The following is a 144,179-nucleotide window of genomic DNA, read 5'->3' as shown; positions in this document are numbered from 1 at the left end:
ACTTACTATAAAGATTGTTTCTGATTTCCTTCTAATCTTGGTTGCATTGGGGTTTTTGTGCAAAACCTTTTAAGTTTAATGTAATCAAAATTATCTATTTTACGTTGTGTAATGTTCTCTATCTCTTATTTGGTCACGAATTCTTCCCTTCTTTATAGATATGACAGGTAAACTATTCTATGCTCTCCTAATTTGCTTATGGTGTCACCCTTTATGTCCAAACCATGTCCCCTTTCTGACTGTATCTTGGTATGTGGTGTAAGATGTTGGTCTACACCTGGTTTCTGCCATATTGTTTTCCAGTTTTCCTAACAGTTTTTGTCAAATTGTGAGTTTTTATCCCAGAAACTGGGGTCTTTGGGTTTATCAAACACTAGGTTATTAAGGTCATTTACTATTGTGTCTCATGTACTTAATCTATGCCAATGATCCTCCACTCTATTTCTTTGCCAGTGCAAAATTGTTTTGATGGTTGTCACTTCATAATATAGTTTGAGATCTGGTACTGCTAGGCTCCCTTCCTTTGCATTTTTTCATTAATTCCCTTCATATTCTTGACCTTTTGTTCTTCCAGATGAATTTTGCTGCTATTTTTTCTAGCTCTACCAAATAATTTTTGGTAGTTTGATTGGTAAGGCACTACACTGACCTTGAGATGCCTTGTTTCACTCCATTGGTGACTAGGAAAGCACAAGAGCATTATCCATTATCCAGAATCCAGGCAAGCATGCCATCATGAAATAGATGTACAGTGCTGACGAACTTCTTCAGGCAACCAAATTTTGACACAATTTTCCATAAGCCTTCACCACAGACAGTATCAAAGGCCTTGGTCAGCTCTACAAAGGTTCTGTATAGACCTCTGTTCTACTCCTGGCAATTCTGGAGTTGTCAGGCAGCAAACACCATATTGACCCTTCCTGAAGCCACATTAGCTCTCAGGTAGATGATCATCTTCCAGGTGAAGGATCAGTCTATTAAAGAGGACTCTGTCAAGAATCTTGCTATCGATGACTAACAGAGAGACACCCCTGTGATTGTCACAGGACAATCTATTTCCTTTACCTTTATAGAGACAGACATTGGAGGCATCCTTGAACTCCTGTGGGATAACCTCCTCTTGCCATATAACCTGGAAAATTTCAGTCAGCTTTTGTATGAGCAATGGACACCCTACCTTGTAAATCTCAGCTGGAAAGAAACTGAATTGCTTCCATTTGAATTCTTAGGAAGATTCTGAAGATTACCTAGCAGGATAAGATACCAGACAAGGAAGTCCTTTCTTGAACTAAATTGCCAAGCATTCCAACTCTACTTGAGAGAGCACAGCAATGAGCTGGCCATGTTGTTCAAATGCCGAAAGACTATTTTATGGAGAACTCACACAGGGCAAGCATTTGCATGGTGGTCAGATGAAGTGATACAAGGACACTCTTAAGGTCTCTCTTAAGAACTTTGGAATTGATTGTAAAGGAGAGGCTAGGTAGTGCAGTGAGTAGAACACCGATCCTGGAGTCAGGAAGACCTGAGTTCAAATCTGGCCTCGGACATTTGACACATTTACTAGCTGTGTGACCTTGGACAAGTCAATTAACCCCAATTGCCCTGCCTTCCCCCCCTCAAAAAAAAATAAATTGATTGTATGACATGGGAGACACTGGAACAGGACTGCTTAGCATGGAGTGCCCACATCCGAAAAGGTGCTGTGCTCTAAGTGCAAAGCAAAATTGAAATAGCTTAAAAGAAATGCAAGATGCACAAATTTAGAGACTCCACCCCAAATGTTCACATGGACTATTTGTGCCTGACCTGTGGTAGAACATTCAAAGCTCTTATTGGTCTGATCAGCCACAGTCAGAAGCGCTGAAACTTGACTCTAGCATAGCAATGTCATTTTGGTCCTCTTCAAGAATGAAGGACAACAACCACCAACTAACATTTCTAGTACAATATTGAATAATAGTGGTGATTATGGGCATCCTTGTTTCACCCCTGATCTTATCAGGAAGGCTTCTAGCTTATACTCATTACAGACAATGCTTGCCGATGGTTTTAGATAGACACTACTCCATTTTAAGGAAGCTCTCTTTATTCCTTTGCTCTCTAGTGTTTTTAATAGGAATGGGTACTGTATTTTGCAAAGGCTTTTTCAGTATTGATATAATCATACGATTCCTGTTGGTTTTATTATTCATATAATCAATTATGCTGATAGTTTTCCTAATATTGAACTAACCCTACATTCCCGGTATAAATCTCACCTAGGCATAGTATACGATCCTTGTGCTATATTGCTGTGATCTCCTTGCTAGTATTCTATTTAAAATTTTTGCATCAATATTCATTGGGGAAATTGGTCTATAGTCTTCTTTGTTCTGTTTAGCACCATAGTTGTGTTATAAAAAGAATTAGGTAAGACTCCTTCACCTATTTTTCCAAATAGTTTACATAGTATTGGTATTAATAGTTCTTTAAATATTTGGTAGAATTCACTTGTGAACCCATCTTGCTCTGGGAATTTTTTCTTACAGAGTTCACTGATGACTTGTTCAATTCCTTTTCCTAAGATGGGGTTATCTAGGTATTCTGTTTTCTCTTCTGTTAATCTGGGCAATTTATATTTTCATAAATATTCATCAATTTCATTCAAATTGTTAGATTTATTGGCATATAACTGGTCAAAATATTTCCTAATTGATTGCTTAAATTTCCTCTTCATTGGTGGTGAACTCACCACCAATTCATTTTTCATGTTTTGATACTCTACATTTTATTTTCTTCTTTTTTTAAAAAACAAATTAACCAATAGTCTATCTATCTTACTGGGTTTTTTTTTCCATAAAGCCAGCTCATGGTTTTGTTTATTAGCTTAATAGTTTTCTTACTTTCAATTTTACTACTCTCACCCTTGGTTTTCAGGATTTCCAATTTGTTGTTCAATTGGGGATTTTAATTTGCTCCTTTTCTAGTTTTTTTAGTTGCATGCCCTATCCATTGATCTGTTCTTCCTCTATTTTATTGATATAAGAATTTAGAGAAATAAAATTTCCCCTGAGTACCACTTTGCTTGTATCTCATAAATTTTGGTGTGTTGTCTTATTGTTGTCATTCTCCTTAATGAAATTATTGATTGTTCCTATGACTTGTTCTTTGATCCTCTTATTTTTTAGGATTAGATTATTTAATTTCCAATTAATTTTTAATTTATCTTTCCACTTCTCTTTATTGAAAGTAATTTTTATTGCATTATGATGTGAGAAGGATGCAGTTAACATTTATGCCTTTCTACATTTGATTTTGAAGTTTTTATGCCCTAATACATGGTCAATTTTTGTGTAGGTGCCAAGTACTGCTGAGAAAAAAGTATATTCTTTTCTGTCCCATTTCAATTTTCTCCAGAGATCTGTCATTTCTAACTTTTCTAAACTTCTATTCACCTCTTTAACTTCTTTCTTGTTTATTTTGTGGTTACATTTACCTAGTTCTGAAAGGGGAAAGTTTAAGTCCCCCCAAAAATTAATTTTGTTATCTATTTCCTCCTATAACTCACTTAACTTCTCCTTTAAGAATTTGGGTGCTATACCACTTGGTGCCTATACATTTAGCATTGATGTTGCTTCATTGTCTGTGGTACCTTTTAGCAAGATATAGTTTCCTTCCTTATTTCTTTTAATTAGATCTATTTTTACTTTTGCTTTGTCTAAGATCATGATTGCTACCTCTGCTTTTTTTTACTTCAGCTGAAGCATAATAGATAGATTCTGCTCCAGTCCCTTACCTTTACTCTCTGCGTGTCTCTGCTTCAAGTGTGTTTCTTGTAAACAACATACTGTAGGATTCTGTCTTTTAATTCCCTCTACTATCTGCTTCTGTTTTATGGGAAAGTTCATCCCATTCACATTCACAGTTATGATTACTGCGCATTTCCCTCCATCCTTTTTTCCCTTCTATTTGTCCTTCTTGCTCCCTGTAAGCGTAAGCAATGTAGATTTTTGTTAGCATTTTTTGGAGTTTGTTTTTCCAGGACCCATGGCCATAACAATCTCTTGTTCCCAGGTGTTGGATGAGAGTTCTATGGCTCAAAACATCTCCACCAGAATCTGTGTAGATTGTAAGGCCCAGGTGTCACCTGTTTAGATTGTAAAGGTCAGGACCCTGGGGGGGGGGGGGGGGGCGGGTGGAGTATAAGTATAAAGCAGGTGGGCACTGGTCAGCAGTGAGGTTGAAATGCACAAGCTAGGATGCTGTGTGTGCCTTGATCGGCCCCCATCAAGGCTTGGGGGTAGTCTGTGTTTACCTCAACTGGCCCGCATTGAGGCTTGAGGGGGTTTAAGGGAATGTACAAGTTGTGCCTGTCTCGATTGCCCCATGGAGATGTAAGGGGAGTTGTGCCCCTCCCCTTTCTCGCTGGCCCTTGTGAAAAGGGTGATTAGGGATTGCTGTGGGAGTTGGTGCTCAGCAACCTTTGTGAGAAGGTTAGATAGAATAAAGTCTGCATTGTTTAATGTAATGGTAATTAAGATAGGATTTTTTTTTTACTCTTTTCTCTTTTAGAATGCGAAAGCAATCAAATGCCTTTGATTAAGTCTTGCTAGGTGCAAAGCCCCAGGCCCACACCCTTTCGCTATAGGTGTTAAGCCCCAGGCCTATACCCTTTTGCTGATTAGGTATGAAGCCTTCGGGCCCTAAGAAGGGTATATAAACTTAGAGTTTAGCATTTTGCTGGGATCTCTCACTCACTGGAAGAGTGTTCTGTGATTTGACTGGACTGAGTCTCTAGGTAGCCGTTAAGGAGGCCCCAGGTTGGGAAAACCCAGATATTGGTGCTTCTCTGGCAACTATATATATTGTGATTTGGTTAGACAGAAATGTCGATCTGTTTATATTGTCTCTGTTTGTAATTTCTGTTTTTATTTGCTCTGAAGTTCAGGGTGCTGACTTTTCCCCCTGAGCTAAGTGAATGGTATATGCATGTTTGATTAAAGTGAAATTGTTAACCCCTTAAAGTTCCTTTCCTTAGAAAAGCAGATCAAAGAATCTGTGCTAGAAGCCTTCCTGTGTGTTCATGTTGCTGGTCTTATGCCACCACAGCAGCTGCAAGCAGCATTGTAATTAGAGCAGGATTGTTCACCCCTTTGAACATGTCTTTCCTTTATAAAAGCAGATCAGAGAACCTATGTTAGCAAGCCATCCTGGGTATGCTAGGGTGCTTACTAATACTCTCCTTTCACCCTCTTCCTCCTCACAAGTATTTTGCTTCTGACCTCCACCTCTACCAGTCTGTCCCTCCTTCTGTCATTCATTTTTATTTAACTTCCTCCCTTCCTACTTGCCAAAAAGTAAGATAGATTTCTATACACAACTGATTTTGTATGTTATTCCCTCTCTGAGCCAATTCGAAAGAGAGTAAGGTTGAAGCAATGCCCACTGTCCACCCTCCCATCTTCTTCTCCACTCTAATAAGTCTTTCGTGCCTCTTCATGTGAGATAATTAACCCTGTTCTACCTCTCCCTTCTTTCTGCACCCAGTATTATCATCTTTCTCCCCCTTTAATTAAATTTTTATGTCATTCCCTCAAAGTCACTTTATACCTGCACCCTGTCTATACATACTCCTTCTAACAGCACTATTAGTGATATAATTCATAATTATTATTATTATTTACTATTCGCCATTCCTTTCTTTAAAGATTATTTTATTTTCAATTAAGGAACAAAACAAGAATTTCCTTAACACAGTACAATAAAAAAGATGATTGCACATGAAACTGCAAATCTACCATGCACAACTTGCTATTACCTCCAAATATACAACAAAGTTATGTAAATTTCTTTTTTTGTCCTTTTTTCCCTTCCCTCCTCTCCCTCACCCTGGAGATGGATGCCATAAGACACAAATTGGTATATATATATATATATGTATGTAAAATTATTCAATACGTATTCTATTGATCAGTTCTTTCTCTGGATACAGATAGCATCTTTCTTCATATGTCCTTTATTTTTCATTTGTGTATTTATAATAGTGAAAAATTACTTATTTAAGAAAGACTTAAAGTCTTTCTTAAAACAATATTGTTGTTACTGTATACAATGTTCTCTTGGTTCTCTTCACTTTGCTTTTCATCATTTTATGCAAGTCTTTCCATGCCTTTCTAAGATCATTGAGCTCATCATTTCTTATAGCACAGTAGTATTCCATCATAACCACATGCCACAAGTTGTTTGGCCATTCCTCAATTGATGAGGATCCCTGCAATTTCCAGTTCTTTGCCACCACAAAGAAAGCTGCTATAAACATACCATTCACATTCAAAGTTATAATTACTATTCATGAATTTCCCTCCATCTTTTATTTACTCACTATTTTCTTTCTCAGCCTCTTTTTTCCCCATCCCTGTTACCTTATCTTCTCTCCTCACCCTCCCACCCCCACTTCATCCAGCCCTCTGAAGTCCACTCATCCCCTCCCCCACCTCCCAACTACAACCCATGCACCCCTCCAAAAGTCCATTTTCTCCCCCCATCCTCCTTAATCCCAATCTGCCCACCCTTCTAAAGGTCCCTCCCATACCCTGTGATGCTTTACAAATGTCATCTTCCATGTAGGGATATAAACAGTTTAGCCTTATTGAATTCCTTATGTTTTCTCTTTCCCCTTTTTTTTATGCTTCTCTTCAGGTGATATTAAGAATCAAATTTTTATTCAACTTTGGTCTTTTCCTCAGGAAAACTTGAAATCCCTCTATTTCATTGAATGATCATTTCTTCCCTTGAAGGATTATGCTCAATTTCACCAGGCAGGTGATTCTTGGTTGTAGTCCTAGATCCTTTGCATTCTGGAATATCATATTCCATGACTTTTGATCCTTTAAGGTTGTAGCTGCTAAATCCTGAGTAATCCTGACTGTAGTTCCCTGATATTTAAATTGCTTCTTTCTAGCTTCTTGAAATATTTTTGTCCTTGACCTGGGAGTTCTGGAATTTGGCTATAATGTTCCTGGGAGTTTTTATTTCAGGATCTCTTTCCAGAAGTGATCAGAGGGTTCTTTCAATGTCTATTTTGCCCTCTAGTTCTAGCATATCAGGGCAGTTTTCTTTGATAATTTCTTGAAGTATGATGAGCAGGTCTTCCTTTCGATCATGGCTTTCAAACAGTCCAATGGTTCTTAAATTATCTCTCCTGGATCTATTTTCCAGGTCAGTTATTTCTCCAATGAGGTATTTTCCATTTTCTTAATTTTTTCAGTCTTTTGATTTTGTTTGATTGATTCTTAATGTCTCATAGAGTCATGAGCTTCCACTTGTTCAATTCTAATTTTTAAGGAATTATGTTCTTCCGTTAGCTTCTTTACTTCCTTTTCCATTTGGCCATATCTACTCGTTAAGGAATTGTTTTCTTTGGTGGATTTTTTTTACCCCTTTTTCATTTGGCCAATTCTATTTTTGAATGAGTTATTTTCTTTTTCCAAGCCCTTGCCTCTTTTTTCATGATACTCTCATATCACTCTCATTTCTTTTTCCAATTTTTCTTCTATCTCTCTTATTTGATTCTTAAACTCCTTTTTGAGCTCTTCCAGGAGTTTTTTTTTGGACTTGCGTCCAATTGCCACTTTTCTTTGGAGCTTTGTCCATCGGTGTTTTGACATTGTTGTTCTCTCCTGAGTTTGTCTTGATCTTACTTGTCAATTACCTGTAACTTTCTATGGTCAGATTCTTTTTTGGTTTTTGCTCATCTTTTCTAGCCTTTTCCTCACTTTCAAATTTGAGCTTTCTTCCTGTGATGGAAAACACACTGTCCCAAGCTTCTTGTGCCAGGGCAGCAGTCCCTGGGTTTGCCTGGTGCTGTCCTGAGACCCATGGTGGACCCTCATGCTGCAGGCTAGAACGGTCCAGTGTCTTGAACCTGGTGCTGTGCTGGGGGTGGGGGAGTGTGGTAGGGGTGGCTGGCACTGCTTGGTTGTAACAACAATGCTACTTGCAGCTGCCGTGGAGGTATAAGGCCAATAAGATCAGCACACAGAAGGGCTCCTAGCACAGGTTCTTTGATCTGCTTTTCTAAGGAAAGCAGCTTAAAGGGGTTAACAATCTCACTTTAATTAGACATACATATATCATTCACTTAATCCAGGGGAAAAAGTCAGCACCCTGAACTTCAGAGAAAACACAAACAGAAATTTCAAGCAGAAATTATATAAACAGAACAAATAACACAAAACAGCAGACAGGGCTTGTAACCATGTGTCCAAGAAATTACATACATGGTTACCAGAGAGAGAAGCACCAACATCTGGGTTTTCAAAGCCGGGAGTCTCCTTAACGGCTACCCAGAGTCTCATTTGGCCAAGTCACAAGAACACTCTTCTAGGAAGTGAGCCCTCAAAGCAAAATGCTAACCTCAGAGTACATATACACTTCTTCAGGGTCAGCCCACAGAGGGTATCACAACCATGTGACTCAAACTCATGTGACTTAGACTTTCTTGTGACTTAAGCAGGTCATCAAAGACTCTTGATTCAAACAAAGGCAAGATTCAATCAAAGGTGCTTGATTGCCTTACTGCTGAGAAGAACTAGAACTCCAAAAGAAAAAAGAGCAAAACAAAAAGTCCTGCTTTGCTTGCCATTACATTGGTGCTGCAGGGGTCTGCCCATTTGCCTGCACATGCACTGAGGCATGTGGAGGGGTCACAATATTGACCTCTGACAATTTGCCCAGCTGTGCTAAGGTACGTGAAGGGTCCCAGTGTTGGTGTTTGCCTGCTTGCCTTGTGTCAAAATGGGGCTCAGGACCTCCTTCTGGCTTGCTGAGGCGGAGTCTGCTATTGGCTTGCTAAGACACTTTCTGTCCTGCATTGCTGTAGAGGGCCAGCTCTGAGATAGTCCATGGTGAGAAAGGTACATGCCAGGTTTTCCTTTGATCCTGAGCCTGTCCCTGATAACATGCAGAATGGCATGTGGAGATCCAGCTATAACTTGTTTAAGCCTCCTAGGCCTGTGCAAGGCAATGCCATCCAAAGCAAGGTCACTGCAAGGCAAGACAATACAAAGATAAGAGGATGTGGCAAGGAACTGCCCTCACAGCTGCAATCTGCATGGGAAAAGACAGTAATATTCCAATATGGTTAGCATCTATGGAACTAAGTAACAACATGTCCCATGGGCTACGTGAGCCACATGCCAGGATGTTCCAGTAAAGTAACAAAGCAATGCAATGCTTGGTTCACTTATCTGATTTCATAGAGTATATAAACTGATCGCTTCTGCTTAATAAATGGAGTTGTCCTATACTCTCCCACCTGGCCCGTGTTTTTCTTTCACTCTCTCTGAAATCTTTTTAGCACACACAGTGCAGCACACACAGTGCCATCTCCACAGGTGGCAGATTGCATTCCCCTTTTACCTGGATGAGGCAGACTTTTCCTGCTGCCTTCCAAGTTTTTTGCACTAGAATATTGTTTCACTTTGTCTTTCTGCTGGTTCTGCCATTCCATAAAGCATTTTGGAGTACTATTTTATAGTTGTTTGGAGGTTAATATAGGAAAGTTTGGGAGATTTCCTGCTTACTTTGCCATCTTTGCTCCTGGAAGTCCTATATTTTTGTTGGTAGTGGTTTAGTCATATCTGTCTCTTTTTGACTACCTTTGGGGCTTTCTTGATGAAGATACTGGAGTGATTTGCCATTTTCTTCTCCAGCTCATTTTTACAGATGAGGAACCTGAGGCAAACTGGGTAAATTGACTTACCCAAGGTCACACAGTTAGTAAGTGAGGCTGGATTTAAACTCATGTCTTTCTGACTCCGGGCCAGGCTTTCTATCCACTGTATCAGCTAGCTGCCCAAGGCAAACTCCTACAGAGAAGCATTTTATGCAATATATATATATATATATATGTATGTATGTATGTATGTATACAGGTTCTGAAGCACCTTCTCGGTTTACCCATATGGTCAAACTGGTATCTCTAGACAAAATCAATGCAAAACAGTTGGAATGAGAAATAACATCCAAAAAGAAAAATGGTTCTTGAGCACATATCTCCTTCATTATTTGAGTGAAAAATAGAACAATACAATTTTAATTGAAATGGAACTATTGTGTTTGATTCCAATTGCTTAATTTCAGCCTGAATATGCATATCCATTTCAATTATATGTTCCTCAGTAAAAGCACTGTTAATTTTGCTGTCATTCAAAGACTGCTGTAAAAGTATGTAATGCCCAAGATATTCTTGCTTTATATCTTCCAGCATTTGATATGTGTTGAATAAAAAGAAAAATGTGCCAATTCATAAAGACAACAGCAAAAGTCTCTTTGTCAAGGAATAGGCCAAATCGTAGAAGCCATTCCTTGATTGCCATAAGACTACAAAGCTATCTTAAAGTTTTTCCAAAATCCCTCTTAAAGACTTAATATGACATGTGGTAGAAGGTGGACCTGTCCCAAAATCATACATCTTGATGCAAATCAAAGGGAGCTCTGTATATGCTTTATGCTAAAATCATGTGTGTCATCTATAGAGATATGACATAATCTCTATAAATGGAAACCGTAACACAGAAAAGAGGTGAATCTTGTGTGATTCAGGACACTTCTTTGACTTAGTATATCTCTCCTATTTCCATCATTATATCAAGTTACTTTGTGGTACCATTAGCTTTTATTTGACAAAATAAGAGTTATTTTAATTCAGGAAATTTCTCAACAAAGTCAACATTTTTGGATATTGGATTAAGATAGCAAGCCAGTTTAATTTAACTAAAAATACTCCCAAATGGGACACTCAAAAACTAGTGTTTTATAATAAATTCAAATTTTTTTAAAAAGTCTCAGTTAAGCTTAGTTCTTATTGAATATTTTGTGCCAAAAGTTTAACCTTGGAATCTACTATACGTGTTTATTTGTGAAGATTATTGCAAAATTCTCTTGTCAAGGAATATCCCAAATCATTTAAGCCATTCTTTAATCCCAATAGACTACAGAGTAACCTTCTTAAAGTCTTTCCACTACTTCTTCTAAAGACTGCAATGTGACATATAGTGGAGGAGGAATGTAATATGGCCCAATGAAGAAGAATGGAAATTCAGTATTTTTCTTTTCTCTAGATGTATGTATGTGCTATGATACTGTAATGTAATGTAATAATATAATGTAACGTAACTGGAAACCATAGAAATGAAGTCAATGTGCTATGATTCAAGGCATTTGTTTGACTTCATATATCTTTCCTATTTCCATTTTAGCATCAAGCAATTGTAGCTACATTAGGTTTTATTTACCAGAATAGGAATTATTATCATTTAGGAAATTTTCTCAATGAGGTAAATATTTTTTAGATATGGATTGAAATAGAAAACCTGGTTAATTTGGCTAAAAGTACTCCCAACTGGAATACTCAGAGTATTTTTATATATTGGATTTCAATAAAGGAAACAAGTCTTGGTTAAGCTCAATCTTTCCTATTGAATGATTTGTCTCATTCCAAATATTTTACCTTTTTAATCCATACAAGATATCCTTGTGTTAAACAAGACAAATTCCACAAGCACAAGAAGTATTATATGACATGTTCCTGTTGTTCAATAGGCTTTTTCTTTGTATTGTATTTGCATACCCATACATTTCTTTTACTCACATGCACTTTCATATTATGATCTCCTTGCTTTTTACATGACAACTAGTGTCATTTAATCGAGTTGATTCAAAAGGAAAATATGCTGATTTGGCAGGATTATAGGAAAAGTATTTTTGTTAAGGAATATTCCAAGTCATTGAAGCCATTCTTTGATTCTAATAGACTACACAGAAACCTTTTTAAAAGCTTTACACCATTCTTTCTAAAACTTGTAATGTGACGTGTAGTAGAAAACTAACCTGCCCCAATATTATAGGTCCCAGTGAAATGAATGGGAGTTTTACATCATGCTTTCCTCTAGAAGCATGTTTGGGACCTACAGAGACATAATATAATGACAATTCCACAGAAAAGGAGTTGATCTAAGATTCTACTGGTTAAAGAATCATAGATGCCCATGTGTTTGTTAGAGTTTCCTTGCTTTCCACATAATAAGAGTCATTAGAATTGAGAGGAATCATAAGTACCATGAGGATTATAGCCAACAACCTGTTCTCAAAGAATATTCTAAATTATTAAAGACATTCCTTGATGCCAAAAAAATCTATAATTATCTTCTTGAAGGCTTTCCAACATTCTTTCTAAAGGCTGTAATGTGACATATAGGAGAAGACTAATGTGACCCAATAATATAGGTCCCAATACATATGAAGGGAAGTTCTGTTTTTTGCTTTCCTTCGGAAGTATGTTTGTGCTCTATGGGGATATAATGTATCATTTCAAATGTAAACCATTCCAAAGAGACAGAGACATACAGGAGAGGGAGGGAGGGAGGGAGAGAGAGAGAGAGAGAGAGAATCTGGTATGATTCAGGACATTTTTTGAACTCCATATGTCTCCCCTATTGCCATGACTATATCCAGCTCCACCAAGGTAAAATAAAATTAGGTTTTATTTGCCAAAATAAGTTATTCTCATTCAATACATTTTCCTCAAAAAGTATTTATTCGCTATGGATGAGATACATAGCTCTCTTAATCTGACTAAATTTGACTAAAAATACTTCCAACTACAGGATTCAGATAAAATTGAAATCAGATAAAGAAAAGGAATCCTGGTTAAGTACAATCTTTCACTTTCAATAATTTGACTCATTTTCAACAGATTCCTTTTCTATACAAAAATAGATAGCCATATTTTAATCAAGGAAAATTGAAGAAGGTGCTCCACAAACACAATGAGTGTCATGTTACATACACCTTTGGTACACAAGTCTTTTCCTTTGTATTGAGGTTGGTGGTACCATGGAGAGAAACAATACAATTCTACTCAAAATGAAACATTTTTGTTACTTCGTTTCACCATGAATGTACTTCTTCTAAGGAGTTATTTTTGCTGTGATTCTCCTGGATAAAGGATCATGGACGCTCATGTTAAGACCTTGTCATAGCAAGTAAAGTGGGACTTTTTGTTGTCTTTTGTTTTGGAGTGCTTCTCAGCCCTAAGGCAATCAAGTGCCTTTGATTGAGTCCTTTGTTTGGATCAAGAGTCTTTGATTGAATCAAGAGTCTTTAATGACTTGCTTAAGTAACAAGAAAGCCTAAGTCACATGAGTTTGAGTCACATGGTTGTGATACCCTCTGTGGGCTGACCCTGAAGAAGTGTGTATGTACTCTGAGGTTAGCATTTTGCCTTGGGGGCTCACTTACTAGAAGAGTATTCTTGTGACTTGGCCAAATGAGACTCTGGGTAGCTGTTGAGGAGCCCCCTAGCTTTGAAAACCCAGATGTTGGTGCTTCTCTCTCTGATAACTATGTATGTAATGTCTTGGTCAGATGGCTAAAAGCCTGTCTGTTGATTTGTGTTATTTTGCTCTGTTTATATTATTTCTACTTGAAATTTCTATTTGTGTTTTCTCTGAAATTCAGGGTGCTGACTTTTTCCCCTGAATAAGTGAATGATATATGTATGTTAAATTAAAGTGAGATTGTTATCCCCTTAAAGTTGCTTTTCTTAGAAAAGCAAATCAAGGAAACTGTGCTAGTAGTTCTCCTGTGTGATAGTGCTATTGGCCTTACACAGCCACAGTAGCAGCAAGTAGCATTATTGGTACAGACCTTCAATGTTTTCTATGTAATGACAAGAGTCATGTGAATTGAGTGAAATCACATGCAAAATGCATTCTATCATGAGAATTAGACAAAAAGTCACTTTCTCAAGTAATATTCCAAGTCACCAAAGCAATTCCTTGATTCTAGTAGACTTTATAGTGATCTTCTAGAATTTCCAATATTTTTCCTAAAGGCCTCCATGTGATACATAGAGGAAGATTGGTTCCAATGCAAATTGGGAAATTAATATCTAGGTAAAAGTATGTCTAGTATCACTAGAAGTATGTCTGTTATCTACAGGGCTATAACATATCAAAGCACATGGATAATATTCCTCAGATAGGGAGTGTATCTGATATGATTCAGGGCATTTATTTGACTTCGTATACCTCCCTTATTATCACCAAAGTCTAAAGCTCCATTGAGAAACCAAGAAGGCTTATGTGCCAAAATAAGAATTCTTCTTATCCAATAAATGTTCTCCAAAAAATAAATATTTTTAAATATACATTGAGTATAGAAAACCATCTTAATTTGACTAAAATACTCCCAAATGGATTACTCAAGTAGTATTGTTATATACAGAATTCAAGAAAGGAAAATGAGTCTTGGTTAAATATACTCTTACCTGTTGAATGCTTTGTCTCCTTCCATCTATTGTATACACAATAGATATCCATTTGTTAATAAAAACAAGTTGAAGAAGGTTCTTCACCAACACAAGGAGTGTCACACATAGCATACATTGCTGGTGTCCTAAGCTTTTTCTTGCGTTGAAGTTCCTTATTCAAAGGAGACAAACAACACAGTTCCCAATGGAATGAAACCTTTGTGTTCAGTGCCTAGAACTCAGTTTCAGCCTGAATGTGCTTATACTTTTAAACAATATGTTCCTCAGAAAAAGTAGATAGATTTACTGTGAGTCTATTAGGTAAAGGATCAGGAAGGCTCATGTTAAGATCTTGCTTTCTATGGAATGACCAGAGTCATTTGAATTGAGTTGAATCACAGGCAGAATTCACTGACCCATGGAGATTATAGCAAAAATCCCTTACTCAAGGCACTGAAATCTTTCCATGATCCATTTAGAGCAGAGAGTAATCCTGTTTGAGACTTCTCAATGTTCTTTCTAAGGGCTAAAATGGAACATATAGAAGAAGACTAACTTTCTCCAATAGTATAGTTCCAGAGGGAAAAGAATGGAAGATCAGTGTCTCTGTCTCTGTCTGTCTGTCTGTCTGCCTCTCTTTGTGTAAGTGTATGTGTGTGTCTGAGAGAAAGGGCGCGGAGGGAGGAAGGGGGAGAAAGAGATCTACAGGGAAATAATGTTATCACTGCAAATGGAAACCATTCCACAGAAACGTAGTGAATGTGGTTTTGATGGGGTGATGTGACCTGGACCCTGAGTTTTCCCATATATTTCAGCAACCCAGGCCCTGAATTTTCCCACACATTTTGGCAGCCCAGATCACTGGCATCTCCCCTGAGGCATCTGGCCCAGCCCAGTCCACCTAGACACTCAATAGTACTTTCATTATAGCTCTTGGCCCACCCCAGACCACTTAACTCCTTTCACTGTGCACCAGGGCCACCTTTTTTTTATCGTTATTTATTAATTTAATATTTTTAGTTTTCAGCATTAATTTTCCCAAGAGTTTGAATTACAAATTTTTTCCCAGTTTCTACCCTCCCCTCCCCCACTCCAAGATGGCATATATTCTGATTGCCCCGTTCCCCAGTCAGCCCTCCCTTCTGTCACCCCACTCCCCCCCATCCACTTTTCCCTTACTTTCTTGTAAGGCAAGATAGATTTTTATGCCCCATTGCCTGCATACTTTACTTCCTAGTTGCACACAGGAATTTTTTTTTGAACATCTGCTTTTAAAACTTTGAGCTCCAAATTCTCTCCCCTCTTCCCTCCCTACCCACCCTCCCTAAGAAGGCAAGCAATTCAACATAGGCCACATGTGTATCATTATGCAAAACCCTTCCACAGTACTCATGTTGTGAAAGACTAACTATATTTTGCTCCTTCCTATCCTATCCTCCTTTATCCAGTTTTCTCCCTTTTCAAGTGTTTGCTTTTGATTACCTCCTCCCCCTATCTGCCCTCCCTTCTATCGTCCCCCATTTTTATCCCCTTCCCTTTATTTTCCTGTGGAGTAAGATACCCAAAGATACTCAAGTTGAATCCAATGAGAGTAAGATTCACTCATTCCCCCTCACCTGCCCCCTCTTCCCTTCCAACAGAACTGCTTTTTTCTTGGCACTTTTATGTGAGATAATTTACCCCATTCTATCTCTCCCTTTCTCCCTCTCTCAATATATTCCTCTCTCACCCCTTAAATTTATTTTATTTTTTTAAATATCATCCCTTCATATTCAACTGACCCTGTGCCCTTTGTCTATATATATATATATATATATATATATATATATATATATTTATTTATTTATATATATATATTTATTTATATGTATGTATGTATATTCCCTTCAACTACCCTAATACTGAGAAAGGTCTCATGAATTACACACATCATCTTTCCATGTATGAATGTAAACAAAACAGTTCAACTTTAGTAAGTCCCTTATGATTTCTCTTTCTTGATTACCTTTTCATGCTTCTATTGATTCTTGTGTTTGAAAGTCAGATTTTCTATTCAGCTTTGGTCTTTTCTCTGAGAAAGCTTGAAAGTTCTCTATTTTATTGAAAATTCATATTTAGCCTTGGAGCATGATACTCAGTTTTGCTGGGTAGGTGATTCTTGGTTTTAATCCTAGCTCCATTGACCTCTGGAATATCATATTCCAAGCCCTTCAATCCCTTAATGTAGAAGCTGTTAGATCTTGTGTTATCCTGATTATGTTTCCACAATATTCAAATTGTTCCTTTCTGGCTGCTTGCAGTATTTTCTCCTTGATCTCGGAGCTCTGGAATTTGGCAACAATATTTCTAGGAGTTTTCTTTTTGGGATCTTTTTTTCAGGAGGCGATCAGTGGATTTTTTCAATTTCTATTTTACCCTCTGGCTCTAGAATATCAAGGCAGTTGTCCTTGATAATTTCTTGAAAGATGATATTTAGGCTCTTTTTTGATCATGGCTTTCAGGTAGTGCAATAATTTTAAAATGATCTCTCCTGGATCTATTTTCCAGGTCAGTGGTTTTTCCAATGAGATATTTCACATTGTCTTCCATTTTTTCATTCCTTTGCTTCTGTTTTATAATATCTTGGTTTCTCATAAAGTCACTACGTTCCACTTGCTCCAATCTAATTTTTAAGGTAGTATTTTCTTCAGTGGTCTTTTGGACCTCCTTTTCCATTTGGCTAATTCTGCCTTTCAAGGCACTCTTCTTCTCATTGACTTTTTGGAGCTCTTTTGCCATTTGAGTTAGTCTATTCTTTAAGGTGTTATTTTCTTCAGTATTTTTTTGGGTCTCCTTTAGCAAGTCATTGACTTGTTTTTCATGGTTTTCTTGCATCATTCTCATTTCTCTTCCCAATTTTTCCTCTACTTCTCTAACTTGCTTTTCCAAATCCTTTTTGAGCTCTTCCATGTCCTGAGACCAATTCATGTTTTTCTTGGAGGCTTTTGATGTAGGCTCTTTGACTTTGTTGACTTCTTCAGGCTGTATGTTTTGGTCTTCTTTGTCACCAAAGAAAGATTCCAAAGTCTGAGAGTGAATCTGGGTACGTTTTTGTTGCCTGGTCATGTTCCCAGCCAACTACTTGACCTTTGAGTTTTTCGTCGGGGTATGACTGCTTGTAGAGTAGAGAGTACTTTGTCCCAAGCTTGAGGCGTTGCACTACTGCTTTCAGAGATTTCTACACAGCCAGCTCTGCCACACCAACATTTCTCCTCCCCCAAGAACCACCAAACCGGACCTGACTCAGATCTTAAGCAGGCTCTGCACTCATGCTCTGATCTGCCACTTAATTCCTCCCACCAGCTGGAACTGGAAGCAACTGCAGCTGTAGTTCTGTCCTCAGAGCTGTACCACCTCAGCTGCCCCCTGGGGTGGTGGCTGAACCTCAAACTCCTTTTACTCTGTCCCCTGCAGCTTTTCCCAGTAACCTTCTCTGTTGTCTTTGGTGTTTGTGGGTTGAGAAGTCTGGTAACTGCCACAACTCACTGATTCAGGGCCATAGGGCCTGTTCCACCTGGCTCCTGGTGTGGTTGGTCCAGGCGCAGCCCATGCTGGGCTCTGCTCCGCTCTGCTCCCAGCTCCATGGGATAGACCTTACCCAGAGACCATCCAGGCTGTCCTGGGCTGAAGCCCTGCTTCCCTCTGCAATTTTGTGGGTTCTGCAGTTCTAGAATTTGTTCAGAGCCATTTTTATAGGTTTTTGGAGGGACCTGGGGGGGGTAGCTCACACAAGTCCCTGCTTTCCAGCTGCCATCTTGGCTCCCTAGTTACCACTTCTTAATCCCACCCAAATCTTCTAACTGTCTTTTTTTGTATATAAGTATCAATCTCACCCCCATCAAGGCACAGATTCATTAGGAATCTAGCTGCTCTCTTGGTGTTATGATAAACCTCACTACTTTGACTGAAAGGAGTTTGAGTGCTTGAATTCTTTCTAGGCAGACCCCCCATACTCTGACATTTCAGGGAATTGTCTGATGCCCTCAAGCCCTTCTCCAGTCAAGACCGAAAGGTACATAAGCCTTCCCTCTCTCTCTTTCTCTACTCCTCTCTCAATCAATAGTTGGGGTTGCTCTCCAAGTACCTCAGAAGGCTTGGAGATACTTTTTGAGCCTGATACTCTAAGGCCCCATTCAGGTCAGAAGGTTATGAGGCTGTCTTGGACCCAAGCACACCTTCCACTGCATAGGGGATGCCGTTTCAGGAATCATATGCCTAATTCTCTAGATTCTCTAGGACACTAGGGAATTGGGAAAACTGCAGGGGCTTTTTGGTTTCCTGAAGCTTATAGGCAAAAATGGGCCAATCTTTTCTTTTTCAATTCCCAAAAATTCACCCCTGCGTTGTCTTGTAAAGAATTGGAAAAAGTTTGGTTTCTCTTGAGACTTCAAAAAGAAACAGCTTTTGTTCTTTTCAACACACCTTGGATTCCCTTACAGCTAGATTTATGCTACCACCGAGAAGGGAAAGGGATGGAAATATCATATATCCTAGCCTTCATGGCTCTCACACAAGAACCGACTCTTCAGAAAAATTGTAAGATGATTATAGCTAGGTTTACCCCACAAAAGGGGACGGGTACCAACTCGATAGCTTAGATGATCCTCAGGGCTTCAGCCCCTAGGTTATCTACACCACCCCTTTCCCTCTCCTGCCCCCTCCCCTCCCCCACTCTGTTCCCCTTCCCTGGCCCTTTCTTCCTATCCCTTCCTCCCTGGCCCCTCCCCTCCTAGCTCCCTCATTCCCCTTCCCTTCTCCCCCACCCCTTCCTGCTGCCCCCACCCCTTCCCCATCAGGGCATTTATTTGACATCATCTATCTCTGCTACTGCCATGATGACATGAAGCTCCACTGAGATACCATTAGCTTCTATTGGCCAAAATAAGAGTAATTCTTATTCAACAAATATTATCCACAAAATAAATATTTCCTGGCTGTGGATTGAGATAGAAAGGTATCTTAATTTGACTGAAATTACTTCCACCTAATATATTCAATTAGTATTTTTATATATTGAATTCAATTAAAGAATCCTGGTTAAGTAGAATCATTCATTAAGGATGATTTGTTTCATTTAAACACAGCCCCTTGTGTCCACAATAGTTAACCATTGGTTAATCAAGACAAATTGAAAAAGATGCCCCACTGTAACAACAATGCTACTTGCTGTTACTGTGGCTGTGTAAGGCCAATAACACCAGCACACAGGAGGGCTGGTAGCACAGGTTCTTTTGATCTGCTTTTCTAAAGAAAGCAACTTAAAGGGGTTTACAATCTCACTTTAATCAAACATATATATATCATTTACTTAGTTCAGGGGGAAAAGCCAGTACCCTGAACTTCAGAGCAAATACAGACAGAAATTACAAACAGAGAAAATATAAACAGAGCAAATAACACAACTCAACAGACAGACTTCTAGTTGTCTGACCAAAGCTATACATACATAGTTACCAGAGAGAGAAGCAACAACATTTGGGTTTTCAAAGTTGGAGGGCTCCTTAATGGCTACCCAGAGTCTCCATACCAACCCTCTTCCAATGAGTGAGCCTCAAACAAAATGCTAACCTCAGAGTATATATACACTTCTATATATATACACTTCTTCAGGGTCAGAGCACTTCACACCTCTTCAGGGTTTCATACCTCTTGAGGGTTTCACACCTTTCATGACCTAACTAGCAAAAGGGTATGGGCCTTCCTACAAACAAAGGCAAGACTCAATCAAAGGCACTTGATTGCCTTAGTGCTGAGAAGCACTCCAAAACAAAAGACAACAAAAAGTCACATTTTGCTTGCCCTTACACCCACCAATTACAAAAAAAAAAATTCCCTGTTATGTCTTTTCCTTTGTGTTGAAGTCATTATCTAATGGAGTAAAACATTCCAGTCTCCATCAGAATGAAACTTTTGTTCAATGCCAATTACTTGATTTCAGCCTCAATGTGCTTATCCTTTACAATAAAAAAAATCCCTTAGTAAAACTAGATAGATTTAAAACTAGACAGATTTGCTCTTTCCCAGTGAATACTAAACCAACATTTTCACACAATGGAAACTGTCACTCAGTCTGCCTGCGGAGTTCAAAATCCAAACCCACCCTAAATTGGAACTTATTTACTAGTTCCTGAAGATATGTTACTGAGATTTCCTAGAACATACAACCAAATGAGTATTGAATTACTTCAACTGGCATAAAGGCTAGTCACAGAAAAATCTCAATCAAGTAGGTATATCCCTCCAGCAAACAATGTAGTTTGGGTTTGAGGGTGTCCCTGGGGGATACAAGGGTGCAAAGCAGAAAACAGCCTTATTGAGAGAGTCATGTAACATTAAATGGAAGCTGATAATGGGTTAGGCCTTTAAAAATGCAATGTACTATCTTTTACATTTTATGTTTCACCAATTTGTCTGATTTCTTTCTTTCACTGAGGATGTTTTGTCTTGAATTTACCTGGGATTCTCAGAAAACAAAAATACATTGGGGTTTTTTAGTGTAATACACCTAATCAATTGAGATTTTTCTTTGACAAGACTTGAGGGCAATTGAAGTAATTGCAAAATAAGTAGATTGTCTTCTCTAGAAAATCAAACACAATCTTCAGGAACTGGAAAATGATTTCAAATTTATATAGGGGATTTGGAACTCCACAAACAGACTGAAACACAGTTTTAATGGAGAAAAACAATTTTCTGTGTGAAAATAATGGTGTAGTATTCACTGACCTTGCTGCTTCCTTCTATGTGGTACAATGTGATATCAGAATGCCCTCTTGGGTAAACCTTCCTGAGAAATTGGCAGGAGGTCCAATGTTAGTTTTGCATTGACTTCTCTTATTTCCTCATATTGTGTCTGAGACACCACACATTTGAGTTGCTTATACCGTATGATAATTTTTTAATTAGAAGGTCATTTTGACAAATTTGTCTTTACATTGTTCTGTAAGTTACCACTTTCTTATTTTTTCTCTTTCTTGTTTGACTTTGCTGAAGTATACATCCAAGGAAGAATTGCCTTACGTTTTCCCAACGTCATATGTGCCCTTCCCGAAAATCATTGATTTTTAGATGATGGTTCATGCTCCAAGAATTCTAACAATTCTCAAGGGAGAATATTCCATGTGGTACACTTTGGGTATAATCAACATTCATGCAGGTAAGACTTCTCATCAGAACATTTTTTGAGGAGTCAGAGGAGGGCTCCATTTTGGCTGAGAGCTGAATGTTTTGGGACTTTCCTAGACCAACAAGATGGATGTGTTGTGGTTTCATGATATGTTGTGATGGAACCATCTGAAAAAATTCAGAGTCAGACCACTCTAATCCAAGCATAGGCATTTATTGAGATTGACGCCTTTCATGAAGCCAGCTAAGTTCTAAGAGGAACCAGCAACTTCAGAGAAAGCAAGATGGAATTTTATAGGTTAAAGATGCAACTATGTAACAGAAATTATGAATATTAAAAAGACAGGAGGAGTTTTTTAAAGGATTAATTAATAGGGGAGGGGTCCTAACCACAGTGGAACTACGCATGCAATTACCCACAATGCATAAAAAAAAAATTGGGGGTATGTATGATAATGATATTATAATAAGCTCTCTACATCATAAGTTCACCTAAAGGACAGCTTTTGCTATTACTGTGCAGATGCCTACTTAGGGAAAGTCCCTTCTATTGTTTTGGGGTCCACATCCTGCTTGGGCATCCTGATGATGCTGCTTTCTGATTGGCTAAGTATTGTGGTCCTGTCTGAGACTAGATGGATGTGGTTGTGGTTGAGTGCATGGACACACCTGCTGTTTCTGTGGGAAATATGAAGAATGGGTCTGGGAACAGTGGCTAGGTAGAGGCAGTTGCTGAGGTCCCATCACATGGACATGCCTGCTGTTTCTGTGAGAAATGCGAGTTCATGGACACACCTGTTGTTCTAGTGAGCAGTGAGGTACATATGAAGAAGTCAGGATATTGAGTGAGCGGTGAGTGGCTAGGTAGGGGCAGTGGGTTTGCTGTTCAGTGGGGCCTATAAGGAAGGTAGAATATTGGCGCTGGGGCAGTTTCATTAGCATTCCATCAGATGCATGTACTCATTCTCATATTTAAAAGTGACAAGACAATAATTACAGTAATCTACTGTTTGATAAACTCAAAGACTCCAGCTTCTGGGATAAGAACTCACTATTTAGCAAAAACTGTTGGGAAAACTGAAAAATAGTATGGTAGAAACTAGGCATAGACTAACATCTTATACCATATGCTAAGATAAAGTCAAAATGGGTACATGATTTAGACATAAAGAGTGATAAGCAAATTAGGAGAGTAAAGAAGAGTTTACCTGTCAGTCCTATGGAGAAGGGAAGAATTTATAACTAAGCAAAAGAAAGAGAACATTACAAAATGCAAAATGGATAATTTTGATTACATTAAATTAAAAAGGTTTTGCTGAAGAAGTTGTGGTATATGAATGTAATGGAATACTAATGTGCTATGAGAAATGATGAGCAGGCAGACTTCAGAAAAACCTGGAAAGACTAACATGAACTGATGGGGAGTGAAGTGAGCAGAACCAGAACATGTTACACCGTCACAGGAACATTGTGTGATGACCCATTAGCCCTTCTCACCAATACAATGATCTAGGATAATTCCAAAAAACTCAAGATGGAAAATGCTATCCACAGACAGAGAAAGAAAATCTCGAGTTTAAATGCAGATTGAAGCATACTATTTTCTTTTTTTGTTGTTTGTTTTTTCTTTCTTGTGGTTTTCCCCTTTTGTTCTGAGTCTTCTTCACAACATGACTAATATGGAAATATGTTTAATATAATTGTATATGTATAGCCTACCTCAGATTGGTTGCCATCTTGGAGGAGGGGGGAGGGAAAAGATGGAGAAAAAAATTTGTAACTCAAAATCTTGTAAAACTGAATGTTGAAAACTATCTATACATGTAAATGGAAAAAATAAAATACTATTAAGTGGGGGGAAAATAAAAGTGATAAGAGCAGACTGTGTATGTTGAATACTGGAATGACATGAGATGCATAGAAATTATGGTGCATTTCATATCTATTGTTGGTCTTCATTCCTTTCAAGCATTACCAATTCTTCATGACCCATTTAGGGTTTTCCTTGCAAAGATACTGGAGTTCCTTGCCATTTTCTACTCAATTCATTTTACAAGAAGAAAACTGAGACAAAAAGAGTTCAGGGATCTGCCTAGGGTCCAAGAGCTAATAATTGTTTGATGTTGAACTTGAAGTCATGAAGATGAGTCTTCTTGATTCCAAAACAAGTGCTCTCTTTACAAGTCAGCTAGATGCCCTTCATATGTATAAACTCAATTAGTTCTCATCTTTCATTTAAAATTGCATGACACTTTTTTCATGGAGTCTTTTGTTCTGTTTTGAATCAATCACAGATTCTCAAAACAAGCCTACCCCGTGTGGTGCAGGAATTGCACCTACTCCATTGTGATTTTTCTGTATTAGACTTTGTAACAATTAAAGTATTTGAAAAAAAGTCAGTCAATCACATCTCCTCCAGGAATTTCAATCACATATCTTCAGAACAGGAGGAAAAAGACGCAATTTCCAGAGTGCATTTCAAGGTCCACAGACAGAGTGGGTGACAATTTCCATGGGAGAGGAATCACTCTCCGTGTGAAAATGTGGGCTTAGTATTGCCTGGCACTTCAAAATTCTTCCACTTCATACCATCTAATATCAGAATGCCCTCTTAGGTAGACCCTCATGAAAACTCAGCAGGAATTCCCATGTTGGTTTGGTACTGACTTCTCTTTTTTCCTTGTATGGTGTCTAGAGCTTTGATAGGTTCCAGTTGCTTATGTCATATGACAAGTTTTTAGTGAGAAGGTTATTTGGACAAATTCATCTTTCCCTTCTTTTACAACTACCACTTTCTTAATTTTTCTGTCTCTCACTCAACTCTACATCATCCAAGAAAGAATTCCCTTATACAGGAAAAGTTTTCCCGACATTATATGTGGCCTTCCTTAGAGTCATTGCTTTTTTGAGATGGTTATTCATGCTCCAACAAGAATTCTGACAATTCTCAGATGAAAGGGTTCCATGTGGTACATTTTAGGTATAATCAACATTCGTCCCAGTAAGATTTCTTCTTAGAACGTTTCTTTGGGGTTCAGAAGAGAGCTCCATTTCAGCTGAGAGCTTAATTTATCGAAACTTTGGCTGGCCTTTCTCGACCAATAAGATGGATACAAATACTCATTCTCAAATAAGAGTGACAAGAGCAGCCCATTTACTTTGACTACTAAGATGACACCATTGTTGTTTCTAATTCTTTTCCCACTAGATTGCAACTTCTCTGTCTTTAAGAATTCTGGAAAAAAGTGGGGAAAGAAGAGAGATGAAATGCATAGAAATGGTGGAGCACTTTGTGTCTCTTCTTGTTGTTGTCTCACATTTTACAGATAAGGAAACTGAGACAAAAAGAGTTGGGGTACTTGCCCATGATCAAACAGCTAGTAATTGCCCAAAATCAGATTTGAGGTCATGGAGATGAATCTTCCTGATTCCAAGCTCAGTGCTCTATTATTAGTCTATTTAACTAGCCACCTAGCTGCCCTTCATGTCTATAGACCCAAGAATCATTGATTATTGGATCATTGTTCATGCTCCAACAAGTGTTCTGACAATTCTCAGGCAAGAGTGTTCCATGTGGTACAATTTAGGTATATCTCCATTCATGCAGATAAAGCTTCTCCTTAGAACAAATTTTGAGGGCTCAGAGAAGGGATCCATTTCAGTGGAGAGCTGAATTAACTGAAGCTTTGATTGGCCTTCCTTGACCAAGAAGATGGATTCACATACTTATTCTCACATTTAGGTGTGATATGAGCAGCCTATTTACATTGAATACTGTAATGACAAGATGGGTGCCTCCAACTCTCTTCCCTCTAAGTCTAATTCTCTCTACTTTTGAAAATTTTGGAAAAACTGAAGAAGAGAGATAAGATGCACAGAAAGGGGGGCACATTTCATATCTATTGTTGTTGTTATTCACTCATTTCAGTTCTGAATGAGTCTTCATGACCCACTTGGAAAATTCCTGGTAGGGATATTGGAGTGGTTTGTCATTTCCTTCCCAACTCATTTTACAAATGAGGAAACTGAGACAAAAAGAGTTCAGGGACTTGCCTGTGGTCATGCAGCTAGTAATTGCCTGATGTTGAAATTGAAGTCATGGAGATGACTTCAATTTGGAGATTCCAAAGTGAATGCTATTTACCAGTCAGCTAGCTGACCTTCATGTTTATAGATCTGAGAATCATTGATTATTAGGTCATTGTTCATGTCCAACAAGAGTTCTGATGATTCTAAGGCAAGAGTTTTCTATGTGGTGCATTTGAGGTATATCTCCATTCATGTAGGGAAAGTTTCCTCTTAGAACAAGGATGGGGAACCTGTGGCCTTGAGGTACACGTGGCCCACAGGTCCTCAAGTGTGGCCAAATCCATTGGATTCAGTCAAAGAGCCACACTTGACGACCTAGAGGGCTACATGTGGCCTCAAGGCCACAGGTTCCCCACCCCTGTTAAGACAACCCTGTTTGGTTGGAGGAGTGATCCATTTCAGCAGAGCTGAATGTTTTGAGAGTTTGACTGGTCTTCCTTGACCAACAAGATGGATGTAAGTACTCATGCTCACATTTAGGAATGATAAGGGAGCCTATTTAGATTGAATGACAGGACTGTTGCTGGTCTAATCCTCTCTACCTTTGATAGTTCCGGAGCTGCCTACTTCATGTCTACTCTTTCTGTTCATTAGTTTCTTTTCTGATCCACCCTTCATGACCCCTTTTAGGGTTTTCTTGGCAAAGATTCTAAAGTGGTTTGCCATTTCGTTCTCCAGCTCATTTTACAGAAGGGAAAACTGAGGGGAAATGGGTTTAGTGACTGGTCTAGCTTGAAATGGCTACTAATTTTCTTAGGTTGGATTTGTAGTTAGGAAGACGAGTCTTGCTTGATGGATTCTAAGCCGCATGTTCTATCAACTAGCCGCCTGGCTGGTTATTAGACGATTGTTCACACTCCAAGGAGAGTTCTGACAATTCTCAAGTGGTCCATGCGGTGCGTTTTAGGTGTTTTGCATAGTAGTTTTCTTTTTTATGAAACGATACAATAAATTTAACGTGTCCTGCTTGTGTTTGCCTCTGAACTTACAAATTTTTACTTCTTTTGGGAGGGAGGGAAATGTGAAGCTGAATTACAAGGCCCACCCAAAATATCTGATAAAGACCGTAAATGCCAAATGACTCCCGCCCCCCATTCAATCCCTTCGCCCTCACAAAGAGCAAGAAGAACACATTTCTCCTCCCCCCGCATCCCCATCCCGCTTAGAGGCCTCTCACTAAGCAGTCCTTCTTATCCTTCTTTCCTCCCTATCCTTATCTTTCTTTTCCAGTCACTTTTTACGCCTTCCATTTTTCTACTTGGTTTTTTTTCTGGACCTTTTCTATTTTCTCTATTCCTTTCCCCACTCTTCTCTCCTCCCCGTCCCCGCCTTCTCAGCCCCTCCCTCCACCCAAGTCGTTTCCTCTCCCTCTCCTCCCCATCTTTCCCCTCCCCCTCCCCGCCTTCCCGACTTGGGGCGGGGGGAGGGGAAAGGAGGGGAACCAGATCCCTCCCCTTGAAGTCGCCCGAGCCTCGTCCCCGGAAGTGGTAATGCTCCGGGAGACATTGCCGGAAGTGGCTGAGGCCGGGAGCCCGCCGCTCTGGAGGCGGCGGCAGTTGTTCAACTGTGCTGGTGGGCCCCGGACGGCGGTGCGCCGAGGGCCGGAGGAGGACGAAGAGGAGGAGGAGGGGGCGGCGGCCCCGGGCGAGAGAAGCCTGGGCCCTGCCCATGGAGAGCGGCGGGGCGAGCCGTGGCTGGTGAAGCTGGACGCTCATGGAGCCTCCGGAGGAGCCGCTCCGACCTGTGATCTACACCATGGAGAATAAGCCCATCGTCACCTGTGAGTGACCCCGGCCCGCGGCCTATCCGTGCCGGGTGCTGGCCGAGGAGACTGTGACCACGGCTACGGCTGCTGTGGGATAGCGCCCGGGGCGGGAGGGGGGTGTGGGGGGAGGTGGCATTCCCGGAAGTTGTCTTCTCTCGCCTTGTCCCCACGAATCTGCACCCCGGTCTGCGGCTCTGTTTGGGGGGCTGGGAGGGAACAGGGGTCTCCTGACGCTCTTGAGTCGCCTCCCCTAACCCGGCTCTCTCCTGGGACCGTTCGCCTGCTGCAGCCACAGGTCGGGATTTGCATGTGTTCCTGGGATCCAGAGAGTGCACTCTTGGGTACCCCTGCTTTCATTCCTGGGGTGTGGGCCTAATTTGGGTCTACAAGGAGGAGAGTCGGACGTCTAGAGATGTTTTTGAAAGAAGCTTGTGTGAGCCTTGGTCTAGGTCACCCACCATGTTTTCTCAGGTGCTTGTTAAAGAGAGTCCTTTCTTAGGGAAATAAAATGTACTATTACTCTCCGTGCCCAGGTGCATTTAACAACTTTTTGAAGGAGCCCTCGTTTTGCAGAGGGTATAAAAAGACTTCCCCAGAGATTAAGTGTCTAAGAGGCAGCTGACCCACGGTTAAAAATAGAAGAGAAAGAATGAGAATTATTGTGGAGCTAAATTCACCTCATCGGTTTGTAAATATCGCTTTTCTGCACGCCAAAAGAAAACCAAGCTTTCCTTGGTCACTACATTTATTTCCATAGGAGGCCTGTAATGATTTTCCAAAAAGTTAAGAAGTTTTGAGTTCACTATATCTGGAAAACTCTTTATAGTGGTATAGGGAGAGAATGGAGGCATAGAAGTAAGGGGTACAATTTATTTGGGATTAGTGGTTGCATTTTATTTAGAATAGAACTCATGCATAGGAGTAGATTTAAATGCTTCAATAAAAACACCAACTTGGGCTTTTATAGCTGTGCTAGACAGTATTCTTAATGAATGTCTCACACCTCCCTCTAAGATCCTTCTCTCCCCTTCCCTTGTCGTGGTCTTTTCTTTTGAATGTAATTTCTATACTGTGTGTGAGTGTATGTGTGCAATTGTGTTCAGTCTTTATCCATGGATGCCAGTTCCCTTTGTTCTTTTTTGATTATATGCTCTTCATCTTATGCACCTCTCTGATATGATAATTATTTCCTTTCTTCCCCAGTATAGTCCCCTGTCCCTCCCATTTTTGTCTTCTAAGACTGCCAATATAGAACAAAGCTTTTGGGTTTTTTTTTTGTTTTTTTTTTTTTAACTTAACCCTCCCCACACACCCTCACACCCACTACCCAGGTATAATCCTTGGTTCTTCACTGTTTTCATCCCTATCTTATCTGTTGCCAGGATTTCACAATTTCACATTTGCAACATATCTCCAATAAGCCCCCTTCTCTCTGACACTGCTACCACTCTGGGGTAGGCCCTTATCACCTCACTCCTAGACTATTGACATAGCCTGCTCTTGGGGTTTGCCTGTCTGCTTCAGTCCATCCTCCATTCTCCTACCAAAGCGATTTTCCTAAAGCACAGGTCTGACCGTGTCACCCCGCCATACCCAATAAACTCCAGTGACACCCTATAGCCTCCATGATCAAATACAAAATTCTCTGGTATTCAAAGCTCTTCATTACCTAGACCCCTCGCATTCCAGTTTTCCTACACCTGACTTCCTGCCACGTACTCTTTGATCCAGTGACACTGGCCTCCGTGCTGTTCCATGAACAAGACATCCAACAACATCATCTAACATCTCTTGGCACCTGTCCCGCATGTCTGGAATACTCTTCCCCCCTCATCTCCTGCTTGCTTCCCTGGCTTCCTTTAAGTCGCAACTAAAGCAAAAGGAAGCCTTTCCCAATTCTCTTAACTTTAATGCCCTTTCTCTGTTCCTACATATCCTGTGGAGAGATTGTAGCGTATATTTATTTATTTATTGTCTTCCGCGTTAGATAGTGAGCTCCTTGAGGGCTGTCATTTGTCCTTTTTTGTATCTCCTTTAGCTTAGCCCTGTGCCTGGTGCTTCGTAGGTAATTAATAAATGTTTTATTGACTTCATAACTCACTCATTAAGTCTTATTTTCTGTTTGGCTCATTCTAATTTTCTGTTCCTGGCTGTTTTTTTATTGTTTGTAGGTGTTAATTTTCCTCGCCATTTTTTTTATCACTAGCTATTCTATTTTATATCGTTTGTTTCAGTTCTTCTTTGTAATCATTGTGGCTAGGACATCTTTTTTCTTTGAGGCTTTACCTGGACTTGTGGGTTTACTATGTTTCTCAGGGTTTATTCCCTGGTTATCTCTCAGACCTAGATGTTTTCTATTATATTCAATTTTCCTTATTTTTCTCATCTCTTCAGCCTAAGTGGCTGGAGGGGAATGGGAAAGCAGGAGGGGTGTGCAGAATATTCTGGGGTCAGGCTTTGCAACTAATGACTTGGGCTGGGTCGACCAGGCCTTAAATATGGTAGCCAAGACTAGGTTCTTCTTTCAAAGGAGTCTTGGAATGCTTCAGTGCTGGGCACTGCTTTAAGACTGACTCTCATCACAGGGCTCTAGGACCTCCCCTTGTATTAGGTTCTTCCTGGGTCTTACCCAGTTGCCCTTAAGCTCTGGGCCTTTTCTAGTACCACAGGCTTGGACATCCCCGGGCCAGTTTTTGCCAAGGGGTATTCTCCTGCCACTAGGTTCAGTGCTGCTGCCCATTTAGGACACTGCCTGGAACTCCCCAGAGCTGCTTCTTAATACTAGGCTTCTATAGTCATAAGCTTTGGGGATGCCTCTGGCTTGGCATTGCCTAGGTCCTTTTTTCCACCACTAGATTGGAGCTGCTGGTTGGTGCCTTCTGGGGCTGGCCTGCACTCTTGCTTTCCACCTGTCTCTGTCTCTCTTAGTGTCTCAACAGGATGGGGTCGGGAGTCATCTCTCTGTGGATCCCTGGGCTAATGATGGAATCTAAAAGTAATCATTCTTGTTTTGTTTTAGACTGGTATGTTTCTAAGCTCTCCTGACATGTTTGTGGGGAATCTGGGCTCTTATTATCCTAGTACCCAGCTATCTCCACCCCCCCGCTATCCCGATTATATCCCATTTTTGCCATGTAAAACACTTCCAGTTTAATTTCTTACATTGGAATTTAAGAAGTGGATATACTGTACTATTCTCATTACTTTTAGGTGACTTTGCTTTAATTTACTGAGCAATTAAGTTCTGCCAAATCATTCAGAAACTCATAGTGGTCAGTAAAACCAAATTCTTAAAATGAAATTTGCCTTTTTTCCTCAAAAGTCTTTTCCTCACCTTTTCCTGAGAGTTCCTCCTTTGCAAATTGGAGAGAAAACTTAAGAGAACAATCCTTGTAGGATGGGATCTTTACCGGGCTGGGCTGCTGGAAATCTCTCTCATCCCTTAATTTGATTTTTTTAGATATCATCCCTTCATATTCAACTCACCCTGTGCCCTCTGTCTATATATATATATATGTGTGTGTGTGTGTGTGTGTATGTATATATATGTATGTATATATATGTATACACACACATGTATGTATGTATGTATGTATATTCCCTTCAGCTACCCTAATACTGAGGTCTCATGAGTCATACACATCATCTTTCCATGTAGGAATGTAAACAAAACAGTTCAACTTTAGTAAGTCCCTTGTGATTTCTCTTTCTTGTTTACCTTCTCATGCTTCTCTTGATTCTTGTGTTTGAAAGTCAAATTTTCTATTCAGCTCTGGTCTTTTCACTGAAAAAGCTTGAGAAAGTCCTCTATTTTATTGAAAGTCCATGTTTTGCCTTGGAACATGATATTCAGTTTTGCTGGGTAGGTGATTCTTGGTTTTAATCCTAGCTCCATTGACCTCTGGAATATCATATTCCAAGCCCTTCGATCCCTTAATGTAGAAGCTGCTAAAACTTGTGTTATTCTGATTGTGTTTCCACAATACTCAAATTGTTTCTTTTTGGCTGCTTGCAGTATTTTCTCCTTGATCTGGGAGCTCTGGAATTTGGCAACAATATTCCTAGGAGTTTTCTTTTTGGAATCTTTTCCAGGAGGCAATCTGTGGATTTTTTCCATTTCTGTTTTATCCTCTGGCTCTAGAATATCAGGGCAGTTCTTGATAATTTCTTGAAAGATGCTGTCTAGGCTCTTTTTTTTGATCATGGCTTTCAGGTAGTCCAATAATTTTTAAATGATCTCTCCTGGATCTATTTTCCAGGTCAGTGGTTTTTCCAATGAGATATTTCACATTGTCTTACACTTTTTCATTCTTTTGGTTCTGTTTTATAATGTCTTGATTTCTCACAAAGTCACTAGCTGCTGCTTGCTCTAATTAGCTTTAGATGCTTTTTTCCCCTCCACTCTTTTGAGAAAAACTTTGAAACTGTCTTCAGTACATTTAAGCAATAAGCACTTTTTCTTCCTGAATAGATATTAGCACAGACTCATAGAAAAGACAGAACAAACATTTCCATTGCCAGCAATCACAAATCCATTTGAGTGCCCTCAATCTAGATTAAAGGATCCTTTAAAAAAAAAAAGCCTTAGCCAGTACGTTTTCCCTTAGAAGTTTTGCATTTCTTTTTTCTATTGGGTAAGATATAAATGCTGCCTTTTCCTGACACTCAGGTTTTTTATACATATGTTTTTCATTTTGAGATGCCTCCAGCATTCCCCTGATTGGACACTCCGTATTGACCTTAGCTGTGTGGTGGAGAATTTTTCTTCAAAACTCAGTGATTCACAGGAACTTGATTTCAGTTCTGTCCTTCCAACATGGAGCCTGGTTGTTTTTTCTGGGTATAGAGGCATTTTAATCACTGTTTCTCATTCCTGGAAAAAAGCTCTAGCCTCTCATCTGCTTCACAGAATCCGTTTATTCCTTTAAGATGTATCTCAAGGACATTTTAAAGAAAGCCCTTCCTGATTCCTGCACCTGCTAGTGTCCTCCCTCACAAACTACTGTGTTTAATTACTTTGTATATATTTGTATTTATTAACTTTACATTTACAATGTATATGTAATGTTACATAGACATATATAAAATATGTACTTGTCTGCCATCAAAATGTAAACTCCTTGTGAGTAGGGTTTGCTTCATCTTTAGACTTTTATTCCATGTGTGTATAATAGAATATCATTGTTCAATAGGAAAAAAGTGAATGCAAGAAATTCAGAGAAACATGGGAAGATTTGTACAAACTGATGAGACTGAAATAAATAGAACTAAAAGAAAAACATATACATGGGCTACAACATGTAAAAAAATCATTAAAAGGAAATCAAACAGTAGTTGAAAAACCAGTAATGGTCCCAGAAAAAAGTTATGGAAACATACCTCCCTCCTCTTGGCAGAAGTAAGGCATTCTAGGGCTAAATATGAAATACATTGTCAGATGAATTCACTGTATCTGGTGTTTGGGGCTACAAAGGAGGGGTCAAATGGAAGTGACAATAAGTACATATAGAAATATATGCAGCATAAAGATAACCTACATATAAATCCATACAAGGTAATCTGGAGGGAGGAACTCCAACTGTGAGGAGGAGTTGGAAATCAGGGCAGAGTTTCATGCAGAAAATGATGCTTTATTGTGAACTGAGGGACTATGAGGAGGCTCTAAGGAGGGAGTGAATTCCTCGTATGAGGCTTGGCCAGAGGAAAGGCATAGAAAAGTGTGAAATGGAATATCTTGAGTGAGGAACAAAGGGAAGGGCCAGTTTGACTGAATTTCAGAGTATAGGTGGGGGAATATTGTTTAAGGAGGCTGGAAAGATATATTGCAGACAGGTGTAGGGCTTTAAAAGTATATAGGAGTTTTTATTTTATTCTGGAGGCAAAAAGAGTTGTTTGTGTGGGAGAGTCACATGGTCAGATCTGAGCTTAAGGAAAATTACTTTTGCAACAGTGTAAAGGATTGATTGGAGTTGGGAGAAAATTGAGGCAGGGAGACCAGTTAGGAGTTGCAGTTATCTAGGTAAGAGGTGAAAAGGAGGCCTGAAGCAAGGTAGTAGCTTTGTGGAGAGGTTTGATTGAAAGATGTTCTGAAGATAGAAATAGCAAGTTTGGGCAACTGACAAGGGAGAGTGAAGAATTGAGGATAGTGTGAAGGTTGTGAACTTGGGAAAATAGAAAGATAGTGATGCCTTTGACAAAAATAATGAAGTTTGAAAGAGGGGAGGATTGCAGGAAGGGGCAGTAGTAGACAATGTGTTCAGTTTTAGATAAGTTGAATTTTAAGATATCTTTGGGATCCAGTTTGAAATGTTCAGTGAACAACTGGTGATTCAGCTTAGGGCTGAATAAATCTCCATGAGTCACCTGCTTAGAGATGATAATCCTGCTAGGGCTAGAAGGCCCCTTAGAAGAAATAACTTAAGGTAGGATCTGAACTAGCTCTTTCTGACTCCAAGTTCAGGGCCCCTCTCCACTACACCAAGCTACTTCCTTGGATTTGACAGGCTAGTGGCTGTGGCAGAGACTCTCCAGCTCCTCAGGTGGCAGCAGTGGTTCTGGCTGTCCCATCCTCTGCCCTGTCCCCCACACTCACAATATTCAGCTCTGCTCACCAGGGCCAGAAAGTCATTTCTCACCTCATCTTTGACACCTCCCTTCACCTTGCCCATCCCATCCCACCTTAGCCTACTCTGCTGCTTGACACTTCCCCCACCTCCAACACCCCCCCCCCCCCAGGCAATGACAGCATCTCTGGCCTCCCTTTAGCATATTAGGGACTACTGCTGACCAGATCCCCATTTTAAGGAAAATGCACAGGCTAGCCATGTACACTTCTTTTCTGGGTCCCATTCCTGACTCCCCAGACTTTGTCTACCATTCCTCTGAGCAAGTACTTCTCTCTACCCTCCCATTCCTTTTTACCTTCCTTTAGTTTGTTATTTTCTCCCATTAGAAAGTAAGCTCCTTGAGGGCAGGGACTGCTTTTTTTTTTCTCTTTGCTGTCACAGAAAGTGCTGCTCTAAATGTTTTTTTTCTTATCCACGGCTTCTTTGAGTATAATAAGTGCAATATTGGAGTCTCTGGTTCAAAGGGTATGGACATTTTAGTTACTACATTTGCGTAATTCCAAATTGCTTTCCAAACTGGTTATACCACTTCACACTTTCTCCAACAGTGTGCCTATCCTTCCACAACCCTTCCAACATTGAGTGTTGCCATTTTTTGTCATCTTTGTCAATTTGTAGGTTATTAGGTGAAGTGTTTGGAATACTTTGATTTGCATCTCTTATTAGTGATTTGGGGCATTTTTTTTGCCTATGGTGGGAATACTTCAGAGTTCTTCTTTTGAGAACAGTTTGTTCATATCCTTTGATCATTTATCCATTGGGGAATAGCTAGTAGTCATATGTATATTTATTTATGTTTATTAATTGTTTATTTATCTGGGATGCTAGTCCCTTATTAGAGAATTTTGATACAAAGATTTTTTTTTCCCTTTTGACCCTTCTTATCCTAGATTCATTAATGTTGTCTCTCTAGCAGCTTTTCATCTTCAAGTTTCCTCTTCTACTGTAAACACAGTATTATGTTCCTTCAGCTACTTTAATCTTTTTTTTAAGGTGGCCCTCTTTCCACTGGCTCTTTTCACCTCACCCCTGATCCCCTCCTTTTGTTTGATATTCCCCCTTTCTCCCCTCCCCTTCGTTTTTTAATTTCATGTGTACGTGTCCCTTTCCCAAAAAGATTTCTCTCACTCTTTTTATTATCCATCTTCTTTTTCTGTTTACTCTAGACTCTCATTTTTTTGATTGATGTCTTCTATAATTATCTAGTCTCTGTTTTCTCTGTATTCTTCATGCTATCAAAGCTTCCAAGGTATCCATTCCTTCTAGGTCTTCCTTCTAGGTGCTTTGTGCAGCTGCCTTGTAGGGCTCACCTCATGGATTCCTTTCATTGTGCCTCATTTCTGGAGCAATGCCTATTAATAATAACAACTAAAATTTATATATACTTACTGTGTGCCAGGTACTGTGCTAAATGCTACAGCCCTGGGAGAGAGGTGCTATTACCCTTTTTTAAAGATGAAACTGAGGTTAAGTGATTTGCCTGTGGTCACAGAACTAGTAAGTGTCTGAAGTCAGAGCTGAACTCCTGTCTTCCTCACTACAGTACCACTACTCTATTCATAGGGCCACCTAGCATTGCTCCTTGGAGGGCCCCTCCTCTACCACATCTCTGATTGTGCAGGAGGTAGTGATGTATTAATAGGCTTTGGCTTTGCTTCTTACTGAGCAGTCTTGATATATCATTATAAGTTTCAGTGTGTGAAACAGTGTCTGGGTTGTATTCACTGGAAACTACACTATCCTTTCTCCTTGCTTAACTTGCTAAAAATATATTTCCTACCTGTTGGGGGTGGGGTGGGGGACGGAGAAGATCTCTGTATGCTTTTACTTAGTGGGTTCTTGGTTTTTTTTTAAGCATAAGTGAATGTTCTACTTTGTCAAAGACCTTTTCTTTATCTTTTGAGATCATATTATTATGGATGATTTTGATTTTGATATGATTAATGGTATCAATTTTTTTTTTACCCCTTGTAACACCAATGTTACTAGCAGCTGCTGTGGAGGTATAAGATTAACAACACCAGCACACAGGAGGGCTGCTAGCACAGGTTCTTTGATCTGTTTTTTTAAGGAAAGCAATTTTAAGGTTTTACAATCCCACTTTAATTAAATATACATATATCATTCACTTAGTTCAGGGGAAAAGTCATCACTAAACTTCAGAGAAAACATAAACAGAAATTACAAGCAGAAAGTATATAAGCAGAGCAAATAACACAAGTCAGCAGACAGGGCTTCTGTCTGTCCATAGGAATACATGCATAACTACCAGAGAGATAAGCACCAACATCTGGGTTTTCCAAGCTGGGGAGGCTCCTTAACGGCTACCCAGAGTCTTGTCTGGCCAGATCACAGCAACACTCTTCCAGTGAGTGAACCCCCAAAGCAAAATGCTAACCGTAGAGTATATTTACACTTCTTTAGGGTCAGAAGGTATCACAACCATGTGACTCAAAATCATATCACTTAGGCTTTCTTGTGACTTAACCAGGTCATCAAAGACTCTTGATTCAGTCAAAGGCAAGGCTCAATCAAAGGCACTTGATTGCCTTAGTGCTGAGAAACACTCCAAAAGAAAAAACAGCAAAAAGTCCCACTTTGCTTTCCATTATACCTCTTCATGATTCCCTTCCTGCCTCTCTGGTCTGGTGACATCAGCCTCCTTGCTGTTCTACAAACAGGACACTTTATCTAGTTCTGGGCATTTTCTCTGACTGTCCCCTATGCCTGGAATGATCTTCTTCCTCATCTCTGCCTTCTAGCTGATCTGGCTTTCTCCAAGCCCCAAATAAAACATCACGTTTTACAGGAAGCCTTTCGTAATCTCTTTTAATTTTAATACCTCCCCTCTGTTGATTATTTCCTATTTATTCTGTAGATAGCTTGTTTGTGTATATTTATTTGCTTATTGCCTCCCCCATTAGATTGTGAGCTCCCTGGAGGCAAGGACTATATTTTACCTCTTTTTGTATCCCTGGTGCTTAGACACATTGCCTGGCACATAGCAAGTGCTTAATAAATGCTTATCTACTGACAGTAAAGGTGTTGAGTGAAAAGAGGATAGGCTGGATTGTCTTTGAAAATTGCAAAACTCCTTTGATGGAACCCAAGTTTTCTATGAAAACAAAATTCTAGCTTTTAAGATACATTCTACATAAAATACATTGCTATTTTAATGAGACAAGGAATTGAAGAGGCTCTGAAAAATTAAAAATGAAGACCCATAAAGAGCAGTAGGGAAACACATGGTTTGAGCCGGTTATAACATATAACCAATGGGGAATTCTTAAGAACAGGAGTAAAAGATGCTATCATTGAGATAGGTTGGTCATATGGGTGAGGTGATAGAGAGCCAAAGTGCTCCATTGCTATGTTCAATCGTGATTTAAGGAGAAATTGAAGAAAGCCTTCAGTATGTTGAGTGTACCCCTCATGGCAAACTTATGGGAGGATATGGAAAAGAGTGATAGAAAATGTTTGTTGATGGGTACTTCAAAATGAGTGAAATTGCAGATCAAAAAAGTACTGAGGACATTTTTGTGTATGAATTTTTCTTAACACCTTGCAATAATTTTGTGATTTTTCCACTAGTATCTGTATCATACAGGTTGCAAACTAACCAGGTATTCAAAAAGAAAAATTTTAAGATTGAAATTCAATTTGCACCTCACTCTACTTTTCATCTGTTACTATGTCTGGTTTCGTCTTCAAAGAACAAGGATAAGCTCATCACTTCTAATCTTACCACCTTGCTGCTATCTCAAGCCTTGATTGACACTATCTCCCTCGGCCTCCTCTCCCTTCTGATTGGAGGACTGGAGGGCAGAGTACCAAATTCCTCCCAATGCCTTCCTTTATAGAGGGCCGAAATTGAACTCTGCTCACTCCACTTCTCATCTGCAGCTCTGCCTGGTCTCAACTCCAAAGCAGATATCCTTTGGTGTTCTTGTCCCCTCCCCCTTTCCTGCCTCCTTTTGTGTGTTGTCTCCTCCTTTAGATTATAAGATCCTTGAGGTCAAAGACTTTCTTTTTATTAATTATATCCCCAGTGCTTAGCACAATAACTGGCATGTAATAGGGACTTTATAAATGTTGATTGAATTAGAAATTCACTTAATGGCACAGAAACTGGTCTTTTATACATAGGATCATAGTATCTGTATCTGAAAGGGACCTCAGACCATCTGGTCCAATTTTTTCATTGTATAGATGTAGAAACTGAGGCCTAGGGTGATAGCGCAATTTGGCAGCATTTGAAGTTGGGTCCTTTGACTCCAGAGCCTGTATTCATATGTATTTGTGTTTAAAATTTAAATTCCCCCCCCTTTTCTTTTTTTGCAAATTTAACATAAAGGAAAAGGAAGAGAACAAGTATTTATTTAAGCACCTGCTATGTGCCAGGCACTTTGCTAAACATTTTACAAATAGTATCTCAGCAATAATCAAATGTTTTCATATACGAAAAAGAAGAAAAAAGGAAACCGTGAATCTAGTACACATAGCTTGACTTTTTTTTTAAAGTATATACTTAATCTAACACAGTGGTTCCAGTACTGTCCTGTTGTCTTTATGTCCCCTTCTAAACTTCTTTCTATTTTAAAAAAAATATTTCTTTGACAATCTTTTATTTTTTCCTGTGTCTAGCTCCGTTCTCTCCTGTTTTCCTCACAAAAACAAGCTTTGCCTTGTAACAAAAGTAGTTAGGCATAGCACATTTCCTTATTCTGCTTCTGTAGTCTATCTCCTCTCTCCTTATAGGTAGGAGGCTCTACATTTACCTTAACTCCATCCTTGAAAGCAGTTGGGTTCTAAAGAGATACTTGTCTCTTTTTCCCCAGTAGAATGTGAGCACTTCAGATTGTTCAAATATATCTACTCTTCTAGGTTTTGCTTGTCTCTAGTATTTACATTTCAAAGATTTTCCCTAGCTCTGGTCTTTAATCAGGAATGCTTTAAAATCCCTTTTTATAATCCCTTTAGGATTATACTCAGTTTTTCAGGCTAAGTTATTCTTAGTTCTAAGCCTTTTATCCTTGGCTCCAACCTTTTTTATCTTGCCTTTTGAAACATCATATTCTAAAATTTCCCCTCTTTTTGAGTAGTCATAGCCTTATTTTAATGTAAACCAGACACTTGAACTCTTTCTTTCTGAATTTTGGCAGCTTTTGCTACAAAACCTGTTGTTTCATAGTTTTCCAATTTCACTATCAACAGTTCAACTCCAGGTGAACTATCCCTGCCTTCCTTGTATTAAGCCAACCTATTCACAGTAATAATATTTTGAATATATTTCTGTAGCCTCTTTGATAATGTGCTATTCAAAGTTTTTTGGTTTTGTTTTTTGTACCAATATTAATTAATGATATTGGTTTATAATTTGCTTTATTGCTCTTTGGTTTGGGTATCAGGACCATACTCGTCTTATACAAGACATGTGGTAAGGTACATTCTATTTTTAATAAATATATATATATATATATATTTTATATATATATATATAATATATATATATTTTATATATATATATTATATATATATATAAAATATATATATATTTTATATATATATATATATATATTTTTTTTTTGCTTTTTGGCAGGGCAATCGGGGTTAAGTGACTTGCCCAAGGTCACACAGCTAGTACGTGTCAAGTGTCTGAGGCCGGATTTGAACTCAGGTCCTCCTGACTCCAGGGCCGGTGCTCTACTCACTGCGCCACCTAGCTGCCCCAATAAATATATTTTGAATTGACTTCAAATGTCTTGCCTACTCTAAACATGCTACCTTTCATTAATCTTGAAGGCAAATAACAGGATCACTGGCGCACTTCAAAATCAGCATGTCCCAGACCTAGTCCGTATCTAACCTGCCCTTCCTTCTGACTTCACTACTTCTAACTGTGGCACCTATTCTCCCATATTCATCTTCATGGGAGTCTTTGTCTCTTTCCCTAACCTTTCCATTCAGCTACCAGACTACTGATTTCACCCCAGTCTTTCAAATTCAGTCCTCTCTTCCTACTTTGACTGCCCTAGTACAAAAACTTATTACACTCTGGGACCATTGCAGTAGCAATGGGCTTCCCTGTTTCTCTTCTCCCACCTCCAAACCATCTTTATTATCTCTGTAAAAAATAATCTCTTCTTATGCATAGATATGGTTATACTATTCCCATGCTCAGAAAGTAGCTCTCTTGCTAGCAAATAAAGTTTAAACCATTATAGCTGATTTGTTCCTTCTCTACCTCCCCCCTCCCCAAGAATTGATTGGCCCAGGGGTGTAAGGTCCCAGCTGTCTAGCAATTGGTCCTGCTTTCCAGTGGCATCAGGCCATGTTGCTATGGCTTCTTTTTCATCTAAGGGCAGAAAAGGCACATCTGTCTAGTCCCTCCAGACATATCCCAAGACTAAATGAGCAACTATATTGTGCCCTGCTAGCCAGGTGCTTTTCCATGTGGAGACAAGTTGGGGTTGCATATACCTTGTGAGAGTTGATTTCTTGTCGAATATCCTTTCTGTATTATGGATCATATGGTAAAGAAAACCTCTTTTTGTTAACTGCTGGATAGTCTCATTTTGTTCCAGTGTTGGCTCTGCCCTGTTAGGAGATGGGTAGGTTTGAGTCAGGCATTCAAGGCTTCCCACAGTGTATCACAATCTTGCCTTTATTAGCTAATTTCATAGGTCTTTCCTTCTTGTATTTTATACTGTAGGCAAATTGAAATACTCTCAAGTCATCTTTGTCTTTGCTTAAATTGCTTCTTCCCCCGTGTTACCTATTAAGTGCCTGCCCACCTCAAATGCCAGCTCTTCCAAGAAACTTTATTCATTCCCCTCTCTTTGACAATACCTTTCCCTTTACACTCCTTATATCTCATAGCACTTTGTTTTGTAACATATTTCTGTGATACTACATTTTAAAGCTATCCATGTTGGCTCTTGCACCAAAATGTGAACGACCAGTAGCACTCTCACCTAAATTTTGTTTCTGAACCACTGCCTAGTAGGTGGTTGAGTAACGGTTGTTTTACTTATTGTAAACGTTAGGACCTCATCATTTCCTCTTTTAATCTGCTTTCCCTTTGATCCCTACTGGCACCACTTACTTAGGCTTCCTCTCCTCAGTTATTGCCCTATTGTGCTAATGCCCCCCTTCCTCTGTCTTGTTGATGTCAGGCTTCTACCTTCTTATTCTACAGTCCCTCATCTTCTACACCAGGGCTGTCCAACCATAGGTTTTTATTGAAACAATAGACGATATATTTTGATTTGCCATTTTAGTGAGAGCTCTGTGGTAGCTCAGCTTCATTTACTAAAGCATTTATGTAAATTTCTATGCTTGTAGGCTGGCTACATAAATCGAACTTCAGGGATGTGACTGGGGGCCTGCATTTTGGACAGCCCTGTTCTACACCTTTTATCAGGACCAGACTCTTCCTGACTTCCAAGGTGCTAATACCCTAATCATACAAACCAATCTAATGTGAAAGATTCTTTAGGACTGCCTCTCCAGGTCCTAGGCTATATGTGTAAGCTTAATTTCAAGGACCTTTTTGAAACAATTCCACATAATTCAGGTCACTGTGCAGAAGGCATGTCCAAACTGAAATTCTTCTATAGTTTCTCCAAATTCTTCTAGAATTAGGTCTGTTGACTTACATAGTTCAGTGCCTTTCTCACTATATTTTGCTTTTTTTTTTCCTATCAACTTGGAAGCGGATATGGAAGGGATTCCTAACCTCTTTAGGCCTAGAGTGAGTAGCAAGGTTTCAGCACATTAAAGATAAAAAACAACTTAAATGAGGTTCTGTCATGACATATTTCCAGGCTTTCCCTTAAGAAAAAAGAGTGAGAGAGAGATTGAAAGATTGATTAGTGGAAAGTACAGAGACAGAAGTGTATAGCTTCTACCACAGCTTCAGATTTTTGTGTATTTTTATCTGTGTGGTATAGTGGAAAGCTCTTAGCTTGTATTATCTTTGATGTGACTAGCTTTGCCTGTCTTTTTTCCTTATTCTGTAAGAGCAGGGCATTGGACTAGTTATCTCTAATTTCTTTCCTGGGTTTGACTTTTTATGGTTTTATCAATATTGTTAGGCAGACGAGGTATAGAATTAGCCTGAATCTGCCAGATAGAATTCTGTACCCTATTGTACTATATTTGCATAGTTAAGTAGAACTTACAAGTGTTAGTGTGGAATTTTTAGTCCAAAAGAGTCTTATTTTGATACTACTAATGTTACAGCAGCATGTCTTAGTATAAAACCGTTGAAGATAATCTTATGTAATAGAATCATAGGATTTCTAAGTTGGAAATAGCCCAGGCTCTATTTAAAGCACAGCTCCCTTTTGCAACATCCCCAAGAAGTGATTATCCAACCTCTACTTGAAGATTTTTTTTAATAAAATCTACTGCCTGTATGAAGGCAGCCCATTCCACTAAAAGTTATAATTGTTTATTAATTTTCCTTTGTACTAAACTGAAATTGAATGGCTTCTAGTTATTCCTTCCAGAGCCAAGTAAAATGTACCAAATTCCATTTCCTTTTGGCAAACTAATTATTCATTAAGTTAGATTTACATAGTAATTCTGGAATGGTTTAATAATAGTAAAACATTTAACATGATAAATCCATAATACAGGTGATATCTATGTGATGATACAATATTTGGTAAAATACAACACCCATTTATGGTAAGAATAGCAAAAAATATAGATAGTGTATTTTTCTTAGTACAAAATGCACAAGCCAGTGCTATACATAATGGTGAAACCTTAGAACCTCCCTAACTTGAAATAGATCAAGGCTGCCTGCTCAGAACATTCTTTTGCAACATTATCCTAGGGGAAAAAAGGCTGGATTTAAGCCTAATTCTTCCCTTACTTTGAGCTCAGCACTGAATCCATCATACCATCTTGCCTCTAGACCACAAAAATAATCTGCATTTCTTTTTTTTTTTTTGACTCAAAGGCAAAACACAAATAGAGAAAAGAGAAAAGAAACAAAAACATATCATAAAGTTTTTTTTTAATTTAATTTATTTAGTATATTTAGTTTTCAGCATTGGTTTTCACAAGAGTTTGAATTACAAATTTTCTCCTCATTTCTACCCTCCTGCCCACTCCAAGATGGCGTATATTCTGGTTGCCCCGTTCCCCAGTCAGCCCTCCCATCTGTCACCCCGCTCCCCTCCCATCCCCCTTTCCCTTTTTCTCTTGTAGGGCAAGATAAATTTCTATGCCCCATTGCCGGTGTATCTTATTTCCTAGTTGCATACAAAACCTTTTTTTCTGTTGTTTTTGAACGTCTGTTTTTAAAACTTTGGGTTCCAAATTCTCTCCCCTCTTCCCTCCCCACCCATCCTCCCTAAGAAGGCAAGCAATTCCAACATAGGCCACATGCGTATCATTATATAAAACCCTTCCACAATACTCATGTTGTGAAAGATTAACTATGTTTTGCTCCTTCCTAACCTGTCCCCCTTTATTAAATTTGCTCCCTTGACCCTGTCCCTTTTTGAAAGTGTTTGTTTTTGATTACCTCCTCCCCCTGTCTGCCCTCCCTTCTATCGTACCCCCTTTTTATCTTCTTCCTCCTCCTTTTCTGTGGGGTAAGATACCCAATTGAGTGTGTATGGTATTCCCTCCTCAGGTCAAATCCGATGAGAGCAAGATTTACTCATTCCTCTTCACCTGCCCCCTCTTCCCTTCCTAGAGAACTGCTTTTTCTTGCCACTTTTATGCGAGATAATTTACCCCATTCTATCTCTCCCTGTCTCCCTCTCTCAGCATATTCCTCTCTTATCCCTTAATTTGATTTTATTTTTTTTAGATATCATCCCTTCATATTCAACTCACCCTGTGCCCTCTGTCTATATATGTATATATGTGTTTGTGTGTGTGTGTGTGTATACCTACATATATACATACATAGACATACACATATGTATATATATGCATACACATATATATGCATATTCCTTTCAGCTGCTATGATATTGAGGTCTCTCATGAATCATACACATCATCTTTCCATGTAGGAATGTAAACAAAACAGTTCAACTTTAGTAAGTCCTTTAGGATTTCTCTTTCTTGTTTACCTTTTCATGCTTCTCTTGATTCTTGTGTTTGAAAGTCAAATTTTCTATTCAGCTCTGGTCTTTTCACTGAGAAAGCTTGAAAGTTCTCTATTTTATTGAAAATCCATATTTTGCCTTGGAGCATGATACTCAGTTTTGCTGGGTAGGTGAGTCTTGGTTTTAATCCTAGCTCCATTGACCTCCAGAATATCATATTCCAAGCCCTTCAGTCCCTTAATGTGGAAGCTGCTAGATCCTGTGTTATCCTGATTGTTTTTCCACAATACTCAAATCATTTCTTTCTGGCTGCTTGCAGTATTTTCTCCTTGACCTGGGAGCTCTGGAATTTGGCGACAATGTTCCTAGGAGTTTTCTTTTTGGGATCTTTTTGATGAGGCAATCTGTGGATTCTTTCCATTTCTGTTTTACCCTCTGGCTCTAGAATATCAGGGCAGTTCTCCTTGATAATTTCTTGAAAGATGCTATCTAGGCTCTTTTTTTGATCATGACTTTCAGGTAGTCCAATAATTTTTAAATGATCATTCCTGGATCTATTTTCCAGGTCAGTGGTTTTTCCAATGAGATATTTCACATTGTCTTACACTTTTTCATTCCTTTGGTTCTGTTTTATATCTTGATGTCTCATAAAGTCACTAGCTTCTACTTGCTCCAATCTAATTTTTAAGGTAGTATTTTCTTCACTGGTCTTTTGGACCTCCTTTTCCACTTGGCTAATTCTGCCTTTCAAGGCATTCTTCTCCTCATTGGCTTTTTGGAGCTCTTTTGCCATTTGAGTTAGTCTATTTTTTAAAGTGTTGTTTTCTTCAATATTTTTTTCAGTATTTTTTTGGGTCTCCTTTAGCAAGTCATTGACTTGTTTTTCATGGTTTTCTTGCATCATTCTCATTTCTCTTCCCAGTTTTTCCTCTACTTGTCTGACTTGCTTTTCCAAATCCTTTCTGAGCTCTTCCATGGCCTGGGACCAGTTCATGTTTTTCTTGGAGGCTTTTGGTGTAGGCTCTTTGACTTTGTTGACTTCTTCAGACTGTATGTTTTGGTTTTCTTTGTCACCAAAGAAAGATTCCAAAGTCTGAGACTGAATCTGGGTGTGTTTTTGCTGCCTGGTCATATTCCCAACCAACTTACTTGACCCTTGAGTTTTTCGTCAGGTATGACTGCTTGTAGAGCAAAGAGTACTTTGTTCAAGCTTGAGGGGATGCATTGTTGATTTCAGAGCTATTTCTATACAGCCAGCTCTGCCACACCAGCACTCCTCCTTCCTCAAGAACCACCAACCCGGACCTGACTCAAATCTGAAGCAGGCTCTGCACTCCTGCTCTAATCTGCCACTTAATTCCTCCCACCAGGTGGAAGCAACTGCAGCTGTAGTTCTGTAGCTGCACCATCCCCGCTGCCCCTGGGGTGGTGGCCGAACCATGAACTCTGTCCCCTGCAACTTTTCTCACTAACCTTCTCTGTTGTCTTTGGTGTTTGTGGGTTGAGAAGTCTGGTAACTGCCACAGCTCACTGATTCAGGACACTAGGGCCTGTTCTGCCCGGCTCCCTGTCTGGTTGGTCCTGCCGCCGCCCACACTGAGCTCCTCTCCCCTCCGCTCCATGCCCAATAGACCCCATCCAGTGACCATCCAGGCTGTCCTGGGCTGGATCCCTGCTTCCCTCTGCAATTTTGTGGGTTCTGCAGTTCTAGAATTTGTTCAGAGCCATTTTTTATAGGTTTTTGGAGGGACCTGGCGGGGAGCTCACTCAAGTCCCTGCTTTCCATCTGCCATCTTCCATAAAGTTAAATATTGGAATTTAAATACAAAGTAAGAAAGGGGAAAAAAAAACATGTCATGTGCACAGCAAGACATGAGAGGTTTCAAAATATGTAAGAATAAATTTTCATTTCAAGAAAGTCTGTATGATAAATAATACACATTGTGTTAAGAACTGTTTTTCTTTTCTTTGCTTCTTTGTAAGTTTTCTTTTCTACTCTGCTTTGCACTTTTTTATTTTCCCCTCCTCTACTCCCCCCAGAAGGCTACAATTAAGTTTGGATATGTTTCTCGATAGCTGTAGATATATACATACACACACATATATAGACATACTTTCCCAAACAAATGCTACTCCTGGTCTTTGTTTTTATGTTTGTGCGTATCCCTTCTGCCTCGTCTACTTTACTTCTACTCACTCATGCCCTCCTATTACTTGCTAACCCCCTCCAAGGATTCCTCCCCTATCCTCTCATTCCCATAAATCTAAACACCCTTCAATATCCCCCTTTTGCCAATTCCCTTACCCTTCCCTCTAAAAATCCCTCCCTTATCCTCTCTCCCCGGCCATGCCCCTATCATTTTATTTCTTCTGAGTTTAGAAGACTTTTATACTCTTCTAAGTATATATGTATTGTTCCCTCTTAAACCCATTCCTCATGAAAGTAGGTTACCAGAACTACCAGCCCTCCTCCCCCATCTAATTCCTCTGTATGGATTCCATCTCTTGGACGTCATTTGTATAAAATTACTCCTTTTAGCTTTTCCTAAATGGTTTTGCTTTTTAACAAAGTCTTAAACTTGATCAAAATGTCCATTTTTTTTTCATTCAGGATAATGCTTTAACTTTGCAGGGTATGCTGTTTTTGGCCAGAGCCCTGGTTCTTTTGCTCTTTGATACATAGTATTCCAAGACCTGTGGTTCTTTAATATCTCTGCTGTTAGATCTTGTGTGATTCTGATTGTGGCACCATCATATTTAAATTGTTTTAATCTTGATGCTTTTAATATTTTATCCTTGAGCTCGGAGTTTTCGAATTTGACTATGATATTCCTATGAGTTTTCCTCATAGGGTTTCTTTTAAGTGGTGGTCAATGGATTTTTTTCTATTCTTACTTTCCCCCCCTTGTTCTAATGCTTCAGGATAATTTTCTTTAATTATTTCTTGCATTATTGTAGTAAGAGTCTATTTTTGATCATAACTTTCAATTAGTCCAATTATTTTTCTGTTTTTTCTTCTTGCTCTATTCTCTAAGTCTGTTGTTTTTCTTATACGATGTTTCACTTTTTGTTCTATTTTTTATTATTAATATTTTGTTTAATTAGTTCTTGATCTCTTAGGATTTTGCTTTGCCCCATTCTAATTTTCAAGGTGTCTTTTTCTTCCTTAAGATTCTGGATCTCCTTTTCTAATCGGTTGACTTTCCTTTCGTAATCTTATTGTTTTTCTTGGATTATTCTTATTTTTTTTTTAAGTTTTTTCTCCATCTCTGTCATTTGATTTTTAAAGTTGTTTTTTTTTTTAAGATCTTCTATAAATTCTTTTTTGGGTAGGTGACCTACCATTTGATGTTACTCTTTAGGGGTTTCATTACTTCAATATCCTCCTCTGAAGATGAACCCCTGTCTACTCTATTTCCGTAATAGCTTTCTGTGGTTGGATTCTTTCTCTTTTGCCTATGCATTTTTAGTGGTAATAGCTTAATTTTTCTAATCACTTCTAGCCCTGGGGTATGGGAAATGGTGCCTCTTGCCCAAGATCTTCAGTTCTCCCCTCTAGCCTGGAACCAAAGCCAAACCTCCAACCTCCTGTAAGTGCCCACAGCCAGGGGCTTTTTGCCCCACTGCTTCTGCACTCACCAGGGGCATCCTGGTTCTTTCTTGCCCCCACTGCTCTTCACAGCACAGATGAGTCTGGCATTCCTCCTTAGCAGAGGTTCCCTCAATCTTCCCATGCTCAAACTCTCAACTCCTCTCACTATCCCCGGGGGTCAAAGTTCCTGTGGCTGGGGCCGAGGCAGTCTCTCAAACCAACTAACCCCAAGGCTCACTGCTTGTTGTTAAAGTGCAACCAAACCTTGTCCTGGGATTTTTCTTCTGATCTTCTCAAATTATCCCTGGAAGATCCCAGTTGTGCCCCTATTCCTATTTATTTTTACTCACACTTTGTTCGCCCTAAGGTGCTTATTTTAACTCATTTGTGGGAGAAAATCTTGAGAGCTTGGAATTTTCTGACCCACTCTGCCATCTGCCCTAATAATCTGCATTTCTATCCTGTAATGATGGGGGAGAGTGATAAATCATTTAAAAATAATGACTAAATATGTCAGCTATCTGGAAATTAATGTTAAAAGATAAAGAACTTACATAAATTATTACTTTTTTTTACATAAATAAAGTACTTTTCACCACTGCTATGCCCTACTTCTTTCTGGGTTAAGGCTATCTCTACCAAATTACAATTAGCATAACTGATATGTGGCAGCATGGAGTAGTAGATAGCGAGCTCAATTCTGAGTCAGGAAGGTCTGGGTTCAAATCCTGTATCTGATTTATATGAGTTTTACAAACATGGGTTTAACCTCTCAGTTCCCCAAGGCAACGTTAAGGTTATTGCAGAGTAATTGCTGGTTTACATTGATAGAGGGAGTCTCTTCTTAGGAACCATGTGTCTGGGTAGCTTAAACCTTTTTTTCTCCCTGATTCACTAAAATGTGGCACTGTGAATTGTTTTCTTTTCTTTTTCTGGAAGACCGTGACTTATTCAAGCTATGTTTTCTAGGTCAGCTGTTTGGACTGTAGGAAAATCGTTTGTTCTTCCAATTTTGATGATTTTGATTTTATCTTCTGTTGTATTGGATTTTTGGGTTCCATTTCATTTTTGTTCTTCAGAATGTCTACTTTTTTGCCTGTCTTCCATCTTTCATTCTTAGCCAGTCTTTTGAATTTTTCATTAAGAGATCTAATTTCATTCATCTTTGCCTTTAATTCTTGTATTAGGCTTTACATCTAGTCTTGAGATTACTGTGGCCATTATGTTCTGGGACACTAATTGTCCCATAGCTAAAACTAATTTTCTGGTACACTAATTGTAGTTATTGAAAGATTATTTTCTTCTGAAAATGCCATTCTCTTATTCCATGGCATTTCTTTAGTATATTAGGAACTTATATTTGTGTGTTTGTTTTCTTTCTCTTTTCTATGGGGGCTTTCCTCATTGGGATATAGTTTTCTCTTACCTTCTTCCACCATGTACTTGTTATGGTTTATTTTGCCTATTTCTGGCTATTTGGAAATGATGAAGAGGAGCTGGATTTGTGTGCAGTCTCAAACTATTTTTTATGGCATCCCCCATATATGATTTTTTCTTAGGTTATCAAAATTTATATTTTTTTTAGTTTGGGTATTTGATAGTTGTTTTTTTTTTAGCTATTCCCAGTTATTTAGATTATCTGTTTTGTTGCCATATAATATGGTAGATGAGTTTCTGATTTTTTTTCTTTCAGTGACCCTTTTACTATGTGTGTCTTGCATGTTAACAGTAAGCTACCTTTTATTCCTTACTTGCATCCAATTCTAGATCAACTTGCTCTAAGATTCTTTTGCTTAGTCACTTTGCATGCCAAAGATCTTTTCCATTTCTGGATTTTTTTTTTAAAACAAGAATAAATTGAAATTTCTTAAGTCATTAAAGAACCAGTTTTTCCTAACATATACCCAGTTTTGCAAGATAAGTAATTTGGAGTACAGGCCAATTTTTCTTAGCTTTTCAGTAAAGTCAGTTCTACTGTAGCCTGATGTGCATTTCCAGAAGACTATGTTAAAGCAAAATTGCACAATAAAATTGAGAGTTTATGGGGAAAATGGGAGTAGGGGCATAATACTCAAAAACTCTGTTCATGACACACACACAAAAGATAGGAACCTAATAAGTAGCAGCACAGATTCATACATGTTAAATGGTTAAGAAATACATAAATACTGCAATAAATAGTGGCCACATCTTAACTTGGAGCTGCTGCTCAGCCTGTGCCCTTGGCTACGTGAGCCTCAACTCTGAGCCTTGAGTTTAGAGGCCTTGGCAGAAAGGGATGTTTCTGAACAGCCCTTGTCTGATAGTTCCTACTGTACCAGAAGAGAGACAATAAATATCACATGTTGGAGGGATGGCAGCTTGTGAATTATTGTGAAGTGGTACAGTTTTCTGAGGTGGTTTTTGTTCCCGTTTGTCAGGGAAGAAATTGCTCAGAAGTGAACTCAAAATTTGCATTGTGCTGAGAATTTTTCCTAATATATCAATTGAATTGGAACAGATTTGTACTTTTGAAACACTTTAACATTCCAACCCTTTCTTTCATTTCAATTAATTGACAAGTACTTATTGAATGCATTTTATGTCAGGCACTGGGATTACAAAAGCAAAAATGAAACAGTTCCTGCCTTCAGGGAGCCTACATTGTAGTGCGCATGTAGGGATCAGCCTGTGCAGCAAAATGGAGACATGATGGAATGTTATGTTGAGAAGAGCAAGCAGACCAGTTTACCTAAAATTAAGTATATTTGAGAGGGGAAAATACATTTTATTATATACTTAAGTATATTTTATTTTATCATATTTTAGGTTAGAGGCAATAAGGAGCCCCATAAGCTTCTTGAGCAGAGGAGACACTTGACAATTCTCATGATTGTATTGTTGAATCCTTTTTTTTAGCTATCTAATTTCTGTCCTTTTAGGTGCTAGTCATTTATCTCTTATTGTTATACTAAACCACTCTGGAAATTGTTATGAAAGGATCGACATCCTCTTTAGACTTTGATTGTTATTTCCATCTTGTTCTTTTCTTCTGGAGATATCTCTCTTCTATTGGGTTTTCATTTTTTCTTCCTATTTTACCCTCTGGTTCTAGAATATCAGGGCAATTTTCCTTGATAATTTCTTTTTTTTTTTTCATTTTATTTATTAATTAATTTTTTTATTTTTATTTTTTAAAATTTTTTAAATTTTTTATTTATTTAGTTTTCAGCATTGATTTTCACGAGAGTTTGAATTACAAATTTTCTCCCCGTTTCAACCCCCGGCCCCAATCCAAGATGGCGTATATTCTGGTTGCCCTGTTCCCCAGTCAGCCCTCCCTTCTGTCACCCCACTCCCCTCCCATCCCCTTTTCCCTTCCATTCTTGTAGGGCAAGATAAATTTCTACGCCCCATTGCCTGTGTATCTTATTTTCTAGTTGCATGCAAAAACTTTTTTTTTGTTTTTGAACGTCTGTTTTTAAAACTTTGAGTTCTAAATTCTCTCCCCTCTTCCCTTCCTAAGAAGTCAAGCAATTCAACATAGGCCACATGCGTATCATTATGTATAACCCTTCCACAATACTCATGTTGTGAAAGACTAACCATATTTTGCACCTTCCTAACCTATCCCCCTTTATTGAATTTTCTCCCTTGGCCCTGTCCCCTTTCAAAAGTATTTGTTTTTGATTACCTCCACCCCCATCTGCCCTCCCTTCTGTCATACCCCGCTTTTTTTTATCTTCTTCCTCCTTTTTTCCTGTGAGGTAAGATACCCAAATGAGTATGTATGTATTCCCTCCTAGGTCAGATTTGATGAGAGCAAGATTCACTCATTCCCCCTCACCTGCCTTCTCTTCTCTTCCTACAGAACTGCTTTTTCTTGCCACTTTTATGCGAGATAATTTACCCCATTCTATCTCTCCCTGTCTCCCTCTCTCAATAAATTCCTCTCTCATCCCTTAATTTGATTTTATTTCTTTTAGATATCTTCCCTTCATCTTCAACTCACCCTGTGCCCGCTCTCTCTCTCTCTTTCTCTCCACGTACATATATACATACATACACACTCACATATACATATATATATATGCATAAGGATATATATATGTATGTATGTATGTATATATATGCATATTCCCTTCAACTACCCTAATACTGAGGTCTCATGAATCATACACATCATCTTTCCATGTAGGAATGTAAACAAAACAGTTCAACTTTAGTAAGTCCCTTGCAATTTCTTTTTCTTGTTCTTTTTCTTGATTGCCTTTTCATGCTTCTCTTGATTCTTGTGTTTGAAAGTCAAATTTTCTATTCAGCTCTGGTCTTTTCACTGAGAAAGCTTGAAAGTCCTCTATTTTATTAAAAGTCGATATTTTGCCTTGGAGCATGATACTCAGTTTTGCTGGGTAGGTGAGTCTTGGTTTTAATCCTAGCTCCATTGACCTCCAGAATATCGTATTCCAAGCCCTTTGATCCCTTAATGTAGAAGCTGCTAGATCTTGGGTTATTCTGATTGGGTTTCCACAATACTCAAATTGTTTCTTTCTGACTGCTTGCAGTATTTTCTCCTTGATCTGGGAGCTCTGGAATTTGGTGACAATATTCCTAGGAGATTTCTTTTTGGGATCTATTTCAGGAGGCGATGAGTGGATTCTTTCAATTTCTATTTTGCCCTGTGGCTCTAGAATATCAGGGCAGTTCTCCTTCATAATTTCTTGAAAGATAAGATCTAGGCTCTTTTTTTGATCATGGCTTTCAGGTAGTCCAATAATTTTTAAATTATCTCTCCTGGATCTATTTTCCAGGTCAGTGGTCTTTCTAATGATATTTGACGTTGTCTTCCATTTTTTCATTCCTTTGATTCTGTTTTATAATATCTTGATTTCTCATCAAGTCACTAGCTTCCACTTGCTCCAATCTCATTTTGAAGGTAGTATTTTCTTCAGTGGTCTTTTGGACCTCCTTTTCCATTTGGCTAAGTCTGCCTTTCAAGGCATTCTTCTCCTCATTGCCTTTTGGACCTCTTTTGCCATTTGAGTTAGTCTGTTTTTTAAGGTGTTGTTTTCTTCAGTGTATTTTTCAGTATTTTTTTGGGTCTCCTTTAGCAAGTCATTGACTTGTTTTTCATGGTTTTCTCGCATCCTTCTCATTTCTCTTCCCAATTTTTCCTCTACTTCTCTAACTTGCTTTTCCAAATCCTTTTTGAGCTCTTCCATGGCCTGAGACCAGTTCATGTTTTTCTTGGAGGCTTTTGCTGTAGGCTCTTTGACTTTGTTAACTTCTTCTGTCTGTATGTTTTGGTCTTCTTTGTCACCAGAGAAAGATTCCAGAGTCTGAGACTGATCTGGGTGCATTTTCGCTACCTGGCCATATTCCCAGCCAACTAACTTGACCCTTGAGTTTTTCAGCGGGTTATGACTGCTTGTAGAGTTAAGAGAACTATGTTCCAAGTCTAGGGGGATGCACCAGCTCTGCCACACCAGCACTCCTCCTTCCCTAAGAACCCCCAACCCAGAGTGGACTTAGATCTTCAGCGGGTTCTGCACTCCTGCTCTGATCTGCCACTTAATTCCTCCCACCAGGTGGGCCTGGGACCGGAAGCAACTGTAGCTGCCCCACCTCCTCTGCCCCCCGGGGCAGTGGCCGAATTGGGAACTCCTTTTTAAACTCTTTCCCAGCAGCTTTTCCCACTAACTTTCTCTGTTGTCTTTGGTGTTTGTGGGTTGAGAAGTCTGGTAACTGCTGCAGCTCACTGATTCAGGGCTCTAGGACCCGCTCCGGCTCCTGGTCTGGTTGGTCCGCGCAGCCCACTCTGGTCTCTGCTCCGCTCCCAGCTCCATGTGGGATAGACCTCACCCAGAGGCCATCCAGGCTGTCCTGGGCTGGAGCCCTGCTTCCCTCTGCTATTTTGTGGGTTCTGCAGTTCTAGAATTGGTTCAGAGCCATTTTTTTATAGGTTTTTGGGGGGCTCGGCGGGGAGCTCACGCTAGTCCCTACTTTCCAGCCACCATCTTGGCTCCGCCCGCCCCCCCACCCCTTGATAATTTCTTGAAAGATGATATCTAGACTTTTTTTTTAATCATGGCTTTCAGGTCAGTTGTTTTTCCAATGAGATATTTAACATTTTCTTCTATTTTTTTTATTCTTTTGATTTTGTTGTATTGTTGTTGTTTTTTTTTTTTCTCATGGACTCATTTAGTTCCCACTCACCCATTTCTGATCTTTAAGGAATTATTTTCTTCAGTGAGCTTTTGTACTTCCTTTTTCATTTGGCCAGTTCTGTGTTGTAAAAAATTCTTTTCTTCAGTGAAATTCTGTACTTCTTTTTAAGAAATTCTCTTCAGTGGATTTTTGTGCCCCCTTTACCAAGCTATTAACTCTTTTTTCATTATTTTCTTAGATCTTTTTCATTTTTTTCCCCCAATTTTTCTTCTGCCTTGCTTAATTGATTTATTTTTTTTTCCTTAATTGATTTTTAAACTCTTTTTGGAACTCTTCCAGGAATTCTTTTGGGGCCTGAGACCAATTCACATTTTTCTTTGAGGCTTTGCATATAGCTGTTTGATATTGTCTTCTTTTGAGTTTTTTTTTTGACTCTTCCCTGTCACCATAGTAACTCGATGTTCAGGTTCTTTTGTTGTTTGCTCATTTTTCCAGCCTATTTCTTGATTTTGAACTTTATGTTAAAGTTGGGCTCTTCTAGGGTGGAGAGGACACTGTCCTAAGCCTCAGGTTTTTTGTGTAGCTCTTTTCAGAGCTAGTTCCAGGGAGTGGAGGGGGGGAGGGGAGTCAATAAGTTTTCAGTTCTTCCAGGTTGGTATGATCTAAGGAGAGGTGTGTTTGCTAATTAATTACTCTCTTGTTCTACGTTCGGGTCTTTGAGAGACTACAAGCATTCTTTTCCACCTTGGAACTATAACTGGGGTCCCTGTTCCCCTGCAGCTGCAAGGTCTGGTGTGTTAGTACTCCTTCTTGCCCTGGGACTGTGACCTGGATCCATGTATGGACAATACAACAAGGTCCTGTACACAGTGCCAGCAAAAGAACCCCTGTAATCTTCTTCTGACCAGTTGTCTGAGCCCCTTACCAACTTTGGACTGAGAGCTCCAGAAGCTGCTGCTGTGGATTTAGTTGCCTCCAAAGCCTGCTGTGGTTTGCCAGGGCTCAGCCTGCATGGGACTGTACTCCACTCTTACCCCTGGGAGTCAGACCTTTCCTGCCAAACTTCTAAGTTGTTTTGGGATGGAAAATTGTTTCACCCTGTCCTTTTATTGATTCTGCTGCTCCAGAATTCTTTTTGAGGTATTATTTAAATTTGTTTGGAGGGAAAAAGTGTATGGGTGGGATGAGTAGTTGAGATTCACTGTGTTGGGAAATGACCATTGTCTGAAAAACAAGAGGCATTGGTAAAACTTTTAAAAATTCAAAGAAACAATCTACCTTTCTAATTTTATTTTCCAGTGCTCTAATGCCCAAGTGGCTGAGCCAGGTTTGTCTAGTCACTGTTCCTGTAATGTCTTGTTCATTCATCCTCAGTAATCTTTGTTCATTATGTGACCCTTAACTAGGATACTCTCTTCCTTTTTGTCAGCTCAAATTTTTATCCCTCTTTGAATGCCCAGTTCAAGTCTAGCCTCTTCAGTAAAGCTTTCTTTGATCATTTAGAGCTCTTCCTTCTCTGAATTCCTACAGCAATAATCATCTATTTTTGACTAAAAATTCTTTATGCCTTTGGCACCTTCACCTAGGTTTGCACAGTATGTAGAATGCTGGGTCTAGAGTCAGGTAGACAAGTTCAATTAAATCTCAGAAACTTAATAGCTGTGTGATCCTGGGCAAGTCATTTAACCTCTTTCTGCCTCAGACCCCTCATCTGTAAAATGAGGATAATAATAGCACCTCTACCTCTGCGCTTGTGAGGATAACATAATATTTGTAAAACTCTTTGCAAACCTTAAATGAAAGCATAGCATTATGAAAATGCTATCTATTGTTATTTGGGGGGAGCATAGTAGGTACTTAATAAATGTTTCTCAACTTGATTTTTGTCTAAAAATTATTTGTGCCTCCTGTCTAAGCATGGTGCTCTGTAAGACTATGTCAGTGGGGTACAAACTATAACAGGTCAAAGAATTATTGAACTTGGCAAGAGACTATCCATTCCAGCCCTGTTATTTTACGATAAAGGAATGAAGGGTCTGTAAACATACTTGTTGTTCACTTTTTTAATAAAAGACATCACAGACTTGAACTCCACAGAGAAAAAGCCATACCAGGTACCTTTTTGTGCACTCTAGACTTTCGTAACTTAATCTTTTAAGGGATAAGTGAGAAGACTGGAAATAATTATAATCAAAAATTACTTGCGTGCTCATTGAGTAAGTCATCATAGAAGGAATTTAAACAAAATCTACCCCCAAAGAGCTACATGTTAAGATGAGAGGTGAAATATATATACATATACACACATACATACAGAGAGGGAGGGAGGAAGGTATACAGTAACTATACAAACAAGTATATGTCATTGAGGCAAATCGAATTGCTAGTTTCTGTCTGGATATTAATGAAGGAAGGATAGATAGGACTTATATTAAAACTTAAAAGCCTGTTGGGTTGTGATTTGGTTAATAGTATATTTTTACATGTCTGTGGGCTGAAGGAAGGGTTCATAGGATCATAAATTTAGAGCTAAAAGGGAGCTCAGAGGTCATTTCATAGATGAGGGAGCTGAGATTTAGGTTGAAGGGACTTACCTAAAGTCACACAGCTACTGCATGGCAGAGCCAAAATTGGAAGGTGAAGTCCTCCAACTCGGACTCTAACACTTGATACTATTCAGTGTCACTTCTCAGGTTTATGGGTAAGAGAAGTGTGTAAATGGAAGAGGTTAAAGAAGATTTGTTAGAATCAAATGGAGGATTCAAGATGTGGTATAGTAAAAGATGATACTAGTTAAGCAGGTTGGGAAAAGCTGATGGAGGATCTTAAAACCAGCGGTCAAGATTTTTCATTTACTTAGAGGGCAGTGACTAGTCATTGGAATTGTCCCCATGGTGCATGATAACTAGGTACAATGTACGGAATAGAGATTAATCATAATCATTCATATGCTTATATAGTACAGTAATGCACATCACATATATTGACTTGGTTCTCCAGCACTTTAAGGTTTGTGGAGCACTTTCCTTACACAGCCCAGCAAGGACACACAGCCCAACAAAAGGACAGAAGTGTAAATATTTTTATCTCCATTTTACAGATGAGGAAACTTAAGGCTCAAAGAGGTTGAAAGACTTGAACAGGAACTTCTGATGCCCAGTCCAGTGTTCTTTCTGTTAGATCACCTTGATAAGGTACAAAGTAGTCAATAATTTTAAAAAGAGGGTTTGGGGAGGAAGAAAGGAGAAAATTGGATGGTGGATTGAAAGTAGTAACTCATAAATTGATCGGGATGGTGAAAGAAACAGAAGACAACTGGACATGTTGGGGACTCCAGGATCAGTATAATGATAGTATTCTTCCTCTTGTTTTCCCCCTTTCTTAAATGGGAAACTTGATGAGGTTCAAAATTTTAAAAAAGATGAACACTTAAGTGGTTCTCCATAGTGAGATAATATGTGATAGGCTAGCGGGGCTTGCTTCTTCGTTTTGGCATTTGTGAAACTTTAAAATAATTTCTTTATTATCTCAGTATTACTAATTTTTCTCTTTATTGTGTGCTATGTATTACTATCTAGCATTTATGATTCATTTTAATAAGTAGTTACAGAATAGCTCTTAAATTTATAAACAATTATGAGAACTAAATTTTTGTCTTAGTTGATGGAGCACGTACAAAGTATGACAAAAAACCTTTGGCATATCAAGAATCATAATTCAATGGGTTTGTCTATATCCAGTCCCTATTTTGGTCAGATTTGTTCGTTATTAATTAGTCTCTTTGGTCAGAGAGAGCTGCTAAGATTTGTTTTGCTTCTACAAGTTATTTGATTTACAATCTATCTTTTCCTTTTTAAATTTGGGCTTCTTAAGGTTTTACTACTACTTGACCAGTAATAACTTACATTTCTATATTGCTACCTTATATACATTAGCTCATTTGATGTATGCAGAATGCTTTGCAAATTTCAAGTTTATTAATGATGATAATTAACATTGATATCAATCTTACTATGTGCCAGGCACTGTATGAAGCGCTTTACAATTATTATCTGATTTGATCCTTATAACAACTCTTCGAGGTAGGTGCTAATATTATCTTCATCTTACAGATAAGGAAACTGGGACAAACAGAAGTTAAATGACTTGCCCAGTGTTACACGTATAGTACATGTCTGAGGCCACATTTGATGCCAGGTCCAGTGCCCTATCTACTGTGTCACCTAGTTGCACTCTGTGAACTATTATATTTTTGAGACACAATCTTATTTACTATAGAAATAATTTTATAGTATGAGAGGTTTTTGTAGTCTTCCCCTTTTCATACAGTCTTTAGTCTTTCTCCTTAAGCAGATTTAAAAAACTGGATTCCTTATTGACTAAATATAAATAATTGACATGACTTTCTTCAATTTATTTAACTAAAGTAAGCGTTGTTTAAAAGGCTCTTGATAATCCTAATAATAACCAAAGAATTCATCACCAAGTAACTTATTTGCTTATTTCCTTTCTCACCTACTGTCCTCCAACCCACAACAGAAAGAAAAACACGAGTGTTCTATTGGTTAAAATAAATTGAGTATAAATTGACCTTTGTTTAAAAAGAGGCAGGGGGAGGTACCTCAGTTCTAGGCAGGTTGTTACCTTTTGCTTGTGTATCTAAATTAAATTCAATTTGTGGAGGGGCCCCCAAACACCTTCTTGAATTGTCCTGTTTTCCAGAAACAGTAGAGTTGTGTGAAGGATAAAGTCCCACCACCACCACCGCCAACTCTCAGCTGACATAACTTACTAGTATGTCCCTAAGAATTGATCCAGCTACAAGACAAGTCGCCAGTCAGACTCCACCAGAGTGATAAACTGTTTGTGCAGCTGGGACCCTTGTAGATAAGCAGATCATCAAATCTTCATAGTGTAGTAGTTCCCAAGGGAAAACATGCTTTTGTCATCTTTCTTACTCATGCTGTCCTTCCCTTTGTCCTCCTTTCTTCTCCCCTTCAAGAGAGAACTAGTCCTTCTCCCCTTCTCCCATGCTACTCCCATTTGGGAGGGGATTACCCTCCACTCCTCCCATGAGACCACCACCCCCCTTTTTTTGTGACCCATAAATATTCAAGACTATATTGCAGATTCCTTCCTTAGTATAAGGACTTCCCACATGCATGTGCCTTTCTCTTGTAATAAATCAAGTTACTACCCATATCTTCTGGAGTCATGACTTTTTGGCTAAGAAACTCCAAAACTCAATTCTTACTGGGTCTTTTGCAATATTAATAGCCCCCTTTATAATTAGAGTGAGTTTTAAAATAACTGTATGAGTTTTGCCTCCTCATTTTGTACTTTAGACTTTTAAAAATTAATAGATTTTTGGTGCTTAGGGGGTTCAAGCCATTTTTGGAAACTATACATAGTGAATATTGTTAATTAAATTGTAGTGTGTGATGAGACTTCTGATTCTAGTAGTTATTGTGAAGGGCTTATGGGCAAAAACCGTTATGAAGGATGCTCTGAAGTCTTATGTAGATAAATTTAATGAAGATTTTGTGTAGATGGCAAAGTAGGTATGTAAATCACTAATTTATTATATTCTGTCACCTTTTTTCAGTATTAATAAAATCTGAGGGGTTTCCCCCCCACACGTTTGGTATCTTTTCCTTCCTTCAAACACTCAGCACCATCACAGTTATGTTCCCTGAAGCTCAGATATCTTTTATATTTGCTTGGTCTGATCTGGCTGCTTTTTCTTCTCTTTGTTGCTTTTAATGGTATTTCTAATTCCTTAATAAGAACATATGATGTCAGCATCTAAGTTTGGTGGATCTGTTGTTCTTAATAGTAGAAACAGTTTCAAAACTCTTTTTAGATTATTCGTGTTACAAAGGCATAAGATTTGTTTAGGATTTATCTTTGGCCTTTTTCATTCCTTCATCGTGAACTGTGCTTTCTAATAGGTTTTTCATAATCCTCACCTATTCCCAGATTTGTATTAAAAACATGGAAAGTCAAATTTTATGTTGATTTAATTTGGGAGGTCTTATTGTGTTCTTGGTAGAATATTTCTATTCTTTATTAACTTCTGCCAGTGATGTTGGTACATAATGTGCAGTTATGTTCATGATGGTCAGTTTTCAAATAATGACTTTTCAGTATTGCAATACAACATGACCAAATCCCTTGATACAGTTTTTTATTGCCTTTGGATGTAAGATATTTATCTTTCTTTGCCTCTCCAAGGGTTACTCATGAACCATCTTTCCATTTAGCTAGAACTTACCTCTTTCTCCTGGTTTTGTTTATAGCAAGAATGTCGGGATTGATCTCATTGGGCTCCTGCATAAATATGTTTATTCATTGAATGTTGGGAAAGGATCTTGCCTTTAGAATACTAAGAGTTGAATTAAAGTTTATAGATTATCTAAAAATCATGCGATTTTTTTCTAGTTCTTTTTCTAGTCACTTCTCCACTGTTGCTGCAGAAGTAGAAGACAACCACATAGGACTGTGTCATTTTTTTATTCTTATTTATTTCATGGATTGCCATGACCAAAGAATTCATCACCAAATAGCTAGCCCACTAGTGATTTTGAAAAGGCCTTAGTCTGTTGCTAGGACCATCCTTGAACCCTTCCAGCTTTTTTTCCTTCTTAAAAACATTTTATTTTCTTTTTTTGTGAGGTAATTGGGGTTAAGTGACTCACCCAGTGTCACACAGCTAGTAAGTGTCAAGTGTCTGAAGCCAAATTTGACTCAGGTCCTCCTGACTCCAGGGCCAGTGCTCTGTCCATTGCGCCGCCTAGCTGCCCTTTTCTTTTATTTTCAAATGAAGATCTCCCTTTTTTCCCTCCACTCTTCCTTCCTCAATTAGGAAAGGAAGTCGGGGGGGGGGGAACCCTCTTATAAACATGTATAATCAAATAAAACAACTTCCTATTGGCCATGTCCAAAAATCACCTGCCTATCAAGAGGTAGGCAGTAGTGTATCATCATGAGTCCTTTGGAATTGTGGTTGGTCATTGTGTTCATCAGAATTCCCAAATCTTTCAAAGTTGTTTGTCATTATGATATTGTTGTTACTGTATTATTGTTCTCCTGGTTCTGCTCATCTCACTCTAGATCAGTTCATCCCAGCTTACTCTAGATCAAGTCTTCCCAGCTTTCTCCAAAACTCTCCTTTGTCATTCATTACAGAGAAATAATATTCCATCACATTGATTTACCATAACATTTTCAGCCATGACACCTTCTCAGTTTCCAAAGCTTTACCATGAGGAAGAACTGCTATAAATATTTTTGTACATAACATTCCTTTTCTTTCTTTGATCTCTTTGGAGATATAGACATAGTAAATACATCACTGAGTTAAAAGGTATGCAAAATTTAATAGCTTTTTTGGCATAGTTCCAAATTGCTTTTCATAATGGCTGGTCCAGTTTACAGCTCCACCAACAGAATATTAATGTACCTGTTTTCTCCCACCCTGTCCGACATTAGTCATTGTCCTTTTTTTGTCAGCTTTGCCAATCTGATGAGTGTGCTTGTAATCAGAGTTCCTTTAATTTACTTTTCTCTCAGTGATTTAGAGCATTTTTTTCATATGAAGCCCTTCCAACTTGATAGAACGTATCAGATGGCATTATTAGAAAACAGTCGAGGTTTTTTGCAAGCAATATTCTGTAGAGAACAACATCTTTACTATTTCACAACTGACTAAAAGGTATAAACATATAATATATATAAGCTATAAGATCCTACTGTGTTTATTGTAAAGAAAAGAAATACAAGAACATAGCCTTTGATTACCTGAGCAGGTTTTAGCAACAACTAACTGACTCCAGTGTATAGCCTGTGTGGATCTTATTGGTGGGCTGTTTGGTGAACTACACTAAGTAATAATCTAGGTAACAATCAACACCAACCGCTACCTTTCAACCTGCTATTTGATTCATCTTATAAATTCTTATCCCAGTTTGCAAGGCCATAACATATCATATTCTGATATTTTCTCATAAGTTTAATAACTATCCAGTCTTTCTCATTAATTTACTTTGAGACCCCACTCTTGTTTATTAATTAAACCAGAAAAACTAATTTTCTCCTAAGCTTTTATTCACCTCTTTATGTCCAAACCCTTCTCTCATAAGCTTGAATAAACATTAGGATAAACTAGTGATACAGTTTATTAATAATATAACAAACAATACAAAGACATCTAAATATTTCAGTGATGTGTTGAGGTGAATAAGATCATAGCCAGGATCACTGAAACATCAACTCCAATCGATGTCTTCTTAATCCTGCAAATACCTGGAAACACCTCTAGCAGCATGATAATTAAAGCTTCTTCTAGGAATTCATTTCTTGCAAGACAACAATTAACTGTCAGTAAAAAAAAATTCTCTTAGACAGGCAGGCACCAGTCATTTATTGAGTACTATTTGTCAGGCACTGTGCTAAGTATTAGAGATTCAGATGTCTGTGTGGAACTATGGTGAAGTTCAGAGAGTTAAAAGTGAAGCCTAGAAGAATATGATGCACAGCCACTTAAGGCCTGTCTCCTTAAACTGTAGGCCCCAGATAGAGCTCACCTTGCAAGAACAAGATTGGCATAGCACATGTTCCAGGGTCAGAAGGCAGCTAAGTCAGGGTGAAGTCTGCAGAGTCAGAAACACAGCCATGGGAGGAAAGTCTTAGTATTTGCTGTACCTCAAGCACTTCCTCTCAGGAAAGAAGTTCTTTAGTCTTTAGTCTAGTTCGTAGTCTGTTTCAGGAAAAGTGGTTTTCTTAAGATGCCTCTGTGATCAAGCAGTCTCTCTGGCTATGACAGTTAACATCCTCTCCAGAATGACAGTTAAATGCTAACCCTTTTCAGACTTAAAGTTTAATTCCTTGGGATTATATTCCCTCTTAAAAATTCAGTGAACAGTACAAAATTAGAAAGAACACACTTGGCCCCAGAGATGTGAGAAGACATCTCTGCATTTGTTATATTTTTTTGTTTGGTTTTTGTTTTTTGTTTTTTTTGCAGAAGTGGGGGTCCACGAGTGTGGAATACTGCAATTCACAGATTTTTTTTCATTGTATTTGCATTTTTTCCTTTTCATAGGGTTGTTTGGTAGCTTTTTGTTTTGTTTTAAATTCTTTGTTGTAGGTATACCTCTTAAGTATCCATAAGCTTTGTGGGAAAGGTCTGTTGAAACAGGTGTAACAGTTTATTTTAAAATTAATCACATTGCAATCTTTTATTTTTACCTTGCATACGTTTTCCAATGTCTCTTCTCCCTCCTTAATTCAGAACAGTTTTAAACAATGGGTTGATACTTTGCCCTTTGATTTACACACATATCTTTGTAGTCTCAGTTTATACTTGGCAAGAGTCATTTGCAGTTCAGCTGCTCTAAACATAAACCTAAATGTTAAATATAATGTAGGTTTAAATTGAAGTAGTGTATGAGCATGTTTAGCTATCCTGCAGTCTGATTTAAATATAATTCCAAGACTAAAGATAAATTAGTATTTCTTTTTTTTATTAAGATTTTTTATTTTTAGTTTGCAACACGCAGTTCTGCATGATTTTGAGTTCCAAATTTTCTTCCCCCCTACCCCTCCTCCCTCCCAAAGACGGCATGGAGTCCGATATATCTCCTACATATAACTTTGCATTGCACTTATTTACACAATAGTCAAGTTGTAAAGAAGAATTATGACCAGTGGAATGAATCATGAGAAAGAAGAAACCAAAACCAAAAAAAAAAAAAAAAAAGGAGAGCAAACAATTCGCCTCAATCTGTATTCAAACTCCATAGTTCTTTCTCTGGCTATATATAGCTCTCTCCATCATGAGTCCTTTGGAGTTGTCTTTGAACCTTGTATTGCTGAGAAGAGCAAAGTCTATCAAGGTTAGTCATCACAGAATCCATATATCTGTGGTTGTGTATAATGTTCTCCTAGTTCTGCTCCACTCACTCAGCATTATCTCATGTAAGTTTTTCCAGGTTATTATGAAGTCCGTATCTTCCCCATTTCTTATAGCGCAATATATTCCATTACATTAATATACCACAACTTGTTCAGCCATTCCCCAATTGATGGGCATCCCCTTGATTTCCAGTTCTTTGCTACTACAAAAAGAGCCGCTATAAATATTTTTGTACACATGGGTCCTTTTCCCACTTGTGTGATCTCTTTGGGATACAACCCTAGAAGTGGTATTGCTGGGTAAAAGGGTATGAACATTTTTATATCCTTTTGGGGTAAAATTGGTCTCCAGAATGGCTGGATCAGTTCACAACTCCACCAGCAATGTAACAGTGTTCCACTTTTCCCACATCCTCTCCAGCATTAGATAAATTAGTATCTCCAGTCCATTGTGGTACTTTGGAAACTGTGCAGAACTTGAAGTCAAAGGACCAGAGTTTAAATCCTGACCCTGCCATTTGTTCTGTGACCCTGGGAAAATCACTTAACCTCTATGAGCCTCAGATTCCTTATCTATAAAATGGAGGGGTTTTATTAGATGACTTATAAATTTCTTTTGAGGCCTAGAGCTACAGTCTGTTTTGATCAAGTTATATTTAGATTATAACTTCAGAGCTAAAAGAGACAGTAATGGTAACTTAGCCCAACCACAAATTCTGCAGACAACAAAATTGAAGTCCGAGAAGGGCAACTTCCCCAAAGTCAAATGTAGTAAGTGGAGGAACCAGAATTTGAGCTCAGATCCTTTGGCTCCAAGTTCAACAATTTTTCCCACTCTATCTTTAGCCTTGGAATTCCATTTAATTTTTTTAATATTGAATTACATATTTTAATTCTTTTATTCTGAACTGAAACACCAAATAAAACAAACATTTCCATATACATAGAGCAAAAAAAGATTATACATGAAACTGATTACTATGTATAGCTTACTTTTCTTTTTAAGTATGGGAATCATATTTTAATATCGGTAGTAGAGGCAGAGCTAAGATTTGAACCTAAGTCCTTTGACTCCATATCCAGTTGTCTTTCTGCTGTATAAAGTTATGAATTAACTAGTTTAGAAATTTCAAGCCAATCCTATGGGGATTGATTCTTTTTGCTTAGGCGCTATACTAGCAATTCTGATAGTTTTCATCAGATCCTTTTTCTTCTCTTTTCACTTAAGAGTTCAGAGATAGAAAGCTGAGAAAAAGACTGAAACCACTTCCCTTAATGACTAACTTACCCTACTCAATCACCTGCCCCACCCTTCTTTTTTAATACTTCTATTTGCAGTGACTACTTTTATTATTTTTTTTTTTAAATAAGGACTGTGGTTCTACACGGATTAGGGCATGTGGTTCTTAAAAGCTGTATTTTCTCTGGACGTTTTAAAACACACCCAAGAGCAATTTTCTGACTAATACATACCTTTCCACCTGATGGTGACAGTTTTGCACTGTTAATCACAATATTAAGTATGAAGGAGCTGACCTTCTTTGAGACCTTTTTGATAGTCTTAAAGTTAGAAATACAACCTTGAAGATGTTACTCTACATTTAATCATGGAGGAATCACCCCCTCTATTAAAAGGATACTAGCCTAAAAGGCTATATTTTCTTAGCATAAATCTTAGATGATAAAATATTTAGAACCTTTATTTATGGGTCAGTTGTCAAAACAACTACTTCTTAAGTAAGATTTAAATATTGATGATATTAAGGTATTAGATAATTAATCCTAAGCAAATGTGGATTTTATTTTTATGATATGTTTTACTGAATTTTACAATGTTTAAAAAAAAAAAAGTTGGTTCAATAACCTAGAGCCCATATCTTCTCCATATTTTGACAAGCCATAACTGGATTTCTCTCTGTTACCTTTGTAGGTGCTGGAGATCAAAATTTATTTTCTTCTGTCTATCCAACACTATCCCAACAGCTTCCAAGAGAACCTATGGAATGGAGAAGGTATTTTTTATGCCCCTCTTGAAGGAATTAGAGGGTACATGAGGGAAAGAGACCTTTTTTTCCCAAGTTCCTAATGTAATTAGAAAAGAAAGTCAAATTTTCGAAATCTATTATAATGAGCCAGCTAACTTAAAGTATTAAGCACTTAATTGCCTTTTTGCTTTAAAAAGTCTTGCTTAAATTGATGGGTCGATAAAGAAAGTAAACAGGGTAACTTGAGGGTAATATACAAATAGAGACTGAAGTGTACACTTCAGATTCTTAATGGTTAGATAAGCATGTTCTGAAAATCAGTCTACAGACATTTATGAAGCATTTACCATGTGCAAAAAAAAAAAAAGATAGTTCCTGTCCTTTGGAAGATTACATTCTAATGAGGGAAGGTAACATAAAAGAATCAAAATGTTGAGGTTGGGGGAAGGTACCTATGCTGGGGCATGGTGGCCAAGTCCTGAGAATCAGAAGCAGAGCTGGGAGAGGAGTCAAGAATGGCTAGCTTGGGCTGCTTCCCAAACTGGAGGCCCTAGGAGGAACTGACCAATGTGGGAAAGGGACCATAAGGACATCATTCCAGGGTGAGAAGGCCCCAGGGAGTGAGGAAAGTTTTAAGATGAGAAGGGAGATGAGCCAGGATGGTGGCCTAGAGGTCAGAAGCAGGACCTGAGGCATTTTCTGCAGTTAGATGTTACCTTTATGCACATCCTTGTTGAAAGTTCAAGATGTGTAGTGTGTTTTACATCATTTTTGTTTGTATAGTTTTAAAGACATATTACTTATATTGATTTCCTTTGTTTTTACATAAATGAAAAAGCTTTTATTTATTGGTCAGGCCCTGTACTAAGTGCTGGGGATACAAATATAAAAAGCAAATTAGTACCTGCTCTCAAGGAGTTAACATAATAGTGGAGGCAACGCATTGGGCTAGGAAGGCACAGAGCTGGTAAGTGGAACATTAGGGCAATTAATTGACATGCCTTTCCAGAAGAAATATTAATGTAGACTTGATTACATTCCCAGAACAAGTGGTGGGGCCAGGGAGGTAGGATAGACAGATTTCAGGAGTGAGGGAACATGCTCAAACCTGGGCGTGGCTAGATGTAATGAAGTCACCAACAAGGATAGCAAGGCAGGATTATGGTTCTTCTGGTCCCTCTCCCTGCCCACTTCATCTCCCCACTCCAGTCTCCACTCAGCTGCCAAAGTGATTTTTCTGAAGCAGAAGTCTGACCACATCACTTCCCCACTCAGTATATTCCAGTGACTCCTTACAACCTCTAAGATCATTTATAAAAATCTCTAGCTTTTAAAGCTCTCTACCACCTGACCCCTTCTTATCTCTCCAGTCTTGTCATTACTTAACTCCTCTCCCCATATTCTACAATCTAGTAGTACTGGTCTCCTTGCACAGTACACTCTGCTTCCCAATTCCTTGCATTTATACTAGTTTTCTTCCATGCCTACAATATGTCTACCTTTCCAGTCTTAAACCTTATTCCTCCACATGTGCATTTCAATCCAGTGACCCCAACCTTCTGGCTATTTCATGAACAACATACTCCATCTCTTGGCTCTAGGCATTTTCTTTGGCTGTTCCCCATGCCTGAAATGCTCTCTGTCCTACTGATCTCCTTGGCTCCTTTAAGTCCCAATTAAAATCCTGTCTGTTACTGAAAGTCTTTCCCAACCCCTCTTAATTCAAGTGCCTTCCTACTTATCTAATATATAGCTTGCTTTGTTTATATTTGTTTGCATGTAGTCTACTCTGTTAGATTGTAAGCTCCTTGAGGTCAGGGATTGCTTCTTTTTCTATTCCCAGCACTTAGCAGAATGCCTGGCACCGTACTGGGTGCTTAATAAATATTTATTGATATTGATGTTCTCCCTGCTCATCTCCAGCTTTTAGCTTCTTAGGCCTCTTTCAAATCTTTGCTCAAATCCTGCTATCTGCGAGATCTCTTTCCTGGTTCCATCTCCAATGGTAGTGACTTCTCTCTGAGATTACCACCAATTTACCCTGCGTATGTCTTGTTTGTACATCATTTTTTGCGTGCTCTCTCCACCATTAGCATGTGAGCTCCTTACAGGCAGGCATTCTTTTTGTCTTTCTTTGTATTCGCAGCACTTAGCACAGTGCCTGGTGCAGAGTAAGCCCTTAATTGATGCTTGCTGCTGACTGACTCTAAAATGCTTTTTAAAATACAAATAATTTTTTGGCTTTTAAACTTCAAAATGCGTTTTTGAGAAGTCTCATAAAATGGCAACTTATTCTTTGATGTGTTAGTGAAGTTGGTTTCTTTTTAGTGCATATCCATGTAATGAAAAGATAATTGGACTTGTCAGAAGACTTGGGTCCTAAGCCTGGATCCCATTCTTATTTAACTAATAGTTGGATGACATAGACAACTAACTTAATCTTTCCTGGGCCTTTATTTCCCCATTTGTAAAATCATCTTGATAATTATACTGCTTATTTCACAGGCTTATGGTGAGTAACACCTTAAGTGTCCCTCAATCAGTACAGTGGACAACTCCATACGTGCTTTCTTATCCTGTATGCTCCTTGTCCATTCATTGACACATGTATTGATCATCCCCATAAAGATTTCAATAAGATGAGACAAGTATACAAATCAGTAATTATCATTGTTCATGGGGTCGTAGATTTAGAGCTGGAAGCACCATTAGATATAACCTAGTGTGAACTCTATATTTGAACCTCACAGAAATTATGACTTGTCCAAGGTCATACAGGTGGTAAGTTGCAGAGATAGGATTTGAACCCAGGTCCTCTAACTCTTAAGTCCATTTTTCTCTCTACTGTTACACACTCCTCTCTTTTTTTGAAGTAATAATTATACCCCTTATTTTTTTCAATTTTAAAACCTCTTCCTTTCCCTACTATATCTTATAAAGCAATCCTTTGGTACTTTCAAGATTTACCTCAAAAACATATCTTCAACTTGAACTTGGTCTGATCCAGTTATCCTTCTACTTATCCTCTTGAGTATGATTTCTGCTTGCTCATATAGCCCATTGGGGATGGAAGTCTGATCTTTCCTCTGTCATTTATGATAATAGTAGATCAATAGAGCAACATTGACAGATTTTTCCTATGTTATTTTCCTACCAGTTTCATTTATGGGTGCTTTTGGGATGATGTGACCCAGTTGGGTCTCATTCTAACCTTCCTGTAAACTTTTCTTTACTTGTGCTACTTTTCCCTGTTTGTGAGGGGATGTTGTTTATGATATTCTCTGTAGTGTACAGACTTACAGATAAGTTTATATTCTAAACAAATGTTGCCCTTGTCTTGATCAAGTATTTCTGGCTCAGGCTGTCCAGGCCCTTTGGGCCTCCTTGTCGGAGAGATTGCTTTCTGCCAATTAAGCTTTTGTGAGAAATATTAGTAATGAAGGTCAATATCTTTGCCCTTTTCCCTTCTCCCATTTTTCAGCATTGTTAGCTCTTTTGAATAGGTCATTTTGAAGTTATCGTAGTTGGTCACATCTTTTTTCCTTTTTCTATCTAGTTCATTGACTTCAGTAGCCAGTTATTTCCTGTCTCTTCAGGCATAGTCAGTTTAAGTTTTTGAGGTAATATTTACCATGTGCATGGCCTTCTGATTCTCTCTTAGACAATAGTAGTCTGTACGAGTGTGTTTATATGTTTAAAATAATAAACATAAGCAATATTTATTTCAGTGAAGTGTTTGATTTGAGCATACTATTAGTTTTAGATTATAACGTGCACAATTTTAGAACTGCTTCAGCTTTTTAAAAAACATAATTACTCTTTTCTTCTCTGCATCCTCTTTAGTCATAATTTGTATAGTAATTTATTGTCATTTTTGCAACTTGTTTATAGGTCCTATGGCCGTGCTCCAAAGATGATTCACTTAGAATCTAATTTTATTCAATTCAAAGAGGAACTGCTGCCGAAAGAAGGAAACAAAGCCCTTCTTACTTTCCCCTTCCTTCATATTTATTGGACAGAATGTTGTGTAAGTATTCATCCAGAAGGATAAATGGGAAATGGATTAAGGAGCCTCTTACTCTGCTCTTGATTTGATCATTAGAACATTTAGAATTTTTTCCACATTTGTGTTCACAATTTCTTTTCATTGTCATTGCTTCCTTCATTCTTTTATTAAAATTAATTTTATTAATATATTTTGCTTTAATATACCCTTTCCCATTGCATCTTTTCCTCCTCCCCTTGCAATACTGTATAATTAAGAATAAAAAAGGTCTCTCTTCATTCTTCAACTTCATTTATAAAGAACTGATTATAAGTTAATTTATATTGTACATTCATGATTTGTTTCACAGAAAACATTGAATTCCATAGATTTTGCTACTTGAATAAGAAGAAAATTATGTACAGTGACAGCCTTTTGATCCTTTACCTAATAAAACCACTGTTCCTGTCCCAGTACATACATTATACACATGATTTAAATTATTTGTTAAATTGCCATTAGCTGATAGTATTGTTTGACTACTTGATCAAAGCACTACAGAAAACTCATTTTCCCCATGCTTGGCTCTGATAGTAAAAGATTGCAAAGACACAGTCTCTGTCGTATGTTGTACAAGTTGTCAACATTGTATTTTCCTGAAGATTGCTTCCTTGCAAAATAAGACACATTTTGCATCTTATTAAGGCAACAAAGACTGAAAAGAAATCTGAAGGCAGGGCAAGTGTTCTGACTATGGCCAGTTGTGGTCTTCATTCTAGTTATTGTTATCAACTCAGGGAAGGCTCTTAATGCTATTCTGCAGTATAAAAATGAGAGTGAAATTCGTAGAAAGACTGAATAAATTGCAAAAATGTACATTTGATACATGTTTGGATATTTACTTAATCTTGTCAGCTTTGGGAAATTTTGATTATTTATTCCTATGCCTTCTCATATTTTGAAGCATTGTATTGTTTGCTCCTAATTTTGTCTAATATTTTAATTGTTAAAATCTTTGAAATCAAACTCTTTCAAATTGCTCTGAACTCTTAATTTCTCTGGCCAATCAAAAGGCAATTTTTTCATAAACTTACAGTATGTAGGATTCTCAGAAACCCTAACCCTATGGAAAAATATCTCCAATTGCTATATATGCAGTATGTATTCCCACTGTGATTTTATTCCTTTAAACAAACTGTTATTTCCAATGGGAGAGCTAGTTTTAGGTTTCCTTAGTGTGACAATTTGTAGTACAGCAAGAAGCAACTTAAAAGCTAATTGCTAAAAATTGTGATAACTGATTCTTGGGCACAAAATGTGAGGTTTAGTTCATTCTTAGATCAATTATGCTTTCAAGATCAATATGAGATAAACATTATTTGGGGGTCACTGAAGGAATAATGAAATTATTGTAGTTAGCAGATAGTGAAGGTGTTAACAGGTGAGCAACATTTACTTAGACTGCTAAAATTTACAAAAAGTTCCTTTTGTACCTAAATTTTAAATGAACTATTATCTTTTTTGTTTACAAATGTATTTGGAATTATGTATTTGGAAAGGCATCATAATGTAGTGGATAGAAGGATTACCTGGAAATCAGGAAGACCTGGGTACAAGTCCTCTCTCACATAAACAAACCCTGAGCACTTCACTTGTAAGTGTTGCTTCAAGGCACACTTAGAAACAAGTGCTGATCTGCATTGGTAGAGGGACTTTCCTCCCTGGGAGCACATTCCATCAATGACATAATAGCTCTGAACTCTGTTTCCCTTTCAAAAAAGGTAGAGGAATTAAAGTCATTTATAAACAAAGCAACAAAATCAAAACATGACCATTCATGCTCTCTCAGTTGTGGTGATAGAAAAGTAGGGAAGAAAGGAGAGAGAAAGTATAGGATAGATGAAGAAGGCCAGGGATCTTTAGATATGAGGGTAGAAGCTCCAAAATTTTAGCAAATGTTTGGATCTAATCTTTGAATCATTTTTTTCCCACTTTGTTATTGCTATCTCTTATGGATTTCTAGCTTTAAAGACAGCTTTTAAGTAACAGCTTTAAAGAACACTGAAGAGGGACAGGAATTTCTAATCTTACTCTTGGTTTTCTTCCCTTATTGGGCTGAGATCAGGTAACAGACTAGTTTGCCTTCACCACATGAAAGATGTATCAGAATTGATCTGTTCAAAGAACTACCATGGGATTATATCAGAGTTAGGAGAACTGCCAAGAAACAGTTCTGTGGCAACAAATTCTCTTTTTGTCATTGGTTTTCAGACACATCAATACATTTCGAAAAATTTCATCTGGTTTTGAAGAAAAAGTAGTAATTTGCCTTTAATGGAAATGTTTGCAGAAATATTTTATTGAAAGCATTGCCTAGTAGATAAGAGTACCTTTTGAGGAGTTAGGAAACCTGAGTTCGGGTCTGACATAAACTTGCTTTTTGACTCCTGGAGAGGTAGAGTATCTCTAGGTAACTCTCTAGTCTTAGAACTTTTTGATTGTGTCTCCTGTCAGTAAAACGTTTTTCATCACTCTAGTATGTGTATTTATACATGTACTACTATATCAATATATTATACATATTGTAAATTACATAAAATTTAAAATAGATGAAATAAAAATGTTTTAAAAATTATTTTGCTGGTACAAAAACACTTTTTGCGCGAAGTAAAATTACATTTTTTTGTAAGAGCAGTGGGATTGAATATGCCTTATTAGTTTTGCAAATTTTAGGTTAGCATTTGTGGTAAGAGAGTAATTTGCAGTTTTGATTCTTGGGTTTTTTGATACTTGGTTTCTCTTTTTTCCCTGTAAAACTTTAAATTTTCATTTCCAAGTATTTAGGATCCTCCAAAGTTTTGAAATTGTTCACATTGCTTGAGCTTATTTGAAATGAACAAATCTTTAGTGTCTAGAAAGATGTCTGTGTGCCTAAAGCTTATGATGGCTGTAATGGGACAATCTGATGGTGTTTTCTGTTTTTGCTGAAGTGGTTTGCAAATAGAATATACATTTGCTTCTGAGCTTTTTGATGGGTTTTAGGGAAGTCTGAAGAATAGGATTATAAATCTGAGTTAGCTCTGTCTTGCCTCTGGCTGCTGTATCTGTGCTGTGCCTGACCTTTTGCTTATTGCTGCGGTTTGCTTCTTTAGCTTTTGTTCAGCTTGCCTGGAGCACTCATAGTAGGGGAGAAAGCACATGTTCCCAAGAAGTATTTCTCCTCTTCTGTGACTATGGGTAGGCCACTGCTTTGGGATTGCTCATGATGTGCTAGTCTGCCCTGAGGATGAGGTCTTAGAATGATGCCGGGTACCAGGAAATTGGGATCTATTCAGTACTTTGAGCCCCTGGGGCTGGGTGTAGCTAGGTGTGATGGAAGGGTGTACCCAATTTTACCTCCTCCTACCCCACAAAGCCCAGAAGGTACTCTGTTTCTGAGAAGCAGGATTTGTATTGTTTAATAGTGGGGGTGGGAGAGGAAGGCTCCAGGGCCCATTGGGGACTGACTGTTGTCCTGATCCAAGAGGAAGCATCCAAGGCTGACTGTATAAAATAGTTTGTGCCTGGAGTAGATGTACTGCGAAGGAACTAAGGCTGGATAGGCAACAAATACTGGCCGTTGACTCCATTGTAGCTCATACTGGCCCAGGCAGGAAGAGGGGAAGTTGGGGCAGAGTAGAGAATAGTTGCCTGCCTACCTACCTTCTCGGGAAGGAGCATGTGGTGTAACTCAGAGTAGGGGCAATCAGGAGGAAGGAGAGCAGCAGACATAGGTGCTGGTGGTTGGAAAAATGCTCAGTTGGCTGGGTGGCTCTCCTCTGAATATTTTTTTTAATCACACCCCAATGGATTGTGTTGTGTATACCCCATTTTGGAGACTAAAGCTTTTAGGCACTATAAATTTCATAATGGTTGCTGATTTGCATTGATTACAAGGAGTTTCCTCACTGTGAGAGTTTTTTATAGTGATGAAATGACAAGTCTGGACAATGTGCAGGTCTTTAAAAAGTGACTTTCTCTATTGCCATTGGATAATACATATTCTGGCTTATGGCCTGTGATGAAAATGCATACTGTTAAGATAACTTCCACTTTTTTTTAATAAAAAGAAATATCATTACTACAGTTCAATATGCCTATTTTAAGTTTATTCCCAATAATTAAAGTGATCATTTAAAGTTCCCTTGACAGTGACTTATGATTTTTTTTTTAGGATACTGAAGTATATAAAGCTACATTAAAAGATGACATCACCAAGTGGCAGAATATCCTGAAAGCTCACAGCTCTGTGGATTGGTTAATAGTGGTAGTTGAAAGTGATGCCAAGAAAAAAAACAAAACCAACATCCTTCCACGCACATCCATTGTAGACAAAATAAGAAATGATTTTTGTAATAAACAAAGTGACAGGTAAGAATGTAACTTTAACTACTTTCACTAACACCCAAACAATTTTTGGGCAACTAGTTTATTTTTACTGAATTTAATATCTTAATCTCTTTTGTAATAGAGTATTAACACGTTGCAGGCCCATCTCATATGGAATGTTCTTTCTTTAACTTGACTGGGCCTCAGTTTACTCACCTATAAAATAAAGCAATTGGACTAAATGGCTCCTGAGGTACTTTCTGGCTCTAAATCTATGATCTTCTCTTCCTCTTCAAAGTCTGCCTGTTCTTTAAAGCCCAGCTAAAATCCCTGAAGTAGTTATTCACAATCCTTTGTCTAAATCCTGTAGTATTTATATATGGTCAACACTACAGGGTTGAGTACTTGATTGTATGCTCATATATTTATGATCATCCACCTGTATGTTAGTATTTTGTCTTTAGAAACAGAGATTACATTTTTACTCTTTTTTTAACAAAATCATACACAGTTCTGGGCAAATAGTTGGTGCTTAGTAAATATTTGATTTTTATTCATGCATTTTGATTAGAAACAAAATTAAACTTGTACCTGGTTAACCTCTTTATTAAAACTGTAGTGGTTTAAAGGCAAACTTGAAGCTGTGTAAGAATTTTTTTAAAAAATTTCCTATTCATACTCAGTCTCTGAAGGGATAGGGAGAAGAAGAGAGAGAAGTAAGGGAGGGAGAGGTGGAGGGGATGGGATTGGAATAAATGCACATTGGTGATTGTAATACAAGAGGTGTAGAGTGATAGGCTGATATTGACAAGAAGGGCTGCCTTTTTTCTCTTATTCCTTCCTCTTTATGTGGCCACACATGGACAAAAGTGGTACTGGGGCAGGGGTGGTGGTAGAAGTTGGGGGAGAGTGTGGAAAGTCAAGTGTGGAGGACTAGGTGTAGTTTAATTGCTTAACTTCAGCATAAAAACTGCTGAAAGGGAAATGAAGCATGAACAGGGAGGGAAAGAGACTGAATGGAGGTCAATGAAGATAAAAATTTTAAGAGGTATGAGACAATAGAACAGATGGAAGGACTATAATTTTTTATCAAAGGGAGGATATTTCAAAGCTCAAAATCAGACATGGCAATTACAGCTAACAGTGAAATCTAAAGGGATAACTCTCCCTGAGGATGTCTAAGATAGAATGTAACTATACATCATGGAAGTTGGGGTGGTTAATGAACTGAGAGGCCAAGGTGCTTGAGGGGACAGCATTATGTGTGTGTTGAAGTCATTAAGGAGGAAAGCGGTTGTTACTGTTAAGAGAGGGTATCAGTTAGGCACTGAACTCCTGGAGAAAGGAAGGAACCCAATGAGGTGGTGATAGAATGGACTAGGAATTTAGATTTTATAGATAAGGAATCATTTGAAGGTTTTATAAAGTAATTTCTATTCACACAGCTGTCATCCACCCTAGTTCAGGCCCTTGTCACATTTTGCTTGAAGTGTATTGCGGTATCCTCCTAATTGGTCTCCCTACTTTAAGTCTTAACCTATTCCTGTTTAACCTCCACATAGCCACCAAAGTGATTTTCTTAAACCATAGGTCTGACCGTATCCCTTTACTACTCAGTAAACTCTAATGGCTCCTCTACTATTTTTAAGCACTTTACCACCTGGCCCCTTCTACTTCTCTAATCTGCTTACATATTATTCATCTCCATGTATTCTGTGGTCCAGTTATATAGGCTTTGTTTCTGTTACTTATACATGACATTCCACATACTCTTTTAGTACCTTTGCATTGGCTGTTCCCCAGGCTTGGAATGCAGTTCCTCTCTACTTTCACCTACTACAATCCCAGGGCAAGATTCACCTCATATTTATTATTCAAAATTCATTCAAAGTGCCACTACCTACACGAAAGCTTTCTTGAGATTCCCACACAACTGTTAGTGATTTCCTGCCCAAAATTACCTTGTGTTTATTTTGTATATTCAAATACCATCTCTGTGATGTGTGTATACATAACTATATATGCACATACATACATATTTATTCTGTTTCCTCCAATAGAAATGTATAAGCCTTGAGAGCAAGGACAGTTTTAATTTTCATTTTTATATCTCCAACAGCTAACATATAGACTGGCTCTTACATGTTACTTGATTGATGACCAAAGCTGTTTTAAGACTAATTTAGTGTTTCTAGGATGAATTGGAAGAATTAAAATACAAGAAGCTTACATAAGACAGTGGTGTCAAGCTTGCTTCCATGGGGATGATCTGCAAAACTCCTCTTAGTGTCACTAAACCAGATTAAAAATGTAATTGGGAAAGTTAAGAAGATAAATAGAATTTTAGAAAAGTTAAATATAATAGACCTCGAGAGAAAGTTGATTGTGAATAGAAAAAGCTACCTTTTCCTCAGTTATACATGGCACCTTCACAAAAATTAACTATGTATCAGAGCATAAAAACCTCACAAACAAATGCAGAAAAGCAGAAATATTGAATGCACCCTTCTTGGACCATGATGCAATAAAAATTTCATTCAATAAAGGGCCTTAGAAGCATAGATTAAAAAGTAATTGGAGGGGCAGGTAGGTGGCGCAGTGAGTAGAGCACCGGCCCTGGAGTCAGGAGGACCTGAGTTCAAATCCAGCCTCAGACACTTGACACATTTACTAGCTGTGTGACCTTGGGCAAGTCACTTAACCCCAATTGCCCAGCCTTCCCCCCCCCTACAAAAAAAAATTAATAATAATGGGAAACTAATCCAGAAGAGTGAGGGGGGTCAAAGAACAAATCATAGAAACATTCAGTAATTTTATTAAAGATGACAACAGTGAGACAACATACCAAAATTTGAGGGATACAGCCAAAGTAGTACTTACAGGAAAATTTATATCTCTAAATGCTTATATCAGTAAAGGAAAAGAAAAAAAAAAGAAAGAGCAGGTCAATGAATTGGGTGTGCAGTTAAAAAAAAAGACTTTAAAAAGAACAAATTAAAAATCCAGTTAGATGCTAAAATAGAAAGCCTGGAAATCAAAGGAGAGATTAATAAAATGGAAAGTAAATAAACTATTGAACTAATAAATAAAACTTGGAACCGGTTTTATGGGGGGGAGGAATGAAATAGATAAATTGTTGTTTAATTTTAGTATAAAAAAGAAAGATAAAAACATTATGAATAACAAAAATGAAAAAAGTGACTGTACCATGGGTGAAGAGGAAATAAAAGCAATTATCAGGAGCTATTTTGCCCAATTACGTGCCAATAAGTCTGACAATCTAAGTGAAATGGATAGTTACAAAAATATAAATTGCCCAGATTCATAGAAGAGGAAGTAGAATGCTTCAGTAACTCTGTCTTAGAAAAAGAAATTGAACAAGCCATAAATGAGCTCACTAAAAAAGATCACTAGGACCAGATGGATTTAGATGTGAATTCTACCAAACACTTAAAGAACAATTAATTCCAATACCATATAACTATTTGGGAAAATAGTCAAAGGATTCCTGCCAATTTCCCTAATGAGTATTGATGCAAAAATTGTTTTTAAAGATACTAGCAAGGAGATTACAACAATATATCATAACGATCCTACACTATGACCAGGTGGGATTTATACCAACAATGCAGAGTTAATTCAACATTAGGAAAACTTAACAGTATAGTAGACCTTATAAATAATAGAAACAAAAAAAAATCATGATTATCTCAATAAATAAAGAAAAACCTTTTTACAAAATACAAAACTCATTCCTGTTAAAAACACTAGAAAGGGTAAGAATCAATGGAGCTTTCTTTAAAATGATAAGCGGTCTCTATCTAAACGACCAGCAGGCATTATCTGTAAGGGGATAAGCTAGAAGCCTTCCCACTAAGATCAGGGGTGAAGCAAACATGCCTGTTATCACCACTATTACTCAATATTGTACTACAAACACTTGTTATAGCAATAAGACAAGGAAAAAGAAATTAGAACAGGCAATGTGGAAACAAAATATCACTTTCTGCATATGTTATAATGGTATAATGAACTAAAAAACTAATCAAAACAATTAACAACTTTAGCAGAATTGCAGGATGTAAAATAAACCCACAGAAATCATCAGCATTTCTGTATATTACCAGTAAAATCCAAGTGGAAGTAATATGAAGAGTCCATTTAAAATAACTGCAGATAATATAAAATACTTGTGAGTCTACCCTGCCTACTAAGATAAACTCAGGAGCTATATGAACATGATTATTAAACACTTTTCACACACAAAAAAATGCCATTTGAACAAGTAGAGAAATATTGTTCGTGAGTAATCCAAGCCAGTATAATAAAAATGACAGTTCTTCTTAAATTAATTTACTCATTTGATGCCATACCAAACTGCCAAAGAATTATTTTATAGAGCTAGAAAAAAATAATAACAAAATTCATCTGGAAGAACAGAAAGGAAATCAGTGAAAAAAAAATATGAAGGAAAGGAATCCAGTAGTACCGGATTTTAAATTATATTACAAAGTGGTCATCATCAAAACAATCTGGTACTGGCTAAGAAATAGAGGGGGAGGGGCAGCTAGGTGGCACAGTGAGTAGAGCACTAGCCCTGGAGTCAGGAGGACCTGAGTTCAAATCTGGCCTCAGACACTTGACACATGTACCAGCCATGTGACCTTGGGCAAGTCACTTAACCCCAATTGCCCTGCCCCCCAAAAAAGAAATAAAGGGGGATTAGTAGAATAGGTTAGGTACACAATACACATTAGTAAATGACTATAGGAATCTAGCATTTGATAAATCTAAAAATGCAAGCTTTTGGAGCAAGAACTCACTATTTAACAAAAATTTCTGGGAAAACTAGAAAGCACTTTGGCAGAAACTTGGTATGGACCAACATCTCACACCATAAACCAAGATAAAGTCCAAATGGATAAATGATTTAGACATAAAGCATGATGTCATAAGTAAATTACGGGAGCATCAAAAATTTTTCTTGTTAGATTTATGGATAAGGGAAAAATTTATAACCAAACAAGAGACGATCATGGGGAGAAAATTGATAATTTTGATTACATTAAATGTAAAAAGTATCAAAGCCAGTGCAGCCAAGATTAGAAGGAAAGTAGGAAACTGGGGAAAATGTTTTACAGTAAGTTTCTCTGACAAAAGCCTCATTTCTCAAATATATAGGGAACTGAGTCAAATTTATAAAAAAATAAGACCCTTTACCCACTTGATAAAGGTCAAAGGATATGAACAGATAACTTTCAGACAAAGAAATCAAAGCTATTTATAGCCCTATGAAAAAAATGCTCACTATTGATTAGAGAAATGCAAATTAACAGAACTCTGAGGTACCAGCTGACACTGTCAGATTAGCTAACATGATAGAAAAGGAAAATGATAAATGTTGGAGGGGATGTGAAAAAATTGGGACACATACACTGTTAGTAGAGTTGCAAACTGGTCAAAACATTTTAGAGAACAATTTGGAACCATGCTCACAGAGTTATGTACTGTGCACACCCTTTAACCTAGAAGTCCCACAGCTTGGTGTGTATCCCAGAGGCATCAAAGAAAAACGAAAAGAAGCCTATGTGTACAAAATTATTTATAGCAGCTCTTTTTTTGAGACAAAGAATTGGAAATTGAAGGGATACCCATCAACTGAGGAATGACTGAGCAAGTTGTGGTATGTGATTGTAATGAATGAAATACTATTGTGCTATAAGAAATGATGAACAGGCTGATTTCAGAAAAAACCTAGAAAGACTTACACAAACTGATGCAAAGTGAAGTGAGCAGAAACAATAGAACATTTTACACAGTAGCAGCAATATTGATTGTATTGATGATCAGCTACTCTGATCAATACAATGATCAACGCAGTTCTGAAAGATTCATAATGAAAAATGTTATCCACCTCCACAGAAAGAACTGATAAAACCTGAGAGTAGGTTGAAGCATAATTTTTTCACTTTATTTCTCTTGCTTTTCTTTTTGCGATATTGCTAATATGGAAATGTTTTGCATGATTTCACATGTATAATAAGTATCACATTGCTGCTTGCCTTAATGGGTGGGAGAGGGAGAGAATTTGCAACTCACAATTTTTTAAATGAGTTTTAAAAATAAATAGTAATACATTGTTAAAATAAGAAAAAACTGAGAAATGTTTAACAAAATAAATAAAAATACAATATAATGTTAATCTGTGGTTTTCCAAGTCAATATCCACTCTACCCTTTCTATAGGACTCTCTTTCTTTTGGAGTTTGTCACCACTGACTTAGAAGTATTTTTCTGTTACAAAGAAATTTTATCCGTGTCCTATAGATATAGGCTAGGCCTTATCACCTTAGACAGATTTGGGGCTTTATTCTTTTTATATGTTGAGGGGTCATTTAAAGATTTTAATATTATTGCTTACAAACTTAGAATAATTCAATGAATTAACTTTTAATTTTTCAATTAAAATTAAATTTTATTTAAGAGGAAATAACCTCTTTTTAAAATTGTGAGTTAGGCATTAAAGTATCAAAATTTGTTTGTTTGCTGCCCTTTTATATCTATTAGTGGAGGGAAAGGTTATCACTGGAAGCTCTGAGCCAAGTTAGATTATCTCTTCCTATGTTGTTAACATTTTTTTTCTGTAACATTCAAAAAAGTTAAATTGCCTAGAAAACGTGGTAAATTCTGCTAAATTTAAGATGGAACAATTGTTAAACATTATTGTTATTCTTTATCTAAAATGATTTCTTCATATGTTTGCAGGTGTGTGGTTCTCTCTGACCCATTGAAGGATTCTTCCCGTACTCAGGAATCCTGGAATGCCTTCCTGACCAAACTCAGGACTTTGCTTCTTATGTCTTTTACCAAAAACTTAGGCAAGTTTGAAGATGATATGAGAACTTTGAGGGAGAAGAGGACTGAACCAGGATGGAGCTTTTGTGAATATTTCATGGTTCAGGTATTTGATAAAACACTGAATCAACTTTTTTTTGTTTGATCTCCTGGAAATTGTTACTTTTCCTAGTTATGCAGGCTCTTTCCAAAATACCATGTTGCTACCTACTATTAAGACATTCCAATTCTTTTAAAATACATCGCATCAGCCATGATACCACTAAAATGTGGACAGCAGATTAAGAAATTATTAAATTTCCTAGCAGATTAAGCCTGAAATAAATTAAAACCAGTTTTCCATTTCTAATAATTAATCATATGTTGCTGCCTTGTGGCTCACATACAAGTACTTTATAAATATTTGCTGCTATTATCATCACTATTATGATTTTTATTTTTCTATCATTAGTACTTATTGAATTTAGTGTTAACGTAGTTGCTTTGGGTTTAAATCACATGGCTCATGGCAAGCAGTGGCATGTAGTTCATTTTATTTTGTTAACTTCAATTTACCTTTTTCTCTAAAAAAAGATGTTTTAAGTATATATGCTGATTTAATCATAAAGGGGGTAGGGAGCTGTTATGTGGTAGATTGAAATTTGGAAGGCATTCCTAGGGTCCTACAATTTTAGATGTGGAAGAAACCTAGGATTATTTTGAAAGAGTGACAAGCTTTTTGCTATCACTTGTGAAGAGAAAGATTATCTATGTTATCACCATGACTTGATTGAAAAGGCAAATTTATTAGCTGAAATGGTTTTGCGTGCACTTGGCTCTACTTACGTTGAGTTACGTGGTAGCAACATATGGTTAATTATTAGAAATGAAAGTTGGTTTTAATTAATTTTAGACTGATAAGAAAATTTTAATTTTGTTAATCTTCTGTCCACATTTTAGTGGTACCAGGGTTGATATGATATATTTTAAAAGAATTAGGATGTCTTAATAGTGGGTAACAGTGTGGTACTTTGGAAAGAGCATGTATAAGATTTGAAACCAGATGACCTGGATCTGAATTCCAGCTCTGCCATTTACTTTTCTCATGACCTCTCACAGGCACAAAGATAAGTCATAAACTCTTTGAGCTTACCTCAGTGTCTATCTTTCATAAAATGAAAGAGTTGGATTAGGTTACCTAGATTAACCTCTGAGGTGGTTGTCCCTAACAACTCTTAACGTCTGTTATCCTTTGACTATGTTGCTTATTGCCCAGTCTTTTGAAGCTCTCTTAGATTGACTTTCCTCTTCCTCTTTTAAGCTTAATTAAATTTGCTAGTAGAACTCACTTTTTTAAGTTAATTGATGCCTTTTGCTTTCATATCACCCTTCATTTATGACTGTGTCTTTCCCTCAGTTCATATGTTAGATCCAAGATAAACATTTTTAAAATAGTCTAGCAAAACCAGTTGAGAAATCAACATTTAATTTAGTTAAAGATACTCGATATTAATCTTGTGATAATTATGCCCTATCAGACATAAATTATAAGTTTAAAAAATTAAAAGTAATAATTACGTACTTCTCATGTTTAAATAACATCAGTGAGGCACATTTTTATTGTGTATTCTCTGTGGCCATGCTTGATAATTACAATTTCAGTTATATTTTATTCTTTCTATTTATGTTGTAGTTCTTTGTGTATGTTGTTTCCTGGTTTTGCTTACTTCATTTTTACTTTATTTCTTATACCTTTCTCTGTTTCTCATAATTCTTCATGTCACAGTAATATTTCTTGACTCATATATCACTGTTTAGCGATTCCTCAATTGATAGACACTTAGTTTATTTACATTTCTTTACTACCACATAAAGTGCCTCTGTGAACACTTGTCACATGTGAGATTTGTCTTTGGTTTCCTTGGAGGACATCTCTAGCAGAGAAATCTCTGGGTCATTTTCATCATTTTTTAGCATTAATCACAAATTACTTTCCAGAGCAGTTGGATCACTTCAGATCTCTAGCAGCAGTATTTCAATGTGCCTATCTTTTTCTGACATAAGACTATTTCCATCTTTTCAGATTTGAGTTGAGATAAACATAGAATTATTTATATTAGCATTTCTCAGTTATTAGGAACAGTCTTTCATTTTATTGTTAATAGTTTGTCATTCTTCTGATAACTGTTATATCCTTTGAAGACTCATCTGTTGGGGAATAGCTCTTTGTCTTAAATATTAATGTTAAATATCTATATATCTCATACATCAAAACTTTATTAGAGATAGTTATATAAAATTCTTTTTCCCATTTGGCAGTTTCCATTATCCTTTCTAAATTGTTTTGGTTTTTTTTTCCCACTACAAAAATTCCTCAGTTTTCATGAAATCAAACATACTTATTTTATCTTTTTTGACTGAACCCTTTTTGTGATTGCAAATTCTGGTCAGGGTTATTAAAGATACTAACAAATATTTTCTCATGGTATGACTTTTTATATTTGAAAGATATCTGTGGGTTCTCCTCTAAGGTTACGTCATATTCTATATGTATGTATTGTGTGTGTGTGTGTGTGTGTGTGTGTGTGTGTGTGTGTGTGTGTGAACAGCTAGGTGGTTCAGTGGATAGAGAGCCAAGCCTGGAGTCAGGAAGACTCCTCTGTCTGCATTCCATTCCAGTTTGGCCTCAGACATTCACTAGGTGTGTAACCCCGGGCAAGTCACTTAACCCTATATGCCCCGGTTTCCTCATCTGAAAAAATGAGCTGGAAAAGGAATTGGCAAACCATTCCATTATCTTTGCCAGGAAAATCCCAAATGGTATCACGAAGAGTCAGACATGACTGAAAAACAACCAAGTAACAATATAAACACATATCCCTGTTTTCTTCCCCTTGGGGCAGGAACTATTTTTGCTTTTTCTTTGTATTTCCAGCAAATAGCATAGTGCCTAGCACATATTAAGAATGTAATAAATGTGTTTTGACTGATTGATTTAAATCTAGTATCCATTAAAAACTTCTTGTAGTATATGGTATGTAAGATACTGGTCTAAACCTATTTTTCCCCAAATTACTTCCTGGTTTTCTAGTTTGTTTTTTTCAGGTATGGGGACAAAATACTTTATATTCCAGAGGCTGTTGAAAATTGTGTTAAGTTTGCCTTCTGGAATATTGTGTTCCAAGCTCTCTACTCCTGTATTGTGATGGCTGCTAAATCTTGTGTGATCCCCCACTTCTGGCTCTGAAGTACTAGAATTCTTTCTGGTTGCTTGCATTATTTTTTTAATTGACCTGGAAACTGGATTTTGGATATGACGTTCTTAGGAGTTTTCATTTTGGAGTTTCTTTTAGAAGTTGACTAGAGGATTCCTTTTATTTCCACTTTGCCTTTTGGTTCTAAGAAGTCTAGGCAGTTTTCTTTTTTGAATTTATTGAAATATGATATATAGACTCTTTTTGGTTATGGCTTTTAGATAGTCAGTGATTCTTAAATTTTTTCTTGCTTTATCTCTTCCAAGAATACTAGTTGAATTTATGCCCAGGCTGTGTTTTCCTTTGAGTCTTTGCTTACAGCTATTTTGGAGACATTCTCTTCTTAAGTTTTATCACCAAAATAGCTCCTTATGGCTGTTAGATCTTTAGGGCTTTGTTTGTTTTTTTATTCTTCTAGCCTACTTCTTGACTTTGGACTTGATTTTTTTAATGATTTTTCTTTCCATTTATATTGTTGTAGTCTTTTGTGTATATTATTTTCTTTACTTTGCACAAATTTCCCTACTTCTCTGTATTCACACTTCTCTTTTTTAAAACAAGTACAAAGTAGTTTGATGATTGTTATTTAGTAGTAGAGTTTGAGGTCTAGTACTGCCAGATCCCCTTCCTTCCTACTTTTTTCCTATTTCCCCTGAGATATTTCACCTTTTGTTTCTTGAGAATAATTCTGTTATCTTTTTTAGCTCTACAGAAAACTCCTTGGTGGTTTGATTGGTATAGTACACTTACTCTTAAAACTTTAAAAACATTTCATAAATATAAAAAATATAAAATCTTAATTTAGCCACTTCTCTTCTGACTTTAGATTTTTTTTGCTTGACAATGGAATAGAGTAGTCAGCAAACCAGAATAAATGTCCACGTGGATTTTAGCATATAAAAGGATGATTAGAAGGAATCTTATGGAATCAGTCATTTATCATGTGGGGAAATTTGTCTTTCCTAGTGGCCATAACTCTGTGGTGATACCTGGATAATGGTCTTTGCCATGGACAGACAAGTTTTCTGTAAATGATTGTTTTTGTCAGAAGTGACTTTATGTATAATACATAAAAATACCTCTGAATGTATGTTGTATATTTTTTCTTTTTACCTTTCTAAATAGGAAGAACTTGCCTTTGTCTTTGAGATGCTACAGCAGTTTGAAGATGCCTTGGTACAGTATGATGAATTGGATGCCCTATTCTCTCAATATGTTGTCAACTTTGGTGCAGGTGGTAAGTAGTGAATAATGATTCTCTACTGGAAAAATCAAGAGTCAAAAATGCAGTAATTATGCAAGTATGTATGGTAGATGAATTTTCATTTTCTTTTATTAGATCATAGAATCATAGTTATGAGTAAAAATCTGTGTGTGTGTGTGTTTGTAAAGCAAAAGAGGAGTTGTTTAATCATTCTTTCTGCCTTCTTGAATTATGATATAGTGTTTGAACTGTTTGACCACAGTTTGCACTCATAATCTTGGGGATGGCTCAGGCCAGGCTCCTGCAAAATTTTAGTGTTCCCAAAGCAGTCTAATCTAGGCTGAAGTGTGATTGCTACTCTCTTGGTTTGAGCTTTGCATGATCCATTTTGGGTCTGGGCAACATAGTGATAGGTTTGGCTCTGGTGAAAACTCTAGTAGACTTCTGCTGGCCTTAGCTTCTTTCAGCTAGCTGAAAGGCTTTCTGTAGCTTTTAAGTGACAGAACTGTAGGCTCCCTCTTGGTCTGAACTTCCTGCCCTGGTGACTGAGCTGCAGATTAGTCTGGCAGCTGATTACCAGGACCGGCCCAAGTATCAGAGTCACACAGCTGCTGCTTGCTTCTGTTCTGCCTGCCTGCTATGCTGCAAGTTTTTGCCCTTAGGTACAGTCCCCCTCCCAAGTCCACAGTGTAATTCTGGGGTCAAAACAACAAAGCTCCTGGTTGCCTGTTCTCTACCTAATGTCAGGCCCTGTCCTTGCTGAATCTAGCACTGCTTTTTGCCCTGGTACATAGTTACAGGCCCTAGTTGAGTCCCCTGACTAGAAGGTCCTGCACCTCACTTTCCTGGCTGAATTGTCCCCAGTACTCACCGACCTCTATCTCTCTTCTTATGTTGACCTGGTTCAGAAAAATGGTGTAGTTTTTTCTTGGATTTCATGTTCATGTCAGTGTGCTACTCTTTGTTGTAAGAGTAGTGATGGGGCATAGCTGCCATACTGCTTCCTCCTACTCTGCTGTCCTTGCTGTCACAGTAAGACAGATTAACTCATAGTTGGTTCCTTGTGTTTATTTAGATGGTGCAAACTGGCTGACTTTTTTCTGCCAATCAGTGAAGAGCTGGAATGGATTGATTCTCCGAAAGCCAATAGATATGGAAAAACGGGAGCTAATACAGAGTCAAGAAGCTACGCTTTTAGATCTTCGAAGTTACCTGTTTTCTCGACAATGTACATTGCTCATCTTTTTACAGAGACCATGGGAAGTATCTCAGCGTGCACTAGAACTCCTTCACAATTGTGTACAGGAGCTCAAGCTACTAGAAGTGAGTCTAATATTTTTTGTTATAATATTTTCTTGATGAATAATGAACATTTCTGTACTCTAACATCCATGGTATTAAACTGCTTATATTTACTGAAGACGTATTGTTCCATAGGTATGAGTTTTTGATGGGAAACATGCTTTTTTGTTCATCTTTTGGTGTGGTCATATGTTTTCAAATGTCATTTCTTCCAAGTTTGGAAGTTTATATAACTTAAAGCCAAGCTTTTCAGTGGATTTCCTTATATCAGAAGACCTTAACATGGGTCTGTGAATTTCTGTTTTGTTTTTTAAATTATTTTAATAACTGTATTCCAATATAATTGATTTGCTTTGTAATCCTATGTATTTCCCTTTATGTATTTAAAAACATTATTCTGAGAAGGGGTCTATTGGCTTCATTGTACTGCCAAAGAGATTGACGACACTTAAAAGGCTGTATGTGTTATGTATTTCACCTGTTGTATATTTTAATATTTCATTCTTGATTCTGCACGATATTTAGCTTTTTTTAATCTATTAAATCTTTAGCCATTTTGCTTATTTATTCCTATGACCTACCCTTCCACCCCATTTCAGCTACACAGAGAAATGATTGTCTTTACTTTCAGACTTGCTACTCCCTATTGTTCTTGTTCCTTTGAAACTACTGCCTCTGCTGTGACATGGCTCCCTCCTTCTCTTCAAATGGGCAGATCTTCACACTACTGATAGTATAATTGGACCAAATGTTACTTCCAGCTTTAAGTTGGGAGAGATTATACCCTTGTTTTTGGTACCTCTGGCGTTATCTTTTTATGTTGTTTTCCCAACCCTGAATGTAATCATTGTAAACATTCTTCTAGATTATTTTTATTCATTTCTCTAAATAACTGGTTCAATAAGGTGACTAGAATCAGTCAAGAAATTATTGCACACAGTGACTTATAAGAAAGGGAGGGAAAGTAATAAAATGAAACTGAACAGTATATAAATATAAAGACCAAGCTTGACCTCCCCCTGCTCATCAGAGAAGAGATGAGAAATGTACCTCCCTCCTTTTGGAGAAGCAGGTAGCTGTGCATGTTGGAATGTTACATGCAGTCAGACACGATCACTGTATCCGTTGTTTTCATAAAGTAACTTTTCTTCTTTAACCTTTGTTAGAAGTTTCTTTATTGTATTTGGAATGAAGGAGATGTAAAAACAAATGGAATCAGTAAAACTAAAAAAATTCCTTCTGGTTCTACAGACGTTATTGACTTCACTCATGATGTGTGTCGTGAGTTTGTATCTCAAGGTATTTTTTAAAATCATGTTAGTATCTTTCAACTGTAAGAAGATCAGCCCATTTCCGTGGAAAGTTTATCACTAGCAATTGTCATTCAGTAGGTAGCATCTTTGACAAAAATATCTCTAGAGGGAGCACCTCGTTTTTCTTGTGGTGATTCTTTTCTTTATGGGCATTGTACAAAGGGCCTGAACAAATGTTTGTTTAATGGAAATGAGTGAGTCTAGTCATGTGATATTAGCTCTTCAGAATTTTGTAATAAAACTCTTGTTTTTTCTTAATCCTGTCTCCTTTCATTTAAAAAGCATTAGAGATTTAGAATTGTAAATTCATGATGTCGAAGGTATTAGACATCATGGAGACCCAGGCCCAGAACAGTTAAGTGACTTGGTCAAGAAGACTCATGTTATATAATAGAGCCAGGGTTTGAACCCGGACGTCTGGTGCTGTTCCCACTACACCACACTTCCTCCTATGTTAAATTGTGGAGTATTATTCATGATAAATACCTTCATGAGTAATATTTCTTTATCTATGAAAGAAATTGTATGTGAAACCAGATTCCAGTGTTTTACTTTTATATAATAATTTATTGTTTAATACCAGAGTAAATATTTTCATCTTATTGTCTTTAGCTGGATAATTTTGCTTTTCTGGTAAAGGTTAAATTCTTATTAGAATCTGTAACATCTGCCAGTATGTAAATAAAAAAATCACAGTCATTCATTTATTTTAATTTTTGCCTGTTGAGTTTTTAGTGATATTATTTTGAGGAAATCCCAATCTCTGACTTCATCAACATTGCAACAGTTAGAATATATTCCATGTAATAGTGCTTCCTTCAGGTCTCAACTGAATTTTCATCATCTGAAAGAAGCCTCTCTTGTCCGCCTTAATCCTAGTACCTTTCCTCTGAGATTATCTCCAGTTTATCCTGTATAGATCTTTTTTTGTACATAATTGATTATAATATCAGCTAGCTGATAATATACAGACCTACAGAATTCACATTTAGATCCTCTACAGTTTACAAGTTCCGGAAAACAGTTAAATAAAACATCATAGAAGAGTAATTGAAACAGAGTACGCGTAGCCTTATACTTTAATATTTCCTTAGAAGTAGCTAATAGTAATTCCTTAAAAGAAATTATGAGTGCTTTCTGGGTTTTGATTTATGTTACTATTTAAAGTTATTTTGTTGGTGGTTGTATATATAATTCTGGTTTACTCTCTGTATTACTGTAAACAAGTTTTCCCATGTTTCTTTAAATTCTTCCTATCTGTCCTTTATAGCACAATACTCTTCTTTTACCATATGAAATGGCATTGTCTCTATACCATGGTCTGTTTCCAAGTTCTTGCTGTTAAAAATAGTATTGGTATGAATGTGTATATGTAGTTGAACTTATTTTTGTTGTCGGTAAATTCCATAGTAGTATTGCCTAAGACAAAGTATATAAACAATTTGGTAACTTTTTTGCATAATTCCAAATTATTTTGCAAAATAGTGAAACTAAATCACAGCTTCAGCAGAATGGAGAGGCATCATGGTTTAGTAGATTCAAGGGTCAGCCTTGGAGTCAAGACCTAGGCTAACATTTTCTTCTGACACATTCCAGCTATGTGACCAGGGCAAGTCATTTAATGTGTCCCCAAGCAAGTCAGACAAGACAGTGAAGGGAGTTTCTCAGTTGGAAGGTTTTTACACCAATAAAATCAACGTCTAAGCCCCACCCACCATTCATTCCATGACTATACATAATTTAAAACTATTTTTCATAGCTGTGAAAGGGTGTGAGCATTACCTTTTTTTCCACCTACACTTAAATTTACCTTGGACTTTTTCTTTTTCTACAAGCTGCCACCTACTTTCTCTTCCACACTTCACATACCCTCAGAATTGACTAGCATGCCAAGAATGAGTTTAAATGTTCAAAAATAAGGAATTAGTCTTCAAATTGAAAAACACAAGGTAGAAAATTCCATTTGTATGTTTTTTTCTGAAGAATTCAGATCCTGCTGGCTATTATTTATTGAACTCGTAGTCATTCTTTACTCCTCAACTTCTGCTCTTACATTTGGAGATTCCAACGTATTAATACTCCCTCTAAGACCCTATCTTATACCCTGTTCCTCGGTCTGCTCAGTTTCTATGACTTACTCATTCCCTGCACCTCAGCTACACACAAGACATAGTCATACTCTTGATCTTGCCGTTACTCATAATCCATGTTCACAAACTCTAAAATTCCTTTATTTGAACACAGCCTATCTATCATTCCTTCTTTCCCCTGTGCCTTTTAACACCCTAACCTCATTCTTCATCTTCACTATGCATTCCATTTTCTCCAACTGTTAGCTCTTTCCCAGGCAATCCTCTCTATACTAACTCTTCTAACTTCCCTATCTCAACCTTTTGATGTATGAGTTCAATTCGACACAATCCTCTACTTTCAAATCTCTTTCCTTTTTGTCATGTCAGTGATCATGCCTTTCCTAACACAAACCTTGGAATATTCTTATCATCTACCACTTTTGCTCTTTTCATGTGCTGCAGAGTGGAACTGGAGAAAGCCGCAAAATTACATTCACTGGGTCTACTACAAATTTATTTTATATAATCACAACTGAGCCCTCACTGCAACAATCTTACATCTTCCTCATTTCTTCTCCCACCACTCACCATAACGGCTAGTTCCAAACCTTTCTGTGGTCAAACCTCCCATGGTACCCTCTCCCATCACCTTATTAGTTAAGTGTCTCACGTCATACTTCCCAGGAAAAAGATCGAAGCCACTTGCCAAGAATTCCCTTTTCTTCTCTCTTCTTCTCACATCATTCAGTGGTCTTCCATTATTTGCTCTTTCACCCCTGTCTCTCATGAAAAGAAATAGCTCTTCTTGTCCAAGAAAAACCTCGGATGCATACATCCTTGATTTCACCCTATCTCTATCTTCTCTAATAGATTGCCTCCTCTTTTATCCTATCCTCAGCTTCTCCTTACTTACTGGCTTCTTCTCTTATGCCTGCAAACATGCCGATGTCTCCCACATCCTTTAAAAAATGCTCACTTGATGCTTCTATCTCTGCTAGATGTCTTCCTATATCTTTTATCCCCTTCCCAGCTAAACTCCTTGAGAAAGCCATCTACAATCTATACCATACTCCTTTATACAGCCTAGATTCTGACATCATTTGACTAAAACAGTTCTCTCCAGATCAGTGATTTTTTTAAGTGCCATCTTTTTTCTGTTCTCATTCTCCCTCACTTTCTTTTCAGCCTTTGGCACTGCTGATACCTTCTTGTCCTGGGTATTTTCTCCTCTATGGGTTTTTGTGACACTGCTCTCCTGTTATTTCATGCAAGTTATACCCACTAACCAGGTGTCCCCAAAGGCTTCATCATGGAATTTCTTCTCTTCTACCTCTGTACCATTGCACTTGGTGATTTCATCAGTTCACATGGGTTCAATTATCTCTATGCAGATAGATGGTTCTCAAATATACATATGCAGTCGTAACATCTCCTGAACAAAAGGCCTATTGGCCATCTTGAAGTAGAAGTACCATAAGTGTCTCAAAATTCAACATGTCCAATATAGAACTCACTATCTTTTCCCCAAGACCCTCTCCTCTTCCAAAATCCCCTATTACTATGGAGGGCGCTGCCATCCTTCCATTCAGGCTCCCAACCTGTCATCTTTAACTTTTCTTTCACATCCATTCACTGTATCCAATCTGTTGCAAAGTCTTCTACCTTCACATCTCTTGTATGTGAACATCATTTTCTCTCCACTTACAGCCACCACAGCAGCTGCTCATCACCAGATACCTCTGTTATTGCAGTAGAGTTCTAGTTGTTCTCTCCTCATTCCAAATCCACCTTCCACTTAGGGCCAAAGTGATTTCCCTAATGCACAGGTTCTGACCATTTCATCTCCCTACTCTCTGAAATCCAAGGTCTCCCTCATTACTTCCCTGATCAAATATAAAATTTTCCGTTCGACATTTAAAGCCCTTTACAATTTTTCCCCTTCCTCTCTTTTCAGTTTTCCTTCACTTCATTCCCTGCTGTATTCTTTATGATCCAGCAACACCTGATTTCTTGCTGTTCCTTGTGTATGACAGTCCACCTGCCATTTACATTTTTTATTTTTTTAAATATATTTTTCCCCAATTACATGTTAAAATAATTTTTAAAGTTTTTAATTCCAAATTCTAACCCTCCCTCTTTCCCCCCCTCCTTGAGATGGTAAGCAATCAGATGTAGGTTATATGTATGTAATCATGTAAAACATTTCCATATTAGTCATTTTGTACAAAAAGACTTGATTAAAAAAAATGAGAGTGAAAAATAGCATGCTTCAGTCTGTATTCAGACAATATCATTTCTTTCTCAGGAGGCAGATAGTATACTTCATCATTAGTCCTTTGGGATTATCTTGGATTATTGTGTTGTTGAGAATAGCTAAGTCATTCACAGTCCTTCATCATACAGTACAGCTATTACTGTTCTGGTTCTGTTCACTTCACTTTGCATCAGTCCAGGTTTTTCTGAAATCATCCTACTTGTCATTTCTTATAGCACAATAATATTCCATCACAATCATATACCACAGCTTGTTTAGCCATTCCTCGATTGATGAGTTTCCCTTTGATTTCTAATTCTTAGCCATGACAAAAAAAAAGTTGCTATAAATATTTTTGTATAAATAGGTCCTTTTCCCCTTTTTTTGGATGTTTTTGGGATATAGACCTAGCAGTGGTATTGTTGCTGAATCAAAGGGTGTGAACAGTTTTATACCTCTTTGGGCATAGTTCCAAATTGCTCTCCAGAATGTTTGGATCGGTTCACAATTCCTCCAATAGTGCATTAATGTCCCAGTTTTCCCACATCCTCTCCAACCCGATCATTTTTCTTTTTTGTCATATTAACCAATCTTACAAAGACTGGTACCTCAGGCTCATTTTAACATGCATTTCTCTAATCAGTAGTGATTTGGAGTATTTTTTCATGTGACTGTAGGTAGCTTTGATTTCTTTGTCTAAAAATTGCCTTTGCATGTCCTTTGCCCATTTATCAATTGGGGAATGACTTGTATTTTTACAAATTTGACTCAGTTCTCTGTACATTTGAGAGATGAGGCCTTTATCAGAGACATTTGTCTCAAAAAATTTTTCCACAGTTTTCTATTTTGTAATGCTTTCTATATTTTCTTTGGTCCTAAATGCTTCCCTTATCCATAGATCTCACAAATAAATTATTCCATGCTCTCCTAATTTGCTTATCATATCACCTTTTATGTGTAAAGTATGTACCCATTTTGATGCTGTCTTGGTATAGGGTATGAGATGTTGATCTATACCTAGTTTCTGCCATATTGTATTCCAGTTTTTCCAGCAGTTTTTGTCAAATAATGAGTTTTTGTTCCAAAAGCTTGGATTTTGGGGTTTCTAATGTACTAGATTACTATGGTCATTTACTATAATATAATTTGTACCTAATCTATTCCACCACTCTGTTTCCTAGCCAGTACCAGATTGTTTTGATAATTACCATTTTATAATTACATTCCTTTGCAATTGCTCTTCACCTATTCCAGGAATGTTTTTTCTCCTCTCCTCTGCCCCTTGCTTTCTTCAAGATTCAACTCAAATCCTGCCTCCTATAGGAGCCCTTTCCTTATTCTCCCACTGTTTGTGCTTTCCTTCTGAGATTACGTTCTCTACATATCTTGTACATTTGTAATTGTTTGAAACCTTCCACCCATATTAGATTATGAGCTGCGGAAGAGCACCAACCCTGATTTTGCCTTATTTTGTATTGGTACTTAGCACAACATATTTTTCGACATAGAGGGCTAACAATGACTGAATATTTCCACAATTGTTTCTTAGATGGTAGTATTCTTTAATTGTAATGAACTTGTGTGCTTTTTCAGGTTTCTGTTCCTCCTGGAGCTTTGGACTGCTGGGTCTTTTTGAGCTGTTTAGAGGTGTTGCAAAGAATAGAAGGTTGCTGTGATCGTGCACAAATTGATTCCAACATTTCCCACACTGTTGGCTTATGGAGTTATGCCACAGAAAAGGTAGACAAGATATAATGCATAATGTTTTGCATTTTCTCTGGATTCTGCCAGTATATGAAAAATAATAGGCAAACTACTTACAGTATTATTTGTCTGAAGTGACAATAAGTGATTCTAATTATTCTACTGTAATGCTGTACAGCAGATACAGAAGTTGTCCACCATCTATTCATTCAATAGGTACTTTCTAAATATCTCATGTGTATGTCAGAGGTGGCATTTCGTAGTCGTGGGTAGCATGATTGGCTTGGAACCAGGAAGACATACATTCAGATTGCTTCTCTGACACCTACTCGATGTGACTCAGGGCAAGTCACTTTACTTCTGGCAACTCTCTAGGTTTTATCTTCCAAATTGAGGGGGAAGTTCTCATTCTAGGAGTTTGCTAGGCAGATGAAATGACAGGTGCTTTGTATATTTTGAGTATGTGTATAAATGCTGTGCTACAGACTTCCGGAGGTATAAAAAAAAAGGTATAATACATGGTTTTTGATCTAGTTGAGAATGATATAACCATACACATGAAAAGTTAAATGATAATATAAGACAGAAATGAGTGGTACAGATAAGTGATAGAGGAGTAAGCTAGAGAGGTAAGGAAACTGATGAAGGAAGTGAACTTTGAGCAGAGCTTTGGAAGATAGCTGGGTTTGTTGATAGAAAACATTTTGTGGCTAGGAGTGAGAAGAAACCCAGTATGAAGATAGGTAGGCAGGGAGAAATGCACGAGATGTTTTTAGAAGAATATGACTAGGCCAGTCTGTCTAGAAGGTTCTTTTCGGTCCATGGTATGAGATAAAAGTTGGGAAGATAGTCTGGGACCAGATCATAAAAGACCTGAAAATGTTACCCTAAGAAGTTTGGACTTTTTTTTTATGCAGTGGGGAAGCTATTGAAGCTTTTAAAATAGGAAAATAATGTAATAAATATATAGTTGTCCCTCAACGTTCATGAGGGTTAGGGGCATAGGACCCCTGCAAATATGAGAAACCATGAATAACTCTGGGCCCCACCCCAACTCTTTATTTTAAATAATTTTTATCATATTTTTAAACTATAAAACAAGTGTAACAATACACTGCACCCATAAAAAAGTTAGTTTCTACACAAGAGAGATCAGTATCTTGCATACTATGCAGTCTTCTCAGCTTCTAAGTAGAGCTGCAGCAACTGCTTCATGGATTTCCTCCTATGAAAAGTGAAAGAAACCAAGATCACCGCAGGAGAAAATCACATGACGGAGTCTGGATGGTAGAGAACCAAAGAGGAGCCATTCCCAAAGAGAATCTGAAGCCTGTGGTTCTTCAGTGCACTGAAACTTTTAACAGAATTTAACTCTGTATAATAGATTTTTGTATGTATACTTATGGTAGCAACTATAAAGTAGATTAGTAATATGTGGTATTTATGCATTTATGACTTACTAAGTTTTTTAAATTTTCTTCAGATATGTGCGCTGTCTGTGATTTTCCACAGTATGCTATAAATCTCCAAAATTTCCATTTAATTATCGATGGCCAACTCATGAATAACCAGAACTGCAAATGTGAAATCTATGAATGTCAAGAGATGACTAACTGTAGTTTTTTAAGAAACAGTGGTCTGGTTGCAGTATACAGGATAGATGGAATCAAGGAGAAACTAATGTCAAGAATACCAGTTACTAGACCTTTATAAAGGTCTTTAAACATTTTAATAAGTTAACTATGAAGAGCCTCATCTTAATGGATAATCATTTGGGAGGGATTGGTAGGTTAGTGGTAATACCTCCCTTTATAGTTTAAGGCCACTTTGTAAGACTTCCTTTGGTTTAGTAATATCTTTATTTACATGTTGATTCTGACATCTAAGAAGAAATGCTGGGTGTGGTATTTCAGACTCATAGGAAATAGAGTTCATTCCTCTTTCCCCATTTTAAATGTTCCAAAGTCAGAAATAGAGGGATATGTGCTATAGTATAAGATATAAAATAACTACTTAGCTTTTCATGTGGCTTTTGAGTATTTAGTTAGCACTCTCAAAACTTCAGCTTAGTGAGAATTTCATTTTGTAAGGAACGGCTTAAAAAGCATTATATATCATTTTTCTGACCAGTTAGAAAGGTGGGGTTGTTGAGGGGGTGCAGATTTTGGGGGGAATTATGTAGGTAAAATTCCTCATAAGTAGCTGGAATCGATAGAATTATTACCACAGATGCTCTGTATGAAATTACGTCTTGAAGAATGGTATCCTTGCTACAAAGGTGTTAGAAATGTAAGACAGCCTTGCAGAAAGGTACTAAAGCAATAACTATTGGCCTTCTGCCTATTTGCGTAGTCTTATTGATATTCTGAGCTATTTTTTGTACTTTTCAGTTGTCTAAGAAGTCTTCAGAGGATGATATTTGGTGACTACAGAATTTATAGCATTATCCCTTTCATTTCCATCATTAACCTTCCTTGTAGGACTCTATTGCAGAATGATATAAGTATACTTTATAAATTATAACTAATCGCATATGTTTTTACATTAAAATTGTTAAGCTCTGTACTTTTAATAATATCTTAAAATATAAGTTTACAATGTGAGTTTTCCTCAACAGCTAAAATCCTTGGGATATCTCTGTGGACTTGTGTCAGAAAATGGACCCAATTCAGAAGATCTTAATAGGACAGTTGATCTCTTGGCAGGTTTGGGTGCGGAACGGCCAGAAACAGGTACTTTTGGAAATGTATCTATAGAAGAGTACATTGAAAAGTAATAAAAATGATTAAGAACCAGTCTTTAGACATAATCTGGTATGTTAAATCTAATTGCTGAAAGCGTACTTTGATGTAGTACAAGAAGTTTTTCTTTTCAGTTTACTACATAGGTTTAAAAACTATTATATTATCATTACCATTATTATGAAAGAACTTAGAGTGATTTGTTTAGTTGTTTTAGAGCCACATTATCTGGTGTTCACATCCTATATATAAATTTAAACTACTTTAGTGTTATTACTCTTTTTTTCTGAAATATTGATAAGCTATCTCTAATACATCATTGGACAACTCATATGATTATGTTGTAATCTAAGGGTTAGGTACCATTATTTCTTGGAGAGTGCTATGTCCTGTAGATGTTTTTTAGTAGCTAGTAATATATTGCTTTAGAGTCTCCTTCCCACAATATAAAAGGTACCCAGAAACCTAGAATTGCCTTTCATATGGTACTTAATTCTCAGAAATAGCAACATATTTCCCTTAATTGTAATTTAGTAAACCATGCCATCCTGGCCAGCTTTCAAGTCAGGAAGACAACAGAGATTAAATCCTAACTATGATATATCTTTGTAACTGTGGGCCAGTTATTTAACTTCTTAGTGCCCTAGGCAATTCTCTCAGTCTGCTAATTACAGATAAGTTGCTGATTTGCATTTGGTGCAAGGAATTTCTACACACAGAATTCCTACAGTGATGAAACCACAGATCATCATAACCTCACATTCCCTTCATTCTCTTCCTTACCCCCCTCCCCCTCCACTCACCCAAAGCTACCTCAAGTCTTTTAGAAAGGAAAAGATATTATTTTAATAGGATCTGGTCAAATACTATTAACAATAGCAGTCAAATACTTAAGTTTTTTATTTTGGTTTGATAATCAGTAAACATGTTAGGTATCATCAAATATCGCTAACAGCTAAAGTATCTGTTAACAGATTATCTGATGACAGGATGAAATTTTGCCCTGATTGGGAAAGCATGTGTTTATAATTGTCCCCTATACTTAGCTGCTTTTGAAATACTAGAGTTGTTATAATACTGCTAAGCATCCTGAATCAGATCATGTTACTGTATTGCTGGAAATAAAGCACCATGTGAATGACTTAGATTAATTGGAAGTATCAGTAATACTATACTTCAGTTTTCAGTGTTGTTAAAATATTCATTGAAATTATTATAGTATCACTAAGTTATCTGATTAAAGTTGATGCCTTAATTTAGCTCCTAGTTTTAAGGCTATCTGAAACCTGGAGAATTTTAAGTTTCATTTCCTCATTAATTGGTTTGAGGGTAAACATAGATGCAGATGGACATAAATATCGAAGTTGAGTAAGTAAGTGGTCGCTTCTTTTTGTTTAAGCCAAAACTGCACAGAGTCCATATAAGAAACTCAAGGAGGCCTTGTCATCAGTAGAAGCTTTTGAGAAACATTACTTAGTAAGTATTATATCTGTGTAACTCTATGTGATGGAGAGAAGTAATCTCTCAGAGCACTAATATGTACATAGGGAGGTGTGTGACATGCCATTTGAAATATAGGTGACTAAGCGATCAAAGAGCTGCTTCGTGTTGACTATGCTGGTCTTGGTGCCCCAAAGAGTTGTGGAGAAAACACATGAATTGTTCATATGTCTTTTCATAAGTATCCAAGATGCCATGATTTCCCCAGACAGACACAACTCTAAACATTTTTAATTTCATTAAATATATTTGCCCATTGCATCGATTGATAATAGTGTGAATAGATGCTATATGATTTTGCATACTAAAATGAAATAATTTGGCCCTAATAAAAATTATTTATTATAAATTAGTGAAAAAAACTATGACATTTTTGCTGGCATTTCTTGCAATGATGTTACCTAAAGAAGAGACTTAGTCTAGTTAAGAATATAGGCCAACTTTTAGCATACCTAACTTTTTCAGAATATTTTATATGAGTAATCCATATGGCTTTGAGAATATGATCTCTCTTTTACTGTTTTGAATTTTTCTGTAAAATTAAAAAAGTCTGATTAAATTATGAGTAAAGTCATATGCATCCAATAGCAAGAAAACACAGAAATCATTTTTAGTTTTGTTTCTTTGGCAACTCAACAGTTCATGTAAAAATGTAAATTTTTTTCTTATTCCTGTTGAGCAGTGACAACTATAAAAGAAAATCACTCAGAATCTCATTACACAGAGTAGTACAACTTAAAGGAATAGATATGTAGAAACCTTTAAAAAAATGTGAAGTACTTATATGTAAGATAACAGAACAATTTAAATAATTGTGGGATGTTTTTTCCCTTTTATACAGGATCTATCTCATGCTACCATTGAAATGTATACAAGTATTGGAAGAATTCGATCAGCCAAGCTCGTTGGAAAAGATTTGGCAGAATTTTATATGTAATTCATTTTTATCCCTTTTTTTTTTTTTTCATTTTTGACAGTACTTGGACATGTACAATCATACTTAATGTTGTATAAATATATTTGTAAATTTATTCACCATTTAATATTTCTTAACAACAACACACTAGGGGAAAAAAAGTCCTGTTAAAAATTGGAGTCTTACACTTGGTAATCCAAAGTATCCTGTGCAAATGAAATTGATACATGTTGTAAATAAATGGTCAGTTTTCAAGTCAGGAAGACTACAGGGTTTAGGTGTGGAAAGGTTACAGGCTTAAGATGCAAAAAATTTAACATAAGGCTTAGTATGGAAATAATTTAACAATCTTTTGTTTTTTTAAAAAAAAGCAAGTTTTATTAACTTATTCACTTAATGTTCTTTGAAGAAAGGGGATTGCTGTAATAAACCATAAAATCTCCTTTTTTTTCTTACTGCTGTTTTTACCACAGAATAGGAATTAGGGTAGTTTATGTCATTCTCTGGTCCTCATAACCTTAAGCAAACTTAACTTTGAGGTTCTTACTTAGGAAAAAAAAAGTGAAAAACAAATGAATCTCATGATCACTTGTAATTTTGGTTCCTATAAAGTCCTGCTTAGAAGGAAAAAATATGTCAAGACTGGGAGGCTTATATATTTCTGAAAAAGCAGGAGATAAGTATGTTATTTCACGTTTGGGGGCTAAGTACTTTTGATTCTTGAGGAGAAGAACCAGGCTAGTACTATAACTTTCCTTCAGAGTTTAGAAGTGTGTTGAACCACCAGTGAAGAGGAACTAGGAGGAGAGGAAAAGAAAGGAATATGTGCAAAGCAACAGGGCAAAGAGATTATAAAGTGACTTGACTCTCCCACTCATATTGCAAGTAACTTTGTTTTGGCTTATTTTTTAATATTTATCTTTTTTTATTGATACTCTTTGGTTTTATATAGCTGCCATTTCCAGATATGAATATATCTCCCTCCCTTCCATACCTGGTGATCCAGCCTTTTTACCTGGAATGATTTTTTTTTTATGTATTAGTGATTTTATTTAATATTTTAGTTTTCAACATTAATTTCCACAAGATTTTGAGTTACAAATTTTCTCCCCATTTCTACCCTCCCCCCTATTTCCAAGATGACATATATTCTGATTGCCTCATTCCCCAGTCAGGCCTCCCCTCTTTCACCCCACTCCCCACCCCATCCCCTTGCCCCTTACTTTCTTGCAGGATAGATTTCTAGACCCCATTCCCTATATATCTTGTACCCCAGCTGCATGCAAAAACCAACTTTTTTTTTTATTTTTTTAAGCATTTACTTTTAAAACTTTGAGTTCCAAATTCTCTCCCCTCTTCCCTTCCCACCCCACCTCTCTAGGAAGGCAAGTAATTCAACATAGATCACCCATGTATCTTTATGTAAAACACTTCCACAATGCTCATGTTGTGAAAGGCTAACTATATTTTCTTCCATTCTATCCCCTTTATTCAGTTTTCTCCCTTGACCCTGTCCCTTTTCAAAGGTGATTGCTTTTGCTTACCTCCTCCCCCTATCTGCCCTCCTTTCTATCATCCCCCTTTTTGTTTGTTTGTTTTTTGTCAGGGCAGTTGGGGTTAAGTGACTTGCCCAAGGTCTCACAGCTAGTACATGTGTCAAATGTCTGAGGCCAGATTTGAACTCAGGCCCTCCTGACTCCAGGGCTGGTGCTCTACTTACTGAGCCACCTAGCTGCTCCCCCTTTTTTTATCCCCTTCCCCTTACTTTCCTGTGGAGTAAGATACCCAATTGAGTGTGTATGTTATTCCCTCCTCAAATTGAGTCTGATAAGAGTAAGAGTCACTCATTCCCCCTCACCTGCCCCCACTTCCCTTCCAGTAGAACTGCTTTCTCTTGCCACTTTTATGTGAGATAATTTACCTCATTCTATCTCTCCCTTTCTCCCTCTCTCAATATATTCTTCTCTCACCCCTTAAATTTATTTCATTTTTTTTAGATATAATCCCTTCATATTCAACTCATCCTGTGCCCTCTGTCTATATTCCCTTCAACTCCCCTAATACTGAGAAAGGTCTCATGAATTACGCACATCATCTTTCAATGTAGGAATGTAAACATAGCAGTTCAACTTTAGTAAGTCCCTCATGAATTCTCTTTTTTGTTTACCTTTTCATGCTTCTCTTGATTCTTGTATTTGAAAGTCAGATTTCCTATTCAGCTCTGGTCTTTTCACTGAGAAAGCTTGAAAGTCCTCTATTTTATTGAAAATCCATATTTTGCCTTGGAGCATTATACTCAGTTTTGCCGGGTAGGTGATTCTTCGTTTTAATCCTCGTTCCTTTGACCTCCGGAATATCATATTCCAAGCCCTTTGATCCCTTAATGTAGAAGCTGCTAGATCTTGAATTATTCTGATTGTGTTTCCACAATATTCATATTGTTTCTTTCTGGCTGCTTGCAGTATTTTCTCCTTGATCTGGGAGCTCTGGAATTTGGTGACAATATTCCTAGGAGTTTTCTTTTGGGGATCTTTTTCAAGAGGTGATCTGTGGATTCTTTCAATTTCTGTTTTGCCCTCTGGCTCTAGAATATCAGGGCAGTTTTCCTTGATAATTTCTTGAAAGATGATGTCTAGGCTTTTTCTTTGATCATGGCTTTCAGGTAGTGCAATAATTTTTAAATTATCTCTCCTGGATCGATTTTCCAGGTCAGTGGTTTTTCCAATGAGACATTTCACATTGTCTTCCATTTTTTCATTCCTTTGCTTCTTTTTTATAATATCTTGGTTTCTCATAAAGTCACTAGCTTCCACTTGCTCCAATCTAATTTTTAAGGTAGTATTTTCTTCAGTGGTCTTTTGGACCTCCTTTTCCATTTGGCTAATTCTGCCTTTCAAGGCATTCTTCTTCTCACTGGCTTTTTGGAGCTCTTTTGCCATTTGAGTTAGTCTATTCTTTAAGGTGTTATTTTCTTCAGTACTTTTTTGGGTCTCCTTTAGCAAGTCATTGACTTGTTTTTCATGGTTTTCTTGCATCACTCTCATTTCTCTTCCCAATTTTTCTTCTACTTCTCTAACTTGCTTTTCCAAATGCTTTTTGAGCTCTTCCATGTCCTGAGACCAATTCATGTTTTTCTTGGAGGCTTTTGATGTAGGCTCTTTGACTTTGTTGACTTCTTCTGGCTGTGTTGTGGTCTTCTTTGTCACAAAAAAAGAAATCTGGAGTTTGAGTTTGAGTCTGAGTTCCTTTTCACTGCCTGGCCATGTTCCCAGCCAACTTCTTGACCCTTGAGCTTTTTGTCAGGATATGACTACTTGTAGAGTAGAGAGTACTTTGTCCCAAGCTTTAAGGTCCAAGCACTGCTGTTTTCAGAGCTACTTCTACCCCACCATCACCCCAGGCTCTGTCACCGCAGCTCTCTTCCCCCCCCCCCCCCCCCCAAGAACTGCCAACCAAGACTGCAATACAGATCCAAGCAGGGCACAGCAAGAGAATCTGCCTTTGTGCCCACAAGGCGTTCCTTGTACTCCCACTTTGATCCACTGCTAGATTCCTCCCACCATGTGAGCCAAGGACATGGGAAGCAGCCTCAGGAGCTTCCTGGTGCTGCTACCACCACCACTGCTGTACCACTTCCTCCACCCCCAGAGCTGGCAACTGGACCACTCTGAACTCAATCCTGCAGTTTCCCCCAACCTGCTCTTTGGTGTTTGTAGGTTGAGGAGTCTGGTAACTGCCACAGCTCACTGTTTCATGACCCAAGGCCTGTTCTAGCTGACTGACTCAGGGTCTGGTCTGTCCCAGCGTGGCCCACTCTGAGCTGCCCTCTGCTCTCAGCACCACACGATAGACCCTTCCCAGCAACCATCCAGGCTCTCCTGGGCTGGAGACCTCTTTTCCTCTGCTATTTTGTGTTTGGAGGGATTTGGAGGGAAGCTTAAGCAAGTCCCTGCTTTGCAGCTACCATCTTGGCTCTGCCCCCCAATCCAGCCATTTTAACAAAGATTAAAAAAGAGCAAAGCAGCATTCAGCAAAATAACCAATATATTATCCGTTTCTGACAATACATGCAATACTTCACACCTGTAGTCTTCCACTTATGCAAAAAAGAGAGTGGTTACTTACTTTTATTTAACCCCATGTTTGAATGTTTCCTCCTTTCCTTCCACAGAGTCCTCCTCTGACTTTATGTGGTAGACGTGACTCTGGGTTCTCAAAGGTTCTCCCAGACGAGGGTTAACTGACAGGTCTTGTTAAGCTAGAAAGATTTCAGCTGTGGTCCTGAGACAGACTCAGTTTGGTGTCTGTGGTCCAACTAAGTACAAAGAAGCTCATCACCCCTAGCTGATTGATTATTTTGTCATGGCAATGCATGAAACAAGCAAAAAAAATTCAAATCGCTCTCAGTCTTATGCATTTCCATCCCACTTCCATGGTGGCCATAGTAGAATGGATGAAAAGAAGGCAGAGGGTGCTGGCTGCTAAGAATCTCATGGTTTCTAGACAGTCTATAAACATTTACGTTATCAATGAACACTCTGAAGGGAAGTTTTTTTGTCCAGTGATCACCATATTCATTATTCAAAAAAACTGAAATATATCACTATTAATTCTTATGGTGACCGGAAGACAAGGAAGTTGCAGCTAAATGGGAAGATGATTCACAGTTTCTCCTTGATGAGAGAAGCAGAGGAGTTTGTAGAGGGGGGTTCATGATGTATCCAGTAAGAAACATCATTTCATGGGATGCCCAGTAAACTTGCTTTGCAGCATTCATCATGAACATAGGCAAAAAAAGATCCACACAAACTTGGACGGTAGCTTGTGTCCAAACAACCTATCTCAGAGGATAAAATGGCAAATGCTATAAAGAATTATTAATAACATTCTACAAAGCAAGCCAAAGTATTTTTTAATACTTGGTGAATCAGTAACCACCAGGGAGGATGGTGAAGTGTAGTTAGAAAATATGATTTATTTAATACTTGGTGAATCAGTAACCACCAGGGAGGATGGTGAAGTGTAGTTAGAAAATATGATTTAAGTTGAAAAATTAAGAGGCAAAGAAAACTGAAATGTAAAAGGCCACAGGCTTGTAGGCTACTCAGAAACTTGACTTTTTTCAAGACAAGTTGATCATACAAGAAAAACAATTTCTTGGTTTCCTTTAAAATGCCTATTTAGGTAATTTATGCATGCATGAAATGCAAGAGTAATTCTGGCATTTATTCTGTCTTTAAAATAAATTTTTATTGAGATCTTTTTCAAATATTATAATTCCTAGTGTATCTCCCTTACCCACCATCCCCTCAGAGAGTACAATTCCTAGTAGCAATAAGTGGAAGAGAAGAGGAAAAAAAAGCCAATAGAGTAAAACTGGCCAGCATATCAAGAAAGCCTTATAAGATGTCCAGCACAGGTGGATCTTAATGTGAAATAATAAATTCCCTGACATTTGTACTGCATATTTTCACTGGGCTGGAACCAATTACCTTATTTTGCATGTTTATAACTTCAAATAACTCATTCACCCCAGTTCCCTGTTCCAACAAAGAAGCAAAGGAGATACCATCTGATAGTTCTTCTTTTGGGGCTAAACTTTAGTTCATTATAATTTAGCAAAATTCAATTTCAGTTGCCTTGTTCTCGTTATTACTATTTACATTATTATAATCATTGGGCATAGTGTTTTCCTGGTTCTTTTTACTTTACATCAATTCACGTAAATCAATACATGCTTCTCACTGTTCATTATGTTTGTTATTTCTTCTAGCTCATTAATGGTATTCCATTAGATTCATGCATCATGACTTGTTTGCCATTCTCTAATAGATTGACATGTACTTTGTTTTCAGATCTTTATTGCTACAAACAGTGCTACTATAAATATTTTCATATATAGTTTTTCCAAATGTTTTAGTGCAGTTTTAATCTGCTAAAGCTTAAAATTGCACTAAGACATTCGGGATACCTTGCATATAGGTTATTTCTTTTTGTCACTGACTTCCTTGGGATTTAGCCCTAAACTGTATATCCCAGAATCAATCAGTATAGACAGTTTAGTCCAATACCAAAAACATTTACTTTCAGAGCATATGCTACGTAACTGGTATGACCAGAATTTTAGAGCTAGGAAAAGACTAGAAATAGTCTAGTCTCCTTTATTTTATGGTCAAGGAAACTGAGGCTTGGAAATTTTAACGTTCCCAAGGTAACAAAGCTGGTTTGTGTCAGAGGTGGGACTAGGTCCTAGGTCTCCTGACTGTCCTGTCCTGTATTTTGCTGCCTGGATCATGATTGAATAAGTAATTAGTAGAGTCAGGAAGAAGTACCTTTGAAATATTGTTCAAGAACTTAGCTCATATTGAAAGCTCTAGTTGAGAAGAAGAAAATAATTGCATTCCTACTGCATATAGTAAACATTGACTTACTAGTTCCAATTCAGGCTACTGTTGACATAGCAGTATTGATACTTAACACATAGAAAAAGACAAAAGCTAAAGGTGATTTGAGAAACTTTTTCAAAATTACCCAGGTTGAGAATATTTTCTCATTGTTTGATAAAATTACATAACTAAGACTTTGGTACCTGCCAAAAACAGCTAGAAGTATTATGTACTTTAGCTGGGTTTGTTCTTTATTCTTTGAAGTTAGCAGCCACAAAATTTCTATGTTAGAAGTGACCTGAGAGCCTCTCTAGTCTAATTCATAGCACAAACTAGAATCTCATGGCAAGTGGTTACCTGGTCTTGTTTTAAAGACCTCCAGTGAGGGGGAACCAACTCTCTTTCAAGGCTACACATTCTCAACCTCTATAGAAGGCCCAGTGCTACAAAAAAAGCCAAAAACCACTTCACTTCTGGCATACTTTGTAGAGTTTCACTTTAAATTCAGGTTGGTTTTTGATTGAACAGTTTTTTAAGTTGAAATTAAGACTAGGAATGCTGATACTGTGTATGTGTTGACTTCTAATTCCTCACCTCTGTGTGAAAACATTTGGAAATTGTTACTTTGGTATTTGGAAACTACTATTTGCTGAACTTTGTCCCCTTGGTTGCTATTTTCCCCACCTTCACATGAGGGGTCTGTTAGGAATAGTGGAAAGATGACTAAATTAGGAGTAGAAAATCTGTATTATGGGACTGGTTCTACCCCTTTTTAATTTTAGACAAATATTTTAAGTTAATTTAAACAATCTGAGCTTTCCATATCAGTTGAGTCAAGATAATAAGGCCTTATCTATTTCACTGGTTATTGTGGGATAGTGAATGTGAAAACTTTGACAGTTAAAAATTGGCATACAAATGTAAGGTGAATTATTATCATTTTTTAACCCATGATACCCCCACCTTGGATTCTGGGCAAATTAACTATTTGTACATACTGTACCACTTCAATTTAGGGAAGAAGTAAAGAGAAGGGTGTATTTGGAGTGAAAAGGGTAGAGTAGTCTTAAAATTGAGTTTTCAACTATGATTAATTGTTTGTTTGCTTTGCAAGGAGGAAAAAGTCTCCCCAAAAAGCAGAGGTCTACCTTCAAAATGCATTAAAGAATTACGTAGCTGAGGGTTGGGCATTGCCCATCACACATACAAGAAAGCAGTTAGCAGAATGTCAAAAGCATCTTGGACAGATTGAAAAGTATCCTTTAATAAAACTAGTTTGTCAATTTCTAGAGTATAAGATTGTATTTATATAATACACTTGATGCCTTTCTTTTAGAATAATGATGTATACAGGTACTGAATCATTGCTTTTTGGTGATAATGAGACTAACCTGATTATTTTTCTACTGATACTATTTTGGAGGAAATGCTTTTAAATATATCTTTTATTTGAATTTATGCTTTGTTTTTGTTTTTTGTCAAGAATGGGCCTCTTGAAAGAACTTACCTTTGGCTAATCTTTAATAATGCCAGAGCATTAAAAAAAAAACCAGATTTATGCTTTAAAAATATCCTTGAAAATAGCTATGGACTTCTTTCCATTCTCCTTAGCTCTATTTTCCAGCTACCTTCAGACAAGCAGCCTTTTAGCCAGTGACAGTCACTTAACAGAGGATGAACGCAAACATTTTTGCCAAGAAATACTCAACTTTGCCAACCAGCAGAAAGAAAGTCCAGGTAAGGCCAGATTAAATTGTAAAATTCAGCTAGTAATGCATTTTAAAACCTTTTCAAAGGAAAATTACCTCTTCCAAATGAAACCATTTTAGTTAAAGATCTTATTTTTTGAATTTTGATATACATGATAATTTAACCTGTTATTATTTGTTCAGCTCTTATTAGGATAAAATTCTGAGACTACCACAATTTGCTTTGAACTTTTTCTGTTTCTTTTAATGTATGCATTGTGAAGGGGCCCCCTGAACTTGTTTTCTTGAGTTGCCCTATTTTCCAGAGATGAAGCCTCCTTTTGAACTAAATTACCAGTGATCTTTTGCAACTGAATTCTGTTAAACTCTTAGTGCCAAGTCAGCTACAGTCCTGGCTCCAGCCAGCCTAACCCAGACTGATAAACCATTTATGCATTTGGGACCTTTTCAGATAAGCCTTAACATCCTTCCTCCATGATCTGATGTTCCTAAGCCTTCCTGCTCCTTCTCACTCCCCCTCTCCTACTGCTGTCTTCCTCCTGCCTTGTCAATCCCATTCAGGAGGGGATTGCCCTCCGCTTCCCATGAGACCTCCCCTTTTTCCGGTACCCTATAAATATCCAAAGCATTATGTGTAGGACAGGCTTCTTGGTATAAGGAGCTCCCACACACATATTCCTTTGTCTTATAATAATTCACACTACTACCTATATCTTGGGTTTTGGGTGGTTTTTTGTTTTTTGCAAGGCAGTTAGGGTTAAGTGATTTGCCCAAGGGCACTGGCTCATAAGTGTCAAGTGTCTGAGGCTGGATTTGAACTCAGAACCTCCTGATTCCAGTGCTGGTGCTCTATCCTCTGTACCACCTAGCTGCCCCACTACCTGTATCTTATGGAATCATGACTTTTGGTTATCAGCTTCAATGATATGAGCAGAATTAGTTATTGGTTATATTAGCTATACAGTCTGTATGCTCTTTGCTGAATTATAATTCTCTTGCCACAATGCAATTTTGTTCTTCTCAGTTAGGTTGAAGTATTTAGTATATGATAGGAACTGTACAAAGTGCTGGGGATACAAAGAAAGGCAAAGGTCCTTTAGGAGCTCACATTCAAATGTGGGACACAAACATATAAATGACCACGCAGATGTAAGTTACATACAGAGTAGATGGAAGGTGATCTCAAAGGAAATACATTAGTATTGGAGGGACTTGGAAAGGCCTTGTTCAGGAGGAGCTTTTTGAGCTAAGTCTTAAAGGAAGCCAATATGCAAGGGTGAGGCGGGACAGCATGCCAGGCATAGAGAACAGCCAGTGAAATGACATGGAGATGGAGTGTTGGGTGCAAGGAGCAGCAAAGAAGGCTGGTATTGCTAGATCATAGAGCACATGGAAGAGAATTTGGCATAAGGAAACCAGAAGGATGGGAGGAGGCAAGGTGGTAAAGGACTTTAAATATAAAATGCCTTTTTGTCCATTTGATTGGAATTTTCTTCATGAAATCAAGCAGTCATAAAAATGAGACTCAGTGTTTTGAGTGGGAAAAATACTGTGGAGAAGCAGTTTAGCTCCTTGAAACTTGAGGATCACGTAATCATTGCTGAAACCAAGATGGGGCAATCTTTGCTTTCTTAGCTGTGGCAGAAACTTTAGTTTTTCCAGCACTGCCTGAAATCTAGTTGTATGAAAGAGTTTGTTTATGAATGAATTTGAGGGAAAAGGATTGGTTAACCCGTATTTATGTTATATTTGGTAGAGGATAGCTCTGTCTTCCAAGTATATGATCTCAGGTAGTTGATACTATACTTCCATTCAGCTTTGAACAATCAATAAGCATTTATTAAGTACTCAGTGTCTACCAAGAACTTGGATAGGTGCTGGAGATACAAAGACAAAAGCAATACTTTCCTTCATATATTCTGGATTATATGGTTGGGTTGAGATGTAAACTTATTTCGTTGAGAATATTGTTTTGACTTCTGTGGCTCTAACTTCTGACATACAGTACATTATCACTGTCTCTAAAAAAACACATTTTTTTTTTACATATATATAATTTGCAGGTCTCAAAGTAGTTCTGTCTATGCATTCCTTCGCACAACTGAAACATCTCCACTTTGATCCTTCAAATGCTCTTGTCCACGTGGGAGGAACTTTGTCTATTGAGATTACCTTGTTAAGCCAAATGCCTGTCTCAGTCCAAGTAGAGCAGATTGCCATCAGTGTTCACTTCAGCATTGAGAAAAATAGTTACCGTAAGACTGCAGAGTGGCTTACCAAGCACAAGACATCCAATGGCATTATCAGTTTTCCAAATGAGAATTCAAGTGTTCCTTTCTCCAGAAGTAATTCACCTGCACTGGAATTATACGAGATGTATGAGAGGAGCCCCTCAGATAACTCCTTGAATACAACAGGGATCATTTGTAAAAATGTTCACATGCTACTACGACGGCAAGAAAGCAACTCCTCTCTGGAAATTCCTTCAGGTGTGACTCTAGAGGATGGGGCACACATATTAAAACGTAGCAATGTAACTCTGGACCCAGGGGTCAATAAAATAATATTCAGAACTCAGGTATGTTTTAAAATTGGTAAGTTGAATTTCAAACTGTTAATACAAGGCTGCTGAGAGGCAGCATGGCCTGATGGAAAAAGTAGTTCACCTTGGGAATTAGAAAGACCTAGGTTCAATCCTATTTCTAACACACACTGACTGATTCTAGGCAGATTACTTAGCTTCCATTACTTCCGTGCCCTGGGTAACTCTCTGGGATTATACCCTGCAGAGCACATGCTGATCTACATTGGCAGAAGTAGTTTACTCATTGAAAGTTCCCTATACCAAAAACAGATCCAATTAAAAAAATGAAGGGCCAGTGCTGCTGTTATTTTGGTTTTGTCTTTTTAGATCATACTATTGATAACTGGCATTTATCCTAAAAGATTTGTATTTTTTGTTAGCCACATTGGAGATTTTGATAACTGTTTTAGTTATCCATAATATTGGAAAGTAATGCTATATCTGTGCTGTGAGTCAAGAATTATATGGAGACATTTGTGTATATGTGCACATAAATTGTGAGTTTTAGAACTGGATATGACCTCCAAGGTTTAGATTTTAAGTTAGAAGGGATTCTGGAGGCCCATTCCTTTGATTTAAAAGATGGAAAAATGTAGATCCAGGGCTGTCACTTCATAGGTGTCAGGTGTAGAGTCTGAATATTGAAAACCAGTCCTTCAGCTCCAGATCTCATATTCTTGACATTTTGCCATGCAACCACTCAGGACTGCCCAGCCCTGCTTTTGCTGCTCTTTAAGGGGTCTTCCAGTTATCCCAAGAATGTTATTAAATTTTTTTTTAAATTTTCTCTTTTTTTAAATATTTCATATAACACTTAGGTGAAATCCAAAAACAGCATGGTGTTATGTTTTCTAAAAGGGGAAATCAGTGTTTTGCTAACAGTTACCCAAAAAAAACCCACCCAAATTAGTTGTCAGAGAAACCATTCAGAAATCAATCAATCAAAGACCATTTATTGAGCACCTACTAGATGTTAGACACACATGTACTCCTGTGACTCATTTATATATAATTTGCTTCTTTTATGTAGCATATATTCAGTATATATACAATTAGGCTAACTCTCAACAAGACAGGATAAATATTTGTTTTCTCATTTTAAAGTAGGTTTTGAATATTATTACTGAATGTTTCTGTATACTCTCCAAGAACAAATCCATCATGGATTTTCATAAATTAAAAACGTAACTCCTGGAATCTTAAAATCTGAATACGAGTAAAATCTACTCAAGTTACCTTAAACCTAGGGGAGTTCTCAGACACTATGGAGCACTAGAGTTGGAGTCAGAATACTGGGGTTCCAGTTTTGGATCAGCATTGATTAGCCATGTGCTCATATGCATCGTTTAATCTTTTAAGCTACTGAGCCTCAATTTCCTAAACTGTAAAAGGAATTAAAATAATACTTTACAGAGTTGTTTTGAAGGATGCACTTTATAAACTAAAGCAATATCTAAATGCTTGCCACATAAAAGTGATTTTGTTTAAGAGGGCAAATAGGCTGGTAAAGGGGCTGATATCCAAAAATTCTGGCTGTGCCACTTAGTGTGACCTTGGAAATGTCATTTAACCTCTTTGGGACTCAGTTTCCTCATCTATAAAGTAAGAGACTTGGACTCTGGTACCTTATAGCGCATGTATGATCCAATGATTGTTCAAGAAAATAGGAATTACTGGCCTGTAGAAGAGAAGATTTTGCATGAAACATCATTGCCTTCAAGCATTTGGAAGGCTCTCACCTGGGAGAAGGATTATTCTTATTCTACTTGATCCCAAAGGACAGAATCATAAGTAATGAGAAGTTGCAGAGAGGCAGATTGAGGCTCTTTGTAAGGAAAAACGTCCTAATGCCCCAAAGTATATAGGCTGCCTCAGTAAGTGTCCTCTCCCTTTGAGGTCTTTTAAGAAAAGGTTACATGATTATTTAAAAGGTACATTATCCAGAGATTCTTGTTCAGGAACAGGTTGGACTGGATGACCTCTATGGTACCTTCCAACTCAGAATCTGTATGTGTATATGTGTGCATATATACATTCATGAATGCTCGCACGCGCACACACACACACACACACACACACACACACACACACACACACGTATATAAGTTATAAAGGTCATTTAGAAATTGTTACAGCTTCTCAAATCATGCATTATTTCTACTTTAGGCTAAAGAACCTGGAACATATACTCTCAGACAGATGTGTACCTCAGTGGGCCAAGTGCAATTTGTTCTTCCTCATATTTACCCCATAGTACAGTATGATGTCTACTCTCAGGACCCTCAGCTAAAAGTGGAACCATTGACTGGTAAGAATATTTAGATATCTAATCATTTTTAGTATGGTGATGAGGTAAAAGAAGGGAGACAGATTATAGAATAAGCCTAAAATTTGTTTGGTTTTGATCTTTAGTTTCCTGTTTTTTTCTGTTGCCTCTCTGCTTTTGACAATATAGCCAAGCAGTTTGAAGCATGGGTTGACCAGAAAACCTAATGTCTTTCCTATCTTGCTGAACTGCATTTCCTACAAATGTCAGTAATTGATAAAAATTGTATGTATGTGTGCATGATATACATATATGTGCAGTTACTTGCCTACATGTCGATATGCACATTATAACCAAAGTCTATGCTAGTTAATGTCCAGGGGAAGGATAGTAAACAGATTTGTAGATTCTCCTTCTTTACAATGAAAATGCTTAAATTATTTCCTTATCTCCATTAGTGACAGTGTTATAGATATAGCTAGTGCTCTCTAATTGAAATGTAGATATAGGTGTATCTGTGTCACTATAATTGAAAAAATTATATCAACTCACTTAATAGATATTTAAACCAAAAAGAAAAATTATTTGCTTATTTGTTCATTGTCCTTCCCTGGACATTTACTGGCGTTTGACTGGTCTTTAGTGATAAATGGATGGATGGATGGACGGACGGACGTATGGACGTACGTGTGTGTTTATGTATATATACATATATACCTGTGTATTCATACATATATATATATGTATACATGTATACACATATACATATAAAAACTTTGTAAGGAAAAACATCCTAATGCCCCAAAGTATATAGGCTGCTTCAGTAAGTGTCCTCTCCCTTTGAGGTCTTTTAAGAAAAGGCTACATGATTGTTTAAAAGGTACATTATCCAGAGATTCTTGTTCAGGAACAGGTTGGACTGGATGACTTCTATGGTGCCTTCAACTCAGACTCTGTATGTGTATATGTGTGCATATATACATTCATGAATGCATGTGCACACACACACACATATATATAAATTATAGAGGTCATAATTTAGAAATTGTTACAGCTTCTCAAATCATGCATTATTTCTGCTTTAGGCTAAAGAACCTGGAACATATACTCTCAGACAGATGTGTACCTCAGTGGGCCAAGTGCAATTTGTTCTTCCTCATATTTACCCCATAGTACAGTATAATATCTACTCTTAGGACCCTCAGCTAAAAGTGACTTAGTAACACCAACTAATGAAAAATTAGAAAGTTTTCAATTAAAAAAACTAAAATGTCATGGAAATGTAGTCATTTCTCATGAATGGATGTGCCATTTGTTCAAATTTGAATGGATCACTGTAATGCTTCTGTGATCGCATCCATATGACAATATTTCCTTCAGTGATATCGATTATGATCCATCAATACCTTTTCATCCCATTAATCCATTGAAGGAATTACACCCAAAATACTGGGAACCTTCTGTGTCATGTCATTATGTGTGTATTATTGCAGTGTTCAAGCTATTTATTTCTTATGTTTTGTATACCAAACCATCTCCCTTTCTGGTCCTAGTTTATGCTGCTGCTTAAATATGATTTGTCATTGGTAGGATGCTACAACATAATTATTCCTACCATACATCTCTCAATTGCCCTTTGAATAATATGCTATTTTTATTCTTTGGAGATTGTGGTATTCCACAGTTTGTAGCAGTATCATTTACATGATGTCATGCAGATATCATAGGAAAAGTATTGGTGTTAAAAAGATGTGACGTTGTTTCAAGAAGTTTGGTATCATGAACAACACTATACAGCTTGCCAAATGCAATTCAGTCTATTTTGGGGGGCCCCTTTTTAGGAGGGGACCATTTAAAGGGTCCATTAAATTGCATATCCAGAAATTAACTGGATGAAGAATGCCTGCTGTCCAGACTATATTTCTGGATAATTAGGTAAAAGTCTTTTGAATGATTCTGCGTCACATTTAGGATGTTTTGCAGTATTTCAGGGCTTGATGCAATCAGCACAATGTCATCCACAGACAGGACATCTGGAGGACTTCACCACTGAAAATGAACCCCTTTTCCATTTGGATTCCATGCTGGACAATTCTAATTGACAATGAAAAACACCATGGCAAGCATGTTTCTGTCTTTTATGCCTCATTTGATATATTAGTACAGACAATTCTTGCTTTACGTAAATTGACATTATACAAATTTGACTTTACGTAAAGAATTCTGAAAGAAATCTGCATTCAAAAAAAAAAAGTTTACCATACAGTACTGTGCTCTCTTCCCTCCTGCCCCTCAGCTCCGTGCTCCATGTCTTCCCACCCACCCCCTATTCCCACCAAAAAAACAAAACACCTTTAAAAATAAGAAGAAAAGAAAGAAAACCTAATTGAAAGCAGATGATTGGGAGCTCAGTTTGAAACCTTCAGCACTGAGAGAGGGCACCTTTTCCCCATCCATCCACACTTGGGTCCTGTGTGTCTGTCCCTCATCCCTGCCTGTTGCCCATCCTCTCTTGTCTATGTCCTTCTCTAGACCCCATGTGTCTGCCCCTCATATGTTCGTCCTCTTGGTCCTGGTCAGGTCCTCAGGTATTCTTCCTCCTGCTGTTTTTTCTTTATCTTGAGCCCCTACGTATCCTTGAACCATGTGCCAGCCCCCTTCTTCCACAGATACACAAGCCCCCTTTTTGCTTCCCTCCCTCCCTTCCCCATGTCCTCTAGCAAATTCACATTACATAAAAATTGCTTTGCGTAGAGGCCTGTGGAACTGCCCACTTACGTAAAACAAGAATTGCCTATAATCACGAGAGCTTTTGAACAAAGTTTCCACTATTGTTGCGTTTACTAAGGACTCTCATAATGATTTTAACATGTACATAAGGGTTCCCTTGTTATAGAAGAGCCTTTAGGCTGCATTTTGTTTTAAGTCAGATGCTTTTTTATAGATGATTGATAAGCATAGTGGGATTTTTTTATTCTCTTCATTTTAAATAACTTGTATGACAGTAAAGACATCTGCTATAGAATATTATTTGTAAAAGCCTACATGTTCCTTTCTCATGTTTTCATCAGGGTTAGAGATGGGGACTGATTCTGTGATTTCATTGGCATAGGAAACTCCCTCTACCAATGAAGGTTAGGTTGTACACCTTATGGGCTAATAGAGTTGCCTAATGACTTCACACAGCCAGTATGTGAGAAAGGCAGGACTTTCAAGGTTTTCCATCACTAGAGCCACTTCCCTTTCTACTGTCACACTACATTTCTTCATTAAAGGTTCACAAATATTATGTAAAGTGGACCAAGTATAAATGTGGGTTGGTAATTAATCGATAATTTCCTAATAGTCCTTTTTTTCCTAGTAGTAATACAATAATGATTTTTTTCCCCAGTTGTTTAGTATCTATACCTCTGTCAGGTATCATGAGATTTATCCCTTAAGCCCCTCCACATTGACACCACCAGCACAGACGTCCTCTGTTACTCAGTGTGGTTGCTCTAATTGTCCTTGTTTCTTTTGTCCTCCTCCTTTTAGTTTCACCCTTAAGTACTCCTGAGATAACCTGACTTCAACCTCATGCTAGGCATTCTACAAACTAGTCTTTTCCACTACTGATCAACATTCACATGGGTGGAGAAGAATACATCGTTATTAGTTTACATTTCTTCTTTGTGAATTTCTCTCATTTTAAATATCAAAACTGTTTTTCCTATGTAATTTTCCTAGCCAATTTCCTTTGTAATTTTCTTCCTCCTTTTTCTCTTTTAATCTACAGAAGTCCCTTTAAAACTTTTCAGGAACATCAGTCAGTTTCTCAGCTGACTCCTTTTTTAGGAAACAGTCTTCTTTTCTATACTAAGCAGACCAAGGACTGTATTACAGAAGCAGCAGCCAGCACCAGTTTCAGGGAGAGCTAGTCAGTGTTGTAGTGTTGGACTCAGGAGTTAAGAGGTCTAAGTTCAAGTGTCAGATATGTTACTGAGCAGCTTAGATGGCCTTGTGCATGTTATTACACTTCCTCGGAGCTTTAGTTCCTCATCTGTGAAACAGGAGTTAGATGAGAAGATGTCTAAGGTCCTTTCCAGCTATGATATCTAACCATTCAGAGATCATACCAAGTTGTTAATACAAGCCACTGTTAGTTAAATAGTCCTTCCTTTGCCCCTGCTCAGATGACTTTTACCCCACATTCCACTGAGTGTCTAATACTTTCTCTGAAGTAGAAGCTCCCCAGTGCTATTCTAATCTCAGAGAAAGAACTGACAAATAAACGAGTAGAATAATTTTACATATATTTAACTATTTGTGTCTAGTATAGCCACGGGGGGGGGGGTGGAGAAATATACATGATAACTTTATTACATATTTAAAAGGAATAGCAAGTTGTACATAATAGATTGCAGTTTCATATGCAATCATCTTTTTATTATGTGAAGTTATAGAAATGTTTTACTCCACAAATTAAATGTAAAATAAATTGATTATTAATCCCCCCCCAAAAAAAATTTAATATAAAGCTCTTTCGTAGTAACTCTCTGACCTTTCCCCAAATCTAAGTCTGATACTTGAAATCCTAAATGTAAACACCACTCTTTAGCCACTGTATATTCCCATTCCTTTCCTTTCCTCTCAAACTTTCTCTTTCATAGAAAGTTATTAGCTTACATACAGCAGCAATTTCATCTTCTCAGTTTCCAGCAAAATTCTTACTTCAGAATTTTTCCATTCTAAGTAAAAGGTGGTACCAGCTATGAGATGCTTATATTCATTGACTGCCTGATCCTTCTCCTTTCTCCCCTTCACAGAGCTGTTGGAGGGGAGGGGTGTGGAGAATTATGTGAATAAATGTATTGCTACTTATGAAATTAATTCTTGCTAATTTGCTTATGTTTGATCCAGAAATATAGGCCTTATTTTTCTCTTCAGATCTGTTTTGCATAAAAACTAGTATAGCCAATAATCAGTGTTGTTATCCAGCGTATACCCTTTCATAGAAATTTCATTTTAAAGATACGGCCTTTAGGGACAAATTAAAGTCAAACCAGTACAATAATTGGGTTTTGTTTTGTGTTTTTTTTTTCCAGACAGCCTTTTGGCTGGTATTCCTCAAAAAGTCAAGTTTACCGTCACTACTGGCTATTATACAATAAAAAATGGGGACAGTCTACAGCTTAGCAATGCAGATGCTATGCTTATTCTATTCCATGCAGAAAATAGAGCAATAATCTATTCTAACACCAGAGGTAAGCATTCAACAGCCACAACATAGACCAGCATGTAGTGAAAGGACAGGATTTCTACCTTAAATAAAACAGCACAACTATATTCTGGTTGTTAACCTAGATGTAATATTATTTTATCTTCTCATTCCCATCAAATGATTACAGATTACTATCTTGTACTGCAGAGTTTATAAACCAGATTAACATAGATTATTCTGTGTACTACATTCCATACATAAAAAGGGTACAGTATCTTTTTTTGCTTAGGTAAGCCCAAAAAAAACATACAAAAGGAGTTACAAAACCAACCTTTATAACTAGTGCTGTATATGGACATCTGCTTGCAAAGTAAATATACTCTAGTTATTATATACTTCAAAGGGGATTGACAGGGAAAGAGAGAAACAAAGGCATTAATTTGCTGTTTGCTGGTAGTGTATAATTATGTTGGAGCAGAGCTAGGAAATCACTGCCAGTGCTACTCAGGGACTATGTGGACACCTTAAAAATTCTTTCCTCCACGCTACCTTTCCTTATTAAAGTTGGGAAAACTTGATAATGCCATGTTATAATTGTGTAGCACCTTTAGACTTCGCAGTTCTCTCAGACATTCTCATTTGGTTCTCTTGACTTGATCATGGCATGATGGAAACTGATGCCTAACACAGGGAAACAATGTGCTCCCCTTTTCACAACTAATTACTGCCAAACCCAAACTTGAACCTAGGTCTTCTAGTTTTTTGTCCATGCCAGCTGTTTATTTTTTTTAGTGGTGTTTGCCTTTTGGCTGTCTCATCCTCCTGCCTCCATTTGCAGGTTTCCCTTGATCCTCCCATGCAGACTTGGCCTCCCCTAGAAATAGAGTTTGTCACAAACATGAACTTGTATCCCTGTTGCATTGTCTAATAACATGAGAAGAAGAAATGAAGGCAGAAGAATGATTCTGAAACCGAATTTTGTATCATTTTTAGAAAAATCTTCAGAAGCATCACTCATGATTCAGTCCTCAGAGAAGGTCACCAGTGTCAGTTTGCCGATGGCTCCTGCGTACCACATGATCGAATTTGAATTGGAGGTTCTTTCTTTACCTTCCGCTCCAACAGCTTCAGGGGAGAGTGACAAACTAGGGAATAAAGAACCTCATAGGAAAAATAAAGAGAAACAGAAAGCTGGCAACTGCATGGTTACTCTAGACCAAAAAGTAAGATGTGGGGGTTTTTAACATATATTTTTTATATTTAAACATGTTACAGTCTTGAAAGTATTCAGAATGAAAATGATAGTAACTTCTTACCATTCCCATTAAGCAATTAAATTGCCTAAGTACCCAAAGTCCAAAAGACTATCTCAATAAAAGTCAAAGATGTAGGGGACTTATTGATATCATCATCAAATGAGTTTTTCCTCTTATTTCTGTTACTCTCCAGCCTTTAGTCAAGGGGGTACATGAGAGCCCACTTGCAAAGGAAAAAAAAAAAAGACAAAATGAGCACAAATTTAGGGATGGAAGCAGTTCTACAAGAAATAACAGTTGCATTCTGGGGGTGTTGGTTAGGGAGACAATTTATGCATAACTGGAACTATCACTTTCAAGTAATTTACATGACAGTGACTTTGCTAGTTAGTATATCAAAATGACAGACAGATATTACATGGTATGTTCTAGTTTTAACTACTGAAAACTCAGAAGTTGATGAGAGAATATACATCAGGACGTAATTTTTCCTTGCTACTGGTTAGTAATTTTTTGATCAAGCACATTTTGATCACTGAGTCAGACAACTTAGAGGCAAATCTGGCCTCTGACACTACCTGTGTGACCTTAGGCAAGTCACTTACCCTCCCTGGGCCTCAATTTCTTCATCAGTAAAATGAGAGGGTTGGATTAGATAATGGCCTCTGAGGTCTCTTCCAGCCCTAGATATGTGATCCTGTGTAATTCCTGAAATTGTGAATGATGTTTGATTTAACGTAGAGTCTTCTTAACATAGTCCAAGTTTGAAGTTTCTAGATCTGAGTACATGCCAAATATCATCAATGAGTTCAGCCTATAAGTTAGTGGTAATTCTTAGGGTGTACATGTAAATTTTTTTCTTTCAGTAAGCCCTTTTCTAGGGTATGACTTTTGTCCTAGGATTCATATAAATATGCTATTTGCAGCCAGTGGTTCTTTGGAACAATGCCAACACTGAAATGCAGGCAGCAAAGCAATAGAAGAAAAAGATAAGAATTATGATTTTTTAAAAATATACGTTTTATATACTATTACATTGCATAGATATAATTGTCTCAGACCAAATGTAATCAGCTGAGTAATTTTCTCCCTGAATAGATTTCTATTACTTCAAGGAAATGTGACTAAAGGAGATCTTCCCCTTTTTCATCTCTCTTAGACCTGACCTTCCCCTCGAAAATTAAGATTTCAGCTTATATGTATAGTCTGTTTGCCCCAGAATTCCAAAACAATTAGTAGGTTCAGTCAGTGTGGCTGTTTGTTGTCACATAGACTCAACAGTTGGATGACAGACTAATTTTCAGATTAATTTGGTGTGATTTGGGCCCAGCCTAACAAAATGACTTCTGATTGTCATCTACTGCTTATTTTTTTAAAATTATTTTTGTATTATGTATTCATAAGCAGTGGTTGCTAATAGGCTGCTGTAGTCACCTAATAGTAGTAGCAGCAAGGTCCCTTTCATTGACTGTACATAAACATAAGTTACTGTCCATGCTTACCCTCTCCAGTAGTGACTATAAAAATAAATACTTTCCATGAAACCAAGTATCAAGAACCACTGATCCATATTTTTGTGTAATGGTAAGAGACCTTACTGCTACTTGGTGACTACAACAGATTCTCATTGGTGACGCTTAAAGACTGTTTTGTCAAATTTCATTATGTATTTTACTTGTATATGAATCTGACTGTGGGCTCCCTTTTTTGGTGGCTTTGTTTGCTTGATTTTATCCATCATTCAGAAGGATGATAATTGCCGTCATGAAAACTAAGTGGGGTTGGAGAATAGGGGCGGTGTTTTTTAAAGTCACATGAGTACCATGAATGTAATTTTTTCCCCTTTTTAGGTGTCTATTGATTGTCCATGGTCAATTTACTCCACTATTATTGCATTAACATTCAATATACCTTTTAAGGCCACCCATTCTTTGCTGTCAGCCGGAAAACGGTAATTAAATATTAATGATTTATTTCTTTTCCCAAAATGTCTGACGTGGAGACACTATTTTTCCAAGCGTAACTATAGTGAAGAGGGAGGGGAGGAGTGGGGCCTTATTTTTTTTTCAAATGATCATAAATAAGGAAGAATAACTTTATAGAATCTTAGTCATCTTTGAAACTATTGAGGAAGATACCAGAAGGATATTAGGTTTCATTATGTGCGTAGGAAGTGATTTGGAAAGTAGTTCTTAGCCAGTATTTTTGTTTGTTTCAAAAGGTATTTTGGCTTCTTTGCATTTTAATTTCAACAGTTGCTTGAATTTGGAAGCTTCTAGTATAGATGTTTTTCATTCACAAAATTCCTTCATTTTACCTTATTTCTTGAACAAAAAAAAAAAAATAACTAAATTCCAAAGTAAAATAAAGCTTCCATTAAATCTGAAAAAAAAAATCATAGAGTCAGAGATTTAGGAGTAAAAGGTACCTCAGAGGTCATCTGGTCCAATCCCCTTTTTTTACAAATGAGGAAACTGAGGCCCACAAAGGTAAAGTAACTCACTCATGGTAGTAAATAATTAAACCAGGGGTTTGAACCTTTGTCCCCTGATTCTCAATTCTTTCTTCTACTCCAGCCTTTCCCATCATGACCATCATCTTCTGGACACATTTGTTTTTAAATGTTTCTCTTACATGGTGCTCAGAACTAAACATCATACCATTCTAGATATGTCAAGTGTTTATTTCAGGCAAACTTCCATCATTCAGTTTATAATTCCAAACAATCACCTCCTTATCTTTGTCATATTTTTGCACTTTTTTTGTTCAGTTTTTAGAAAAGTGGTAATGATAGGTGCTCCTACTTCCAAAAAACTCAGGTAAGAGTAATGAACTAGAAAAAAAGACCACAATTCTGTGTGCTCTTCCTGAAAGATTTTATGAAGTGAATGAACTGAGGCTGTTAAAACCATGCCTTATGAACTGATGAAGAGGTCCCAGATCTCTTCAGCTGGCACACTGATCACCTAGAAATCAGGACTGTTCACCTTGTTATATGAGAAGACCAAAAAATTTTTCCCAAATATAAAATCTGTCAAATGAGGCCAATCTATTAACATTTTCTTGTGTTTTTTTTTAATCTTTGTAATACAAATATAAATGACAGTGTTCAAATCTTTGCAATGTATGAGGGCCACAGATGTTCTTTTTAGGCCCACCCAAACATGTACTTTGATTTTACACGAAAGAGAATATACTACACATACCTAGTTACTTGTGGGAACCTGAATTAGAGGAGCTTTTTTGCCCTGTGTTGAACCCTATTATGCTCACTTGAATTGGAGCTTAAAAGGACCCGTAGAGGTCATGGAGCAAACTGAAGGCCAAAAGGTTGGAGTGATTTGTCTAAGGTGTCACACAATTAGTGGTAAAGCCACAGTTCAGATCCAGGTCCTCTAACTCCAAACCCAAGGTTCCTTCTGGTACATCAAACTGCTTCTTATGAAATAGAAACTTTTTTAAAAATCCTCTTCAAAGACCTAGTGAACTAAATTTTTAATTCCATAGAATAGACCTTGATACTAACCATTCTAAAAGAAATATTGAAATTTTTGTTTTATCTTACCTTTCATAGTTCTTGCTTATATATAACTGCCATCACCCTACCTTTCTAGCCTTTTCCCATGTTATTGCCCTCGATATACTCTTAGCCTCCATTCCAACCTAAAATGGGCTACTCTTATCTCCTGCTTTTGTTCAGGTCATTCTCTTTGCCTGTGATGCCCTCTCTCCCTGTCTTCACCTTTTGAATTCTTATTCTTCCTCAAAGCCCAAATCAAATGCAAGTGCCTCCCAGAAGCCTTTCCTAGTCTGCAAATTGAAAATTACTTTCTCTCCCAGACCTCATGTTAGCACTTTGTCTTATAACCCCCTCATTGTAAATATTGTGGATTATAGCTATCTATGTGGGTATTTTAGCCCCACAGTATACTGCAAGCTGTTTGAGATCAGCGCTAGGTTTTAGCTAAACCTTGTATCTCTGCCTGGTGCCTGATAGAGTGCTCTGTAATAAATGTTTTGTTCATTTTGAAAATTAAATTGAAATCTCAGTTCCTCATTAAATCCTTAAAATTTGAAGATTCTGCTTCTGTCTTCTTTCCAGTATAGTTCATTGGAATACTTAATAACACTGACTTGTAAGGGTTTGGTATGAGAATACAGATTGAGTTGGTGTGGTAGAGGAAGCGGGAACATGGGGAAAATATTTTATGTTCTGTTTTAGAAGACACTAAAATAGCTTGTTTAGAAAAGTTGGCTCTTGCTGGCATAGTTCTACATTAGGAATCAACAAAATAAATGCAGATAAGGCTGAATTACATCTTTTTGGCCATTGCTATCTTACCTCAGAGCATTGTGTAAATCCTGTTTAAATACGACGTGTTGTTATTACTTGATCCTTAGATTAATTCCTTTTAGCAAGACAGAAGGAAAGTTTATTAAACTTTGTGGAAATTTTAATTTTCCTTTTTGTTCATTTTTTTCCTTTTCTGTTTCAGGAAATATATTCAAGTTTGTGTCCAGAATTTGTCAGAACTTGACTTCCAGCTATCAGAAAGTAACCTTATAGATACTGGTAATAGCCCAGATCTGCAGCTAGTTCCATTAAACACTAAATGCCAGCAGGTAAAATTTTTCTCAAACTCTGCTTTTGTTTCTCAGCCAAATAACCAGGGTGAAGCTGAAGCGTGTGAAGTGTAGGCGTTGCTCTGCAACCTCGGAAAAGTCATTTAGCCTCTCTGTTTCCTCATCTCTAAACTAGGAATGTTATTTCTACTACCTAGCTTCCAAAACTTTTAAGGAAAGTGCTTTGTCAATTGTAAAGTACTAATTACATTAGCATGAACCACCAGTCTTCTCCTTCTGTGGTGCCCTTGATTAGTAAAGTCCTAGGTTCATGAGAGGCATTCTGTGAATGTTCGCTTTAAAATAACACAAAGGAAGAAAAAATCTTATTATTGAGTAATTAAATAGTCAAACTTACTTCAGCTCTCTGAATTTTACCTAACATGCTATAGCTGCATGGTTGTGTTTTATTTTGTTGCCTTTCTGTATTGCGGATATAGGGAAAGGATGAAAATCATTACCTAGATCTCCTAGTATCAGTTTATATTTATTTGTGCATGAATGCTGTCTACATGGGTGTTTTCATTGCATGTTGTAGTTTGGAATGCCTTTTCTTTCTTCTTGAAAGGTTTGGAGTTAGAATAGCTGTTATAGGAAAAGTGAGGATTCATATATTAGAATAGTTCTGTCAGAAACGTGTATTTGTCCACACTGCCTGGCTTCATTTAACCTTGCTTGTGCTGATCATTTTTCTGTGTTTTTAGAATATACTTGGTATTTGTTTGGTGGGGAAACTGAAAAGCTTTTTATGTCATTTTTTATAAATATATCTTTTTAGCATTTTGAAAAGCTTCTCCCTATTTCTGAACATCAGAATTTGTCATTGTACCCTCTTACCTTTAATTGAGGCTTTATGCAAAGCTATTGTACAATCCTTATATTATTCATTTTTAATTCGATGTTGCATATCAAATAATTGGCATAAATGTAAGCATGTACTTTGTGGCCACTTTTTTAAAAGTCAGCTTTGTTAAGAATGATCATTTTTACCCTGTTGTGGAAGTATACAGTGGGTTGCCACACACTGGTAGATTATCTTTATCTTATTTTTTGTGTGATCCCATGTGCTTTGTGGCTTATGGAATCATAAAAAATTAAACCATTTTTTACCAGTTTGTGCAGTTTTCTGCAGGAAAGCAAAGCCAGGCAGGACCAAAGAACAGCATATACATACAGGTGTATCATAAAAGAGGGCCTTTGTTTAAAGAAAAAACTGTAATATTGCCTATGCATGAAATGAATGTTTAATTTAAACTGGAATGGCTAATTTTGTTATATGATACTTCTGGAACTGTTCATAAAAAATTATCACTTTTTTTCAGCACATCTACAGCAAACAGTCAGTGTTCTTTGTGTGGGAGCTAATGTGGACAAAGGAACTTCCACCTTCTCTGCATTGTCACTTTTCACTTGATTTTTATCCAGCTTCTGAAGACCGATCCATTTCCTTAAAACCATATAGTTATGAGTTCCAAGTGGAAAATTTTTTTGTAGGTATTATATTGATATGTACTTTACTGTGTTTTAAGGAAGATTTTGGGAAGGGATAATATGAATGATGAAATGAAAATATATGAAAAGAAATCACTTTTTTAAAAATATTCTGGTTAGAATATAAATTTTTAAGTAAGCTATATCATTCTATATGCTATCTATATTACAAGCTTTATTCAGAAAGTACTATAAGACAAGCAGTAGTTATTTATGTTAACTTGGAATATATTATCATTGACTCTCTTTAAATTTCAGTTTCCAGACACTTTTCTTATAATACATCTAAATACTTTACAGTGATAGTCCAAACAATTAACCTTGGTTAGCTCCTGTTTATGTCAGTTAATTAAAGTATATTAAAAAACAGCCTTTACTGCTTCTTTGAAGAACTTTAATACTTTTTCTTTTTTAAATAAAATTTATGGATTAGATAGCCTTTGTTTTTACATCGCCTAAATTTTCCTCTGTCTCTCCTCCCAGAGATCCATGTAACAAAGAATTTTTTAAAAGAAAAAGAGGAAGAAGAGAAAAAGTCTTCATGATCAATCCATACATTGAAAGAAATAAGAAACTTTGTCATTTTCCACACTCGTAGACCTTCCCACCTCTGCAAAGGATTGAATAAATAACTTTTTCATATAAATATTGCAGATTCTTTTGTAGTTTAAAATGTGTGATTCTCAGAGACCAGAAAGAGCTTTTAAAATCATGAAGACTTTTTAAAATTTTTATGTTCAAAATCCAGGCTCTATTTAAAGTATTTGCAAATGTTATTTTATGAAGTCATTTACTCATAAGTGACTTAAGGCTGAACTTGCACTTGGTAGCTAAAATAATATTAAGGTTATTCATGATGGCTTTTCTTTGTAAAAAAGATTTAATAGGTTGAGTGATTAAGTATTACTTCATGATGCATACATATATACACTTATATGTGTGCATGTATATGTATATATGCTTATATGTGTAATATGTAATGCATGTGTGTATATACACATATATCTCTATTTATAGACACAAACTTGAATATATTTCCTGAAACAGAAAAGGAAAAAAATGAACACAAAGGAAAATGAAAATTTCCACAAAGTATAAGAACTTTAAATGTATTTCTTGCTCAAAGGAACAAGTAATAACAACATGTCATATTCATATAGGATTTACAAAATGTTCTAACATAACAAAGCAATGGCCAAAAGAGATGTAACTGAGCTCTATATGCATTCATTTTGTTTATTACTAATGTAGATCTATGCCAGTAAGAGCCAACTTTTCTAAACAATTCACCTACATATATATATATATACACACACACATACATACACACATATACACACATACACACACTCCATAGTAGCCTCATTTTTTTTACCTTATCTTCCAGTTGCCAAATAGCATGCTTTTAATGTGAGGAATTAAGTGTATAAATGTTACTATTACCAGATTTTCCTCTTCCCTCCCAAGATTCTTTCTCTCACTTTCCTCCTGAAGAGCCTACTTAATATTAGCTAATGAGTGAACTTAAACTATTGATAGTCATTCTTCAAGAAGAAAAATGCTTCAGAAACAGTAAAATTTGCTTGAGTTGTCGCAGTAGGTGAGCATCCATGTACATGTGAAGCAGAAAGTGGTATTGGAGAATTTTGAGTATGATTCACAACTTTAGTCTCAACAGATACTATTTAGATAATCCTAAGAGCTAGTACTTATTAAATAGTAAAATCACTTGATGAGAGAATAGCAATTTAGGCATATTCTCTTAATTTGTTAGTTTTAGGATCAGAGCTTCCTAGGCTGTCCTTATTTTGGCTTTATCTCTAATAGTGCTTTGAGAGCTTCATAGCATCCAAACTTTCTTTTCTTTCTCTTTAATTAGAAAGCATAAATTAGCTTCCAGATAACTTCCTAATAGGTTATCAAAGAGAGCATATTAATTACTTCCTTGCCATTCTTATCTCTGAATGTTCTTGACTTTAATTACCTTTCTTACATCCTATTTTTATATAAATTTTTCTTTCCTACGCAGTCTATCTATGTGTGCTTATTTTCAGGGAGCAAAAAATTCCTATCCTCATTGCCCCTTGCGTCCATATATAGGCAAAAGACTGTCTAAGTCCATGTGAAAAGCACTTTTTGTATTAGAAGAAAACTACCTTGGCAATCGAGTTACTCCTTCCTCCCCGCTTCCAAATGATTGAAACTAATTATCTTAGATTTGCCTATAAAAGCTGTGTATACATTGCTAAAAGATTAGGTTTTAGTTATCCTTATAAATCCTTATAAATTTTTTTAACCTGACTTGAGGCTTCTGGCAGGCTAATTTTCTTTCTTCAAAGGGCTTGTCAATTTTTTTCCTCTGAGCATACCTACCCCCAAAAGTGAATGTCAGAGGGTGAACCCATTATCACCTTAAACAAATTTTGATTGTCCTGTATTCTGAAAATGCTAATATATTAATCATATGTGAGAAGTTAATTTAGAACTGGTTCTTCAGTGGTAATGGTGTCATAAAGGTGTTTCATCTATAAGAAAAGACATGTAAAATAACTAGCCCCAAAGTGTTCATTTATTACTTTATAGCCTTGTTGGTGCTCCTTTTTACAAAAAATTTGCAGCATTCAGTAGTAGTACATAACTCATTATCCAGGTGGGCGTGTCTTAAGTATAAATCATTCTTGACAATAGCTAATTAATTTTCCTCTGTATCTTTCTCCCTTACCCAGACATTATATAATGTGAAAGCTGAGATATTCCCTCCTTTAGGAACAGAGTATTGTAAAACAGGTTCACTCTGTTCTTTGGAGGTGTCCATCACACGACTTTCTGACCTCTTGGAGGTGGATAAGGATGAGGCATTAACAGAATCCGATGACTATTGTACGACAAAACTTATGTATGAAGGTGAGTCTATAGACTATTTCTCATTGTAATATTGTGGATAATTAAATGGCCTACTTCATATTAGGATTTTATGAGGTAGTTTTGCTCTTACATATTACAAAGCTTGTGTCTTCTAACACTTAGAATGTTTTGATATCAAAATAATTTGCTTCCCTTTTAAATTGGAATGCACAGTTGCATTTCATTATATACTGAGGTCTTAAATAAACAAATTACTAAAATTCACTTGCAGATTTTGGATCCAGTCACTTTTTCCTTTTTTGTGCATGACTTATATTCTATTATATTCTTTCATTTTCAGCCATGGCCTCTCCTTTAAACTCCTGGTCTGCATTCTCAGTTTACCCACTGGATGTTTTCACTACCCCAGATTCATCATATCTAAAACTGAACTTCTCTTGACCCCGAATCCAGGTCACGTTCCTGGCTTCCCTGATTATTTTAGTCTTGCCTCTTCTTCAGCACATAGCTTCCATCTCTTCCATTAAACCTTCCATGATCAATGCCACTTAATGTGATCTTTCTGTCCTCTGCAGTCTTATTTCGCCTATAATGTTGATTTGGCAACTTGCCATACACTCTTTGTACATCATCGTGTACTTTTTTGAATCTTTTCATTTTTGAATTTAACTAGATTGTGTAAATAAGCTACATAGTCAAGGATTTTCTGCCACACTTTGTATCTCTCATAGTATCTTGTACAGATCAAGGGTCATAATCATAGATACTTGGTATCTATTAAATGAATTAATAGGACTCTGTATCACTTTCTAAGTGATTTCTTTCTACCTGTTTGCTCCGTTTTTTCTTGTGGACAAAAGTTTATCTGCCTTTTCTTTCCCGTGGCCTCTTCAAGATTATATCATTTCATTTGTGTACCTGTTCCCTGCAGTAATTCAGATTGCAATCTTTCATTTCCCTAGCAGATGCTAGTAACTGAAAAAAATTATCACCTATTACTGTAAGTGGTCTGGTAATGAACTTCCTGTGAGGTCTCAAAAGCTTGACCAGGGGAATACAAGCTCTGATAGATCCTACCAAAATGCAGATTTTACAAGTCATCACTTGATTGTGTGCCTTTCATCCAAAAGCTAACCCATCTAAATGTGGAGATCAGGTTTGCCACTAGATGATAAATTTTTTGGTCATTCTAACTCATAAAGAATATCTAATAGAGGCTACCTCCTCTACTCCTTTAAGATGGTGCATGTACAGAAGGTTGTACAAGGGCTCTCAGCTGTGGTTGTGGCTGCAACAGGAGGAACTATGTGAACATCCTATGCTGAACTGTAAAGGCTGAGTCTAAGAGAGGCTGAAGTTGGAAATCTTCTGAATTAGTTTTGGAATCTTAACTCAGGCATTGACATCTAAAGGTGCTATGTTTTCACCAGACTGCATGGTTTCACTCCCAACAGTGAGAACTTTTATTGTCTCAGAACTTTTCAGTCACTTTATGGAATCTAGATAGACTAACTCATACAACAATTGCAGTAGTGATTTGAAGATGGCCAAGTCTACAGACATGCTAGGGGCCTGGGTAAGTGAGGTGGTTCATCTTCTCTACTCTGTTAATGAAATTCAGAAATAACAAGTTGTAACTATTGCATCTAATTGAGAAAAGTACAGTTGAAGACTTTCTGCAGAAAAATGAGGCTAGAGAAATGCATCATGTCTCCCTTGAGGTAGATGATACATAAGCAGCTATGACATTTGAAGCAAAAAAAATTCTTTTTCTTCTGACTGACAAGGCTAAAATAGGAGGAGCACATGGTTAAACCAGTCATATTTCTTCATCTGGAGTTCTTGTGAAATTCAAGCAAGTTTGGTCTTTAAATTGTGAAAAATTCATGAAAGAGAATCCTCTTTGGAAGGGTATCAAAATTTTATTTTGTGTTTGATCTTTGTTCAAAGTCCTTAATTACAACTTTGGCTAAACTAAATGAAACTAGGCTAAAAAAAAAACCGTATTGTTTATTTTCTACTTTTTCCTGATATTTGGGGAAATGTTGGTTATTCAGACCTTTAAGAAAGTAGTAAAAGGATTGTTTATGGAAATAAAATTATCTCTATCTTTAAAATGCTATTAACGTTTCTTGGATAATATGTGCCAGGCATGTGGAAGATTGAATGTTTAGAGTGGAGTGATACACACCAGAGACTGGAATAAGGAAGACTCATCTTCCTGAGTTCAAATCTGGCCTCAGATACTTACTAGCCATGTGACCCTGGGCAAGTCACTGAATGCTGCCTCAGTTTCCTCATCTGTAAAATGAAATGGAGAAGGAAATGGCATACTACTCCAATATCTTTGCCAAGAAAACCCCATATAGGGGCAGCTAGGTGATGCATTGAATAGAGCACCGGCCCTGGAGTCAGGAGGACCTAAGTTCAAATCTGGCCTCAGACACTTGACACTTATTAGCTTTGTGACCTTGGGCAAGTCACTTAACCCTAATCGCCTTGCCTTCCCCCCCCTCCCCAAAAAAAAAGACAAAAAAAAACCCCATGTGGGGTCACAAAGAGTTGGACGCAACTGAACAGCAACGGCAAGCTCTATGCAAAGATTAACCCCCAAAGCAGTGGGTACGTATACATCTTCATGTGGATGTAGATGACCAAGTTTTTAGGATGAATCTATTTAACAGTTGAGCTGTTCTATAAGCTATTTGGGGCCAAATTAGTATTTTTTAATCAAGGCATTTTAGACCAAAACTTTCTAGATTGTTTGGGAATACTTTTTGAGAGAAGACTAATTTGGGCCAAAGGATATTAGAATGAGAGAATGGAAAAGTTTGTGAAAATTTGAAGAGAGATCAGGGTGTATGACTGGGCAGATCCAGATCCAGAAATAGTTTAGTTAGTTAATAAAAAAAAAACCTTTCCTCAGAGTTTACAAGAAATCTATACATGGAGCAATCAATTTTTTTTTTTAAATTTCATTATGCTTAAGTTGGGGGCAGTGGAGTGAATCAATTAAGTTACCTGTCCCATTTAAAAGTGTCAGGATCCTATTAACATGATAAGTAGGTGAAGATTTTTCTCTATTGAATCAATCGTAATCTTTAGATTAAGTTCAAAATAATCTTTGGCAAATGAAGATATTTTTGAAAACCATTGGATGAACTATATCATTGTTGCTTGGGTGTGTTCAGGTTGGCTGAGGAAACTTGGTAGATCTGTAAAATGGTGAGCCAGCTTAGAATTGAATTTTTAAAACATTGATTAGCTTAGGTGAAACTTTACTGTCAGGCTCCATAAGAAGGAATCTCTTGGGATAGAAGAGAGTGCCTTGGACTTGGTCTTCTCCCTCTCTACTTCTCAAGTGAATAAAAGAAAACCTTGTGAACTTTAGATGACCAGAAGATTTGGACTTTTCATTGGCATCCCAGAAGTGTCCCCAGAACAGAACTAGCTGGTGCCAGTATCTGAGGTAGGAGCCAAGGATAGATTGGATGTCATGTGGAAAAGTAGGTTCAAGGTTCTACAATACTACACCTAAGGGGAACACCTTAAGGCCTCCAGCAAAAGCATTTCCAAGAGCTATCCCTTTGACACAAAGTATCCCTTTGACACATAATCTTTAAGCTATGGCTTACTTTACATCGGACTCTGTATGTACTAGAGGGAAAAAGAAAATAGTGTGTCAGACCTTTGGGGGATATTTCATACCAGCTATAGCTCTCTGGTGAATATTTCTAAAAACTGTGGAGGAAAATGTCTACTAGAATCTAGAGGACACTATGTTATTTCTTAAAGCCCTCACTCAGAACCCCACAAATCTGAGCCTAGTCACTGAAAGAAAACATGGATATTAAATGAAAGAGGGCCGTTTAAGGCATTCTTGCATTCCCACCCTACTACCCAAAAGAAACATGTAATCAGAATATTTGACTTGCAGACACCTCATATAGCAGAAACACAAAAAGGTAAATAAATACAATTACCAAGGAAAATAAGTAATAAGTCAAATTACCCCATTGTTTGAAGTTTTGTTTTTCTAAAGAGAAAGGCTAACTTAGGGAGTATCAAGAGCTAAAACACTCAAGGGCATAAAGCTATAAACAGAATTTATTGAAAAAGGATTAGTGAAGATGGAGAAGCAGAACCTGGACCTAATCTACAACCCCCTCCAGGTGAACCAGTTCAGTTTTTTGTAAGACAAAATTGCAGAGTAGGAGGATACATAAATGGGGAGAGGAAGAGGCAGTGGTAAGAAGAGAATGGATGATATACCTGTGTCCTTATCAAATCCATGGGTGAACAATGAAACGATAGTAATTCCTGTAGTCTCAACAAGAAAAAAGGCCTGCAAGAGAATGGAAGTTGATAAGTAGAAAGTAGGGAGTCCCACTGAAGAGTGCTCCCATAGGGAAAGAGATACATGCCAAAATGGAGACTTGATGGTTTTAATGTGTTAATGATATATTTAATGTGACAGAATTTAGTATTTTGAGAGACTCTTATTTTTAGATAATGTTGTGCCTCTTCGGACAACATTTACCCCAGAAGAAGAGAAATGTGACTTCTTAGGTGGAGCTGGAATCCAGAAGATTATGTCAGTGGGGAAAGTACATAGATCTGGACATGAAAATTGATATGGCCAATGGGAAAGGGATTGATTATGGAGAAGTCAGAAGGTAGAATAGAAAAACACAATTTAAGACAATTTAATTTCTATCTTGAGTTGCTGTTTTTATCCCTCTTAACATCCTTCTTGAATTGATATTTTAAGAATGAGGCGTAACTGGAAAGGGTGGAGAGAATAGGCCAAGATATATAAAGGTGGTAACACTTTTCGTCTCATTTTAGTTGTGTCCAACTCTTTGTGATCCCTTTTGGGATTTTCTTTGCAATGATACTAAAATGGTTTGCTATTTTCTTCTCCAGCTCACTTTACAGATGAGGAAACTGAGGCTAACAGGGTTAAGTGACTTGCCCAGGGTCACACAGCTGGTAGGTGGCTGAGGCCAAACTTGAACTCAGGAAGATGAGTCTTCCTGACTCCAGGCCCCATGCACTATCCACTTCTCCACCTAACAGCCCCATATAACATAGAAATTGGTTATAAAACTGAACTCAAAATCTTGTCCTTAAAGAGTTTTAACTCCCTGGAGAACACAAAGATATTAAAGAAGCAATAAATAAGGACACAGGCCATGAATCCATTTAAATATCCGAATAGGCAACAGAGGAGAGTTCCTAAGACAAAATTTTTATTGACACCCTTCTGTTTTATCACCTATTTTTCCACTGTTCACTTCCCCTTCCCAGGTGAAAGAGAATAATGAGAACAAAACAAAGACATTCTTTTTTTGAGGGGGGAAGGCAGGGCAATTGGGGTTAAGTGACTTGCCCAAGATCACACAGCTAGTAAATGTGTCAAGTGTGTAAGTCCACATTTGAACTCAAGTCCTCCTGACTCCAGGGCCAGTGTTCTACTCACTGCGCCACCAAGCTGCCCCAAAACAAAGGGCACTTACAAAAAAAAAGAACAGAAGTTTGAGGGGCAGAAAAGAGGGGATTTGGGGACTGGCCATTTAAGTGACAGGAAGAGGAAAAAGGGAAAAATAGGAGAGAGATCACTAAATAAAACCCCCAAAAAATCAATAACTAAAAACAAGAATAAAGGTGAATAAACTGTGGAGAATAGCAAAAGAGCCATGGGAATAGGGTTGCATCAGTGTAATCAAAGTAAATTGTGTGGGCTAAGTCTTGATTTAAAAGAGGAAGGGGAAATTTTTTTAAATCTTTTTTAAAAGTAGTGGTAGAGGCAGAGGTGGAGGAAAATAAAAAACTCTCAAAACTTTAAATATGAATGGGTTACAACAAAACAAGAGTGCAGAAAACAAAAACTCCATGGTCTCTTGCTTATAAGAAACACACACTCAGAGAGAGGCTCAAATAACATTTTATTATGCATCAGATGAACCCACAAAAGCAGGAATTGCCATGCTGTCAGATAAAGCAAAAATTAAAATTCACAACATCAATAAACAGGGAAGCTATGCTTCAAGGAACCATAGAAAATAAGCCACAAACAGAATTAAACTCCAGTGGACCTAATGGCATAGCTAATTGTGTAATAGTTAATATCTATATGCTTTAAAGTTTGTAAAGTACTGTACATATAATAGCTCATTTGAAAAATTAACTGAATTACAAAGACAAAGTAACACACACACATAAATAATACTAAGAAACTTTATTAAGTTCCTTCCTCAGAGAAATCTAACAGAAACAAAAGGAAAATTATAGAACTGAACAAATTGCTGGAGAAATCATAGCTAAAAGATTTAGGGGGCCTTCTGATTTGGACTACTTAATAAAATACATATTTTTCCACACAATGTGGTACTTTTACAAAAGTAGACCACATACAGAGAAATTACAAATAAAACTTTAAAAAGCAGAAACATTAAATACATCCATCAAGGACCATAACACAAAAAATAATAATCATTTAAAGAAGCCCAAGCAAAAGATACAAATCTAAATGACAACTTCATAGTACAAAACTAAATAATAAGGAGGCGAAAAAACAAAATATAGACATAATAACTATATGAAAAATTGATAACATGACAACACATCAAAGTTTCTGGGAATGCAGCTAAAGCATTTCTTAGAGGAAAAAGTATATCTCCTTTTTTAATGCATTAACAAAATAGAGAATTAATGATCTGAATATGCAGTATTTAAAAAATGTCTTAAAGCAACCATTAAAACCAAAAAAAAAAAAACATAAAGGAAGAAATCTTGAAAATTATAAGAACCTACAGACAAATAGGAAACCATAATGCTATGAACTAATGAACTAAAAGATTCTTTAAAAACACTAAGCAGATTGATGAATATTTAGCCAACTTAATTTTAAAAAAAGAAGAGAGGCAATTCAAATTAATAAAATAAACAAGGTGAAGTCACAACAAATCCATAAGAAATAAAAATGATCAAATTAAGTCAGTGACGATTTATGAAGCATGTGCTCTGTGCTAAGTGCTGGTCAAAGAAAGGCAAAAACTGTCCCTGCCTCAAAGGAGCTCACAATCTAATGGGGGAGACAGTGTATAAACACACTATGTACAAACAAGTGCATGCAAGATAAATTGAAGGTAATCTCAAAGGGAAGACACTAAGATCAAGGAGGACTGACATCTAGACAGCCATATGCTAACAGAACTTAAAAATTCAAATGAATAGTGGATAATTTACAAAAATATAAAATGCCGAAATTAATATGAAACAAATAGAAATCTTAATCTCAAAAAAGGAAATTAAACTAGTTTAAAAGGAACTGCCAAAGAAAAAGTCATCTGCACGGATTTAACAATTTTAACAAACTTTTAATGGACAATGAATACCTATACTCCACAAATTATTCTCAAAATTGAGAAAGAAAGCACTGCAAAACTCCTATTACGAGGCAGTGCTGATATTTAAATTAGGGAAGGATAAAACAAGGAATACATTAGTTTATCCAAGAAATCCAGTATAATCTAGTTGGATTTATTTCAGAAATACAAAAAGAGTTCTGCGTTAGGAAAACAACGTAATAATAAAACCAAAACTACATGTTTGTCACCTCTCATTCATGCTTAAAAAATAAAACCTACCAAATATAGGCATAGTGGGATCTTTACAATATATAGGAGAATCCAAAACTGTTAAGCTACAGAGAACACAGTAGAAGTTTTCCTAATAAATATAGCAATCAAACAAGGCTGCCCTCTCTGATAGAGTTCTAGAAATCCTAGTAATGGTAAAGAGAAGAAAATTAAAGGCTTAAAAAGAAGGCAAAGAAGAAACAAAACTATCCCTATTTTGCTGCTGATACGGTTTACTTAGAAGATCTTAGGGAATCAGCAGAGAAACTGAGGCTGTTAGTAAAGTTGTAGTCTACAAAATAAACTCACAAAAGGGAGCATTATTCTATATAATAAAATCTAGGAGACAATAATAGGGAAATCCATTCAAAACCACTATGAAATGGATTTCCAACTCATATAGGTGTGTGATAAGTAATACAAGACCCCGACTCTCACTGATACTCTAGCAGTGAAATAGTAAGAGCCATAAATTAAACAATGACAAATATAAAAAGAGACATCCATAAGCTACCTCATTTAGCCTTAGGACTGCCCAAAAACACATTCAGAACCTGTGAACACTTTTTGTTCTAATCCTGCCAGAGCAGCAAAGGATGAAGCACTACAAACAGGAAAGCCTGTGGTGGGAAGTCCAGGGTAGTCCATATATCGCTCAGATTAAGGAAACTTCTAGGGAAACTTAAATTACGTTCTGCTCCTCCAGCTATGCCCCCCATTCCCACTGGTACTGGAGAGTCCAGTGACCTAGTTCTGTGTCCAATCCCACTTCTGACACCAATCAGTGTCAAGCAGACTGGAACCGTTCTCTAAACCATGGATGGCTAGAGCCAAACAAAGCAGGAGAGTCAGGAATCAAACAGAAGTTTAATTTCAGAGTGAAGAAAATGGCTTACAAACAAGGACACATGTGCCAGAGTCCTGCACCTAGTGGGGAGATCAGTATTTCTGCCTATGGCTATGCAGTGAGTTGTAGTCTTGACAATGAGGGGTAACAGGAACAATGTGACCGGTTTGATTGATAGCTGGGCTTCATGACAAAAACATGGCTGCTACAGGTGCTTGTCCAAGTGCAGAGACTACCTGATGGTGGTGTGAAACAGCTCTGGGATTTTGCTGGGGCTGAGATCATCTGGAAGGTGGACTCAAAAGTATTGTGTTGTACCAAGCTCAGGGCACAGCCTTGCTTGCAGGGACTTAGCTCTGGAAAACAAGGTATCTCTAATATTGACAATTAGAAGGAGCAAACAAAAACCATGCAGTACCATGATCCAGGACATCCGGCCACAGAACTGACCCAGAATGCTGAAGTCTGCCCCCTGTAAGAAAGTAGATGGCACCAAAAGAGGTAGAAGCCCTTATATAACAGAAACCCAAGAAAGTGAGGTCAGGAGTAAAAAAGGGCCTGACCATCCCAACAGAGAGTATGGGAAGAGTCTAAACCTGGCCTTGGTGCTAAATCTTAAGCTAAGAACTGAGGCTAAAGATGTGATAAAAGAGAAGTGACCAAACACTAGAGAAGTACTTTGGGCTAAGAATCATCCACTAGGAAAACCCAGAAGAGAATTAACCAAAACAACTTACAAGCTGAACCTCAGCGAAGAAAATTGCTTGGCCACAAAGATGATATGAGTGCCTGGAAGAAATAGAGCAAGAGATTATAAATTAAATAACAGCACTCTAGGAAAGGATTGCAAGGAGAATAAATAATTTAGAACAAAAGGTGGTAAACCTTGCCCAAGAAACAAGCTTCTTTTTAGAGGGCTTAAACAACAGTTAAACTCCATGAAACAATAAAATATATTTGAATAAAATCAAAGGATTGAAAAAATGGTAAGATATCCACTATCAAAAGTCAGTGACCTGGAAAATAAGTTAAGGGGAGAGAATTTAAGAATCACTGGACTCCTTCAAATCCATAACTAAACAATAATGATATTCAGCATTTATATAGCATATGCCACGCAGTGCTAACAAGCACTTTACAGTTATTTTCTTTTTGATCTTCACAACAACCTGTCTCAAATGAAATTTAACAAAGATAGACTGGGGCATGTTTTCTCCAAGCAAGATAACACTTTAACAAGGATGCTACCTGCCAGTAGAATGGGTCTAATGATTGCCTCAATGACCTAAAAGACCAAAAATTGAAGATAAAGCTCATTTTTATAAGCATAGAACAAAGGAGCATCACAGGGTAGGTGACGAAGAATTGCAATTGGTTACAAAGTTAGCAACATCATGGAGGTGAGTGCAACATGATTAGTTTCATTAAGGAAGGAGGTTTACACACGTATGGGACCTGGACCCACCCCTCTGTGTCTTAGAGGAATGCTGTATGGATTCATGGGACCCAGCTGCATCCCAAAGCTATTGGTAGTGGACCAGGGATGAACCACTTTTAATTGGCAAGGATGAGGCTAAGATGGGATGCAGTCAGCTTGTGTACTCTGGAGGACAACATGCATGTCAAGGAGTATCTCAGGAACTGAAGTTATAAAGGCTAACAGACTTATTGGAACAGAGCAGGTGGTGCTAGGATAGCAGTTCCCTTAGAATTAAAGTGTTTTATAAAAGTATTGAACTTCTAAACTTTAGCTTAGAGTTTTTCTTTAATTAAAAGTGATTGATAGGAAAACAACTATGGCATCTAACTTGTGAGAGAAAGACTGAACTTTTGAACTCATGAGCTTTTTTACTCAGAGACAAAGAGGCTCTGAGGTTTGTTACATGGACAACAATATGGTCACAGAATAATCAATTACAAAATGAAATAAAATACAGGATCAATAATTAATTTTTACAAACCCTGGGAGTTAGGTGCTATTATTACCCCATTTAACAGATGATGAAATTGAGGCAAATGGAAGTTAAATGATGAGTAGTTGAGGCCAGTGTTGAATTCAGGTTTTCTTGACTGCAGGCACAGAGCTCTATCTATTGTGCTCCCTAGCTGCTCCATAAAGTCTAGATACCATATTTCAGGGTATCAAAAGAAAACTGTCCAGATGTTTAGAACCACAGGGCAAAATGAAAATAGAAAGAATCTGCCAATCACCTCCTGAAAGAAACTCCAAAATGAAAATTCAGGAATATTATAACCAAAATTCAGAGCTTCCAGGTCAAAGGAAAAAAAAATACTGCCAACAGCCAGAGAGAGTTTAAGAGGGGGAGAAACCCTCAGACACTTAGGGTGGGACCTTAAGAGGATCACTCAACCTTCCTGGCTTTTGGTTACCTCTCCTGTAAAATAAGGGAATTGGACCAGATAGCCCCTGAGGTGCCTACAGCTCTGTAGCTAGATCTTAGAAGGTTTAGGATGTGCAGTAGTGAAATGAATATCTCTCCACTTTGAATTTGCTATTTCGCTGGTTTCTATTACAAGATGTCCCTCCCCATCGTACTGCTAACTCAAGCCTTGACTGACACTACCTCCTTCAGCCTCCTCTCCCCTCTGATTGGAAGCCGGAGGGTAAAATACCAAATTCTTTCCTGTTCCCTCCTTTACAGAAGGTTAGGAACTAGACTATCTGCTCATTCCACTATGCATCTGCTGCTCTACCTGGTTTCTGCTCAGTGGAACAAAATGACTGTGCTGGGTACCTGGCCATGCCCTGTCTCCACCTTGAGTGTTCTCTTTACACTCCTTCCCCCTTGCTTTCTTGCCTCCTTTTGTGTGTTATTTCCCCATTTAGGCTGTAAACTTCTTGTGGGCAAGGACTGTCTTTTTATTGTGTCCCCAGGGCTTAGCACATAACAGGTGCTTAATGAATGTTGATTGGATTGGAATATGAAATCTTGAGACTTTATAAGTATTGAAAAAGTTGAGAAATTAAATGATAAGCTGTCAAAGTATCTTCATTTTTAAATCATCAAACTTTTCACTAAATATACAGTAAAACTTAACACTTCTTAGGATAAGCTTCACGTGAGTTTATTAAGCACTAACTGTGTGAGAGGTACTGTAATAGGCGCTAAGGACAACAGACTAAATACAGTACAGTCCTTGCCATCTGGGAATTCACGTTCTACTACAACAGGTAATCAATTGTAAACAAGTAAATGCACGATAGTTTGAGAAAGGAGAAACCACTAACAAGTAATCAGGAAAGATGGCGCATGATATGAGCCTTGAAGAAAGCTGCGTTTTCCAATAGGTGGAGCTAAGGAATTTTGAACATGAAGGACAACCTGTATAAATACACAGGGGAGAGATTGGTTTATATAATAAAAAACTTTGGTTTTATAAACAATGAGCCTTTCCTTTTTTTTTCCAGTTGTGGACAATAGTAGTAATTGGGCAGTATGTGGGAAAAGTTCTGGAGTTATCTCAATGCCTGTGACAGCACGAGCAACTCATAAAGTCCATATGGAAGTGATGCCTCTCTTTGCTGGATATCTCCCCTTTCCTGATGTCAGATTGTTTAAATACCTCCCTCATCATTCTGCTCATTCCACACAACTTGATGCTGGTGAGAACTTTTTTTAATAGGGAAGACTCCATATTAGAGATTGTGTCATGATTTAAGTGTGGGAGATAAAATAAATTAGTGTTTTTAAGAACTTGTATGGATTAACAAATATTTAATGAGATTTCTGACATACTCTGAAGAAATTTTTAAAATATGATCTTTAATTTTTGTTTAAGGGAATATACACTTAAGTTTAATTTCTTATTTGAACACAGTAGCAAAAAAATGAAAGTTTACACTAACACTTCACACATTACCAAACATAAAAGAGATTAAAAAAACATCAACAGGAGAATGGAAAGACATAACTGTGGTTAGAGAAAGAAGGATATAATCTCTTGATGGTAGAAAATAAAAATGAACAGTTTTGATTACATAAAATTGAAAAATATTTAAATGAAAACAGTGAAGTTGAAATTAGAAGAGAAGCAACTCATGAGTTTTCACCACTCCACCATCTGATTAGCAAAGAAGAAAATAGTAATGTTGGAGAGATATGAAAAGACAAGCATATAAGTGTACTATTGGAGCTGTCCAGCCATTCCAGAGAACAAAGTTTGCAGTTATACTGAAAAAAGTCACTAAACTTTATACATACACCCTTTGACCCAGTGATACCACTACTTATCCTCAACAAGTTCTGTGACAGGAAAGGGCCCCCATGCATACCCAAAAAAATATAGCAGCACTTTTTATTCTAGCAAAGAACTATAAAGTAGGTACCCATCAATTGAGGAAACTTCTGAACAAACTGGCATATTAGTGTAATGGAGTGTTATTGCACTATTAAAATGACAAACATGGGAATTCAGAGAAGTTTGGGGAAGACTTATATGAACTGATGAAAAATGAAATTAGCAGAACCGAGAGAACACAATAATGTAATATAAACAATATTTAAAGACAAATGTAGCTATCAGTGTACCGATGGTGAAGAAAGAAATATATCCCATCTCTCCAAAGTGAAGGGTGGATTTTAGATGTGGAATGAAGCATACATTTTGGACATCTTTTTATTTTACTTTTCCTGATTTTGTTTGAAAGGAGCATTCTACTTCTCTGGTGGAGGGTTGGAACGTATTGGAAGGTGAAAATGATAAATCATCAATAAATTATAAAAAATGTCAAAAAAAATTTAAGTGAAAAAAAGATTTCTTTTCCCTTAAATACAATCTTGCTAGCTCTTCTGAGTTAATACTAAGAAATAGAATTAAAATACTGTTATACTTTGTAAATACTTAAGATTAAACTTATTCTTGTGAATATAATATTAAGAGCTCTATTTGAAGTGATTTGAGAATGGAAATGTAACTTTTTATTTTTTTTTCAGATAGCTGGATTGAAAACGATAATCTGTCAGTAGACAAGAATATGGATGATCAAACTGACAACAGTAGTCTAAAGAGCAAAAGCAGCTCCCATTCAGCAGCCAGTGTGGAACACAAAGGCTTGCCGATGCCCCGGTTACAACCATTTCCATCTGGTCAAGTCTTTAACTCAAGCACTGGCATGCAGATCCTGGTAATCCCTAGCAAGGATGACCACATTCTGGAAGTCAGTGTTACATGACGACTCCATGTGTATACCAAACAAATATTAGAAACTGGATATGAATGCACTTTAAAGGATCATAACCTGATTGTTCTTCATTGTAATATTCTGGCCCTAACTAGACTTGTGGTGACGCTACATTTGCCTACCATGGAAGCATTTGACAGTTGTACAGATTTCAATGTACAATGCAGCTTGTATCAAACAGTTTATAATGTTACTTTTAGAAAATGTTCTATGTGATGTGTATTATTTATGTCATTTACTCATCTCCCAATGTCCCTGCTATTGTGTTCCTACAGTGTCCTCCCAGATGTCCAACTTTCTTAACTTAGTCATATGCTGCTGATAAAATAAAAATGCTTGTAATTGGGCTATCTAAATCGAGCAGCCTTTTAGTCTGCAGATTCCTTTTTTGTATGTAAATCTGTCTTTCAGGTAAACATATAACAAAATCTTGTAATCCTTACTTGTTGGTTCGTGTGTGCCTTTTTGGTCGCACAGCTGCCCAATTTATGGACCAAGGTAGTTTCCTAAATCACCTAAGGAGAAAAATAAGATCTTTCACCCCATAGCATCTCTATGACCTTTTCTTAAAAAACACCCTTGTGGAGTGGAGGAATTAGAGGGGGGTGGGAGAATAACTTAACCCCTTCTGTGCCTTGGGATGTCTGAATTACAAGGATATTTAAGGTCCACTAGTGAAACTTTATCAGGTTTTTGAGCCATTTTAAAAGTACTTTTAAAAAGGTAGGCCTGGTCTTGAAAAATAAATTGGCATTTGACTAGTTATGAATACGTGTTTCTGAAACCTTTTTTCCACCCAGAATGTTGATGAAGAATCAGATCTTGGTTTTAGGTATATATTTGTTATATTTAATTGTCACAATTTTTGTTCTTTGGGATTATTTTGATTTGTGTTGGTTTCCTCCCAACTCTTAAACTCAATTAAAATTTTTACTTTACTTTTAATTAATTGTGGAGTATTTAACCATTTTTTCACATTGTAAGTATAGACATTAAGAAGTTTAACAATGGAGGTTATTACAGAGACTTAGTCTGTTTTTTCTTTGGTTATGGGAAAAAATTAAGATCCTGAAAGTAAATTTCTGATCAAGCAAACTGCAGTCATACCATACAAACTAACTATTTTGTTCTCATTTGTAAATTTACTTGTCTATATGGTTGGTTATTATTTTGGAAGGAAAAAGTCCAAACTAACTGAAATAATGTTTAAGTTACACCAAAAATCAAGAACAAAGTAAATATGTGTTAATTTTTATCGGTATCAAAGGTCAGAGCTTGTAAATAAGTGCTATATGTTTTAAATTTTTTCCAGCTCTCAAAAGCTATGTATTTTTGTACATATTAAGTACTCTCAAATTCACTGGGAATGCTTTTGGTTGGGATTTTATTTTAAAAATCCATGCAAATTGATAGTTAAAGCAGATGGTGGGGCCTCTTCTGAATAACCTCAAAGGTATGAGCCTTAAAAAGAGGAAAAAAAGAATCCTCATAGCTGCAACTGTTTCAACAGGTTGTTAGATACCTGACAAAAGCTGATTAGTATTCTTCAATGTAGGGAAGCACAGAAAAAATTATTATAAAATACCATCTTCGTTTTCAGTATTCTGTATGTTGTGTTGAAGTCATTCAAAGAAATAAAGGTGTGATTTTTTTTTCATGTTCTTCTCATTCGTATTTGACTGGAGTAGTATGCAGAGGTAATAAATATTTAGTTTGTTAATCTGCCCAAAAAAATTGTTCTTTGATTACATGCAACTTAAAACCATTAGTTTTAATCAGCCTTTTAGGAAGATAAAGTTTTAAAGTCTAATATTGTGTTTCCTTTCTCATAATTTCTCTTTATGGAAATTAGATAATTGCCCAACAAATAAATGACTTGTAGCTGACAGATGGATGAAATATGTAGCATTAACAAGAACTCCACTGAATAAAAACATCATTTACAACAGGAAAAAGTCAAGTGACATCTGTACTTCATTGTAGTGTGCATTCTTCTGTAAAAAAGTGTATTTTTACCCATATCAAATTTAGCATTAACCACTGTCTTCGAGGCCCCAAATACAATTAAAGCTTTATTTGTTGACATTTAGTTTTTACTGTCCAACTTTAACTCTTGAAGGGAAATCTTGAAAGAGCAGAATTAAGTAAAGAAAGCCAGATGTTGGTGTTTCTCAAAATTGTGTAAAAAAAAAAAACAAACAAACAAATTTGCCATATGTAACTACCCAAAAGTTTTTACTAGAATTTAACTTGCATGTGTTCTCTGCTTTGCTTTTAAAACAAAAGAATGTTTAAACATGCTGCTCAAAAATTCAGTGGTCACCATTTTAAATATAAACCATAAAGTCATCTACAAATATTTGAAATTATTATTGCTACTGAAAAGTGAGATTTAGGCTTAAGACAAACCTGGTTTTGTTGTAAAGATAGCAGCTATAGAGTGATTGTGATGTCAATCTTAAATTAACATACGTTATTTCAGATACCTGTTGAAAATGTCAGTAAGAATTTTTTTGTTATGATTTTGTTAATTTCAAAGAAAAAAAGTATCCTCTTCATTCATTTCCTCTCTAATATTGTTACATTTAGTGTGAAAATGACCTTTTTTTTTAAACCACACAGTTCCCTGAAATCCAATTGTCAAAATAATGCATGGGGTGGCAATCTCTTAAACAATTGTCAGGTTTTCTAAGTGAATTTGTGGGGGAAGAAATCTCCACAAAAGCTTCTTTTCACTTTGTCTTTAAGGTTGTATTAAAAATGAAATTAAAGAAATCACAAATTATGTTGCATGTGGAATAGAAATCTAAGTAAACTAGTATTCTAAATGAGTGATCTTAAATTATAATTTAGGAAATGAACCATATTATTATACTAGTCTTTTTACTTGATTATATTTTTGTAAAAGAATGTCTTTCTCTTGAAATCAGGATAAGCTTTTAATTATAGTACAGGTTTTGGGACTCTCTGACTGGAAGAGGTAAAAAGTTAGTGACTTTGACATT

General features: G+C 37.1%; 1 protein-coding gene across 3 annotated transcripts; it reads left to right on the top strand.

The window, feature by feature from the left end:
* The first annotated feature begins 27,046 nt into the window (after positions 1–27,046).
* On the top strand, positions 27,047–143,129 carry TRAPPC10 (trafficking protein particle complex 10). Of its 3 annotated transcripts, XM_036744303.1 has the most exons (23): positions 27,047–27,329; positions 65,601–65,682; positions 69,547–69,682; positions 73,854–74,050; positions 80,773–80,968; positions 85,221–85,332; positions 86,375–86,622; positions 93,834–93,980; positions 96,562–96,676; positions 98,085–98,161; positions 99,027–99,118; positions 106,602–106,742; positions 107,112–107,224; positions 109,260–109,774; positions 111,947–112,088; positions 117,131–117,289; positions 118,240–118,469; positions 120,353–120,453; positions 122,999–123,125; positions 124,448–124,615; positions 127,343–127,520; positions 139,402–139,596; positions 140,927–143,129. In XM_036744303.1, exons 1-23 carry the CDS (start codon positions 27,263–27,265, stop codon positions 141,163–141,165), a joined length of 3,777 nt encoding a protein of 1,258 aa, XP_036600198.1. In that variant the 5' UTR covers positions 27,047–27,262; the 3' UTR covers positions 141,166–143,129. The 3 variants fall into 3 exon arrangements, with proteins under 3 accessions (XP_036600198.1, XP_036600199.1, XP_036600200.1); XM_036744304.1 differs by lacking the exon at positions 65,601–65,682; XM_036744305.1 differs by lacking the exons at positions 27,047–27,329; positions 65,601–65,682 and adding an exon at positions 69,260–69,275.
* The last annotated feature ends 1,050 nt before the right edge of the window (positions 143,130–144,179 follow it).

The sequence above is a fragment of the Trichosurus vulpecula genome, chromosome 2, assembly GCF_011100635.1.
Source record: "Trichosurus vulpecula isolate mTriVul1 chromosome 2, mTriVul1.pri, whole genome shotgun sequence".
NCBI classification, from domain to species: domain Eukaryota; kingdom Metazoa; phylum Chordata; class Mammalia; order Diprotodontia; family Phalangeridae; genus Trichosurus; species Trichosurus vulpecula.
Note: the sequence above shows the minus strand (reverse complement) of the source record. Positions and strands in the feature narration are given on the sequence as shown.

Excerpts from the sequence above, each read along its gene's own strand:
- TRAPPC10 (XM_036744303.1), top strand. The coding sequence starts at position 27,263 with ATGGAGCCTCCGGAGGAGCCGCTCCGACCTGTGATCTACACCATGGAG. Across the intron at positions 118,470-120,352 it reads TGGTTACTCTAGACCAAAAA|GTGTCTATTGATTGTCCATG; the intron begins GTAAGATGTGGG and ends TCCCCTTTTTAG. Across the intron at positions 139,597-140,926 it reads TTCCACACAACTTGATGCTG|ATAGCTGGATTGAAAACGAT; the intron begins GTGAGAACTTTT and ends TTTTTTTTTCAG.